We start from the raw sequence: 138042 nt of genomic DNA, 5'->3' as shown, positions 1-138042 counted from the left end.
TAGTTTCTGGACCCAAAGCACTCCACGGCTTCCACAATATTCATGTGCTCCTTCACCTTGCCAAAGACCACATGTTTGCCATCCAACCACTCAGTCTTGGCAGTGCAGATGAAAAACTGGGAACCGTTTGTGTTGGGGCCAGCATTTGCCATGGACAAGATGCCAGGACCCGTATGCTTCAGGAGGAAATTCTCATCATCAAATTTCTCCCCATAGATGGACTTGCCGCCAGTGCCATTATGGCATCTGAAGCCACCACCCTGGCACATAAATGCCGGAATTATTCTGTGAAAACAAGAACCTTTATGACCAAATCCTTTCTCCTCAGTGCTCAGAGCACGGAAGTTCTCTTCTGTCTTTGGAAATTTGTCTGCAAACAGCTCCAAGGAGATGTGGCCCAAGGACTTGCCATTGATGGTGATGTTGAAGAACACGGTGGGGTTGACCATGAGTGGGCGGCGCAGGAGGCTCAGGGGCAGCAGTGTCTGCAAGGCGTCTCTCTCTCTCTCTCTTTTTTTTTTTTTTTTTTTTGCAGTATACGGGCCTCTCACTGTTGTGGCCTCTCCCGTTGCGGAGCACAGGCTCCGGATGCGCAGGCTCAGTGGCCATGGCTCACGGGCCTAGCCGCTCCGCGGCATGTGGGATCTTCCCAGACCGGGGCACGAACCTGTGTCCCCTGCATCGGCAGGCGGACTCTCAACCACTGCACCACCAGGGAAGCCCTCTCTCTCTTTTTAAAATTGAAATATTTAAAAATAAATCCCATACGTTATGACATTTTACCTCTGAATACTCCAGTGTGCATATCTAATAAATAAGAACAATTTCTCGGGACCTCCCTGGTGGCACAGTGGTTAAGACTCCGCCTGCCAATGCAGGGAACATGGGTTCAAGCCCTGGTCCGGGAAGATCCCACATGCCGCAGAGCCACTAAGCCCGTGTGCCACAACTACTGAGCCTGTGCTCTAGAGCCCATGAGCCACAGCTACTGAGCCCACACACCTTGAGCCCATGCTCCGCAACGAGAAGCCACCGCAGTGAGAAGTCTGCACACCGCAACAAAGAGTAGCCCCCGCTCGCCGCAACTAGAGAAAGGCCGCGCGCAGCAACGAAGACCCAACACAGCCAAAAATAAATAAATAAATAAAAGGAAACTGTCAAACTGTTTGCCAAAGTCATACATCTCCATCATTTGTATATAAGAATTTTTCAAAAAAACCCCACAGTTTCTCACGTAACCACAATACCATTGTCACATCTAATAAAATTAACAATAATTCCTTAACATCATCTAATACCTACTCTACATTCCCCAATAGTCTAAAAAAAATGCCTTTTGTTACCGTTGGTTTTTTGGAATTAGGATCTAAATAAGGTCCCCACATTGTGTTCATTAGGCCTTTTATTATTTTTAAAAATTTATTTATTTTATTTAATTTATTTATTTTGGCTGCGTTGGGTCTTTGTTGCTGCGCGCGGGCTTTTCTCTGGTTGCCGCGAGTGGGGGCTACTCTTCGTTGCGGTGCGTGCGCTTCTCATTGCGGTGGCTTCTCTTGTTGTGGAGCATGGGCTCTAGGCATGTGGGCTTCAGTGATTGTGGCACGTGGGCTTCAGTAGTTGTGGCTCACGGGCTCTAGAAAGCAGGCTCAGTAGTTGTGGCACACGGGCTTAGTTGCTCTACGGCATGTGGGATCTTCCCAGACCAGGGCTCAAACCCGTGTCCCCTGCTCTGGCAGGTGGATTCTTAACCACTGTGCCACCAGGGAAGCCCTATTAGGCCTTTTAAACCTCTTTTACTTTACAATAGTCTTCGCTCCCTCTTTTTGTTTCATGCCTTGACTTTTGGAGGAAACCAGGTGAGTTGTCTCATGGAATATTTAACCCTCTGAATTAGTCTGGTTACTTCCTCATTATGTGTTTAATTTGTTCCTCTATCCCTCATATTTCCTCTAAAGTAGAAGTTAGATCTAAAGGCTCGATTGGATTAAGGCTCAATGGTTTGGAGAACACAGCATTTCATAGGCAATTCTATGTACTTCATCTTGATCACATCAAGAGGCATAAAATGTCTGTCATCCCCCTTTTAGACTGAACACTGGGTTCAGGTGATGACAGTCTGATCCATCCATTGTAAAGATGCTTGTCCTTTACAAACAGTGAGTGATCAATGACGTGATACTTTGGCCTCCTGATATTGTCTAGTTCCACGGCCACCTTTCCTTTAATGGTTTTATCATCCCTTGATGATTATTATCTGTATCAGTTATTTCATTAGGTGTGTCAAAAGTGGTGATTTTATAATTCTGTCATTCCTCTTGTGTTTATTAGCTGTAGTTCTTCTGTGGGGAACTTTTTTCCATCAATTAGGACTATTTGGCAACCCTAAAACAGGATCATTATTCTTAATAAAGACTAATCCTTTCCCCTTCATTACCAGTTTTCAAAGCAAGGTGTTGATGACCGAGCTACTTCCAATGGCAACTAGTAAGTCTATTTGTTTGTTTTGGCTTTCTCTTTCTTTTCATATTATTAATTCGGACTCATGGATTTTTATACACTCAATGTGTTTTAATCCATTCTATCATTATTTTTTATGCCCAAATTGTCTCCTTTTAGGCCAATGGGGGCCACTCAAGGTGGTTCCTGTTTCCTTTTTTTTTTTTTTTCCTGGTTCCTTCTGACAGACTTCTTAGTCTTTGATAGCTTCCTTGCTACCCGGCAGGAAAAGGGTTATCTCATGCATTTCATGCCGCTGACCTGGAATCAGCCATTTCTCCATGGAGTCCTGGTTCCTTTTAATGGAGAGTGGCATTTAAAGACCAGAGTCTGAGTGGTAAGAGTAGATTTGCTTTTGAGTAGATCACTTAGACTACATTGAGAAGAACAGGAATCTAGGAGGACAGAGTGGATATAGGGGGACCAGCTAGGAAGCTATTGCAGTAACCAAGGTCAGATGGCTTGGATGAGGGAGGTAGTGCTGGAGATAGAGTGAAGTGGATGGACTTAAAAACTATTAAGGAGGTGCAATTGACAAGGCTTAGTGAAGGACTGGAAATGATGGATGACAGAGAGGGAGACACCAAGGTTGACTCGTAGCTTTCTGGTTGATTGATTTCTGGGAATCAATTGATAGAATTGATACTCAGAGCACTGGTAGGATCAATTGATTCTTTCAATTCCAATTGAAAAAATAAAAATAGTAGATTGATATTTTCACAGAGAAAAAAGAATGTTGGAGAAGATCCGGTATGTGTGGGAAGATCATAAATTCAGCTTAAGGCCTGATGAGTTTGAAGAGCCTTTGAGTCATGCAAGAGATGTCAAGTAGAAGGTGAATACAGATGTCTGGCACTCACAAGAGAGGCCTGGAATGAGCATAAAAATGTGTAAGTCATCTATGCATAAGTGGTAATCTTTTTTCTTAAACTCTGGTTCTTTATATATTATGGAAATTAATTATGTGACTGTAATTTGTGTTACAAATATTTTCTACTAGTCTACGGTCTGTCTTTAAACCTTTAGTGTCTTTTAAAATGGGACAGAAGGGGGCTTCCCTGGGGGCTTCCCTGGTGGCACAGTGGTTGAGAGTCCGCCTGCCGATGCAGGGGACACGGGTTCATGTCCCGGTCTGGGAAGATTCCACATGCCGCAGAGTGGCTGGGCCCGTGAGCCATGGCCGCTGAGCCTGCACGTCCGGAGCCTGTGCTCCGCAACGGGAGAGGCCACAACAGTGAGAGGCCCACATACTGCAAAAAAAAAAAAATTTTTTTAAATAAAAAAATAAAATGGGACAGAAGGTTTAATTATTACTTAGTCAAAATTATGAATATTTCCCTTGATGGTTTGTGAACTTTTTTCTTCCTCAGGATGAACAACTCTGCATCAGGTTTACAAACATGTTCCCATATGTATACTTTTAATATTTTCAGAGATTTTTTTTACAGTTACACCCTCAATCCATCTGGAATTCCTTTTTGTTTATCGTGTGGAGTAGGAGTCCTTTTTTCCCCCAATGGATAGCTAATCATTCCAACACTTCTGACCAGGCTGTCCTTTGAAATACCACCTTTCTTATACGCTAACTTTTCACATATATGAGTCTATTTCCAAACTCCTTATTCTGTTTCATTAATTTGGTTTCTTCATCAGTACCTTGTTATAGAGAACATTTTGATATCTGGTGAAGTGTTATCTCTAGTTGGGTATTATTAAATTCTAGTTCTGAGATTTAACCCTCTTCTTTTGTTAAAGAATCCGCAAGGTCCATTCTCTGCTTGCATTTGTCATTACAAAATCTCATTGTACACATTATAGTTCCCAAGTTTACTGGAAATTTTCCTTTATATTTTAGGTTGAGAAAGGATTATAATCTTAGCATCAGTCTTTCTTAAATCACACCACGCTGGTGTATGCTGGGATACTTTCTGTCAGCCAACCCACTCCATGGGGTCTAGATTCTGGTGAATTTCTAATAGTATTCATTTCTTTTTGATCTTGGGTCTAAGTTTAGGAGTCTTTCTATGTTAATTTTGATTGCTCTCTAACCATCCATTAAGTACCTCCTTTAGACTAGGAAACTGAGTTATCTCAGCCTTTTCGTATTTAATTGAATGTCACCAAATGTTAGCTTTGCTTTTATTCTTACAGGTGGGCAAACTCTTACCATTATTAGAATTTAAGCAGCAAAAGAGCACAGAGGAGAATGTCTAACTTTTCAGCAACTTTTAGGTTGCTTTTAGAAAAATGTTTTTCACTGCTCCCAGACCATTAAGAAAGTATTTGTGTGAGTGAAAGTTTTGTGTGAAGCTAACTTTGTAGCTAGGAAAGGAGGGGTGGCTTGATTGCTATGGCTTGCCTAATGCATATTTTTTAACTAGAAAAATGAAATATAACTTGAAAAGAAAAAGAGCATGACATTAATCTGATCAAGATGTGACTAGTAAACGTTTTCACTGTTCATTGAAATCCTTATCATTTAAACTATTATAAGGATTTTTTTAATGTGAAAAATACAACACAAATTAGTTTTACAAATAGCCTTTGTCAGAAGGCCTTCCAGCCTGGAGTCTGCCACATGTACAGAATTTTGAAACCGATTAGACTTCAGTCCTTTTACAAAAGGAGCTTAAAAAAACCCCCACTCATCTACATACTGATGAGACAAGTCATTTGCATGTTCACTGAGTGTCTCATAAATCCCCAAACTCACCTTGCCCACCCTTACAAAACTCCATGATATATTTGTACATTTTTCCCCTCAGTCCTTTATAGGGGCTATAGCGACTTCTTTGTCTCTTCTCTGAAATTTTCTCGCCTGAAAACTCCAATTCATCTATCAAGATCCAGTTCAAATGTCACCTCCTCTGAGAAGCCTACTTTTATTTTCCCAGGCAGAATTAGTCACTTTTCTCATAGTAGACCTTCTTTACTTCTGTAGGTATCAGTTTACTTGTTTACCGGCCTTTCAAAACTCAGAGTTCCTCAGCAACAAACAATATTCCACGGTAGTTGTGCTCAATAAATGGAATGAATGAAGGAATAGTAAAAGTTGAGGCTTTCTTATCTTTCTCTTCTTGGTATTCCAGTCCTTATTCTTTTCCTTAATATGCTCTCAGAATTTTTTCAATAATAATAATAATGTCTTGTTTTTTATAGTGTTTTATATTTTCTCAAGTAGTGTCATCTGTTTCTTTTCAGCCTTTCAACTCTCTTTTGATGGGTAGGTGGATCCCCCCCACCTCATTTTTATCGATGAGGAAACCGAGACCCAGAAATGCCAAGTGCTGTATGACTGCCCAATTAGTAAGAGAATCAAAAATGGATCCTGGGTTTTCTAACAACTAGTCTAATGTTTTTTTCCATGATATGACACTTTTTCTACAATATCTTCTATTCTCCAGAGATTAGTTGAGTTAAACTACAAAAACATGCAAGGCAAATAGCATTTTAATGTGAAACTTTGAAAACTTTCCTTTAAATAGGGAAAAAGACAAAAATGATCATTCTTACCACTTCTAATTCATCATTCTTGAATGTCTTAAATATTGCACAATTTAAAATTTATTAAAAGAATAGTTTAGGTCTTCCCTGGTGGCACAGTGGTTGAGAGTCTTCCTGCCGATGGAGGGGACACAGGTTCGTGCCGCAGTCCGGGAAGATCCCACATGCCGCGGAGCGGCTGGGCCCGTGAGCCGTGGCTGCGGGGCCTGTGTGTCCGGAACCTGTGCTCTGCAACGGGAGAGGCCACAACAGTGAGAGGCCCACGTACTGCAAAAAAAAAAAAAAAAAAAAAAGTTTAAAAAAGCAGAGTCTACTCTTAAATCTCTAACTTTGTATTTTCTTTAATTCCTGCTCTGAGCAATAGTATTTGTTTTAATCTGAAAAAGAACCCACAAATCTTGATTTTTTTTTTTACTGCTACTCTACATACAAAAATTACACTGGCATGCTTCATACATTTTTGGATGAACTATGTCTCTTTATAACATCCACATGAAAAGTTTTCTGAATTACATAAAGAGAGAAAGCAATACCAAAATATGTTCTTGATTATTAGCCATTTCTTGAACTGGTGCAAGCAAATGCATGAATGTTCCAAAATTATTCATCTATTGATTTGGAACTTGGCATATATTGTTCCACATAATTGGTGTTCCCAGAATTTCTTCCTTTGTTCCTCTTTTCTTCTTCAAATATGTGTTCTCCTTGGATGATCCCAGCTCTTCCTACGGCTTCACCTTCTAGGTGCCAGCTTACAACTGCCAACATTTTAACTCCATCTGTGATCCAAGTTCTTCACTAAGAATTTTCTCAAGCTACTTGATACTTCTTCCTTGACATCTCAAACTGAACATGGACTTATTATTCTCTCCACTTCTGGCATTTTGTCTCCTCCCTCCCACCCCCTCCACAAATCCTGTAGGACCCTCTTCTCTATTCCCAGGGCCACTTCCCTGTCTCTGGCCTAGTCTGTCCCAAGAGTGTCATATCTGATCATTTGGTCCCCTGCCTTTCCCTACTCTACCCCCTTCTTCACACTGCTGTTAAATTTTCCCTCCCAAAACCAAATCTGACAGTAAAATTTCTTTGCTTAAAATTCTTCCCTGAAGAAGAGACAAATCTCCCATGCAGAAGAATTGCAAACAATTTATATAGATACTCCACCCTCAAGAAGGTGGAGCTTGATACACACACACACACACACACACACACACAGCCCTCTTGAGAACAGGCTGCACTAAATTACTTCTCTCCAAAGAGTATAGTATGGAAATTGTGGGGGATCAGGGGTGAGAGGAATAACTTTATAGTGGAGAAACCTGGCAAACACTATTCAGCCAGGTGATCAAGGTCAACAACACCAGTGATAAGCCATGTTGATAGTATGTTCCCTTAATATAATGTGATAATAATGACATTTTACCTCTGTGGTCTTCTTGACAGAAATGCATAACCCTATCTAATCATGAGAAAAGCACAAGACAAATTCCAGTGGAGGGACATTCTACAAAATACCTGACCAGTCCTCCTCAAAACTGTCAAGGTCATCAAAACCACAAGAAGTCTGAGAAACTGTCACAGAGAAGAGGAGCCTAAGGATATGGTCTCCTGGATGGGATTTTGGAACAGAAAAAGGACATTAAGTAAAAACTAAGGAAATCTGAATCAACCATGGGTTGTAGTTTATAATAATAATGCATCAGTATTGGTTCATTAGTTGTGACAAATGTACCTTACCAAAGTAAGTTGTTAACAATAGGGAAAACTGCGTATGTGGTATATGAGAACTTTCTGTACTATCTTCACAACTTTTATGGAAATCTGAAACTATACTAAAATTAAAAATGTATTTAAATTTTTTAAAAAGAAAAAAAATGCTCTCCTGGCTACCTGTTACCTATAGGATTAATCCAAATCCAATATCATTAACATTAGAAAACCCTTCACAATCTGGCTCCATCTACCACTTCAGACAAATTTTCTGCCACTTCCTGCATATCCAGTGCTTCACTCTCAATTAACTTTTCACTGTTCTCCAAATGTACCAGGTTTCAGCATATTGTTGGGTCAATGGTTAGGTCTGCATACAAAGTCCTATTTAACCCAAATACACATGACGTGTTGGTTGCACTCATTCTAAAAGACATTAGGTATTCTAAGCTTCTTAAAAAATCAAAGTAAACTGCCTTCTCTAGTACCTTGCCCATCACCCAGACAACCTCCTACACAATGTCTTCTGCCTCTACCACTATAGGATATTGGTCTTTCAAAGAACTCCAATAAGATTAGGCCAAAATATTAATAAAGACAAAAAAACAGTTTTGATCTCGATTTTGTAAGTTTTGCAGTATAATTTCAATTTTGTAAAAACACACGAAGCAAAAAAAGGGTATTTATGCCCAGGAAAAGAGAAAAAGAACAGGAAGGAAATCCATTAAAAAATAAACTATTTTTATTCCCAAGTGGTGGATTATAGACCATGTTTCTTGCTTTTTTGTGCTTTCTCTTTTAAAATTATGAAATATAGCATACATATAAAATGTATGACAAACACATTTATTTTAAACCCCAAACCAAATACAGGGTAACTGTCACCCATGTCAATAAAATAGAACCTGACAGACGTTCTCCACATGCAGCCTACTTGACCATGACCCCCAACCTCCCCAGAAGTAACTCCTAACTCCTGATAATCATGTCCTTGTTTTTCAAGTTTCTTTGTTTTGTTTTACCCCTAGGTATGCATCCTGGATTGAGTATTGTCTGAATGGAATCATACCATTTGGGTTGTCTTTCGCTCTCTCTTCTTTTATTTTATTTTTTTTTATTTTTATTTTTTTTGCGTTACACGGGCCTCTCACTGCTGTGACCTCTCCCGTTGCGGAGCACAGGCTCCAGACGCGCAGGCTCAGCGGCCATGGTTCACGGGCCCAGCCGCTCCGCGGCATGTGGGATCCTCCCGGACCGGGGCACGAACCCGTGTCCCCTGCATCAGCAGGCAGACTCTCAACCACTGTGCCACCAGGGAAGCCCTCTTCTTTTATTTTTAAAAAATATTTATTTATTTATTTGGCTGTGCCGGGTTTTAGTTGTGGCATGTGGGATCTTTAGTGGCGGCATGCGAACTCTTAGTTGTGGCATGTATGATCTAGTTCCCTGACCAGGGATCGAACCCGGGCCCCCTGCATTGAAAGCACGGAGTCTTAACCACTGGACCACCAGCGAAGTCCCACTTCTTTTTTTTAACATTATGTTTTTGAGGCTTCATCCACATCACAGTGTGTAGCTGTGTATTTTTATTGCTATTGAGTATGTATTCCATTGAATGATTATACCACAATATATATTCCTATTTTACTATAGATGGACTTGGGTTTTCATTTTGGGGCTATTACAAATCATGTTGCCATGAACATTCTTTTTTTTTTTTTTTTTTTTTTTGCGGTACGCTGGCCTCTCACTGTTGTGGCCTGTCCCGTTGCAGAGCACAGGCTCCAGACGCACAGGCTCAGCGGCCATGGCTCACGGGCCCAGCCGCCCCGCGGCATGTGGGATCCTCCCAGACGGGGGCACGAACCCGCGTCCCCTGCATTGGCAGGCGGACTCTCAACCACTGTGCCACCAGGGAAACCCCCATGAACATTCTTAAAAGTTTATTTGTTTATGATGTGCATGCACAAGTTCTTCTGGGGTATATACATAGAAGTAGAACTGCTGGGCCATAGGCTATGTTTATCTTCCACTTTATTAGATAATGCCAATCTGTTCTCTAAAGCATTTGTACTAATTTATACTCCCACCAGCGGGTGTATGAGAGCTCCTATGCTCCACTTTATTCTCAAAACCTGATAATGTCAGTCTTTTTTTAAAAAACACCTTTTTATTGATGTATAATTGGCATTCTTTTAAAAGACTGCAAATTGACATTTTTGCCAACCTGGTGGGTTTGTAGTGGTATCCCACTGTGACTTTAATTTACATTTCCCTGCTTGCCAATGAGGTTAATGGAGTTTTGTCAGGCTTTGATTGGTGGCCAGAGATTCCTACTTGCGATTTCAAGCTTATCCTGTTTCTTGTCTAACTTCCCTTATTCCCACATCTAAGTTTAGATGAATACCAGTGTTTCAGTTACTAATTTATTGATTCTTGGCTCCAAACCCAACCTTCTTTTTCCTACTTTGTACAATAGTACGGGAGCTGGTCTCTGCAAACCCTGTTTTCTCCTTTGGCAGCTGGCTCCATGTTAGGCTCTGCCAATAGGGGGCTCCAGAGGACTTTTCTGCTTCCGGTTTGCTTATTTGTTTCTTCCCACTGCTGTGAACACGTGGTCGCTGTGGCGTTCTCTCGGCAGGGGGCTGCTCTTACAGTTCTGCCTAGCGGCCTCCAGTGGGTTTCTTCCTCCCTCTGGCTGGCGGTGGATGATGTGTTCCTGCAGCAGTCGCACTATCACCTAGAGGTCTGATCTGGGGGAGTGGGAGTGGAGGGGGGTGGATCTCCTTGAATTTCTAAGTTCCTTCTTTGTTTACTTTTCCCTCAGCCCTGGAAGTGGCAGCCTCTTTCCACAGTGTTATTTCTTTCTTTCTTTTTTTAAATTTATTTAATTATTTTTGGCTGCGTTGGGTCTTCGTTGCTGTGCGCGGGCTTTCTCTAACTGCGGCGAGCGGGGGCTACTCGTCGTTGCAGTGCGCGAGCTTCGCATTGCGGTGGCTTCTCTCGTTGCGGAGCACGGGCTCTAGGTGCGCAGTCTTCAGCAGCTGTGGCTCACAGGCTCTAGAGCTCAGGCTCAGTAGTTACGGTGCACGGGCTTAGTTGTTCTGCAGCATGTGGGATCTTCCTGGACCAGGGCTCGAACCCGTGTCCCCTGCATTGGCAGGCAGATTCTTAACCACTGCGCCACTAGGGAATCCCCGCAGTGTTATTTCTGTTACACCTTTCAGTTCTCTATTATTCAGTAGTTAATCACCCTTTGCCAAGTTAACAATTGTTTATATTCAGTTTTCCCTGTTCAAATCCTTGGTGTGGTTTCCGTTTCCTGACTGGACCCTGATTCTGATTTTGATCCCACCTTTCTCTATATCCCATCTAGTAGCTGCAGGTTAGGGGCAGTTCCCCAGTTCTTGCATGGACCCCAGGCTAATGAAAAGATATCATACTGTAAAAGTTACTAGAACCAAAAACGAGGGGCGGAGGCCAAGGTAGAATTTAATGATAAGGTGTGGAGCCCCTGGTAGGGGACTGAGATGTTAAGCAAGTTTCCAGAACAGGACCTAGGGTGCAGTGACAAAGTCAGAACCAAATAATGCGAAAAGGCAGCTGAATGCCTATGTCCAGCCTTGCAGGTGGCTGGAGACTGTTAAATGCTTCCTGCCTTAGGTCACATTCATCCTGGGATCTGGATCAGTGTTGATTTTATAGGTGTGTCCAAGACTTGACACATTACTTTCTCCCTTGTAATTATTTCTGCTGTATGTATGTCATCTCCTCCACTGGTCTGCATGTTCCTGAGGCAGGGATTCTTTGGTTCACCTTATTATATCTCCCATTGTACCTAATTCAGTGCATTGAATATAGTGAAAGTATATTTGTAAATATTTGTTGAGTGAAGAAAGGAATAGGCTTGGTCTCGAGTGAAGAAATAGGGACTGGGGTGTGGTTGTTGGGGATGGAGAAGGAGCTGTGCATTCAAAAAGCATAGACCGGGCTTCCCTGGTGGCGCAGTGGTTGAGAGTCCACCTGCTGATGCAGGGGACACGGGTTCGTGCCCTGGTCCGGGAAGAAACCCACGTGCCGCAGAGCGGCTGGGCCCGTGAGCCATGGCCGCTGAGCCTGCGCGTCCGGAGCCTGTGCTCCGCAACGGGAGAGGCCACAACAGTGAGAGGCCCGCATACCACACACACACACACAAAAGCATAGACCTGCAGAGGCAATGAGATGCGATGAGAAGCCAGGACCAGTGAAGTGTGAGAGAGATGCTAGGCTGGAGAAGGGTAAGCTGGGTTGAGGGGATGGAAACCTTACCTGTTAAAGTTGGGAGAGGAAAGTTGTGGGAGGTCCCCTGGGTAGCTATTTGTATGAAGGAGATTAAATATGTAGAGGATTTATATGTATATATATATATATAGAGAGAGAGACAGACAGAGATAGAGAGGTCAGAGCGTGGCTGAAAGCGCAAACTTACTAAATATGTAAATTAGGAGATAACTATATGCACAGCACAGTGGTTATTTACCTTACAGAAAGATTTGTTATAGGGTTGCTCATAAAAACAAAAATAGCAACAAAAGACAAGGTCCAGTAAGACATTTGGAATTTGATTCCGTTCCACTGGCAAAAAAAAAATTTTGTGTACAGTTTTTCAGAAATACATGCACAGATTCAAGTGAGTGTGTGCTTTCTTATTTTTCTGTTTTCTTTAATTATGAAATATTTTATATGTGACATGTTTTTAATGGACCTTAGATACACAGATATGGATTAATTTTAATCCTTGGTTCAGGACTACTCTCATCATTATTCCATTCATGACACTTTCTAACTACTATGTCTATCTGTCTATCCATCCATCTATCTAATAAAATTTACAATTAAGTAAGCAGCAGTGAACCTACCATCTAATATGAAAGCTAGGACTTGTACAACAACATACATCCAGCTATGTGGTCTTCAGCTGTTTCATCACTCTGCTTCTTCTGAGCTGAGCTAAGCATCTGAATCCTTTGTTAGTCATTCTTTTGCTTTCCTTTTTTTTTTTTAAAATTTTTATTGGACTATAGTTGATTTACAGTGTTGTGTTAGTTTCAGGTGTACAGCAAAGTGAATCAGTTATACATATATATGTATCCACTCTTTTTTTTTTTTTAGATTCTTTTCCCATATAGGCCATTATGGAGTATTGAGTAGAGTTCCCTGTGCTATACAGCAGGTTCTTATTACTTATGTATTTAATATATGGTAGTGTGTATATGTCAATTTATCCCTGCCCCCCCTTACCCCCTGGTAACCATAAGTTTGTTTTCTACATCCATGACTCTACTTCTGTTTCGTAAATAAGTTCATTTTTACCCTTTTTAAAAAATTCCACATATAAACGATTATCATATGATATTTGTCTTTCTGTGTCTGACTTACTTCACTCAGTATGATAATCTCTATGTCCATCCATGTTGCTGCAAATGGCATTATTTTGTTCTTTTTTTATGGCTGAGTGATAGTCCATGGTATATATATGTTCCACATCTTCTTTATCCATTCCTCTGTCGATGGACATTCAGGTTGCTTCCATGTCCTGGCTACTGTAATTACTGCTACAGTGAACACTGGGGTGCATGTATTTTTTCGGATTATGGTTTTCTCAGGGTATATGCCCAGTAGTGGGATTGCTGGGTCATATGGTAGTTCTATTTTTAGTTTTTTAAGGAACCTCCATACTGTTCTCCATAGTGGCTGCACCAATTTACATTCCCACCAACAGTGTAGCAGGGTTCCCTTTTCTCCACACCCTCTCCAGCATTGATTTATTTTTTAAAATAATTTTACTTATTTATTTGTTTGTTTATTTATTTATGGCTGCATTGTGTCTTCATTGCTGCGCGTGGGCTTTCTCTAGTTGTGGTGAGTGGGAGCTAGTTTTCGTTGTGGTGCGTGGGCTTCTCACTGCAGTGGCTTCTCGTGTTGTGGAGCACGGGCTGTAGGCACGCGGGCTTAGTTGTTCCACTGAATGTGGGATCTTCCCGGACCAGGGCTCGAATCCGTGACCCCTGCATCGGCAGGCGGATTCTTAACCACTGCACCACCAGGGAAGTCCCCAGCATTTATTTTTTGTAGGTTTTTTGATGATGGCCATTCTGACCAGTGTGAGGTGATACCTCATTGTGGTTTTGATTTGCATTTCTCTAATAATTAGTGATGTTGAGCATCTTTTCATGTGCTTTTTGGCCATCTGTATATCTTCTTTGGAGAAATGTCTATTTAGATCTTCCTCTGGCTTTCCTTGATCTCATCTATATTCAGACCTAAAAGTCCATTTTTAATTTTAGTTGTTTTTAACTTTTAAAAAGGGTATCAAGTTGTATGAAATATTTGCACTTGCTCTTTTCACTTAATATTATGTTGCTAAGATTTGTCCTTGTTGGTATGTGTTGCTATAGCTTATTCATTTTGACTGGCTATAATATTCTATTGTATGAATATATTACAGTTGATCAATCCAGTCTTCTATTGATGCATATTTGAGTTGTTTTCAGATTTTTGCTATTGTGAACAATGCTACTATGATCATATACGTCTCCAAGTATACACGTGTAAGAGTTTCTCTGGGATAAATTTAGGAATAGAATTACTGTATCATAGAGCATGTGACTGTTCAACTTCATGATATAAGGTGAAACTATTTTCTAAAATGATTATATCAATATACACACCTAACAGCAACAATTCTTTTGAACTTTATCGTTTTCAACACTTGATATTGTTAGACTTTAAAATTTTTGCCAATTAATATGTGGAAAATAGCATCTTATTTTGGTCTTGATTTGAATTTCCCTGATCACTAATGATATTTAACAGCTTTTCACATGCTAATTGGTCATATGTGTTTTGTCTTCTGTGAAATGTATGTTCTTGCCTGTCTTAGTCCTTTTGGGCTGCTATAACAGATACCATGGACTGGGTGGCTTATAAACAACATAAATTTATTTCTCACAGATCTGGAGGCTAGGAAGTCCAAGATCAAAGCACTGGCCAATTTGGTGTCTGGTGAGAACCCACTTCCACATTCATACATGATCATCTTCTTGTTGTGTCCCCGCATGGGAGCCCTCTGGGGTATCTTTTATAAAGGCACTAACCTCATTTATGAGGGCTCCACCCTCATGACCTAATCACCTCCTAAAAGCTCCACCTCCCAATACTGTCACATTGAGGGTTAGGATTTCAACATATGGATTTTGGGGGGACGCAAACATTCAGTCCATAACAATGCCTTTTGCCCATTTTTCTATTTGATTGCTTGTGCTTTTCTTATTTATTTGTAGGAGTTCTTTACATATTCTAGTTGTGTGGACTGAAAATATCTTCTCCTAGTTTGTAATTTGGAAGAAGTACTATATCTGGGTTTGATGGTCTATTCTAGGACCATATAGTTGTCCTAATTACTATAGCTTCATAATTAGTTCTGAGATCTGGGAGACCAGGTCTGTTCTACTGTAGAAGTATTCTGGCTATTTTTGGCCCTTTCCCTTTAAAGCTATAAAGCTGTCGTTCTCTTCTGGAAGTGATTTTATCACCCCCACCCCCACCCCTGCCACCGCATTGGCAATGTCTGTAGTCATTTTTTTTTTTTTTTTTTTTTGCAGTACGCAGGCCTCTCACTGTTGTGGCCTCTCCTGTTGCAGAGCACAGGCTCCGGACGCACAGGCTCAGCGGCCATGGCTCACGGGCCTAGCCGCTCCGTAGCATGTGGGATCTTCCTGGACTGGGGCATGAACCCGTGTCCCCTGCATCAGCAGGCGGACTCTCAACCACTGTGCCATGAGGGAAGCCCGTGTAGTCATTTTGATTGTCACAACTTGCAATGGGGTAGGGGGTAGGTTTCTACTAGTATATAGTAAGTAGAGGCCGGGGATACTACAAAACATCCTACAATGCACACAGGACAACTTCCCAGGACAAAAGTTATTCAGCCCCAAATGTCAACACTGTCAAGGGTGAGAAACCTGGATAGAAAGTTTATAATCAGCTTATCGGAATTCTTGAAAAAAACCCATTGGAATTTTTGACTGGAATTGCACTGAATCTACAGATTAATCTGGGGAAAACTGATTGACTATATGAATCATTTCTGATGTTGTTGTTGTTGTTGTTTTAAGAAGCAAGTTTCAGCTTTGCTAGCCTCTATTCTTTGTTTTTCATTTCATTGATATTCTCACTTGTTTTTATTTTTTCTTTCCTTCTACTTTCCTTGGGCTTATTCTTTCTTTTTTTAACTTCTTAAGTTGGACAGTTAACTAATTAATTTTAAGTCTTTCTTATTTTCTACTCTAGGCATCTAGGGCTATAAAAGTTAAGTTATAAAACATAATAATAAAATTAATATGTTAGAAACAGCAACCTTTTGTTTTCTGATTCTGGACACTTCCCTATCATGTTTTCCTTATTAATACCATGTTTTGACACTTCTGTTTTTGTTACCCACTTATCTCTTTAGGACTGTTATTTCTTCATGGGTGAATAGTCTTTTGTCTGGGGCTTTCTTATCTGCTGCTGTTGCTATTAAAACACTGTGGCTTTGTTTTATCTGGGTCTCATTATCAGTAATTTGAGTCAACAAGTGTATATTTTGTGGTAGGAGTTATAGGCTCCAAAAATTAGAAAATCTTATTTTTATCCTTGAGCTAATCATTTTATTTAGAAATCCAAGACATAAAAAAATAGATAAAACATAACAAAACCAAAAAAGTACCATATAGGATTCTGATTATATAACATAGAAATTGGCAAAGTAGCCAAAACTCTGTATCAGTGCTTCCTGTTTTAGCTCATGGAATACAGAACAAGCTCTTTAGCTGTGTTTCTAAACTGCATAGACTGTTACATTTACTTTTTAAAAATTAATTAATTGATTAGTTTCTTTTTGGCTGTGTTGGGTCTTCATTGCTGCATGTGGTCATTCTCTAGTTGTGGCTAGCAGGGGCTTCTCATTACGGTAGCTTCTCCTGTTGCGGAGCAAGGGCTCTAGAGTGCAAGGGCTTGAGTAGTTGTGGCGCACGGGCTTAGTTGCTCCGCGGTATGTGGGATCTTGCCGGACCAGGGCTCGAACCCGTGTCCCCTGTATTGGCAGGTGGATTCTTAACCACTGCGCCACCAGGGAAGTCCCTAGATTTACTTTTAATGTCATTTCATTTTTCATCTATTTAAAAATCTAATACCCAATTTTAAGACCGGAAGTAGTTTTGAGATCTAATAATTTATAACAGTGGGTCTTAACCTGGGCTGCCCATCAGAATCCTGGGGAGTTCTGAAAAAATACCAGTGCCCAATTCCAGAGTAATAAGAATTACTTAGAGTGCTTATTAAACATACAGATTCTCAAGCACCTGTTCTGAAGAGTCAAATTTAGTAGATCTAGAGCAAGGCCCTGGACCCTGAATGATTCATGAGTGCACTAGGTGATTCTCATGACCAAGCCAGGTCTGGGAAGCACTGATTTAGATCAATGCTCCTCAAACTATGTACACAAATTGCCTGGGCAACTTGTTAAAAATGAAGATTCTTGGGACTTCCCTGGTGGTCCAGTGGTTGACTCTGCACTCCCAGGACTTCCCTGATGGAGCAGTGGTTAAGAATCTGCCTGCCAATGCAGGGGACAGGGGTTCAATCCCTGGTCCAGGAAGATCCCACATGCCGCGGAGCAACTAAGCCAGTGCGCCACAACTACCGAGCCTGAGCTCTAGAGCCCTCAAGCCACAACTACTGAAGCCCGCATGCCTAGAGCCTGTGCTCGGCAACAAGAGAAGCCACCACAATGAGAAGCCCGCGCACCGCAACGAAGAGTAGCCCCCGCTCACCACAACTAGAGAAAGCCCGCGCGCAGCAACGAAGACCCAAAACAACCAAAAATAAATAAATAAAATAATTAAAAAAAAATGGAGATTCTGATTCAGTGCATTTGGTGTGGGGCATGGATTCTGTCTTTTCAACAAGTTCTCAGAATACCCTGGCTGTCCAGTGGTTAAGACTTTGCGCTTCCAATGCAGGGGGCGCTGGTTTGATCCCTGGTTGAGGAACTAAGATCCCACATGCTGCGCGGCGCAGCCAAAAAATTGAAAAAAAGAAAAAGACAAACAAGCTCTCACATGCTGAAGCTGCTGGCCCACCTTTTGAGTAATAAGGATTTAGAACAATTCAGTTCAATAGAATTTTCTTTGAGATGGAAATGTTCTGCACTATCCAATATGACATCCGCTAGCCACATATAGTTATACAGCACTTGAAAGGAGGCTAGTGTGACTGAGGGACTGAATTTTAAATTTTATTTCATTTTAATTAGTTTAATTCAAAATAGCTACACGTGATTTGAAAAAGAATAGATACATGTGTATGTATAACTGAATCACTTTGCGGTACACCTGAAACTAACACAACATTGTTAATCGACTATGTTCCAATATAAAATAAAAAATTTTAAAAATAGCTACATGTGGCTAGTGACTACCATATTGGAAACCAGATTTAGAACAAACGTCCTTCAGGATAACCTGCAGAAAGAACTCTAGAATCATTTCAGGTTAGTAAGTTATACTGGTGTGTCAAACCTTTGATTTAGAAATCAGCATTCTCATGTGGTAAAAACTGCGGGTGTATATTATTTTTGGAAGCCTCAATAGAATCATGTTCTCTTTAAGTATGCTTTCTAGGAAATTATTTATGTCATCCTCTGCAATTTGGCTACTAAAGTTTGTTTCTCATTTACAAAGTTTTCCAAAGTCACTAACATTTGAGAAAGAGAATTAGGATAATTCACTTATTGAAATATTTGTTGTTGAAAAATATCCCCTTAAAATAATCCTGAATGTCCAATTCAGAAATAGTAAAACATATTTGGGACTGTTGGCAACTCTATTTACCAAGGATTTAAAATACTTAAGGTTGTTCACACCAAAAAACATTTGCAGTCATTTCCTTAGAGAGACGGCCAAAAAGCTGGCCCATCCTGCGCTGCCAAAACGTTTTATGAAAGTTTTGAGCTTGCCTGTTATTTGTGGAAACTTGCTAGCAAATGGGTAGACGACAAGGACCTGATTGTTCATGATACTAAACCTTTAACGTGTGGTGTCGTGCTTTGGAAGTTCGTGGACTTAGGCTTGGTATTTTTTTTTCCCCTTTCCTAGCCTACACTATATAATAAAAAAGGTTTGCACACTGTGGGTTTACACAAAGCAACCCACAAAACCACAAATTTCCATCTTCTTTTCTCAAGCACCTGGGTTGAGGTCCCCAGCACTAGAGGGGAGAAGAGAGGCCATTGAGAGTGCTATGCTGTTAGAGGCCTGCAGGACCGTGGGCTTTAAACCTTGTGGTTGACTGGCTCCCTCCCTCTAGATGCCTAGAGGCATGGCTTGGAAAGACAACTTGCTGGGAATGTGTGAAGGAGAGTTTGGTGGAAATTTCCAAAAGCTAGGAGCTAAAGAACTTCTTTAAGAAAAGGAGGAAAATATTCTCTGAGTGAATTTCATGTTGGCTTGTCTGATTTCACTGTGTCCTATATTCAAAGTTTACAGGATTTTGTATGAAGGGTTATTTTTATTCATTTACATAGACACAGGTAAGAGTCCATTTGCTTAACAAGTGAATAAATACCTATTGGTGCCTATAATTGGTGTGTTAACTTTACTGATAGCTCTTAACATTAAGATCGCTTCTTTATTTGTCTGCAGATTGTATGCATCTAGCACATGACCTGCATGTAGTAGGCTCAGTAAATACTTCCTTCCTGAATGAGGACTGAATGTCCCCAGGGTAACGTGCAGATGGATTACAATGCCAGATACTGGCTTTAGACCAGCCCGAGAGGGGCTTATGGCCGGCTGGTGGGGTTGTTTCCTATTCACTTTAGAGTCTGGTGCACTTTAAATCAGTCACACTTCCAGAAAGGAGCAGAGGCAAGTTTAACCCACGTCCCCTGACTCCCCACGCTTTCTCTAATACCCTCATGATAGACCCTGTTCGGAAATCGGGTACCTTTGGAATAGAGATACTGCTATAAAACCTGTCTAGAATGTTTGAATTGTGGTTATGTCTTTCTGAATTCAAGCCTTTGAATGCCCAAGTGTCCATAGTATTGCTTTTTATTCTTTCCATCAGTTTGCTCATTAACTCAACATTGCTGTTGCTATTGTTCTCCACTTTTAAAAATCCTTCCTAAATCTTGATGAGAGATTGTGTGGATTCCAAAGCATTCTTAACTTACCCTGTTATTTCAAATAAATAAATTTAAATATTTTTAAAGGGTAAGCCTTTGTTTTTGAGTTTCTGTAACGTGTGTTTTGTGTTTCGGGAAACCAGGATTTTTCTTTTTTTTTTTTTTAAGTAAGTTTATTTATTTATTTATTTTTGGCTGCGTTGGGTCTTCGTTGCTGCGTGCAGGCTTTCCCTAGTTGTGGCAAGCAGGGGCTACTCTTCGTTGCAGTGCGTGGGCCTCTCATTGCGGTGGCTTCTCTTGTTGCGGAGCACGGGCTCTAGGCGTGCTGGCTTCAGTAGTTGTGGCACGCGGGCTTAGCTGCTCCGCGGCATGTGGAATCTTCCCGGACCAGGGCTCGAACCCCTGTCTCCTGCATTGGCAGGCAGATTCCCAACCACTGTGCCACCAGGGAAGCCCAGTCTCCTCATTTTCATGTTATCTAGGCAAAATTAATTAAACATCATAATAGTAGGAATTCATTCATCCATTCATCTATTCACTCATTCAACTTGGTATTTACCAAGTTGCTACTGTGTGCAAGATGCTTCCATGTAATGTAAAAGAAACAGTGATGTTTCGACCTATGCAAACATCATTAAAAAGCAGTTTTGGGGTTCCCTGGTGTCGCAGTGGTTGAGAGTCCGCCTGCCAATGCAGGGGACACGGGTTCGTGCCCCGGTCCGGGAGGATCCCACATGCCGCGGGGCGGCTGGGCCTGCGAGTCATGGCTGCTGAGACTGCGCGTCCAGAGCCTGTGCTCCGCAACGGGAGAGGCCACAGCGGTGAGAGGCCCGCGTACCGCTAAAAAAAAAGAAAAAAAAGAAAAAAGCAGTCTTGAGTTTATTTTGGCAAAGGGGGAAAAAGCAAGGTATAAGTAAATAAAAGAATTCTTATTGAATGTTTATATACATAATCTATGAGGAAAGCATATGACTGATGACAAAGATGGAAGGGATAGTTAAGAGAGTTTCAAGTATATGTTCAGAAGCTGATTCTGCCACTTATTTGCTGTGTAATACTCAATTTCCTCGTCTGTAAAATGGGAATAAGGGTACCTACCTCATAAGAACTCTGTGAAAGATTACGAATATTGAAAATTATGTAACTAAAGAGGCTAGCATGATTCTCAGCACATGGTGGGTGCTCAACAGATGGTAGCTCTTATCATTATCAATAACTCATTTAATATAACAAGGAGACACTTCTGTAAATGCTTAGGTGAACAGAGTCATTGAGGAGATGTTCAATATAGATAATGTGAATTACATTTTTAGAATAAGGGCTTCAGTAATTTCATGGGAAATATGGGAAAGAAATATGGGAAGTAGACAAGTCATCCCTGAGACAGGCAATTTACAATCAGAGTAGTATTTCTACAACTTAAGAAAGGGTCCATACATGTAAAAGAGGCATAAATGATAACTCAAATCTTTCATAGAATGTAGAGATGACTTTCAAATATTTCCATTGCATCCAGATTAGAAAGACAATGGCCAGTAATTAAAAATTTGACTTCCCCCCCACCCCCCGCTATAGCCCATACTAAGGGTTTGCTAAGATTAAACTTAAGCCTGTTTAATTTCTTTCTGTTAAACGTACCTTTCTGGCTCTTAAAAACATTTTCGAACCTTCATCTTAGACCATTTCAACATTCCCTCCTATGTGATATATGTTATACAACTGATGGACCAAATCTCTCTTTAATATTTGCACATCAGTGGGCTAGTTTTTCTATTTTTGCCTTCAAGTTTTCTTGAATTTTGCATTAACGTTTACTTATTCATTTTTAAAGGATGCAAGAACAACTAGAGCAATTTGATCCTGTGCCATTCGCCAGTGTTCAGATACAATAGAAAATACTTTAACTTGGCCCTTGTTTAGCATTGCAAAAGTTGTGTCGTATGAAAATAATTTTATTCTGCATTGTAGAAAATGGCTATATTCCGCGGGTTTTTTTAAATTTTAGGTTCCGATTTCCGAGTTATGATTTAAAAAATACTCATGTCCTATATACTAAGTTAAGCAGATCACGGATGCAAAACCTCCATCCGACTTTTGAAAAGAGTTGTAGAGAGAGAGAAGGTCTGCCAATGGTTTACTTTTGGCTAAAACAGCATGTTGTATTATTTTTCAAACAAAAGTTTTAAATCTGCCTATACCCAACCTAACAATGAAGAATGGGATGTTTTTCTCTGGATTTCTGTTTGCTACATTTTGTGCGGAGGGATTCCTTTTGGAGCTTTTTTTACGCCCGCCCCCTCCCCCTTGGTGCGACCTCCACCTGCGCAACCGCTCGGTCCGGGGCGAGGGGGATAGGGCAGAGGAGACCCCAAAATGCACTCTCGAAGACGCTCCCGAGCACGCTCCCGAGCACCCTGAAACCTGTGAGCAAATTATTTTACTCTCCAGGTTAATCTAGTTCTCGTTAGCTCAAACCAGGGTTTAGAGGAACAACTAAATCCGGAATGTGGAGCTGGAGGGGAATGCGTGGCAAAAACCCATGGGAAAAAAAGAAAAGCTGTTTCAAGGACTATGCTGCAACCCGCGAAGGAGTGGCTTTTCTCAAGCTGCTCTAATGAGCTGCCTTTTCCTTGCTCATCGAACTTGCTTGAGTTCTTAGGGAAGCGCCTGTCTTTTCGGTGCGTGGCGAGGGTGGGCGGTGGCCGAGAGTCGAAGTCGATGGCCAAGGGGAGCGAGTTCCCCTTGGATGAAACTTGACGCGGACCCTGGGTTCCCAATTGGGGGCCCACCACGGTCTTGGGTGCATGGGCTGCGACTGGCTTTTTTTTTTTTTTTTTTTTTTGGCGGGAGGGCAGATTGGGGCGGGGGGAGGATGAGGGAGAACTGCCAAGGACTTTCCCCGAGCCGCAGAGTCTCATCGCTCGCCACCGCCCGCGCGGGCTTCCTGCTGAGCCCCGGGCTCGGGCCCCGCACGCGGCCGAGGTCAGAGGGCAAGCTTGCGGCAACCCCAGGGCACGCGGGCAGCGGGGCGGGGGGCGGGGCAGCGGTGGCGGTTGCGGGGCATGCGCGGCTCCGCGCGCGGCTTCTCAAACATGGCGGCGGCGGTGTGAAGACCGGTACCGGCTCGCTGGACCAGTGTGACAGAATTTCGCTCTTTTCGCCGACGAGACCCGAGGTGCGTGGCGACTCCAGGCCCCGTGAGTACCGGAGAGGCGCAGCTGTGGCGTCTGGGCTCTGGCCGTTGTCCGCGGGCGGGTGGGAGTCCTCGGCGGCGCGTCCCCCGTGCGGAACGCCCCCTCACCGCCCGGCGGGGTCCGGCCCCAGCTCGGCCCCGCACTCCGGTCACCCACTCTCGGCGGCCTCACCCTCGAGGCCAGAGCTCCGCTGCCCCTCGGCGGCCTCACCCCCAAGGCCGGGGCTCCCCTGCCCCACGTAGCGCTCTCCGCGACGCCCCTCACTCACCCGGGGCCCGTTCGCCGGACACCAGCCCATCCCGCCCGCGGCGTTCGGGCGCCGGGCCTCTCTTCCCCAGTCGTCCCCTGACCCGAATCGCGGACAGCACCCTCCAGAGCATCCTCCGGCCGTGGATGGGGCCGGGCTGGGGTCCCGGGACCGCGCGGGTGGGCGGCGGGGCTGAGGAGTAGGGATGACTTTGCGTGGTCTGGACTGAAACTCGCCCGGGAGCCTTCCGGGGACTTGTGAGATAACTTTAGGAGTTTGGAGGTAAACGTCAGTGCGGAAGGATGCGCCTGTAGCCGAGCGCGGGCTCGGGTCCCGGTGCCAGGTGTCCGTTGGACTCGCGGCTCGGGGCTCCAGGCGGTTGGGTGGGGGGCAGCGCCGGTGGCTCGCCTTCGGGGGAGAAGCGGGGCGGGAATGCGTGGCCCGCCCTGGGGGTGGGGTGCGGGTGGGAGTGGGGGCCGGAGATCCGGGCTCCAGCTCTCCCCAGGAGCGGAGAGGCGGCCGCCGTGCTCTCGCGGCATGACTGGGTCAAAGGACCACTGTTGCCTTCACTTTGAGATACCGTTCTCGCTTTTTCCACCTGGATATTGGTTGTGCTACACCCTAGTGTGAATCGCCAGGGGGAGAGCGAGCAGGCGAATTTAATAGATTTTGCGTCTTGAGGTTATACGTTGCTTTGAGGGCTGAGCTGAAAATTCGCGCCGCCTTCCCCTCGCCCCCCCACCCCAAATGTTAGGGCAGCACAGGTATTTAGTTACAGGTTCCCGTTTAAGGTCTTGATTTTTTAAAAAAGTTTTAATACGTTTGTCGTTCATTATAAAGTGTGATTACAGTTTGGTGTTAGCCTCTTCTTTGAAGAATTAGAAGATTAACATTTATGACGTACCTATAGGGTGACTTTAGGACAGACATCTCTAAAAGTGAATGGGTCGGTTTGGAGGGGAAAACTGAGGCAGGGAAAGTGAATACTTCCTTCTGATCATATGATTTGCGAAATTATTGGAGATGGTTTTCTTCCCGAAAACAACTGCAGATGCTGCTGCATTTTTAATGCTCCCAGAGCTATTCATATTTCTATTTTGGGGAAGGAGTATTATAAGATGTATAACATTTATGGAGTACAACTTCCTATGACAAGCAGTTGTATTATAACAATAGTTCATAGACTCATATTTAATTTTTCTCAATAACACTGCTTGGAAATGTTCTTCAGTAATGACAGTTCTGCCTTTCTTGCTATTCTTTTTTTAAAATTACGCGTTAAATAATGTATTTCCAAGGATGAATATCCTTTCACTATGTTTGTGGTTTTGTATATTTAATGGCAGGAATGTGAAAATAGCTTTTGGAATTGAGTCCAGTTGGGATTTTGAGAAAAGTTTGAGTTCTCACCTGATGCCTTGTATTTGTTTGGCTATGTCTTTATCCATATTCTTCAAAACAGTCGGATAGAATTTTTGATTTTTAATTTAATTTATTTATTTATTTTTGGCCGCGTTGGGTTGTTCGTTGCTGCGCACAGGCTTTCTCTATTTGCAGCAAGCGGGGGCTGCTCTTCGTTGAGGTGCGCGGGCTTCTCATTGCGGTGGCTTCTCGTTGCGGAGCACGGGCTCTAGGCGCGCTGGCTTCAGTAGTTGTGGCTCGAGGGCTTCAGTAGTTGTGGCTCGCAGGCTCTAGAGCGCAGGCTCAGTAGTTGAGGCACACGGGCTTAGTTGCTCCACGGCATGCGGGATCTTCCGGCCCAGGGCTCAAACCCGTGTCCCCTGCACTGGCAGGCAGATTCTTAACCAGTGCGCCACCAGGGAAGCCCCTGAAATCAGTCTTAAAGAGGTGGTTTTTCTCGTGAGGCAGTTGGTCAGTCTTTTTGATTTATGCTTCAGTCAACACATTTTTATTAACTACCTGTGCTGCCTGTAGTATGGGGTTCAGTTCAGCCTACTGCTATGTGTGCTGGTTTCTGGGGTGTTTAAGGCTTCCTATTAGTAGTTTATTCCTGAAATTTTCAAGGTTATAGTTAAGAAAATCAATACGAATGTAGAACAAGTAGTCCTCTTATTTCAGTGGCAAATTCAGAGAGTCAATGTTTTGGTCATAATTCTCTAAACAAAATTTGAGTGGAACTGTGAATTATTTCTGACTTATGTGATATTAACTTTGGGCCTTTTTTGTTATGATTATGTTGATATAAAGATATTTTTATGAGAGATTGTTTTCTGGGTCAAACAGGTAACATACTGGTTAGGCTTGAGAGAGAAAATGAATTACTGGTATAAATTGAAATCAGTATGGGCTCTGGATAGTGGGTAGTTTTTAATGCTAAGTAACTTTACTTCTATGACCAAGAAGTTTAGGCTGTAACAAGATATAAACTGATAATTTAGAGCACTTTCTTTTTTCAAAACGTTTCAGAAATCTCTCTGAGCTAAAAAGTAACAAGGGTTATGATGGTCAGCTATAAGCCAGATGTGACTCTCATTTTCTTTTGGGTTTGTTCCTTTTTAGCTGCCTGCCTGTTCCTCCCAGATGCTTCCTATCGCCCCTCTTCCTGCCCCTGTTCCCTTTGCTGTTGGTGTCTGTTTCCGCATCAGTGAAATGGTCAGGGTAATCCTGCACTCTCTCACTGAGAAATAATTGATGATAGTAAAGTGCCTTGAGAAGGCTGAGTAAATGCCAAATTTTTTGAATGAAAATGACATAGCCCCTTTTTCCACTTAAGGAAGATCCAAATCCCAATTTTAGTTTGAGCTCTTGGAGGGTGGGGAGAGAGGGAGGGAGGAGGAAAACTTCACTTGAATATTTTACTGCCCCTCTGTTTGGGTTAATAGAAATGACTGTTGGAACTTTGGTAACTGGAACACTGGAGGATGCAAAGGATCCTCTGCTATTTTAGTTATTAGTCACCTCTAGTTTTTTTTTTTTTTTTTTTTTTTTTTTTGCCAGGTTACTCTGCTGCTTTTTTTCCCTTTAGGCCAGGTCAATTTTCATTCCAATTGTGAATGGAAATCTGAGATCATGTTCTCTATTAGGTCACCTCCCTGGGCGTCTCATTGTCTCCTCCTAGTAATATTCCTGGTTTTTAGGATATATAAGATATGAACAAAGTGAACTCTGCTAGTCATCAGCGTTAGAGCCATGAGGCTATGGTATGAATATTGGTCTGCCATTGCCAGATATTTTGTAGTTTGGAGTGAGCAAATCAAGTGCCCTTAAGAATTTAAGGAACATCATTAGTGTCTGAAAATTACTACATAATATCTTAGAATTTGAAGTGATTAATGATTTCAGGAACCAAAGACATGGAAATTTTGAAAATGGCAAATGTTGGTCATTTTGAAAGAAAAAGTTTACCCTTCCTTGGCTTGGAGTCATTTTTTGTTTTTGGCTGTGTTGGGTCTTAGTTGCTGAGCGCGGGCTTTCTCTAGTTGCCGGGGGTTTCTCATTGCGGTGGCTTCTCTTGTTGCGGAGCACGGGCTCTAGGGCGCGCGGGCTCCAGTAATTGTGGCTCATGGGCTTGGTTGCTCCGCGGCATGTGGGATTTTCCTGGACCAGGGCTCGAACCCGTGTCCCCTGCATTGGCAGGCAGATTCTTAACCTCTGCGCCACCAGGGAAGTCCCGTCTTGGAGTCTTAATCTTTATAATCCTTTCGTCTTGGGGAAATAAATAAGAGAAACCACTGCTCTTAGATTAAAATAGGTTGGTATAATTTAGTGATAAGTTTTCCAGGCTCTAACTAATTTGAGCTTTGGTTACTCTAAGAGTAGAAATGACTTTACTGTAGCGACAACATCTCATTTTTTAAAAGATATCAGAGGTGACCATTCTTAAAGCACGATAACTTTAGAAAATTTCAGAAACCATCTAAGATTTGAAATATGCATATGTTGTTTGGTTTTCATGAGTAAGGCGTTTTTGCTTATTTTTATTTTGTCTTTACGTTGTCTAATAAGTAAACCTTGGCTACCTTAGAAATAATAATACTTGTGCTTTTTATGCTAAATGATTTCTACTAAACATATATTCCTAAACCTTTCTCTTACTTTCATTTTTTAGGCATGTGATGGAAAGATTTTAGCATAAGAAATGAGAATATCTTACTGTGTTAACAGTGAAAGATTTGAGGCTCCTACTCATCTGACATAGACTAGGTGAATTCATTATTTAACCAAGGAGTTAAAAAAAAAAAGATAAGCTTTGTATGAGTAATGAGCTGGGAAACATTTGAAGGTAGAGAGCATTTGACTACCTACTACTTGTGACCTGTGTTTATGGCTGTGGCTCTGCCCCTTCCTAAGTTTATAGGAGCAAATTGTTGTAAGAGCGGAAAGAGAGTACCCACCTTTTGTGGTAACATGCCATTGTAAACTTCAGGAGGGGCAGATATATTGCAATTTTAGGGCATATCTTGAGGATGCTTTCTTTTCTCAGGGGAAAGTTGGTGGAACTCTCTTTGCTTTTTGGGTTTAGAATACATATTTGATTTTTCTCGACCTCTGTTTCTCATAAGGATTAACTGGTGTTGAATTCCAGACAAACAGCTCCGTTTGCTTGGTATGTACCTTGTAACCTTGACATAGTCTTTTAAGCAAATGTATTGACAAACTTCTTTTAGTTTTAAATTAAGCAGTGAATGAATCACATGTTTATCTTCTGCAGTTCTCTTGCCTCTCTGAATACAGTTGTAAACTTGTGCCCTTTGCTGTGAAACTGCCTTTTTTTTTTTTCTTTTGAAAGATGTTAAGTATCATTTGGAGTGTTTTCCAGTATACTTTAAAGTTATTTGAAAAGTAATGTTCATTATTCTCTTTATTTTTTATTAATTTGGTAGAGTTTCATAAATCTGTTCAAATGAACTACATTGTCTTTGATGGTTACTAAAAGAATTAAACTATAGTACTCAATAATTTAAATACCTTTGTATATTGCTTGGCTTTAGATTAGAAACTCTGATTTGAGATTTTTTGTGCTGAGGTTTTGAGAGGTTGTAGAAATGTTTAAATGGGTAATTTACTGACACCTGCCTCATGTTTTAAGCATTGTCAGGGATGTTTAGTTTTCTGGTCACTTCAGATTGTGGTTTATTGCATGCTTTTCTGTAATCTGTTGTCTAGCAGGGATTGTTGTTGTCATCATTTCCATTATTTCTTGTAGGGCCAGTGTTAGAAACCATAAATCTAGACTGCTGTGATAATAGGAACAGGCTGTAACCTGACCCAGTTCTTTTGTCAGAATGTTGCACTGAGAGCTGCCTGTGGTAAATTGCCATGCCCTGCTATTAACTTCAGTCCTCTGCAAATGTCCTGGGCAACAGGTCTTTGGGCAATTAGCCTGTGGCTGTGCTTTAAAACCTTAGGAATTTACAACTATAAACTGGGATTTTGGCAACCCTTGACTTTTTTCATTTATCTGTTTTCTGAATGACTCACTTCTTAACTAAATGCATAGCATTCACATATATTGTTTTAAAATTGTAAGGGACAGGGCCTCCCTGGTGGCGCAGTGGTTGAGAGTCCGCCTGCCGATGCAGGGGATGCGGGTTCGTGCCCCGGTCTGGGAGGATCCCATATGCCGCGGAGCGGCTGGGCCCGTGAGCCATGGCCGCTGGGCCTGCGCGTCCGGAGCCTGTGCTCCGCGACGGGAGAGGCCACAACAGTGAGAGGCCCGCATACCGCAAAAAAAAAAAAAAAATAAATAAAATAAAATTGTAAGGGATTAATTATTTAACTTGGAGACTATAATTTATTTATTTATTTGGCTGCGTTGGGTCTTCATTGCTGTGCGCGGGGTTTCTCTGGTTGCGGCGAGTGGGGGCTACTCTTCGTTGAGCTGCGCGGGCTTTTTATTGCAGGGGCTTCTCTTGTTGCAGAGCACGGGCTATAGGCGCGTGGGCTTCAGTAGTTGTGGCACGCGGGCTCAGTAGTTGTGGCATGCGGGCTCTAGAGTGCAGGCTCAGTAGTTGTGGTGCATGGGCTTAGTTGCTCCGCGGCATGTGGGATCTTTCTGGGCCAGGGCTCGAACCCGTGTCGCCTGCATTGGCAGGTGGATTCTTAACCACTGAGCCACCAGGGAAGCCCTGGAGACTATAATTTATTAGATAAATTAAAAATTCTTGAAAATAGTTGTTTTCTTCTTGGGTTTGCTTTAACACAGAAAAAGATTAATTTCTAAGTCGTTGGGGGTAGACTTTACTAAAGCATAATTAAAGTTGCTCCTCCAGAAAGCTTGATTTGATACATCCTCACTACTAAAAATGTTCATTCTTTTAAAAAAATATTTATTTGTTTATTTGGCTGCACTGGGTCTTAGTTGCAGTCTGCGGGATCTTTTAGTTGCAGCATGTAGGATCTAGTTCCCTGACCAGGGATCGAACCTGGGTCTCCTGCATTGGGAGCGCAGAGTCTTAACCACTGGACCACCAGGGAAGTCCCTAAAAATGTTCATTCTTAATATTGACTATTCACAGTTCAGAGATGGGATCTTATTTTTCAAAGTAATTACAACATTAGAATTTAGATTTTTTCTGATTATATTTATAAATATATCAGAAAATGGGGAAATTTGAATACTAAGTAAATAGAGTAGATGCTTGTGAAATCTTAAAATGATGAATCATGTCCAATTCAACAAGTTATGTATAGCTGTGCAATGGATATCCTACAGTTGTCCCTCTGTATCTGTGGGGTATTGGTTCCAGAACCCCCTCGGATACCAAAACCTATGGGTGCTCAAGTCCCTTATATAAAATGGCTTAGCACAATCGGCCCTCTGTATCCGTGGGTTCTACATCCATGGATACTGAGAGCCAACTGTATACACTTCTGTAAACCTGTTAAGATAATCATCTTACCAGGAGCAAATTTTTAGTTAGAAGAGCTAGCTTCTCTTTGTCAAAGGAAAACATATAGCTATAATATATTTCAATTAAGTCAAGTGCTTTTGCATTTAGGTATAAATGTGAAGTACTTCTTGAAATGAAAGTAATAAACTATTTTCAAGTCAAAATGAAAAACTTAAAGGTGTTATTTTATGCAGTTAATTTAGACTTCTCTATCGTTTTCTTGCATATTGACTGAGCAATAAAGAAGAACTTTTTTGTTTGTTTTTCAAATTTGAAAAGTGTCTTTATAACAAGATAGATTAAAAAAGAAAAAAAGTTCTACCTGTGCTATTTCATCAATAGTTTTTGGTGAATTATGTGTGTGTATAACTTTAGTCACTTCTTTCAACCTTTTCTTTAAAACTACCAGCAGACATATATGTAAACCTCTTTTAGCCTTGAAACTTCTTATACTATTGATTATGCTCAAAGGGATGTAATGAAATATTTTTGCAGTTAAATTATTTTGTGTGTAGGGACTGTGTCTTTTCCCTTTTTTGTGAATATTGGTTTAAAACGCATGTTTTAGTTCAAACTGCTATGTAGTTGCAATTTATAAACTGAATTCTGGTACAGCATAGTATATCTAGTTGTTCTTCTCCCTGGAAAAATACCTGTAATAATAACACATTTGTACTGGGGCCTGTCTTTTTGAGACTTCAAACATCCTAGAAATCAAATTCAGAGTAAGAAAAATGAAGGTGTATCAGATGTTGGGAAGGAGGGAGATGTGGGGAGTGGGGGACTATCTCATATCTCACAGAACTTTCTCCTTGGCCCACTGATCTAGATTTGTGTGTAGACTAAGACAGCAGAGTAGACATTGCAGAAAAGAATGGAGAACAATGACAGCCAAAAGAAAACCTCACCAAAATTATTTTAAAAAACCACAATGTTCTGGGACTATATGGTTTATGTATAAGTATACTGTAGCACAACAGATTTACTCATTTAGCAAACATTTTGGAGGCTCTACTATGTGATGGACATGGTGGATAGACACTGCAGAATACAAAGGTGAACCAGACATGGTACTGCCCCCAAAAGCTTATCTAGTAGGGGAGATAAGGCATGCACACAAACACAAGAGAAGCAATTTTAGCATAATGGCTTAGCATTCATGGACCTAGGTTTTAATCTAGCTGGGTGATAATTGTACAGGTCTTTGAGCTTCAACATCTTTAACTTTCAAATGGCCATTAATAACAGTATTAACCCTACAGGCTTGTAATAGGCTTTAGATAAGAAAAATGACTATAAAGACCCTAGTAGGGCACCAGACATTTAGCAAGAGGTCAGTAAGTGACAGTTCTTAGTATTTATTATTTACCACTGCCAGCACCACCATCAGTAGACCCCAGGGACCATAATCTTTATTTTCTCCTGCCTTCAAGGATCCATTCTGTGCAGGGTGCATGGTGTGTATGTCTCCTTACTTCTCCCTTTCAAAGTGTGAACAGTGTATTGTATCCCTGTCTTTTGGTGCCTGACAAACTTAGGTTTGAATCATTTTTCTTTCACTACCAGCTTTCCGAGCTTCAAGAATCAACAGAACTTGGTAACTGATAAGATATTGGACAAAGGAGGAGGGGACTCAAAGATGACTTTTAATTCAGAAAAATTGGGAGTTTGTGATGTCTAGAATAGGAAGCAGAGGAAGAGGAGCTCATTTTGGAGGACAAAAGAGTTTGATTTTTTTGTTTTTCTGATTTTTGGCCGTGCTTCTTGGCTTGTGGGATCTTAGTTCCCCAACCAGGGATCGAATCCAGGCCCCCTGCAGTGGAAGCGTGGAGTCCTAACCACTGGACCACCACGTAATTCCTGAGTTTGATTTTTAAAAATATGTAGTATTTGAGGTGGTTGTGAGGCATTCAGACTGATGTTCATTTGGCTAGAGTAGAAATTTTGGAGAGAGATTGGGACTAGAGGTGCTGATATAGGAGTTATGCACATAGGGATGTTGCATGAACCGTGGAATAGAACGAGATTCTAGACTCTAAAAATTTGTAGAATCTAGAGGAAGAGACTGAGTGACTACAGAAGATCAACAGCTGGGACAGAAGGAGGAAGTAGACACAAAGAGATAATAGAGGTAGGACCACCAGGTCCTACCTACATATGAGGCTCAGAGAGGAGCGGTGTCTTAGGATGAGGGTTGATGGATCTATCACAGAGGGTTCCTGAAATGTCAAGGGGAAGTAAGACTGAAACACTGTAATTGGGTTTGTTGTCTGGGGGGTAACTGGAGCCTTGGAAAGCAGTTATAGAAGTGGGGAGGTAGAGGCCAGATTGCAGAAAGTGAGGTAGCCCAGCAACCCTTTGTGTTATGGGTGTTATTATATTTATTACCAAAAACCCTGGTCATCAGGAAACGGTTAGTCTGGTAAATGTATAATATAGTTGAGAATTTTTCTACACTGATAAAAAATTCAATGTTGTCTCAATTTAAGGTCACTTTACTCTTTCAAAAAATGTGGATTTTAATGTCTGTCAAATGGGAGGTTGAGTGAACAAGTGAATAATGAATGCTTAAGTTTGGACTTTATTCTCACCTATGGGACTTCTGTCTGGCACATATGGCAGCAAACCTTGCTGTTGGTGAGGGAACAAATTTATTTTTTTCAGCTTAGCATCTGTATTTTGTTTATTTTTATATTCTCTCAGGTTGAGATTCTGTAATTCCATCCATTTTATAACATCTGACTAATGGCCTAAAGTCGACAAGGGCCCTGGGAAATTTCTTGCTAGTTCCTGCCCTTGTCAAAATGTTGCCCCTAGTTGACTCTTCAGGTAGTGGTCTCTAATTAGAGACTCAAGGTGTATTACCTCATCTTCAAAACAAAACGCAATGGAAAGGCAAAAAGAAAAAAAAGCAAACAAATAATGGAAGAGTCCTGTAATCTTAGAATTATGGACCCATTAACTTGCTAAATAGTCCTTTAAAACTGTCTTTCTCAAAAAAAAATTGTAGAATTTTCTCCAGAATCAGATAAGAGCAATAGGAGTTTTAGGTTTAATAATTCCACTTTAATCAGTGTTTTACATTGTTTAATCATACTGAGAAAATGGTTTAAAACAATGCAAGGCTTTCAAAGCATTTATTGATCTATTATCAGCCCTTAATTCTGTTATAAGATACAATCTGCAAAACAGATGGTTTTGTAAAAGACCCCAGTCTATCTATCCTTGTTCAAAGCCTGCTGGATACAACTACTAGAGTTAGTGTAACTGTGGTCTTGTGGTAAAGGAAATAAATGTCAATGTCAGACACTATAACCTACTACTTTTTTGGGGCTTATACTTGAATTTTTGGATTTATTTTTAAAAATATTTTTGAGCACAGTGGATGTGCCAAGAGGTGTTATGTGATTCAAACACACAGTACCAGGTAATCTTTATTATTATTATTATTATTTAAAAATATTTATTTATTTATTTGGCTGCGTCAGGTCTTCGTTCAGGCTTGTGGGATCTTCGTTGCGGTGTGCTGACATCTAGTTTCCTGATCTAACCCAGGCCGCCTGCATTGGGAGCGTGGAGTTTTAACTGCTGGACCACCAGGGAAGTCCCTGGATTTTTTTTTTTTTTAAATGCAGCGAAGTTGCTCCTTATGTACATTTAGTGAAACAACTTCCCTTAGTGCTGGCAAAAATAAAACAAAGCTTTTAATTTTTCTCTCCGATGTAACATGGAGAACTACTTTGGGGGTCTTATTTGAGTTTTTCTTAAAGTGCTGAGGCAGTTCAAAGTATATTGAGAGCAAAGCTAAGCTTTTCTGTAGTTTCTTCTGCAGACCACCATTGTGGAAATGAGGTATATCTTTATTTCTAAAAGAAGGTCAGGCTCCTAATACTTTCCAGAAAGATAATAGCTGTGCTGTCTGTGTATCTGGTATGTGAGTCTTAACTCCACAGTATATCTTTATTTGAGGCATTCTGAGGATTCACCTATGAATTGATGCTATCCAGGGTTTACCAACAGATTGTGGTGTAGTCCTTTAACTCCTATAATCTCTGTCCTTCTAGTGCGACTGAAAGACATAGGTGAATTACATTGTAATGCTGGGGCATTATAACAGGGACAATGCACCTTTTATTTTTTCTCAAATTATAGTTAAAGATACTTCCTATTAAATTAGCCAATGTTCCTTTACATCAGAATCTGTACAAATTTCTCCTAGTATTCAGTCCTAGGAAAATGTCTATCTTTCCCATTCAATTTGTATGTGCTTTTTTTTTTTGTGGCTGCATTGGGTCTTCGTTGCTGCGCGCGGGCTTTCTCTAGTTGCTGCGAGGGGGGGCCACTCTTCGTTGTGGTGTGCGGGCTTCTCATTGCGGTGGCTTCTCTTGTTGTGGATCGCAGGCTCTAGGCATGTGGGCTTCAGTAGTTGTGGCTCGCGGGCGTAGTTGCTCTGTGGCATGTGGGATCTCCCCAGACCAGGGCGTGAACCCGTGTCCCCTGTATTAGCACTGTACCACCAGGGAAGCCCACAAAGACCATTTTAGTTCACAAAGAACCTAAAGCTATTTCCAATACTCACCAACCCTAAAGGAAATAATATATTCATGAATAATTATACCTCAGAGTCATCCAACATGGGGTGACAGCAAGGTTTTTTTGGCTTTAGCTAGAATATATAGGCTTTCGGATAATGCTGGTTGGGGATGGTGGCTGCTTTCTTTGGTAATTATATGTCTGGGCATTACATATATATATATTTATTACTGCTTAATTTAAGAGTGCCTTAAACTTAGCATTTGTTTCTTTAAACAGCACCTTTTTAGTTTATACTTTGGAAGAGAATAAGTAATGCTCAGGAATCAAAGTAGGAATGTAGTTCCACTTTATAACGTAATTAATGTTGTGTTAATGCTAAAACTCACTCACCTTGGGGTGTTTTAATTAGGACAGATGGGATGGGATAGAAAACAGTCTTTGAGCTTCCAGTTGTTCAGGATACTGTGCTAGATGCTGTACCTACACTATCTCATTTAATTTCATGACTACATTTAATTTCATGACCACACTATGAAGTGTAGATGGTATTAGCTTTAATTTACACGTGGGAAAACCCAAGACTCAGGGAGATGAAGTAATTTGTAACGGCTTTAAGCACTAGAAATAATATTTCTGTGTAATTGTTATGGCTACCAGTAACCATCACAGTAACCATATAATTTGTTAAAACTTATGTGATAAGCCAGGATTGCATATACAGAGCTTCTTAATAATATAACAACATTTAGGGATTATTTAAAAAAAAACCTGTCAGGGTACATCCCCCCCCACAAATGAAAATAACTTTCTCTGATTATTTAATATATACCATTGTAAAGAATTCAAATCATACATAAAAATATAAGGAAGAAAATAAAGGTCACCTAAAATCTCACCACCCTGTGATGCAGAAAAGGAGGATCACCAAAATATTTTTGTATTACTTTATACAAGCTTGTGCAAAATTTTATACAAATAGAATTATATCACACAAAATATATTTATAATGCCCTCTCCCACACACACCCCATCATCTTTACCCTCCCAGGTAAGCCTTATTAACAACCTAGTATATGTCCTGTGTTTCTCTCCATGCTTAAATAATCTTTTACTCATATAATCCTATAGAGACCTATATATACATTTAGAGTGAGATTTTAGTTACTAACAGAACCTTTGAGTACTTTTTTTTTTTTTTTTTTTTTCTCGGTACGAGGGCCTCTCACTGCTGTGGCCTCTCCCGTTGTGGAGCACAGGCTCCAGACACGCAGGCTCAGCGGCCATGGCTCATGGGCCCAGCCGCTCTGCGGCATGTGGGATCTTCCCGGACTGGGGCACGAACCCGCGTCCCCTGCATCGGCAGGCGGACTCTCAACCACTGCGCCACCAGGGAAGCCCTGAGTACTTTTTTTTTAAGTGCAAGGCTTTGTGCTAGCTGTGAGAGAGCTACAGGGAAGAGTAATTCTCAATCACTTTACAGTCTGTGAGGAGAGGTGAGCAGGTAAACAACTCCTATTATATAAGACTTGCTTCCATATCTGCTCCACAGCCTGGGAGCCCTGCAGGGGAGCTCCCAGAGGGCAGAGGCCTTGTCTTGTTGATTCTTATGGGCATAAACCCTTGACACATGGGATTATGCCCACATGTCTGTAAATAAATGTCTGTAAATAAAAGTCACGTGTTCAAGTAAAACAAAAAAGATTATTCTCTTTGCAGGTTTAAATGGATTAGCTTTTGTAGTTTGAGAGCCCAGTAGAGGAACAGTTGGTGTATTTACTTTGTTTCTTTGGAATGGAATTACCCATTTTCCCATCAGAGAGTTTGGGCATTTTTCTAACAAGGAGGATGCTGTAATATTTTGCTGTACAGTTTTGTCTGTATAGTGCATGGCACTTTGAAGTTTAAGATAGTTTTAAGTAGTGATACTTTTTAACACAGAAATCTTTATTTGCTCAAAAGTAAGTTTAAGCATTCACTTTGTACATTTGGTGCATAAATTGAATGAGAATTTACACATTTGCATATGCCAAGTATAGAACTTGGATAGTAGGAATATTGGAGAGAGTAGGAAATAAAATAAGTCTCCAGTGAAGTTTATGAATTTCAAAATATTTGAAAAGAAATATTGTTTTATTAAAGGTTGGTGAATATTCACTCAGGTGTTCAGTTTGAATCTACCTGTGCCTAGCGCTGTTCTAGGTGCTGTGGAATATATATAAAGGAAATAAAAACAGGGCAGGATCATATTCTCTTAAAGGGAAAACTACATTGGAATGATTGGTGCGGTGGAACATGGAAGCTACATGGCTCAAGAGGAAAGACAGTAAAGGCTGTTTATAGTGAAAAAGAGTGCTTAGGGCAAATGATTTTGATTTTATCCTGACCCTGAAAGAATCCTTAAGTTACCACAGTGGACACAAGCTCACTTTTGATGATGTCTTCCTAAAAACTCACTGCACTGTAACACCATAATGACTGAAAGGGAAGGCTTATTGAATCACTGACTCATTTCCTGAAGAGTTTGGGTTCTTTTTTTATGTTGAAGTCTTTTTTTTGACATGACTTCGGACTTCATAAGAGGATATGTCTGCTCAGTGGTGCTGAATGACTATGATAATTGAAAAGGAAACGTTTCCAAACTCTGAAAGAGTTGATTTTATCTAATATGGCTAATCTCAAACTAAAGGGGTCTGGAATTATTCCTGTTTTTATCTAGGGATAAGTAGAATATTTTATTCTTTGGTCTGTGGTTCTACCTCTAAAGTAAGTCCTTTGGATTCCAAAACATTGGTTTTGAAGTTAAGAATATTTGCTTTGCATTTAACTCTAAGAAGGTTCTATTTTAATAGGAATACTTGTTTTACATTACCCTCAGCAATGAATGAGAGTTCCAGTTCCTCATCTTCACCAACATTTGGTAGTGTCAGTCTTTTTAATTTTAGCCATTTATGTGGTGGTATATCATTGTGGCTTTAATTTGTGCTTCCCAGAATACTAATGATGTTGAACATCTTTTCACATGCTAGTTGGCCATTTATGTATCTTTTTTATCGAAGTGATTGTCCAAATCTTTTGCCAATTATGTTTTTATTGGGCTCTGTTTGCCTTTTTAAAATTGAGTTGTCAGAGTAGTTTGTATATTCTGGGTACAGATCTCTTATCAGATATGTGTTTTGCAGATATTTTCTCCAATTCTGTAGCTTGTCCTTTTATTTTCTTAACAGTGTCATTTGAAGAGCAGTTGTTATTTTGAAGTCCAATTTATCAATTTTTTGTTTTATGTGTTGTGCTTTTCTGTGTCATATCTAAGAAATCATTGCCTAACTCAAAGTCACGAGATCTCTATGTTTTCCTCTAGAAATTTTATAGTTTTAGGCTTTACATTTACATTTATGGTCTATCTCAAGGTAGTTTTTGTCTGTTGTGAGGTAAGTGTTGTTTTTCTTTTTTTTAAATTGAAGTATAGTTGATTTACAATGCTGTGCCAATCTCTGCTGTACAGCACAGTGACTCCGTTATACACATACAGACATTCTTTTTTTTATATTCTTTTCCATTATGTTTTTTTTAAGGTTTTTTTGATCTGGACCATTTTTATTTGTTTATTTATTTAAATTTATTTGGCTGCGTCAGGTCTTAGTTGCGGTGCTCAGGCTTCTCTAGTTGTGGCACGCGGGCTTAAGTTGCCCCACGGCATGTGGATCTTAGTTCCCCAGCCAGGGATCAAACCCTCTTCCCTTGCATTGGAAGGCGGATTCTTAACCACTGGACCACCAGGGAAGTCCGTCCATTATGGTTTACCACAGGATATTGAATATAGTTCCCGTGCTAGTAGGACCCTGTTGTTTATCCATCCTATATAAAATAGTTTACATTTGCTAATCCCACACTCGCAGTGTGGCTTTTTTTTTCTTTATTTTTTTTGGCTGCATCGGGTCTTAGATGTGGCATGTGGGATCTTCGTTGAGGCATGCGGGATCTTTTGTTGTGGCACGTAGGCTTTTTGTTGCAGTGCGTGGGCTTCTCTCTGGTTGTGGCATGCAGGTTTTCTCTCTCTAGTTGTGGCGCGTGGGCTCTGTAGTTTGTGGCATGCGGGCTCTCTGATTGAGGCGGGCGAGCTCAGTAGTTATGGCCACGGGCTTAGTTGCCCCACGGCATGTGGGATCTTAGTTCCCCAACCAGGGATCGAACCTACGTTCCTTGCATTGGAAGGCGGATTCTTTACCACTAGACCACCAGGGAAGTCCTCAGCATTTGTTATTTGAAGACTTTTTAATGATGGCCATTCTTTTTTTTCCCCACCCAGCTTTATTGAGGTATAATTGACTAATAAAATTGTAGTATATTTAAAGTGCACAAAGTAATAATTTGATATTCATATATAGTGTGAAAGGATTTCCACAATCAAGTTAATTAACATATCCATCACCTCACATATTTCCTTTTTTTTTTTTAAGAGTTCACATGTAAATAATACCATGTAGTGTTTGTCTTTGGCTCATTTCATTTAGTATAATGCTCTCCAGGTTCATTTGTATTGTCACAAATGGCAAGGTTTCCTTCTTTTATAAGGTTAAATAATATTCCATTGGACATATACACATCACATTTTCTTTATCTGTTTATCTGTCGTTGGACACTTAGGTGTTTCCATACCCTCACTACTGCAAATAATGCTGCAGTGAACATGGGAGTACAGTTATTTCCTTGAGATGATTTCGTTTCCAGTGATGCCATTCTGACCGGTGTGAGGTGGTACCTCATTGTAGGTTTTTTTTTTTTTTGTATGTAGATATGTTCCAGCACCATTTGTTGAAAAAATAAGCAAAAAACCAAAACCATCCTTGGTCCACTGAATTACCTTGGCGCTTTGTTGAAAATCTATTGACCGTATATAGGTGGACCTTTCAGGGCTCTCTGTTCTGTTCCATTGATCTATATGTCTGCCCTGATGCCAATACTACTCCATCTTGATTAAACAGTACCTTTGGATAAACAGAAAATTTAATCATGGTTAAATCCAGTTTCTCTTGTGATTAGAAATCTTCCAACTTGTGAACATGGTACATGGATTTCTTTATTTAGGTCTTCAGGAAAAGAGTATAAAAAAGAATGTATATGTGTGTATAATTGAGTCACTTTGCTGTAGAGCAGAAACTAACACAACATTGTAAATCAACTACTTCAATTAAAAAAAAGATTAAAAAGATTTGGTTTTAATTATTTCTAAACATATTTTTTCACCTTCTAGGATTTACAAAATCACTTACTCAACTAATGGGAGGAATTGATACCAGTTGAGATTCAGAACTCAGTTATGGGTTAGAGATTTTAGAGAAGGACATAGGAACCTGGGTATATCTTCTATGTGTGACTCATCCCTCAGTTTTTTTGAACTGAATCCCTTTGTGTAGTAATGGGACTTAACTTTAATGTAATTCACAGCTTTTTACTTTCTGACTAGTGTTGGTTAAGTGCCTTTGTTCCCTACCTGGATTACAGCTTGTCCCCCTTTACTTTCTGCTTCGATTCAGCACCCTCTATATATTTCACTTTTTCTTTTGCTGCTATGGCTATAGTCCTTAATTGACAGCATCTTCCCAGTGGTATCAAATAGCCAATCCATTTAATTATTTCAGTCTGACTTTCAGAGGCGAAGTCTGGGAAGGAAAGGTAATGCTTTGCAAGTCATCTGTGTATGGGTGGCTCCTGAGAGACTTTAGAGGGAGATGAGAGCCCAGAAGAAACCTGAGCAACTCCAGCATTTCATAATCAAGTAGAGGAGGCAGGCTCTTCTTTAGTGTCCACTCATTTTGTACCTTCAGCCTGAAATTCCTCTCTCATTCTTCTCTGCTCATTGAAATGCTCACCTTGAAAGTACCAGTTTACCTACCATTTCCTCTGAGGCGGCTTCTTTTATATTCCCAGTTCACAGTACCTCCTAACTTCCCAAAGAGCCTGTATTTTATCCTGCTTTGTTAGATAATTAATTATTTATTTATCTGATCTGATAATTAAATCTGATCTTTTTTTCTATGAGTTTGTTTCTTTCTTTGTTTTTAAAGTGTAATTGACCTACAACACTATGTTAGTTCCTGTTATACAACATAGTGATTCCATATTTCTGTACATTTCAAAATGATTACCACGATAAGTCTAGTTACAATCATGATCTGTTACCATACAAAGATATTACATAATTATGGACTGTATTCCCCACACTATACATTTCATACCTCTGACTCATTTTTTGCAACTGAAAGTTTGTACCTCTTAATCTCCCTCACCTTTCTTTCTTCCTCCCAACCCCTTCCCCTCTGGCAACCACCTGTTTGTTTTCTGTATCTACGACTGTTTTTGTTTTGTTATGTTTGTTCATTTGTTTTGTTTTTTTAGATTCCACATATAAGAAATCATACAGTATTTGTCTTTGTCTGACTTACTTCACTTAGCATAATACTCTCTAGGTCCATCCATGTTGTTTGCAAATGGCAAGATTTTATTTTATTTTTTTATGGCTGAGTAATACTTCATTGTGTATATATATCACATCTTCTTTATCCATGCATCTGTTTATGGATGCTTGGGTTGCTTCCATATCTTGGCTGTTGTAAATAATGCTGCATTGAATGTAGGGGTGCATATATATTTTTGATTAGTGTTTTTGTTTTCTTTAGATAAATACCCAGGAGTCGGGTTGCTGGATCGTACAGTAGTTCTATTTTTAATTTTTTGAGGAGTCTCCATTACTGTTTTCCATAGTGGCTGCACCAATTTGCATTCTCAACAACAGTGCACGAGGGCTCCCTTTTCTCCACACCCTCACCAACACTTGTTATTTGTTGTCTTTTTTTTTTTTTTTTTTTTGTGGTACGCGGGCCTCTCACTGTTGTGGCCTCTCCCGTTGCGGAGCACAGGCTCCGGACGTGCAGGCTCAGCGGCCATGGCTCATGGGCCCAGCCGCTCCGTGGTATGTGGGATCTTCCCGGACCAGGACACGAACCCGTGTTCCCTGCATCGGCAGGCGGACTCTCAACCACTGCGCCAACAGGGAAGCCCTATTTGTTGTCTTTTTGATAATAGCCATTCTGACAGGTGTGAGGTGGTATGTCATTGAAGTTTTGATTTGCATTTCCCTGATGACTAGTGTTGTTGAACATCTTTTCATGTGCCTATTGGCCATTTGTATATCTTCTTTGGAAAAGTGTCTGTTCACATCCTCTGCCCATTTTTTAATCAGGTTGTTTGTTTTTTTGATGTTGAGTTGTATGAGATATTTATATATTTTGGATATCAACCCCTTATTGGATATATTATTTGCAAATATCTTTTACCATTCAGTAGTTTGCTTTTTCATTTTGTTGATAGTTTCCTTCACTGTGCAAAAGCTTTTTAGTTTGTTGTAGTCCCATTATAGCTGATTTGTAATAATACCACCATTCAGAAATGTATTACGTTAAAAGGAGGTAGTAATTGATTTTTCACCTTGTAGGAAAGAACACCAGAGAGGGATACCATGGGGCGAACAGTGAATGAAGGTAAGATTTACTTGTCTAAAGATGATAAATATTTTCAGTTATTCATTGGGAATGATTATCTTTTGGTAGATTGAATGTTTGGGGAAAAAAAGCCTTTTTAAAAGTAAAGTTACAGAAGACGTTAGGTGCTTAGAATTGGAATTTTAGAACTGAATAGCTATTAAAGGTAATCTTGTCTTCCCTTCTTAGTTTTATAAATGAGAAAGCTGACACTGAGGGAGGTTAAGTGAACAGGTCATATAACAATCTGTGACAGCCAAGATCACAGTCCAGATTTTCTTACTCTAATATGGGTGATTTAAAAAATGCTTCATCCTGTCCTGCTCTAGTGAGAAGTTTGCTCACTGTCCCATGAATATGCCACACTCATTTGCACTCTCTGTTTTGAGTTGTATTTTCTTTCCCGTTAATACATTCTTCATACCTTTGTTGTTCTAAATCCTGTTCTTCCTTCAAGACCCAGTTTAAGTCTTCTGTCTCTCATGACTTTTTCTCTGGCCGCATGCTGAATGTTGTGCTCTGCTATTTCCATTTTTGTCAAGTGTATTAGTTTAGTATAGTCTCTGTACCTAGATTCTTAGCTTCCCTAGAGCAGGAACCAGGCCTTTATAATTTCACTTTCTTTCCTATTAGAAAATCTTACTGTAGAACTATTTAGTAAATATAAATGTGTACTGTCTTCATACTAGCCAAATTATTTAAATAGAGAGCAGCCCATACATCCCTTTCAAGTGTTCACGTATCTTGAAGAGTCACTCAGTCATAACCGGAAAGTAGATCTGTTACCTTAAATGGTATACCTGGCATCATTCATAGATTCTTTTTTAAGAAGCTTGTCACTTGACAATTCAAGCATCAGTAAGGGTAAAACAGCAATAGGTGGAAACACATCAAGTGTGGTTAAATTCGTTAGTTCATAATGATACTAAAAAACAAAACAAAATTTATTTGTCATCTGTGGAGAATGGTAGGGCTACAACTCTTTTTTTTTTTTTTAATTTTTAAAATTTTTTGGCCGCACGGCATGTGGGATCTTAGTTCGCCAACCAGGATCGAATCCATGCCCCCTATATTAGAAGCACAGAGTCTTAACCACTGGACCGCCAGGGAAGTCCCACAGATACAATTCATTATCTTGAAAACTAGAAAATAAAGGAAAAGAACAAAGTGTTGATTGTGACTTCCCTTTGTGAGCTCTACCTCAAGGTAACTGAATGGTTGAAGAGGGGAGGTTTCTCTCTCTAGAAGTTTTCTGGCTAATAAAGACAGGATGATAATTAGAATACCTCCATTTTTCAGCCACTAATGAACTAATGGATCTAGGCAATAATCATCCATGATGGCTCATATCACAAAAAGAGAGAGAACTAGGTATATTAGGAACCCCTTGTGAGAAGTACCTATGAAGTCATCTTCTCTCCTCCTCCCAAAAAAGCCAAACCTGAATCTGGTTAAGCTCTTCTGGCTCGAAATAGCAGTACGAATTTAGAGAAAATATAAGGACCAGAAGAACTCAGCATCATGAGGAAATAGTCAGCAAACTCCAGACTGGAAAAATCTGAACTGGTATCATCGGCAAAAAAATTGCTAGGGGAAGGGGGAAAAAGAAGGAGGAGGAGGAGGAGTCTATAGATCAAAAGAAATTTAAGAAATGTATCTGCCATTGCTCTGTATGGACTTTATTTGGGTCCTGATTGAAACAGACACATTTAAAATATTCAGGACAATGGGAAAAATGAGAATACTGACCACTTATTTGATAATATTAAATAATTTTGGTTAATTTTTCAGCATAATAATAGTATTATGATTAATTTTTAAATGAGTCATTTAAGAAATATATACTGTAATAAATGTGGATGAAATACATCTTAGACTTGTTGAAGTCCCAAGGTCCAGTACTGTTTGAGTTCCTCAGCCTAGCACAGAGAAAAACTTTGCCTAGTCCATTGAATTACACTGTATTCTAGCTTCCCTTTTTTTTTTTTTTTTTTTTTTCCTGTGGTACGCGGGCCTCTCACTGTTGTGGCCTCTCCCGTTGTGGAGCACAGGCTCCGGACGCGCAGACTCAGCGGCCATGGCTCATGGGCCCAGCCGCTCTGCGGCATGTGGGATCTTCCCGGACCGGGGCACGAACCCGTGTCCCCTTCATCGGCAGGCGGACTCTCAACCACTGTGCCACCAGGGAAGCCCCCCTTTTGTTTTAAATTCTCAAAAGCATGCACTTTATTTCTGAGGCACATTAATCTGAACATTGTAAGGATCAACTCAGCTCATTTTGGTTTGTTCGTTCATTCATTTAACAAATGCTCAAGGGTGTTCTGTATGCCAGGTCCTTTTCTAGGCACTGAGGATACAGCAGTGAACAAAGGAGACAAAATAAAATTTAAAAATTCCTGATCTTTTGGAGCTTACGTTTGAGTGAGTGAAGTGAGACATACAATAAACAAACAAGCAAATTATAAGGTACATTATGGGCTTCCCTGGTGACGCAGTGGTTGGGAGTCCGCCTGCCAATGCAGGGGACACGGGTTCGAGCCCAGCTCTGGGAAGATCCCACATGCCACGGAGCGGCAAAGCCCGTGTGCCACAGCTGCTGAGCCTGCACTCTAGAGCCCTCCAACCACAACTGCTGAGCCCATGTACCACAACTACTGAGGCCCATGTACCTAGGGCCCGTGCTCCGCAGCAGGGGAGGCCACCACAGTGAGAGGCCCGCGCACCGCAACGAGGAGTGGCCCCCGCTCGCTGCAACTGGAGAGAAGCCTGCGCGCAGCAACAAAAGACCCAACTCAGCCAAAAATAAAAATAAATAGATAGATAAATAAATAAATAAAATTTAAGAAAAGGTACATTATATATTGGAAAGTGAAGTCCTATGCAGAAAATGCGGATATTAATTATAAAATTAAAACTGGCTTCTATTAGAAAATAGTTTTAGTTTATGGTTTTTTTTTTTTTTTTTTTTTTTTTTTTGCGGTACACGGGCCTCTCACTGCCGTGGCCTCTCCCGTTGCAGAGCACAGGCTCTGGACGCGCAGGCCCAGCGGCCACGGCTCACGGGCCCAGCCGCTCCGCAGCACATGGGATCCTCCCAGACCGGGGCACGAACCCGTATCCCCTGCATTGGCAGGCGGACTCCCAACCACTGCGCCACCAGGGAGGCCCTAGTTTATGGTTTTTATAAGTACTCTTTCAAACTGTTGCTCTAGCCTTCTGTTATTTCTCACTATTTTCTTTCTTTTTTTTTAAGAGTCAATGGATGCAAAGAAGGAGAATCAAGAGAAAGCTCCTCAGTCAGGCACATCCTCTGTGCAAAACGGTAGGTTTTAAATTAGTTCAGTACAACATATTTTTCTTCCTCACTCAGTGTTGATATAAACTCCTCTCTTACTGCTTTTGATATAATCTCTGTATAGTAAGCTCCTGTAAATATAAAACCTAAGCAGTAGGAAAGGTCAAAAAGATAGTATTTAATTTTGGAAATTTTACTTTGGTTTCACGGAGAGAGGGATTAAGTTAAAAGATAACCCTGTATTTCAGTGCAAATGTTGCCAAATTAAAGATATATAGTTACTAATTACCATGAATTACCAATTTAAAATAATTTGATTATTGATAAAAACGCTTCTAACACTAGAGTCAATGTGAAAGTCCTTTTTTGATGGTCAAAAGACAGTCCAGTGGATTAAAGCTTAGGCATTGAGGGGGGTCTGACAGACCTGTTCTAGAATCTTGGCCTCATTCTTTACTGGTCTTGTGACCTTGGGCAAATTACTCAACATTCTTAGTCTCCTTTTTCTCCTGTGTAGCACAGGGATAATAAATACTACTTACCTCGTGGAACTATTAGAATTAAAGAAAATGAGTGTAAAGCACCTAATATAATGCCTAGGCTTATAGTAAATGTTCAGTAAATGTTAACTTTATTTGTGAAGTCTGAGTTATTAATTCATGTTTTAAGTTTTTTTATTGTGAACAGCATGTATATAGCACTACATCAGAGACTCAGGAGATAGAATCTGACCCATTGCACCTGCTCTTAAGGAAAATGAGAAAGTAAGTCATACATAGACAAAAGGCTGAATTAAAAAAATACTACAGCAAACTTACTGTGTTTACCAGAGATTTCCAGGCAAACCTCTTGCCCCTTGTCTTTCTGTTGTACCTGCCCTGCCAGCCCTACTCTTGGAGTAAGTAGTTCACCCATGACTTTCTGTTCCTACAGGAAGATTGCCTATAGAGGTAATCCCCATGGAGTCATTCTTTCTCACTGTAGCTGTGTCCCCAGTGTTTCCTTAGCTCTCTTTCCCATTGGCCTTATTTTGTTCCTCAGGTCTTCCTTCCAACCCCCAAAACCCTCCAAAGGAAATGGAGGCCATTAGGTTAGAATGTTCTCCCTTATCCCTACAAATTCCTTTCCATTTTTTTAATATAACAGTTTTATTGAGATATAATTCATATATCGTACAATCCACCCATTTCAAATATACAGTCAGTGGTTCTCATAGTACATTCCCAGAGTTATGTAACCATCACCATAATCAATTTTAGAACATTTTCATCACCCTAAAAAGAAATCCTGTACCCAACTAACAGCCACTCCCCATTTCCTCCCAGTGCCTCTCCCTAGGCAACCACTTATCTACTTTCTGTCTCTATAGATTTTCCTATTCTGGAAATTTCATGAAAATAAATTTGAAAAAATATATTCTTAAAGGTTGAAACTAATAACTTTTCAAAATTCTCAAACTCTCTGAGAAATTCTGATTAAAAATGATATTACTTAATCAAATTGACAGACATCTGCAGATATTTCTCAGGGCTCTCACTCTAACATCTCATTTCAGAAATCAGTGAGTGACTGCTGGAAGGTAAGCTCCAGGAGAGCCAGGATTTTTGTCTGTTTTATTAACTGCTGCATCTGCAGTACCTAGTACAGTGCCTGACACATACTAGTGACCTTCTATGGGAATCCATTGATGAATAAGACAGACATGATTCTTGCTGTCTTTGAGCTTAAGTAGACATTAAACAAATGCCCAGTTACAGTTGTGATAAATGCTATGAGGTATTATTGGGTGCTGATCATTCAGCTGAGAAGCTTCAAGCTCTAGATATTTTGCCCATTTTCTTTACATGGCCTCTGAACCCAAACCCAGCACTGGTAGAAGACATTATGATTCTGATTTACTCTGGAGAAGACGGGGGGGCCTCATAGATTATGTTCAGTTTGCTGAAAGGTGTTTGCGTTAATGTATGGACTAGAATAGAGTACAAATCAAACAAGAAGGACCATAGACGTGCAGGTAACAGTCAGATCACAAAGTTGTGTACGTACATCTGTCTCATGAACAGGCCTATCAGTTCCCAGCGCTCCTTTCTGAGAGAGGGTAAATCCACCCCCCCACCCACCCCCGCCAAATCTGTCAGTGAGGATAAGATGCAGAGGCAGACGGGAACTTCATGCTTGTCTGTGACTTTGACTATTTTGGCTCCTGGTCAGCAATTCCAGCTGTGATATTGTAGATGTATCAAATCTAAATTAGTAAAGCCTTTTGCTATGTGTGTTTCCCCCATGTTATTGGCAGGCTCTCATCATATGGGCAACCAAGCTGAACGGTTCTGTGGACTAAAAATTTTTGCCTTATGAATAAAGAAAAAAATTAAGGCTCCAAAGGTTAAATTAACTAGCAGTGCAATAGAAAATAATCGTATTACGGAGCACTGGTATAAAGGACTTGCTAGTTCAAATTATAGCCCATTAAGACACAAATGGTAATAGAATATTTTAAAAATTGTGTTGGATAAAGTATTTTCCAATGTCATTGAAAAATTTTGCAAATGTAACTGGTTTGTGGAAGAGTCTTAATTAAGTTTTTTGAGGTATAATTGTGAAATGGTTTTGATTTCTCAGTCATTATTTTCAACTTGTACTCCTTTCTTCCTGGTATGGTGGCTCCTTAATGACATCCTAGTCAGATTTTTTCCCCCATTCATGTTTTGTTTTGTTCTTCTTTTGTAATGCTCTCCAAGGTCATATGGTGGTAGAGCTTCACTTAGAACCTTGGGTCTCTTGATTGTCAGGTTAGTGCTTAGGAGGTCACTGAAATAACTTGGTCAGTTAAATTTTGGAGCCACAGATCTCAGTTTTCACTTTTAATAAAGCTATCCAGTATTCTTAAGTTTAGGCACAACTATGACATTTAGTTTTAGAATAATAACATAAACCATTTATTGAGTTACTTGCATGTGTACTACTTCACTTAGTTCTCAAAATACCTTATACCATATGTATTACTTTCCTCATTTTATAGATGAAGGAACTGAGGCTGAGAAAGTGAGATGACTTGCTCAGGGTCACATAGTTAGTAAGAGGCAGAGTCTGACTGAAAGGCGGCAGGTTCAGCTCCAGAGCCTGTGTTCTTGACATTCTGCTGCATACCTTTCAGCACTGTGGTAGTACTTGCTTTACATTATCTGGAAGAAGAATTAAACCCAGTATTTTTTTTTTTAGTGGAAAAATCTCTATAAGGGTATACAGTGTTACATATGACATGCTTAATACCATATATAATATGTGTACATACACATATAAATGCATACTTTCAGGTAACAGTGATATTCTGAAGCTGGCTCACATCAGCTTGGGAGAGCCAGTGGTACATATTTCTTCCCAACTTTGTAGTTGGTGACTTTACCTTGGCACCTTGCAATCAATCAGCCATGATGGTAGTATTTACACCACAGGAATCTGCAAACACTACCAGTCAGGCTTTTTGTTTGTTTGTATTTTCTGGAAAGTTGGCTGTTAAACATTTATTAGCAGTGTGTAAGTGGAACTGCTATATCCTTTAAAGGATATATAAGAGGCTAGTAACACAGATTCCCCTAGGGAGGGAACTGTCGAACCCAGTATTTTTATAGTGAGGAAATTAGACAAGAGTATAGAAAAAACCTCATGGTTGATGAGAATTAAACTTTGTATGAATTAATAGTACCTTTAATACTGCTATCAAGTCTTTCAGTGTCTTGGCAGTGTGACTGGCACAGGGAATTGAAGTGTTCAGGCAAAGTATACTGCTTTTTGACCTTCTCTTCTAGCATTATAATATATCATGAAGACTAAGTGAGAGAAAGGACAGCAAGAGTTTGTAAAAAATATAGATAATTACAACAATGCATATCAGTCATTGCACTGATGACTGGTTTCTGCTTTGTTCTGCTACCATATTCTTAACACCCTGGATGGGGATCTAATAGTCAATTGAGAAACAATGCTGTTTCTCAGAGTTTTTCTTTCCATAAAGTATTGCTTTATTTCTGCTATACCACACAACTAAACACCTTTAGATCCCTGTGAAAAACAAAGAAACGCCTTCACAGTAATGGGATGAAATGGTAAAAACACGTCTTGAGTAAATTTATATTTGAGACATATGAGTAGAATTTGCTATTACTCTATAAAAAGTCCTTTAGTTATTTCTAGAGTTCACATTTTCAGAATCACTGTGCTGCAGTCTTCATTTCATCAAGATGATCTGGATTGTAATTTATATCAGAGCTATTATTATCAGGAAGTTGTCTTATTTTTTATTTCCATGCTGGTAGTCAAATGTAGATCAGGAAATTTGAATCTGTTCTTTAAGAAGTATTTCTTTGAAGAGATATGGAACTAAAACCCATTTTATTCCTGAAAGTTAGTATACATATTATATGTATTAATGGGAATTCCCTGCTGGTCCAGTGGTTAAGACTCGGCATGTTCACTGCCGTGGGCCCAGGTTCGATTCCTGGTCAGGGAACTAAGATCCCATAAGCTGCATGGCACGGCCAAAAAAAGGAAACAACAAAACTATTTTTTGCGTGTTTTTTTCCAGATGATTTTCACTGGGAAAATTACTTGAAAGAGACTGGATCTTTAAGTGCTCCTTCGGAGTGTTTCAGACAGGTATGCCAAAATTCTGTAGATGTCCTGTTGTATATATTGATGTAAACTATTAACTTGTTGAGGGGTGCCTGTGTGATTGTTAGGTTCTAGTAGTGTGAGGAGATAGTGGGATTGTGGTAGTGCTGCTTAAGAACCAGATGGTCTCTTTGCATCCATTCATTAAGAATTTACTTTATGTCAGATCTGGAGAGAAAGACAGACATGTAAATAATTAATTATGAAAAGTGTGGTAACTATACTGGGAGGGCTTACAGAAGAGGTGGCTATCTGAGGTGGTTGGGATGAGGGGAGGGATATTCCAGGCAGAGAGAACATCCAAAGCAAAGGCACGTGGGTGTAAAAGAACCTGAGTGTTAAGGGATGGTATGGGATGGCTGAAGCACAAAGTGGGTAGAAGTGATAGTATGGGAATGAGATTAAGGTGCGGTGGCTTTTAACCTGTACTGAGGATTTGGACTTTATGTTAGGCAGTGGTGAGCTGCCGTTCGGCTTATTTTAAGGGGAATGGCCTAATCATATTCTTATTTTAGAAAGCCACTCAGGATGCATTTTTGAGGCTGTATTTGGGTTGCCTGGAAGTGGGCAGATGAGTAAGACCAGCAGTGGGCAGCCAAGTCAGGCTGCATGTCAAGCCAAGGAGAGGGTTTGGAGAAGATCTTTTTCTTAACCCTTATAACTCTTAACTTTGTTCACCAACTGCTGTGACTGTTACTTAAAACGTTCCTCGCGTGTTCTGGTACATAACTGACCATTTGATTTTCTTATAGTTGATGCGTTTTAACAGAATTTTACTTATATGTGTGTATATATATAGTCCAAGATTCCACCAGCTAATGACTTCAAAGTTGGTATGAAAGTGGAAGCCCATGACCCTCGCAATATGACTTCAATATGTATCGCCACAGTCGTTGGAATTACTGGTGCCAGGCTACGTTTAAGACTGGACGGTAGTGACAACAGAAATGATTTTTGGCGGCTTGTTGATTCTCCGGACATACAGCCTGTTGGGACATGTGAAAAGGAGGGGGACTTACTTCAGCCTCCACTGGGTAAGGATAAACAGTTTTTAAAATAACATATTCTTGTTAATGTAATATTCAATAGAAATAATTTTAACTGGCCTTTTAAAAATCTCTTCTTCTGGGCATTCTTACAAATAGATAGTCAGGTGGTTACTGTGGAGAATGTATGAGAAAGTAACTCAGTACCATATGTTATAGAGTTTCACCTAAGTACACATTTGGCATTTGTGTGCTAAAGGTTCCCCACTCCAGAGCAAGACTCATTCTGCCTTAAAACTTGAAATGTCAAAAACAGCTCTACTGGATTACTCATGCAGATTCAGAAACCCTTCTGGGGGAGAAGTTTGTAGCATTTGATATGAGTCACTTCCTCCCTCAATATTGTCTAATGAGCCATTCATCATTTTTGGTATGGGGATGAGCACAGCAGAAGGGTATGATTTTATATCGGGACTCCAGTTTCAGACTTGGGAATTTCATTACACCTATGTGGGAAGAAGTCACGGTGAGAGGGGTAGGAGTCAGTACCTATAGATCTTTGAAAAGGAGGAGATGGATGGAACTCTTCAGCAAAGGTTTTTAATACAAAGCTCTCAATTTTGACCAAGTTTTTAAAAGGTAAGAAGTGTGTGACACTAATTTTGTGCAAAAATTTTCTCTTTTAAAGAGTACCATGGTATTCTGTAGAATGTAAGGATTTAGTTTATTCTACATTCTGAGTGAATGGTGGGTATTGGTTTTTGTTTCTTCTTTACAATGCTAAAAATGAAAATTCTCTATTATAAAGCACAGTGAGAGAATGGATTTTTTTGTCTCCTACTAGTGAAAAGTTCCCTGAGAACCAAAAATGTAAGATAATAATAACTACTCTTTTAGCAATATCTTTTTATACTGTCCTTGCTGTAATTGTTACTTATTCCTAATTTGGTTTAAAATATTTGAAAAAACTAATCAGAGATGTGTTATTCCAAGAAGATGGTTTAGGGTGTATGTATTTTATGCTTTTCCCCTTTTCTTTCTTCATATCATTCACATTTTTCGTTGTTTATTTTTATAGTATTTCTTAAATAATACAGAATTCTGTAAGAGACATAATATAAACCTGAGGCTTAGTGCTTCTCTGTTTGGATTTTATTTCTCTGTTTACAACATGATACTATGTGTTTGTATTTTGTTTAAAGGAAACATAGCTATTGTGATTGTCAGCATTTCAAACACATAACCAAGTTTATAATCATTCTTTTTGCAAATTACTTTTAGAGTTTATTAATTAAAAATATGAAATACATAGCAGTACACGCTGATTAGTATGTATTTTGACAGCACATAATAAAAAAATACAGTTTTTGCCAATTTGCTCATCAGGCGCTTTTGAATAGTTTCCGTTTTAATATAACACAACTTATTTCATTTTCCTTTTTAAAAGGTTTATTTAAACCTTAAAGGTTATTATTTAAAAGGTTTTTTTTTTGTTTTTTTTTGTTTTTTTTTTGGCTGCATTGGGTCTTTGTTGCTGCGCATGGGCTTTCTCTAGTTGTGGCGAGCGGGGGCTACTCTTCGTTGTAGTGCATGGGCTTCTCATTGCAGTGGCGTCTCTTGTTGTGGAGCACAGGCCCTAGGCATCCAGGCTTCAGTAGTTGCAGCACGCAGGCTCAGTAGTTGCGGCACACAGGCCCTAGAGTGCGTGGGCTCAGTAGTTGCAGTGCATGGGCTCTAGGGCATGCAGGCTTCCGTAGTTGTGGCGTGTGGGCTCAGTAGTTGTGGCACACAGGCTTAGTTGCTCCGTGACATGTGGGATCTTCCTGGACCAGGGATCGAACCCATGTCCTCTGCATTGGCAGGCGCATTCTTAACCACTGCGCCACCAGGGAAGTCCCTAAAAGGTTTTTTTAAAGTTTCAACATACATGGAGAAAAGTGTACAGCTTATAAATGAGCACACTTGTATAACCAACACCCAAATCAAGAAATAGAACATTGTCAGCACCCTAGAAGCCCCATTCCTGCTGATCCCCAGTCATATCCTCCTCCTTCCCAAAGGTAACTACTGTCCAGACTTCCTAATATCATGGATTAGTTTTATCTGTGTTTGAATTTTTAACATGCACTTTGATCTTTTTTGACCTTTTAATCTATGTTTGACTTTAGGCAATTAAAGAATTAAGAAAAATGCTAAATTAAAAAAGAAAATCGTGGTACATCATGTAATAGGATAAGTTGGGGGTTAAGAGAAAGGCATAAGGACCAGAGAATGATTCTTATGCACTATTCTAACCACAGTGTGGAGAATCCATGCTGTGGATAACTATTTATTAGATATCACTAATAATACTGATTTATTTTAAGAGAGTGTATAACAACCCTCCCCCATTTTTCCCTAGCAACAATCATTTTCCTAGTCAGATTAAGGGTGTTTTGGTACATGATTATTATAGGATGACTTTCTGTCTGAAATTCCTTGCATATTTTATCCTATTGATGGACCCATTGCCAATGTGATTCATGTGCCTCCCTATCTTAATGCATGTATTCATCAGGGATGCATGCCAAGTTCTCACCAATTCTGGCATCAAGGGAGGCAAGTGTTGCATGTAACAGATTGCCCCCAGAAAATACTAAAACTAGCAGATGGTTGCTCCCCGCTGCACATGCCAGATGCTGTGATATTCACCATTAATTGATGAGATCTCTAGAGAAGACACCTGTTGAGTCTATTTTGATAGTACCTGATACAAGTTCTAAGATAAGATCATTTAGTGTGAGCAAAGATTACTAAAGTGAGAGCTGTCTTTTTTCCCAATATAATGTATGAAAAATTTCAAACCTACAAAAAAGGTGAAAGAATTTTACAGTGAACACCCACATACCCACTACCTAGGCTCTACCGGTTATCATTTTACTATACTTGCTTTATCACTTATCTGTCCATCTGTCCTCCTGTCGATTCATCAGTCCATCATATTTTTAAGTGCACTTCAGGATAAGTTATTGACATCAGTGCATTTCTCCTAAATACGTTTGCATGCATATCATTAACTAGAGTTCACTGTTTATTTACAGGTTTTTTCCTTTTGAGGCGAAATTTACATATGGTGAAATGCACCATCATAAGTGTACATTTGCTGAGTTTGACAGAAAACTGTCTTTTGGAAAGGAAATAAGGCAGGGGCTCTGAGGAAAAGGAGGGACTGGAAGTCTTTTGCAGCCTTTTTACCCTGCGTGTGTGGTTGTTGGTGGGGAATGGAAGCTCTCCTGGGCTCTGGCTTGGATTTCTCCTAGTAGTATGGCCCATTCCCAACATATACGTGTATGTTGGTGAACCCTAGCTAGTGGCTTCTTTAAGATGAGAATTTCTACCCCCACTGTAGCATTCTTGTTTAATAGTACAGTGGATACAGTAGCACTGATTGGAGGGTGCACCAGCTCCTCTTGCCCATTTCCTGAGTTCCTCAATAAGAAAGTCATTCTCTGGAGGAGAATGGTAAATGAAACATTTTTTTAAATACCAACTTGCTGTAATATCACAGGGAGGCTTTTTAAAATTGATTTCTGCTTTATTTTATAAAATAGGGTACCAGATGAACACATCATCTTGGCCAATGTTCCTCTTGCGAACACTGAGTGGATCTGAAATGGCACCTGCAGCATTCTTTAAGAAGGTGAGAAAGATGTTATGAAAAGCTTCCATCAACTGGGCTGTGGTTTTATTGTTTTAGTGGGTGCTTAAATGCTTTGTCTTCTCTGATATGGAAAGCAAAAATGCTTTTAAAATTACTTGATTGGCAAGTGTATTAGTCTGCTCGGGCTGCTGTAGCAAAGTACCACAGACTGGGTGGCTTAAATTACTGATATTTATTTTTTCACATTTCTGGAGGCAAGAAGTCCAAGATCAAAGTGTCATCAGGGTTGGTTTCTGGTGAGGCCTCTCTTCTCAGCTTATCGTCTTTTCGCTCTGTCCTCACATGGCCTCTTCTCTGTGCATGCATGGAAGAGAGGGATCTTTGGTTTCCCTTTCTCTAGAAAAGACACTAGTCCTATGGGCTTAGGGCCCCACCATTAGGACCTCACTTAACCTTTATTACCTCCTTAAATGTCCTGTTTCTAAATATAGTCACATTGGGAGTTAGGGCGTCAAATTATGAATTTTGGGAAGATGTAACTCAGTCCATAACAGTGGCTTGAACAGAAATTTATTTTCTCACAGCTCTGGAGGCTAGAAGTTGAGATCAAGGTGTCAGCAGGCTTGGTTTCTTTTGAGGCCCCTCTCCTTGGTTTATAGATAGTCATCTTCTCCTCTTTGGGAGGAAAAGATACATGAGCTATGTATCTGCATCCTAACTTCCTCCTCTTATGAGGACATTGGTCATATTGGATTAGGGCCCACCATAATGGCCTTATTTTAACTTAATTATCTCTTTAAAGACCCTATCTCCAAATACAATCACATTCTGAGGTACTGGGGTTAGGACTTAAACATATGAATTTTGGTTGGGTGGGCGGTGAGACATAGAGACACAATTCAGCCCGTAACAGCAAGTCATAAAAAAAGGCTCAGTTTTAATCATCCAGTAGTCAAAATGAATTAGTACCTTCTTTCTTGACCTCAGATACAAAAAGGGGTACTCTACTGGAAGCAAATGTTTGTTATTATTTTTTATGTACCTTCGGAAGTGAAGCTTCGCCTCAGTTTGCTATGTTACTCGTCTCTTTGATATTGGAGAAAATGATGGGACAAAAAAACCACTTGAAAGTTACTTGGAGAGATTTGGTTGCAGAAGTAAAAGAATGTTATAACCAGTCATCAGAAAGAATTTGTTATAAGGAAATACTTGTTATATAACAAAGAGGGAAAATTCCAAAAATAGTTCATGCTCTTGAGAAAATGTTGAAAGAGTACACTGTGTTAAGAAACAATGAATGAAAGCCAAGTTTTAGTTAAATTATGGGTCAAAATATTTCTTTCTCACTCTCTGTCCTCATTGTTTTCTCAGTCACTTAAATTTTATTACAGCCATTCATATCAGGAATGGTAAACATTGATTGTAGGTTTTAAAAACTTTTCAAGAAGACTAAAGATATAAAGATGTACAGTGTCAATTGACATGATTCCTGCATTGCAAAGAAAAAATCTTTGAGTATAGCTTTGAGCAGCATGAATGCTGTAAGTGGGCTTGCCCTACCAGCAAGGGGCACAGGTGAATGCAATCCCTTTGGGCATTGTGTAAAGCATATGTGAGGATAGCTAACAACAAAAGAGATGTTTAGTAGTAGTCTTTATTAAATACTTATTAGCTTAGGCTGTGGCTTTAGAAAAGCCACTGGATCTATTTTACTTATTAAGTTGCTTTATCAGCTAGTCACATGCCACATGTCACATTATGTTTTTCATTTTTAAAATTATAAAAGTAATTCATCTTTGTGTGGGGGGAAAAATCAAACTATATACTTAACTAAAGTGAAAAATGAGTGTCCATTTATCCCGTCCATTCCTCCATTCTACTGTTCTCTCCAAAATGTTCTTCTTGACCTTTATCTGTGCATTCGCAAGCATATATGGGCTTTTATTTCTTAAACATAAATTGGAATATATTTTGTGATTTAGTTTTTCCCCTAAAATAGGGATTTTTTGAAATTTCCATTTCGTTTCATATATATTTTAGGTTGTATTGTACTCTTCTGTGGTATGGATTACCTTAAGTGGTTTAACCTCTCCCTAAGGATTGATGTTTAGGTTGTCTCCATATTCTTGCTTAAATCATCTACAGTGGACACTCTTATAGAATGTTCTATAGTTCATATAGAACTTTTTATATAAGTGTAAATGCCTACATTCTTAGAATTCCTGGTTCAAAGGGAATGTATGCTTTAAGTGTTGAAATATACTGTTAAATTGCACCTTAAAAGGGTGTTCCAGACTATGCTCCAGTATTAGTGTATAGATATATTCGTATTCCCACACCTTTACTAGCAATGAATATTGTCTATCTTTAAAAATTTTGTGAATCTTTTTTTGGAGGTGGGAATGGTAATGGTATCCCATTGTAATTTGCATTGAAGTGATTACCAGTGAAATTGAACTTTTAAAATGTGTTTAATGGCCTTTTATTTTTCTGTGAATCGCCTGATTATAGCCTTTGCCTTTTTTCTACTGGATTTCTTTTCTTACTCTTACTGATTTGTGGGGTGCTCTTTTCAGCCAAGCTTGGAACTTGGCCAGGAGCCATCTTAAATCCTCACTCCTCCTTGACCCTGGCCTCTGGATAGCCAATTAATTAGGAAGGCCCACCTACTTAGCTTGCTAATTATTTCTTTGTTGTGTCTCTTCTTTCTAACCTTAATACCACTGCCCCTTGTGCAGGCTTTCCTCTTGCCTAGACTGTTCAACTAGCCTTATAACTGCCTATAATTGTCACCCTTAAACACAACTGCTAGAAATATCTGATACAGAAGCCATATCATCACATCATTCCATACTTAAAACTCCTTTGAAGTTCCCATTTGCATTCAGGATGAAGTATAAGTTTGTTAATATGGCCTTTAAGGTGCTCTGTGATCTGCTTTACAGTTGCCACTTCTTGCTTTGGATTTTATGTTCTAAATTGCTTATAATAGCCTGTCCATACCATATTCCTTTTTTTAGGCTGATTATCTCTGGTTAATTCCTATTTTTATTTTAAGATTCATTTCAGGCATTAAATCCCCCAGGATACCTTCCCTATTTTTGCCTCTGTATTCTTATACTTCTGTAGCACCTTGTGCATATGTCAGTCATTTTTAAAAATTTATTTATTTATTTATTTATTTATGGCTGTGTTGGGTCTTCATTGCTGCATGCGGGCCTTTCTCTAGTTGCGTCGAGCAGAGGCTACTCTTCATTGCGGTGCGCGGGCTTCTCACGGTGGTGGCTTTTCTTGTTGTGGAGCACGGGCTCTAGGTGCACGGGCTTCAGTAGTTGTGGCTCGCGGGCTCTAGAGCACAGGCTCAGTAGTTGTGGTGCATGGGCTTAGTTGCACCACAGCATGTGGAGTCTTCCCGGACCAGGGCTTGAACCTGTGTCCCCTGCATTGGCAGGCGGATTCTGTCTTGTTTTGTTTTGTTTTGTTTTGTTTTGTTTGTGATACGCGGGCCTCTCACTGTTGTGGCCTCTCCCGTTGCGGAGCACAGGCTCAGTGGCCATGGCTCACGGGCCCAGCCGCTCCACGGCATGTGGGATCTTCCTGGACCGGGGCACGAACCCGTGTCCCCTGCATCGGCAGGTGGACTCTCAACCACTGCACCACCAGGGAAGCCCGGCAGGCGGATTCTTAACCACTGCGCCACCAGAGAAGTCCCCCATATGTCAGTCTTTGTGGTTATTGGATTATATTATTATTTTCACTGTCTCTTGGTTCCTAGACTGTGAGTTCGTTTTGAAAAGTTAACATGGCTTTGTATTTGCAGTGCCTATCATACGTCCTGGTACGTACTTGTTTGTTCGATGAATAAAGAAAGCATGGGGGAGTACAGGAGATGAATACATAGAGAGGGAGAAGGTAGGTTTAGTTTTCGACATGTTGAAGTGCCTCTGGGAAGTTTGAGGAGGAATGACTACCACCAGACATTAGACATAAAGTATTTAGAACTTAGAAATAAGGTTTGGCTTGGGTACGTGGATTTGGGAGTTTTTAGCTTAAATGGTAGGGGTGGAAGCCTTGAGCATGAATGAGGTAGTCCAAAGAGAATATATAGAAGGAGAAGAGAAGAGTGTCAAGTTTAGAACCTTGAGAAATACCCACTCACCTTTATGATGTATAAGTACCCATATCAGGTACTTAGTAGAGGTCAGTTAAAAGGAAAGCTGATTCTTGACTATTTGGTAGATAGGAAGTTCATCAGTTACATTAGCAAGAACTGAAGACCAGCTGAAAAGTGTCCTCAGATAGAGTTAAATTTGTAATTGTGGGGGCAGAATATTGATAGAGTTCATTCCTGATGGCCTCGATTTACTCTGAAATAGGAAACTGACAAAGGCTGGAGGGAAGGATTCATACATAGATGGAAAGTCTACTATATTCCAACACCAAGGCAGAGAGCTTACTCTGTGGTTTGGGAGAAAGTCAGTTAACAAATAAAGTAATGAATGTATAGTGAGGAAACATTATTGGTCTTAAGGCAAATGATAAAGGTTTGGAATAGCTGCCATGTAGGATGGGAGAGGGATCGACCTAGGGACATACGACAGTATTTTGGAGGGTTCACCTGAGAATGAAGACTAAATATGTGTAGCACTACATGTAGTAAGCATGTGGGACTTTTCTCCAGCAGTGCTTGGCAACTGAGAATAAATAGTAAAGTGGATGGTGATATTGAACTAAGGTTTGTAGGTAACAGAACAAGGACAAGGGGATAAGTTGGTTTGGGGTGCTGAGAAGAAAGTGGTGATGTGATGCTCTGTAACCTGGACGTGAACGGGTGTGATAGAATGTTAGAGTGTTTGGTCCTCTTCTCTTCTTTTTTTTAAAAAAAATTATGTATGTATGTATGTATGTATGTATGTATGTATTTGGCTGTGCTGGGTCCTAGCTGCAGCACGTGGGACCTTTGTTGCTGTGTGCAGGATCTTCGTTACGGCACGCGGATTCTTAGTTGCGGCATGCATGTGGGATCTAGCTCCCTGACCATGGATCGAACCTGGGCCCCCCACATTGGGAGCGCAGAGTCTCAACCCCTGGACACCACCAGGGAAGTCCCCTCTTCTCTTCTTTATACAGTGAAACGGGACGTTTTGGGTTATCACAACTGTGTGTGTATGTGGGTGCTACTTATACCTAGTGAATAAAGATCAGGGATGCTACTAAACATCCTACACTGCACAGAACAGCCCCTACAACAGAATGTTCTGGTCCCAAATGACAGTAGTGTCATGTTTGAGAAACTCTGATCTGTATTAATTCCTTGCTGATCTCATCTAATTCCTGGCTTTAAATACAGTTTATATGCAGATGACTTTCAAATTTATATTTCCGCTCCAGACCTTTTGCTCCCAACTCAGACTTGTATATCCAGCCTACCTACTCAGTATCCCTACTTGGATGTCTAACAGACATGTCAAACTGCTCTACCTGCAGCCTTTCCCATATCAGGGAGTAGCAACTATCCTTCCATTTGCTTCTGCCAAAAACCTTGGCGATCATTTCTGTCGCACACTACATCCAGTCCATATGGAAACCCTATTTGCTCTACCTTCAAAATATATTTGAAATCTAACCACTTCTTGCCATCTCCGTTGCTATCCGGCTGGAACAAGCTGCCTTTATCTCTCACTTGGATTACTGTGGTAACCTCTTCATAGATCTCTTTATTTATAACCTTACAGTCTGTACTCAACACAGCAACCAGAGTATTCCATTTAAAACATAAGTGAGGGGCTTCTCTGGCGGCGCAGTGGTTGAGAGTCCGCCTGCCGATGCAGGGGACACGGGTTCGTGACCCGGTCTGGGAAGATCCCACATGCCGCAGAGTGGCTGGGCCCGTGAGCCATGGCCGCTGAGCCCGCGCGTCCGGAGCCTGTGCTCCGCAACGGGAGAGGCCACAACAGTGAGAGGCCCGCGTACCACAGAAACAAACAAACAAACAAAAAGAAACATAAGTGAGATTATATCACTCCTCTGCTCAAAACCACCCAGGGGGCTCCCTGTTTTACTCAGAGTAAGAGCCAGAGTTCTTACAGTGGCCTCCGCAGCTCTACATGATACGACCCGGCACTATCTCTCTGACCTCGTTTCCTACTGCCCACCCACTTGCATACTGCAGTTTAGCCACACTCTGCTTCCTTGTTCTTCGAATATTTCAGACACATCTCCTGTTTTAGGGCCTTGGCCCTGGCTGTTGGCTCTGCCTAGAACACTCTTCCTCTAGATAACTTCATGGTTAATAATCACCTCCTTCAGGCTTCTGTTCACATGTCACCTTCAGATGAGGCTTGTCCTGATTACCCTGTTTACAGTTGCACAACCCCTCCCGTACATTGCTCTCTGGATCTCCCTTTACTCTGCTCTTCCCTCTCTCTCGCTCTCTCTCTTTTTGCAGAGCACTTATCATTTATAACATAGAATATATTTTACTTCTTATGTTCCTCATCTTTCTCTTTACTAGCATGTGAGCACTGCAAGGGTAGGATTTTTATTTTGCTAGCTAATATATATCAAGAACCTTCAGTAGTGTCTGGCATTTAGTAGGCACTCAGTAAATATTTGTAAATGAATAAATGAAGGTTAAAGGACTACAGTTCTTGATGAGGTCAAAGAAGTAATTGATTAAAAGTAAGAAAGTAGAAATTAAGGATAGGAGTTTGTGATCAGAGGTAGACTCTAGGAATATAGCTGTAAACAAAGCTATAAAAAACTCCAGGCTTTATGGAGCTTACCTTCTAGCTTGGTAAATTTATAGTAAACCATAATAAATACATGTGTATTATGTTTGATAGTTGTATAAGCTAAGGAGAAGGGAGGGTGTCATTTTAGATAGGTTGGCCAGGAAGGTCTTGCTGAGAAGTTGCCATTTGAGTGAAGTTGTGGAGAAAGGGAGGGAATGAACCTTGAGACTACAAGGGTAAGAATATTCCAGGCAGAAGGGTAATGTAGGTAATGCTGAGACTGGCTTCAGTCAGAGGGATATGTGAAAAAGTAGCCTGTAAGGAGAACCATATTGTGGCTAAGCAAGGAGGGAGGTTAAAAGGCCATTCTTTGCTAGCCACCACCTAGAACAGAATCATTTTCTTACAGTAAAAGAAAAGAGAATGATCCCTTGTTTATTTTAGCTATTGCTTTTGCAAATTATATCTTTGTGTTTAGGAAGTCATTCAAGAATGAATGATGACAAACTATATATATATTTTTTAATTAATTAATTTTTGGGGCTGCATTGGGTCCTTGTTGCTGCACGTGGGCTTTCTTTAGTTGCGGCGAGTGGGGGCTACTCTTTGTTGTGGTGCACGGGCTTCTCACTGCCGTGGCTTCTCTTGTTGCAGAGCATGGGCTCTAGGCGTGTGGGCTCTAGAGCGCAGGCTCGGTAGTTGTGGCTCACCAGCTTGGTTGCTCCGCGGCATACGGGATCTTCCCGGACCAGGGCTCGAACCTGTGTCCCCTGCATTGGCAGGCGGATTCTTAACCACTGCGCCACCAGGGAAGCCCACGAACTGTATTCTTTAAAAACATATTTTAGGGCTCGAGCCCTGTTCCGAGAAGATCCAACATTCCGCTGAGCAACTAAGCCCGTGAGCCACAACTGCTGAGCCTGCGTGCCTAGAGCCCATGCTCTGCAACAAGAGAAGCCACCAGAATCAGAAGCCTGCGTGCCACAACGAAAAGTAGCCCCTGCCTGCCGCAACTAGAGAAAGACCGCGCACAGCAACGAAGACCCAAAGCAGCTAAAAATAAATAAATAAGTAAATAAATTTATTTTAAGAAAACAACACATTTTAAAGCAACTTTGTATCATTACCTTTTGTGGACAGCAGAGGGAACCATTTTGCCAGTTACCTAAATCTGGAAGGAGGTTGTTTTGAGATAAGTCCTTTCATTTACTGTGTTATTAAAACAGTAGTTCCTTTGATTTTTTTAAAATAAAAATTTGTTTTCTTCTAGAGCTTTATTAATATTTATTTGTATGGCTGCACTTATGTAAGAAAATTTGATAGAGTTTTCATGAAATCTAGAAGAATTAATAAACAGTATGAAAATCTTTAGAGAATAAATTGCATTTTGTCTGTAATCATTTTCTGGTTTTTGTTACTTGCCAGCCAATAGTGATATTGATAACATACTGTCATATTGGGATTTCTTTTTAGGTTATACATTTGAATTTTAAAATTAGTTCTGTTTCTCTTGTCATGACTGTCTTAAATCTGTTTTGTAGCAGAAAATGTATATTGCCATTTGATCTAGTTTACTTTGCTATGGAAAGTCTTACTCTGTTAAATGACAGTGTAAGGCCCTGTGATCCTTATATGTGTCTTGAATGTTTTTTGTGTTCTGTGAATGTCTAGCACAAATATATCAACCTCCATGGTTATACTTTGTAAAATCTGCCCCCCCCTTTTTTCCATATGTAATAACTGATAACAGACCTTTGGCCCTTTCACGAAGTGTCAGTATGTGACTCTGCTTCTTACTTACCAGCTATTTATCAAATACTTTGATCCTTGATCAATCTAACTTTTGCCCTGCTGACTTTCTGGGTGGTGTTTTTTTTTTTTTTGCCGTACGCGGGCCTCTCACTGTTGTGGCCTCTCCCATGACGCGCAGGCTCAGCGGCCATGGCTCATGGGCCCAGCCGCACCACGTCATGTGGGATCTTCCCGGACCGGGGCACAGACCCGTGTCCCCTGCATCGGCAGGCGGGCTCTCAACCACTGCGCCAGCAGGGAAATCCTTCAGGGTGGTTTTAAGAATCATATTAAGAATATGTAATTAAAAGGACTTTGAAGGCTAAGAATTAAGGAATTTTCAGATTGCAAGGCTAAAGGAAACAGAGAAAGCATGGGATGTTGAGATGGGTTTAAAGGAGGCTTTTTTTTTTTTAAACATCTTTATTGGAGTATAATTGCTTTACAGTAAAGGAGGCTTTTTTTTTTTTTTTTTTTTTTTTTTTTTGTGATACGCGGGCCTTTCACTGTTGTGGCCTCTCCCGTTGCAGAGCACAGGCTTTGGACGCGCAGGCTCAGCGGCCATGGCTCACGGGCCTAGCCGCTCCGCGGCATGTGGGATCCTCCCGGACCGGGGCACGAACCCGCGTCCCCTGCATCGACAGGCGGACTCCCAACCACTGCACCACCAGGGAAGCCCAGGAGGCATTTTTAAAAGGAACAAATCTACCAGATAGGTTTTTAAAATTATATCTTGGTGAAAGAGTTAGTTGAGAGCTCATTTACTGTTCTCCAGGTGATTCCTTGGTTCATTCATTTAAAAAATGCTTACTGTTGGGTACTGTGCTGGAAATAACAATATGTAAAAGATGTGGTACTTGGCTTTAAGAATCCCTTTGTCTCATAGAGGAGTGAACACATTTTATTTTTTAAGTTTTTGGCTGCACCCCACGGCATGTGGTATCTTAGCTCCCCAACCAGGGATTGAACCCACACGTCCTGCATCGGAAGGCAGAGTCTTAACCACTGGACTGCTGGGGAAGTCCCAGAGGAGTGAACACATTTTAACAATAGTTTCACAGTTGAAGGCAAGAGCACCTCTTTGGTGGGCCTTGGAGTGGGCAGGCATTGGTCAGGGAAGCCTTAAAGAGACCAGGAGAATTGGGCTTTGAAATGTGGATGAGTTGGAGTTGGCCCAGCAGATGATGGGGTGTAGGGTGTTTCACAAAGTTGGCTATTTAAGTTTAAAATCTAGCTCTGATACTTATGGTATAGTCTTAGGCCACTGTGCATCAGTTTTATCATCTGTAAAATGGGTATAATAATTGCACTGACTTTATAGGATTGTTGTGAGAATTAAATGAATATATGGAAAATATTTAAACTGTGCCTGGCATATACTAAACAATTGAAGGTTACCTTTTTATATATATATATAATAAGCACTCCTTAAGGTAGGTAGGTTTATTTATTTATTTATGTATGTATGTGTGGCTGCGTTGGGTCTTCGTTGCTGGGCATAAGCTTTCTCTAGTTGCAGTGAGCAGGGGCTACTCTTTGTTGCAGTGCACAGGCTTCTCACTGCGGTGGCTTCTCTTGTTGCGGCTCTCGGGCTCTAGAGCGCAGGCTTCAGTAGTTGTGGCGGGTGGGCTTAGTTGCTCCGTGGCATGTGGGATCTTCCCGGACCAGGGCTGGAACCCATGTCCCCTGCATTGACAGGCGGATTCTTAACCACTGCACCACCAGGGAAGTCCCCTGAAGGTTTAACTTTCAATATCGTTATTCTAAAGATCTAGCGGGTAGAATTGGCAGGTTGTGGTCTTTGATTGTGTTAAGGGGAAAGGATACATCTAGGACAGTGGTTCTCAGCCTTGGATCTGGGCAGTTAAAACATGCCCTGGGCCCCAGCTAGACTGATTTAATCAATAGCGCTGGCAGTGTGGCTCCAGGTGATTCTAATGTTCAGTCAGGCTGAGAACCACAAGTCTAGGACCATTTCCAGGTTTCTGGCTTGGGTGATTGGATTGCTGATGGTGCCATTTACTAGGATAAAAAGCAAATTGAAGGGCTTCCCTGGTGGGGCTTCCCTGGTGGGGCTTCCTTGGTGGGGCTTCCCTGGTGGGGCTTCCCTGGTGGGGCTGTGGTTGAGAGTCCGCCTGCCGATGCAGGGGACACGGGTTCGTGCCCCGGTCCGGGAAGATCCTATATGTCGCGGAGCGGCTGGGCCCGTGATCCATAGGCCGCTGAGCCCGCGCATCTAGAGCCTGTGCTCCGCAACGGGAGAGGCCATAACAGTGAGAGGCCCGCATACCGCAAAAAAAAAAAGAGCAAATTGGAAAAAAAAAAACAGATGTTGCTTTTAACATAGCACTTGGTCTTTCTAAGAATCCTGTTAGCATTTGCATGCTTTAACTTTCTGTAACTAAGGAATACTTTTATTTTTTAAAAACATTTATTTATTTATTTATTTATTTGGCTGCTGTCAGGTCTTAGTTGTGGCACGTGGGATCTTTCATTGCGGCATGCGGGCTCTTCCTTGTGGCGTGTGGGCTTGCCTCTAATTGTGGCAGGTGGGCTGTAGAGCAGGGCAAGCCCCGCAGCGTGTGGGGTCTTAGTGCCCTGACCAGGGATCGAACCCGTGTCCCTTGCATTGGAAGGTGGATTCTTAACCACTGGACCACCAGGGAAGTCCTTAAGGAATACTTTTAATTATTTGTTTCTGGATTGCATATCATAAATGACCCCAGACTTGTGTGACTTTCATGTTCTTGTATCTGCATTTTATATTTGAGGTTTTTTTTTAGATATTACCTGCTGCTGTTCCTTCTCTTTGGACTTACTATCTTTCAAAATACCCTATAATTTATATATTTTTAGGTTTGTTTGACTCTCTCTTTTAAAATTTCTTGTTATTGCTTCCTCCCCTTCATCCTATCTGGCTCCCCTACCCCTGCTACCACCACTACTAGAATATAAGCTCCACCAGAGCAGGGATCTTGATATTTTTGTTCACTTATGAATGCTAAATTCCTGGTACATAGTATATAATACATACTTCTTGAGTGAATGAATGAATGCATTACTGTCAGGCTGGTTTTGTTTTCTTCTAGGTTCTTGGCTCTGCTCCAGAGTAAGTGAGATATTGTAGAGCAGAGTTTCAGAGGAATCTGTGAGAACTGTTTCTTCCTGTATTTAATTGATAAACATGAAGCTTAATTTTTGGTTGCTAAAGGTTGTAAGAATACAACTGAGCAAATGCTTCGTAATACATTTTAATAATGAAAACTTTTTTCTAATGTTTTGGTAGGAACCACCAAAGCCACCTCTAAATAGTTTTAAAGTGGGAATGAAACTTGAAGCTATAGACAAAAAGAACCCTTATCTGATCTGCCCTGCAACTATTGGAAATGTTAAAGGAGATGAAGTTTATATCACATTCGACGGCTGGAGTGGAGCTTTTGATTATTGGTGCAAGTATGATTGTCGAGATATTTTCCCAGTTGGGTGGTGTCGCCTGACAGGAGATGTATTACAACCACCAGGAACTCATGGTAAGATAATAACTAACTAATACATGTTCTTTTATTTTCTTGAAGTTAGATCTAACTGCTCTTGGCATTGAGGGTAGGATTTCATGTCCAACTGAGGAGCACCAGGCAGAACAGCGAGGGTACTGTCCAGGTTAGAGAACTGGAGGTAAAAGTTTACAATTAGAATTTTTGAGGGCCAACACAACATCATGGTCTGAATTGACAGTCCACACTGGGGAATATGGACAAAGCTACAAGTCACACTTAGACTATTGAAGCCTTGCTGCTAGAAACATTTTGGGGTGCTCAGGTACCTTTATAGTTGATATTCTATTTAAAATTACACACGGCATTCCATTGTTTGTATCTTGAAGATAGTTTTTAAAAGGTTGGGCATAACAAGTGTTATATACATGTTTTACATGATTTTGGTTGTTTTTTCTAGTTAAATTGATATTTGATAGTGTTAAGTAAAATCTATATGTCTGTAAAAATTTTTGACTGTGGAAGCCATCATAGATCAGTATGTTATTTCTGTCATGTGTTTATCAGTTGTAACGCTGCGCTTCCTAAGTTGAATATAGTGTCATCTAGCGTAGATATTTTCTTTCAAAGAAAAGTCATCAAAACATTGAAGCTCCTTGGTTGACTCTTCCAAGGACGTAGACATGGCTAACCTGGTCTTCTGTGATGGAATAACTGCTGAGATTTAAGTGGAGTCTAAGCACAGAACCCAATCATTTGGCCTAAGTTAAATGTAAACTTGTAAGTGGAATCAAATGTAAACATACTTAAAATTTACCCCACTAAATTTATTTATTTATACCAGAAAAAAAAAAGATGGGTGTAGCAAATGAGTAGGTAGTGTGGTGGAGGAGGGCAGTGGCTAGGTATGAGCACATAGCCGTATTATTCTTGTAACTGCTATTAGAATCTTCTGTAATTTGGAACTTTAACACATCCCATTATACTACAATACTACATACCATGATGATCTTTTTGTTAGGTACCTCTTTGGTTCCCTGCTGCCATAATTTTAGGAAAGAGATGTTAATGGTTGATTTTTGTAAAATTTAGTGTGATACAGATTTATGTGCATATGATACTAAAATAAGGCATGGGAAATCCCTCGCGGTCCAGTGGTTAGGACTGCATGTTTCCACAGCAGAGGGCACGGGTTCAATCCCTGGTCGGGGAACTAAGATCCCACAAGCCCTGTGGTGCGGCCAATAAATAAATAAATAAAATAAGGCATAGTCTCTGCCCTCAAGAAGTTTACCTTCTAGTGGGAGAGGGATGAATGGAGGGATAGACTTTAAAAAAAAATACAATACAGAATTAGCAGTGTAAAACTAGGGATGTATGCTAGATATGAAGGTGCCCAAAAGACATTTGGTCTGTTTAGGCTGGCGGAAAGGTGGTTGGGTAAAGGAAAGCTTCACAAAAAGACACATGATGTGAGTATTAAGAGAGAAGAAGGAGTTTGCCAGGCAGAATGGAGATAAAGGTAGGGTGGACACATCACAAAGGTGTGAAATTGCGCAGTGTGTTCTGAAAACCCGTGAGTTCAATTTGGGACATGGTAACTTTGGAATGTGTAGCCCAGAATGATACTGTCCTTCAGTAACTGGTCTCCCTATTTTTTTCCTTAATAACGCAGTTTGGCTGCCTAACATAAAGACTAGATTTCCAGCCTTTTTAGCAGTTAGTTATGGCTGTGAGACTTAAGTCCTTGTCAGTGGGATAAAAGTACAGGTAGTGTGTTACAGAGAAGTGAATGTACCATTCTCTCTTCCTTCTTCTTGCTTCTGTCCTGCTGCTAGGAGTGTGGTTGTTTTGGATGGAGCTCTATCTTGGATTATGAAATGGGGACCATATTCTAGGCATTTCGAAGTGGAAAGCAGAAAGGAGCCAGAGTCCCTGAGAACTTTGTGGAGCAGAATTTTTATGCTAGCCTATTCCAGACTATTATTTGAGAGAAATAAATTTCTGTGTTATATAAACCACTGTTTTAGGCTTTTCTGTTACTGTTAGCTGAATTTAATCCTAACTGATTCAGGGTAATTTAGGACATCTAGGTAGACATGTCCATTGGATGGATGTACATGCATGTATGAAGCCTAAGAGTTAGGTCTTGGTTGACAAAGCAGGTTTGAGAATCATCACGTTCATTCAGATAAATACGCTTTGTGTCAGGTGGGATTATAGGTGCTGGCGGGGGAGTTGGTGCAGAGGTGGGCAGCTTACACATCCTGTTGATAGCAGTGAGTGGTGGAAGTTTTGGGTGTGATTTTATTTATACATGTGTAACAGGTGGAGGTAGATGAGGATCAACCACAGAACCTTGTGGGTCAACATTTAAAACAATAATTCTCACACTGGAATCACCTGGGAGAGCTTGTTATAAAAGGCTGATATCCTGATGCTCACATCTAGGGGTTCTGAATCCATAGGTCTGGAGTGGGGCTTAGGTGTTTCCATTTTACATGATTTGAAGCCCAGACTTCGAGAAACACAAGAATAAGAGATGGGTAGATGATAGAATTCAGTTTAGGACACTGAGAAAAAGTATATAAATGTAGGAAAAGCACTAGGTTGATTCCCCCAACAACAGGAGAGGAAATATTTTAAGCAAATAAGTATTCAACACTATCAAATGCAGTATAAAACTCAAGAGAGAGAGCTCATTAGTGGTCTTAAATAAGTAAAAGCGTAGTTGCTAGACTTCTTTGAAAAAACAGATTTAGAAAGTTGAGGAGTAAATAGGAGATGCAAAGTGTTTTTAAAAATGTGACTTCATTGGCTTCCCTGGTGGCGCAGTGGTTGAGAGTCTGCCTGCCGATGCAGGGGACATGGGTTCGTGCCCCGGTCCGGGAAGATCCCACATGCCGCCGAGCGGTTAGGCCCGTGAGCCATGGCCGCTGAGCCTGCGCGTCTAGAGCCTGTGCTCCGCAACGGGAGAGGCCACAACAGTGAGAGGCCCACGTATCACACACACACACACACACAAATGCGACTTCAATACTTTCTGAAATATGCCTCCTCTGTCCTTTACCCCACTAGACAGTTCACCAGTTAATGTGAAATTTAGAACCTTTACCTCAATTTTTATTCCTTTACCCTCTACCATTTATAGTTGTCTTAAATATTTCCTCTATATTCATTGAGAGTGGCATTATACAGTATGATAATTTTGGCTTCAATCATAAAACATAATTGAGAAAACTCAAGAAGAGAAGGAAAATCTATTGTATTTATGCACAGTTTTGTCCTTTCAGTTGTTCATTCTTCTTTCCTGATTTTCAAAGATTCCTTCTTTTTTTTTTTTTTTGCGGTACACGGGCTTCTCGCTGTTGTGGCCTCTCCCGTTGCTGAGCACAGGCTCCGGACACGCAGGCTCAGCGGCCATGGCTCACGGGCCCAGCCGCTCCGCGGCATGTGGGATCTTCCCGGACCGGGGCACAAACCCATGTCCCCTGCATCGGCAGGTGGACTCTCAACCAGTGCGCCACCAGGGAAGCCCCAAAGATTCCTTCTTTTATCTTTTTTTTTTTCTGTTTAGAGAACTTGTTTTAGTCATTCTTTTAGGGTATGTTGGCTGGCAACAAATTTTTAGTTTTCCTTCATCTAAGAATGTCTTTATTTCCCCTTCATTCTTGAAAGGTGGTTGCTGGATATAGAATTCCAGGTTGGCAGTTGTTTTCTTTGTGCACTTTAAAAATGTTGTGCAACTTCCTTCTGGCTTCCATGGTTTCTGATGAGAAGTTTGCTTTTATTCGAATGTTTTTCCCCTATAGGTTCCATTATGATTATGGGTCTGTTTTTCCTTGTAGTTCTTCTAGTGTTTACATTATGCTCTATCTGTTTTCTGGCTCCATTATCAGGTGTGTACAAATTTGAATTATCTCATAACTTTCTGGTCCATTGATCCGTCTGTAGTAATCCTCTTTATGTTTTTTGTTTGTTTTGTTTTTGTAGCTTAAAGTCTGCTTTTATCTTGTATTAATGTAGCTATACCAGCTTTCTGTTGTTGTTGTTGTTATACCAGCTTTTATTTGGTTGGTGTTCTTATTCTCTCTCTTTCTCTTTCTAATGTTCAGCCTTTATCTATCCTAATCTAAAGAGATGCATTTCTTGCAAATAGTCGGATTTTTATATTTTTGCCAGTCAGCCAGTCTGACTGGAGCTTTTAATCTATTTCTATTTATTGTAATCACAGATATATCGGGTTTTCAGTATGCCATCTTATTTTGTGCTTTTTATTTGTCTTGCCTTTTCTATGTTTTGTTTTCCTTTCTTATCCTTTTTTGGATTATTTTTTCTTATTCCATTTGTTCCCCTCTTGTTGGGAAGTTATACACTGTATTTTCTGTTCTTTTAATACTCTAGGAATTTTAACATGCTTTCTTCAAGGAAGTCTGAAATTAATATCTTTCTTCTGCACTAAGACAATAAAAGGAACTTAGAATACTCTACCTATTTACTCCCTTCAAATTCATGTTATTACTGTTGTATATTTTAATTATATATTTTTGTATTCTTATAAACTATTACTATTATTGTTTAAGTAATCAATATTTGTTGAGATTCACCAACATATTCAACATGTTCTTTGCTCTTTATTCCTCCTTAGTAGGAATCCTCCTTAATCCCTTTCATCTGGGATTAATTTTCTTCTGCCTGAGGTAGATCCTTGAGAATTTCCTTTAGTGAAGGTCTGCTAGTGGCATGCTTTCTCAGTTTATGTTCATCTGAATATGTCATTATTTCACCTCCTTCCTTGAAAGACATTTTTTCTGGGTGTAGAATTCTAAGTTGACATCTGTTTTCTTTCAGCACATTGAAGGTATCATTATTTTGCCTTTTGATTTTCATTGCTGTTGACAGTTCAGCTGTCATTCTATTTTTCCTCTGACTGTAATGTCATTTTTTTCTCTAGCTACTTTAATATTTTCATGTCACCTTTGATGTTTTGCATTTTCACTCTGATAATTCTAGGTGTGGGTTTTGTTGAATCTTGGCAAAACCACACAGATACAAATGATAAGTTGTTTACTTTCATTGTGAAAAATTTTAAATGTTGGATATCATAATTTAACTGTTTTATCATTATTAAGGATTTCAAATGCCACAAGTAATTTGACATTGTGAAGCATTTTTTATGACTACTTTTTTTTCATTTTGTTTTTGTACTTTTAAAAAGTTGAAGTACAGTTGATATACAGTACTGTGTTAGTTTCGGGTGTACGGCAAAGTGAGTCAGTTATATATATATATTTTTCAGATTGTTTTCCATTATAGGTTATTAAAAGATATTGAATATAGTTCCATGTGCTATACAATAAATCTTTGTTGCTTATCTGTTTTTTTTTTTTTTTTTTGCGGTACGCGGGCCTCTCACTGTTGTGGCCTCTCCCGTTGCGGAGCACAGGCTCCGGATGCGCAGGCTCAGCGGCCATGACTCACGGGCCCAGCCGCTCCGCGGCATGTGGGATCTTCCCAGACCGGGGCACGAACCCGTGTCCCCTGCATCGGCAGGCGGACTCTCCACCACTGCGCCACCAGGGAAGCCCTGCTTATCTGTTTTATATATAATAGTTTGTATCTTTTAATCCTATACTCCTAATTTATCCCTCCCCCCTTTTCCCCTTTAGTAACCATGAGTTTTCTATGTCTGTGAGTCTGTTTGTTTTGTATATAGATGCATTTGTATTATTTTTTAGATTCCACATATAAGGGATAGCATACAATATTTGTCTTTCTCTGTCTGACTTACTTAGTATGATAACCTCTAGGTCCATCCATGTTGCTGCAAATGGCAGTATTTCATTCTTTTTAATGGCTGAGTAATATTCTCTCTCTCTCTCTCTCTCTCTCTATATATATATATATATATGCCACATCTTCTTAAGCCAGTTGTCTGTTGATGGGCACTTGGATTGTTTCCATGTCTTGGCTTTTGTAAATAGTGCTGCTATGAACATTGGGGTGCATGTATCTTTTCGAATTAGAGTTTTCATCTTTTCTGGATATATGCCCAAGAGTGGGATTGCTGGATCATATGGTAGCTCTATTTTTAGTTTTTAAAGGAACCTCTGTACTATTTTCCATAGTGGCTGCACTAATCTACATTCCCACCAACAGTGTAGGAGGGTTCCCTTTTCTCCACACCCTCTCCAGCATTTATTATTTGTAGACTTTTTCAAATAGATTTTAAAATTAATTAATTAATTAAGTTTTGGCTGTGTTGGGTCTTCATTGCTGCTCGCGGGCTTTCTCTAGTTGCGGCACGTGGGACGCTGCTCTTCATTGCGGTGTGTGGGCTTCTCATTGTGGCTTCTCTTGTTGCAGAGCACGGGCTCTAGAGCACGTGGGCTTCAGTAGTTGTGGCACGTGGGCTCAGTAGTTGTGGCTCATGGGCTCTAGAGCACAGGCTCAGTAGTTGTGGCGCATGGGTTTAGTTGCTCCACAGTATGTGGGAGCCTCCTGGACGCGGGAGCCTCCCAGACCAGGGATCGAACCCATGTCCCCTGCATTGGCAGGCGGATTCTTAACCAGCTGCGCCACCAGGGAAGTCCCTATAGGCTTTTTGATGATAGCCATTCTGACTGGTGTGAGACAATACCTCATTGTGGTTTTGATTTTCATTTCATTAATAATTAGCAGTGTTCAGCATCTTTTCGTATGCCTGTTGGCCATCTGTATGTCTTCTTTGGAGAAATGTCTGTTTAAGTCTCCTGCCCATTTTTTGATTGGGTTGTTTGTTTTTTGATGTTCAGTGTATGAGTTCTTTGTTTGTTTTGCATCTTAACCCCTTGTCGGTGGCATCATTTGCAAATATTTTCTCCCATTTTGTAGGTTGTCTTTTTGTTTTGTTGATGGTTACATTTGCTGTGCAAAAGCTTTTAAGTTTGATTAGGTCCCATTTGTTTATTTTTCTTTTATTTCTTTTGCTTTGGGAGACTGATCTGAGAAAATATTGCTACAATTAATGTCAGAGAATGTTTGCCCATGTTCTGTTGTAGGAGTTTTGTGGTGTCATGTCTTATATTTAGGTCTTTAAACCATTTTGAGTTTATTTTTGTATATGGTTTGAGGGAGTGTTCTAATTTCATTGATTTACATGTAGATGTCCAGCTTTCCCAACACCACTTGTTGAAGAGACTTTTCTCCATTGTATGTTCTTGCCTCCTTTGTCATAGATTAATTGACCATAGGTGTGTAGGTTTATTTCTGGGCTCTCTATTCTGTTCCATTGATGTGTGTCTGTTTTTGTGCCCTACCATTGCTGTTTTGGTTACCTTAGTTTTGTAGTATCATTTATGACTACTTTTTGAATACAAATAAATCAACCCATGTCAAGGTAGAATTTGGAAACAGTAGAGTAGAAACAAAGATGTGCCCACTGGTGCCACATTCTGATTTGTAAAGATTCACAGAAGTCCCCAGAAGAACCTTAGGATTCTGGGAAAAATATGGTTAAAGATTGTTAGTTGATACTTAACGTTGCATATATGATTCATTTTGATTTTTTTTCAAGCATTGCTTGTTAATTGCAGATAGATTAATAGGGTTAGTACTGTACTTGCTTACACTAGGTGAAATATTCTTTTTGAGTAGAGAAAACATTTACTTTAGCCAATATATCATTCATTAAATGGCAGCTATAATATATAAGTATCATTTCTTAGATATAATGTGATATATTCTTGAAAGCCACATATTTTAAAATTATTTTTTATTAGTTTTAAATCATTTTAGTCTAATAGGAAAAGTAATGTTCAAAGGAAAAAGTTGAGAAAAGCATGCAGAGATAACCATGGCAAACAGTTTTATCTATATTTGGGTTCATAGTGCCTTTTTTTCTTTTTGTTTTACACGTATACCTTAGGAACATGCACACAGCCAAATCAGTAGAAAAATGTTAAGTTATGGTGTATTTATTCTATAAAATCATATATAACAGTTTAGAAGAATGAAAGTGTTCCTGTTTACTAAGAAAGAAAACTCTCCAAGATGTATTAATTGAAAAAAAACACCCCCCCATACATGCAATATAATACCATTAAGTTAAGACAAAACAAGTAGTTATGTATTTCTATATTTAACTGTAGATATATGTATATAAATACACAGAAAATATCTGAAAGGCTATACAGTATATCAAATCTGTGTCATAGTGATAATTTCTGAAAAGGGGTATAGGGTGGTAAAGGAAGTGGTAATGGGGACTTTTGCTTTTATCTGTGGCCTTTTTGTTTTTTGTTTCTTGTGTTTTTTTTTTGCGGTGCGCGGGCCTCTCACTGTTGTGGCCTCTCCCGTTGCGGAGCACAGGCTCCGGATGCGCAGGCTCAGCGGCCATGGCTCACGGGCCCAGCCGCTCCGCGGCATGTGGGATCCTCCCGGACCGGGGCACGAACCCGTGTCCCTGCATTGGCAGGCGGACTCTCAACCACTGCGCCACCAGGGAAGCCCATGTGGCCTTTTTTTTTAAAACAAGAATGTATTGGTATGTTACATTTGTATCTTCAATTAACAGTTTCAGTTTGAAGAGAGATTATCCTGCATATTCCACTTTCTTACCTACTTTTTCATGCTGTCTTGTGACTGTATTCCCATGTGAAATATATCCCTACAAATTCAATTTTATTTGTTTTTTACTCCATCATATGGCTGTACCATAACTTATTTAACCAAACATCTATTTTGTTTGGCATTTAGAATGTTTCAAGATTTATGTTATTAAACTAGATGATATGAAGAATATATCTTTGCATACCTCTCTAATTATCTACATAGAATAAGTTTGCTGAGCCAGAGGGTATGTTTCTACGGCTGACAAATTGTCATTCAGAAAGGTATACTCACTTCCACTCCCCCTCAGTGGGGGGTGAAAATGTTTTTTTCCTTCTGTGGTCAACTTTGGGCATTATCTTCTTATTTTTGCTAATTTTAAAAATGTTATTTTAAAAAATTTCATTTCTTAGACTACTAGTGAGGTTGAATCTTTTTCTTTCCATGTATTTTGGCCATTAATATTCCTTTATCAGTTTCCTAATTGTCTTCTCCTATTTTTTTCTTAGAGTGTTCCTTTCATTGTTGATTTGTTTGAGTGCTTCATTTATTGCATATATCAACCCTTTGTCATAAAAGTAAAAACCTTTTCTCGGTCATTTGCTTTTTAATGTTATTTATGGCCTTTTAAGAAAATGTACAGAAATACTAAATTTTTTGACTTGAATATTAAATAATTTAAGGACCTTAGAGTTAAATAATTTCAAAAGGCCCAACTAATATTAAATCAATTGAATTTTATGAATTAAAAAAAATCTATTGTTTTCATTTGTTTTGAATATTTGTTGAACACATTGGAAATGTTTGTTTTTCGAGCTTTGTTTAATTGCTTTTCCAATTTTTGTTTTTTAGACTACAGCACATAAAACCTTTTCAAATAATTAATGACTAAAGACAATTCACTAGCATAGTTTCTTAAAGAAATGTAGTGAGGCTTCCATGAGTGCTACTTTATTTGACTTTACATTAAAAACCTTATTTAAGCTTTACTGGTTTTCCTTTCAAGAATAGTAATAAGGTTTAATTTACTTTAAAACTTTTTCTAACAGTTTTTCTGCTGGCGTTAACACTTCTGTAATCAGAAACAGCTAAGTTCTTATGAGGCCTATCATTGGTATAAAAATCCACTGAGAAACATACCTTCAATAGAATATAAAGCAAGCTGAGTGGCTTTTTTTCCTCGTTTATTTAGGTTTTCCTTTCTTGGCTCTTGTTAATGACTCTACAGTCGTTCAGAGCTCTTTACTTCTGGGTGGTGCTGTCACAGCTCATCAGATTTATTCTAGAGACCTGCACAGGGTGTCTGGTGAGAAAGAGGAAAGAACTATGTATGCTGCTGTGTCCTTGGCAACTTAAGGCTGAGTCAAGTAAACTAAAACAAAGTTCATTGTAGATTTTTTTTCTTGCAAAATTTACTTGATCTTGCTGTTCTCTGTTTCGATTTTCCCCCCTCCCTTTGTACCTCATATCTTAGTTCTCTCTAAATAAATGATAGAAATTTAGGAATGCCCAGTAAACTATTGGTTAACTATTGGTTTCTTCTCATATTGCCTTTCCTTTGTCTCTGGCATATACAGTCATAGGGATTTATAGGCAGTCATTTCATTAAAGTCCACATATTTAATACATGAAGGACAAGACTTGGAATCCAGCAACTTAGCATCAGAACTGGGACACCTGTTATTTTAAAGGCTATGTACGATTTTTTTAAAAAAACTTTTCTTTTCCCTGTCTTTATTTGGGAAAGTTTGTAAACAAATAGGTTACTATTTTGTTTTATAAACACAATAAATGTAGGTTTTTAGTCTTCTGAGAAGTTGGGGAAATTCAGAAGCAGAGGATTCTTTTTAAAAATTTGACCCAATGTTAATTTTTTTCTAATATTGTGGGACATTCAAAGGTTTTTGTTTTGTTTTATAAATATAGCTATATTATAAACCATTCTACCTGGCTTTAAAGGTACTTAAATACTTTTAAAGTTAACTATATAAATTAAACTTTAAATTTATATAATTTCTGAAACATTAATGAATTAGTTTTATTTAACGTAGTTTCAGATTTATGCATCATTGATTATAAATTAGTGACCCACACTAGTGTGAAGTGTCATCTTGTAGTCTAATTCTTTAAGCATTTGTGACCATGCAAACCAAGAAAGAGGGCAGCAAGCTTCCAGATGCTTAGAGTATAAAGTTGCAGGATCCCAAGGGTATAGAGGAATTCCTCTGGTCCAAAGGGAAATGCAGAGGAGGGGAAAACCTAGAATCAGAAAGGTGTAGCCAAGCATTCCTGTCTAGTGGCACCATATCCTGTCAGTGATCATTTTAACTCTTTTCTTGATAAAAATCCTTCAGTTTATTTGGGTCCTCCACCCCCTGCCTCTCATGAAAACACCTTTAATTTCCAGGTGGAACTCAATGGTAACATGACATTTCCTTCACAACTTTGTATAACATTTCTGATTATGAATAATTGATAGAACTGGCATATTAGATTTTCTTTGTTGGTAATTCAGACATAAATTGTATGAATAGGAACTTTCTTCTTAAGACTAAAGTGAAAAATAGGTTTTAAATATAATTATCCTGGGCACTGTTAGCTGCTTCTTTGAATGGTGGTTTATTTTACATCGTGTGTGCGCACACACATGTATGGTTTAGCTTTTAATTAAAATTTTAAGGGAGTGTGTTTTAAAATCTAAACTTTTGATCTTTTAAAAAATGTAATTAGTCATTTAATATTATAGTCTTATTTTCTCCTATGTACCATTTTCCTTTGGAACTATTTAAAAGTTAGTCTTTTTAAAAAGTTTTATTGAAGTATAGTTGATTTATAATGTGTTAATTTCTGCTATACAGCAAAGTGACTCAGTTATGCATATATATATTCTTTCTCAAAGTTAGTCTTTTGAGAACTATTTCAAAGCTTCCATGTGCAAACAAGAAGTAGCTCTGCTCCCCACCCCCATCTCATTCTCATTTGTTTAAAAAACAGAACCAGAAATTATGGTTGCTTTTGTTCTTTGTTTGGGTAACCAGAGGAGTATGTGGTTTCTATAACTTGTGCTTCACCTCTCTCTAAATTTTAAAATTAAGATTTTATAGTTTTTCGGACATATCTTTACCAAATTTTTCCCTCTTTTTATATGACTGTGTGTGTTCAGTAAACACCACATAAAGCAGCACTTTTCCTTTCTCTGTGTTATAGTGGGTCAAAAGTAGCAGAGGTACATAAAATTAAGGCTGTAAAGAGTTCAGGGTGTATCAGTCCTATCAGAAAGGTTCTGAATAAACATTCGAGTATTTGTTTAGATTTTTGCCCTTAATGTAGCTCAAAATAAAATACAGACTAATAATGCTTAGTATATTTAGTACTTTTCCTGTTTGATATAAAAGAAATACGTAGAAATGCTATCAACCCAAATTATTCACTCAAAAGCTGAGAAATTTTAAACAGCTGATATTTTCTTTTTCATACGTACAGCTTGGAACAAATGTTTTGCTTGTGCAAACGAGACAGCTATTATGATGCAAAGAAGTATCTTGAAGAAAAAACAAATGTCCTTTTTCTGTTTTCAGCTAAATACTACAGTAATTGCAAGCAGAGCCTGAAGCTTCTTTCTTGTTTCGGTTCTGTGATATATTTTAACAAGTTCTTTTGAGACTATTAAAGTGTCTTGGTTTTTAGGACATGTGGTTCAGCGGGAATAACTTTGTCTACAGACGCAGTGGGTTGGCAGTTAGATTTTTGCATGTCTTCTCATTTGTTTCCAGATTCTCTGACCCAGGGTAACCCTTGGTTCTTTTCTAAAGACAGGAGTGAAGGAAGTTTGAGCAGGTGACTGATGATCACTGTCTATACAGCCCACAGACAATATGCGAATTACTTTAGCAGCCCTCTTAATCCCCTTCCCCCCTCCAAACCAACAAATGCAAATAGCTTCATCCCATTTGCTAGAAATTCAGGCTTGCTCTGGCAACATGGGCTTTGTTGTTAACTCGCTTTCTCCAGAAAGGCAGTTTTATTCCTGGTAGAGGAGAAGGGCTATCAAATAGAACCTAAATCACCCTTGTGGTAAATACAGCAACAATTTGTTTCTCTGGAATATTTCTAAAGGTAGGAATTACCCCAAAAGTTTCTTTCTATTGCAGTTGAAGTGTGGTTAAAGAAATTCATTGTCTGGTTTGTTAGCTTTTGTATATTAAATATCCGAGTCATTTCTGTTATCTAAAAAAAAATCCTCTACTTTCTTCTAAATATTAACGTGCTGAAATTGTTGGCACTATTATTTGATGAGTCACTTCTAAAAACTGTTTTACAGTACAAGGGAAAAGTCAGATTTTGGTTATTTCCACAATAAAAATGGTTTAAAATAAGAAAGGAACAACCCTATTGTAAGTCAAACTTGATCACTTAAATCTCCAGTTTGTAATCAAAAGTTGCCAAATATTTTTCTGTAGCTTTGAGGAATACAACATGATTTTTAACTGGTATTACGTGAAACTTATTAAAAGGACTTTTATGATATAGAAATGTAGATAACATATTTTACTAATTATTGTGTCAATACATTTAATGTGTTTTGTGGAAATTATAGTGGTGACTGCTGTGTTTTTTTTAGGAGCATAATGGAAGTCACTCTATAGAAGTCATTCAATAAGAAAAAAGACATTATGGTTTAAAAATTGAGTGACATTTGGGCTTCCCTGGTGGCGCAGTGGTTGAGAGTCCGCCTGCCGATGCAGGGGACATGGGTTCGTGCCCCGGTCTGGGAAGATCCCACATGCCGTGGAGCAGCTGGGCCCGTGAGCCATGGCCGCTGAGCCTGCGCGTCTGGAGCCTGTGCTCCACAACGGGAGAGGCCACAACAGTGAGAGGCCCACATACCGCAAAAAAATAAATAAATAAATAAAATAAAAAATAAATAAAAATAAAAATTGAGTGACTTTTAAAAGCTCAGTCTTGATAAACCATAATGGAATAGAATATGAAAAAGAATACATATATATATATATATATATATATATATATATATATATATATATATATATATATATAACTGAATCACTTTGCTGTATACCTCAAACTAACACAACATCGTAAATCAACTATACTTCAATAAAATAAAGAAAAAAAGAAAGCTAGTCTTGTTAGGTGAATTGTGAATTGACCTGAAACAGCTGAAGTTGCTTCTTTTTGTGTGAACTTTCTTCTCAAAATATTAAAGATTTTGGAAACCGTCATCTTTAATAACGTCATTTTAACCAAAATCTTGGTTTCTCATGAACTGAGCCAGATATGAGTAGTAATTGTGAAATAAAATGATCTTCACGGGAAGCACCCCCAATGAAGCTGACAGGAGTGGTTTACAAAGCAACTATGATCCAAAAGTAGAAAACAAGTATATTTTTAAAACAACACTCTTAAAGCCCTTCTAAATTCTAATTGTAATTTGTAGCTTGTTCTTGCATGTTTATGATTTCCTTTCTAGACTAAATACATATGAGAAATAATTATATAACAGGGTAGAAAAATAATGTAAATTCTACTAAATGCGGGCCTCTCACTGTTGTGGTCTCTCCCGTTGCGGAGCACAGGCTCTGGACGCGCAGGCTCAGAGGCCATGGCTCACGGGCCCAGCCGCTCTGCAGCATGGGGGATCTTCCCGGACCAAGGCATGAACCCGTGTCCCCTGCATTGGCAGGTGGACTCCCAACCTCTCCGCCACCAGGGAAGCCCCGATTTTCTTGTTTTAATTTTGTATGTATGCCAAGGATAAAAGGCCTTGTCACTTAGGTATGGAGATCAATAACTGGACTTTTGTAATTTGTTTAAGTTAGAGAGCTATCCTTTATCCTTTCAATTTTGTTTGGAAAAATTTTCCCAGTAACATTTTTACAAGTTTTAAATCACCTTAAGATAGACTATTCTATGCAGATTAACGTATGTTTTATAAGGTATGTGTATGAAGAATTTCTTCTCTCTTCTTTAATCTGTTTACCTTAGATCTCCAAGCCCTGTTTTGAAACGGGGGAAGGAGTGACTCAAAGCTGCAGATCCTTTCAGTATATTTGGTTTTGGTTTAGTTGTCCAGACATAACTTTTGAAGGCTACTGGAAGAGACATAGCAACACTTCCCAAATGGAGACGGTCTATCAGACCCCAAAAGCAAGTTTTTTTAAATGAGATCTTTATTTTTCTGAGTGAAGGACTTATTTCTTTTTATGTGAAAGTTACCTTTTATTATATGTTTAAGGTGTTTTTAATACTGTAAAACTGTGGTTCTTGGTGTTGAGAGAAACCTACATGGTTCATGAAGGAGAATCAGGAGGGACAGTGGAGGAGCTAAGGGTTTGTTCACCCTACTGGACTCTCACCATTGCCAACCGAGCCACCTCTGCTTGGTCAATGAGCAGGGAACTGGGCAGAGCCCTCAGGTCAGAATAGGTAACTGGCTGCAAGGGCCAACAAGGGTTAAATTTGAAAAGACAGGTCCTGTCTCCATAAAAACCAGGATAGCTACCACTAAAAATTAGAGATCTTGTTTTCCTTTGTAACTTTTTTTCCCTTGTAGTGATTAGTGGTAAAACAAATAAACCTTTTAAAGTGAACAAGGGATGGGGGTCAAAAAAGGACTTCTATGTTTGTTTTGGGCAAGTAAGAGATAGAGTAAAAAAGTGGTATGGTAGAGAAGTCTTTAAGTAATGATAAAAGGAAGAATGATAAGCAGAGACCTGTGGGAGGCAGGATTGAGGTGTGGGAAGGTATCTGACCAGGACAGAGAGTGCCCCTGCTACTATGAATGGTAGGCACCATATGTCTCTGATGGTCAACTGCTTGGGCAGTAGAGATGCTTTTATGATTATGTTCTGCTGAGTAAGCTTCTCTGAAAGATTTCTGCCTTGGTAATGAGGGGAATCTGCTCTTTAATTCTGAAACTGCTGGAGACTGAGCTGTAGATTCTAAAGGTCTCTATAGGTATGCAGTGAACCTGTGTAGGTTTTTCTAATGTTATTTTTAGTGGATACATATATCCACTAAATATCCATATATCTAGTCTAAAAGTTGTATGGCTTTTTATCAAAACAATATTATAATGCTTATGTTGAATAATTGTTTTCTTTAGAGACATCTAAATATTTAGAGTGACTGGTTATATTCTTAGTCAAAAAGTGGCTAGGTTGTTTATCTTTGTTGGGGCATTTTATATTTTTAATGACAAAAATTGGTATTTATTGTAGAACATTTAGAAAACAAAGATAAGTGATGAGTAAAATCTAAAAATTGCTTATATTCCTGCCATCTGGATGTAATCACTGGTAATATTTTTGGTATAAAAGCATTAGGAAACTTTAATTAAAAAATCAGTAATGGGGCTTCCCTGGTGGCGCAGTGGTTGAGAATCTGCCTGCTAATGCAGGGGACACGGGTTCGAGCCCTGGTCTGGGAAGATCCCACATGCCGCGGAGCGACTGGGCCCGTGAGCCACATCTACTGAGCCTGCGCGTCTGGAGCCTGTGCTCCGCAACAAGAGAGGCTGAGATAGTGAGAGCCCCGCGCACCGCGATGAAGAGTGGCTTCCACTTGCCACAACTAGAGAAAGCCCTCACACAGAAACAAAGACCCAACACAGCAAAAATAAATTAATTAATAAACTCCTACCCCCAACATCTTCTTAAAAAAAAAGAATCCCTCATCATCCCCTCTGTATGTTCTCTATAAAAAAAAAAATCAGTAATGTTCATTGCCAAGAGTCATTGAGACCAACTGAGGACAGCATATGTTGTATTCTGTTCCATGTACACAGAATTGTATTGGTTTGGTCCCATCTACTTAAGTAGTCTTACTCTGTTTTTCTAGTAATTAATAGACAAATATAAAATGTGTTATGATTGTAAATATTTGAATTAGAGAAAATCCACAAGAAAGTTTAAAGAGTAAAGAAAGACTCTCAGAAGATACTCCAATATTTGGTGCAGTTTTTTTCCTTAAGGGTTTATATTCAGCCAAGAGAATTGAAAAAACTGAAGCACCTAAAACACCGGATTATTAAGGGCATGTTGATAGTTTGTTTTCAGTATTACTTTAAATATTTTTCTTTGTTGTGTACATGTAAGCTTCCTCAGATTTGAACCTGAAAAAATGTTTAAGCCAACCACTTAATTCTGCATTTTGCTCATTAAGTTTATAGAAAATATTTTAATGAAAAGACCATGTCTTTTCATTTTTTTCCCTCGCTAATTAAAAATAGTACCCGGTTTAAGCAGAGAGCATGGGCTTTTGGGTGAGATAGACCTGAATTTGAATCCCATTTCTACCACTTCTAGACGAGATGTGTGATACTGGATTGGATGTTACTTACCTCGCTGAGCCTCTATTTCTTTATATGTAAAATCGAGAGAATAATACTTGCTTTACAAAATTGTAAACACAAATTTTAATAATATATGTGAAGTCTCTGGCTCATTTGAAGTATACAAATTTCTCTTCCCTTTTCTCCCCCAGTGTGTTTTTTTTAAATGAGGTGAAATTCACATAATATAAAATTAACCATTTAAAAATGCACAAATTCGGAAACACTTATTAGTACATTCACAGTGTTGTGCAACTACCACCTTTGTCTAGTTCCAGAACATTCTCATCACCCTAAAAGGAAACCCCGTACCCATCAAGCAGTTGCTCCCCACTCCCTCTACCCCCTTGCCCCTGGTTATCACCAATCTCTATTCTGTGCCTATGGATTTACCTGTTCTAGATATTTTATGTAAATAGGATCATATAGTATGTGATTTTGTGTCTGGCTTCTTTCATTTAGCATAATGTCTTCAAAGTTCATCCATGTCATAGCATGTATCGGTTATCCCTTTTCATGGCCGAATAGTATTCCATTGTATGTATATACCACACATTTGTTTACCCATTTATCCATTGATGGACATTTGGGCTGTTTCCACCTTTTGGCTACTTTTAATAGTGCTGCTATGAACATGCCCACACATGTACTTGTTCGAGTCCTTGTTTAACTTTTTCATGGACCACCAAACTGTTTTCCACAGAGCTGCACAACTTTGCATTCCCACCAGCAGTGTATGAGGGTTTCACTTTCTCCATATGCTTGCCAACACTCGTTATTTTCCTTTTCTTAAAATTATAGCCATCTTAGTGGGTGTGAAGTGGTACCTCACTGTGGTTTTGATTTGCAATCCTTCCTTCATTTTTGAATGGAATGTATTCTAGAAGTTGATTTTTAAGTTGGTTGATTAGTATTTGAAGCGTATTTTTCCCAGAAATCTGTAATGTTGTGACCAAGCTGTGGTCATCTATTTAATGCATAAACTACCTGAATTGTCTCTATAATAATATAAGATCAGAGGCAAAACTTGAATATTAAACATTTATTCATTTAACAAACATTTATTGGATGCCCATTATGTCGCAGATGTTGGAGATATAACCAGGTGTTGGAGATATAACAGTGGAACCCTAGACCAGATGTTGGAGATGTAACAATGGAACTTACATGGTTCCTTCCCCTGAAGGAACTCACAGTGTGTCTAGACAGATAGATGTGTAAGTAAAGATAAGATGCTATAAGATCTGTGCCAGAAGAGATAAATGCCGTATGTGTGGTATATGACCATTAAAATCCTATGGTTTGCCTCAGAGCTTAGTGCTAGAGTTTTACAGAGCTGGTAATTGAGCAGAATTTCAGATAATGCATGGTAGTTTAGCTAGTGACAAGGGAGGGAAGACTTTTCTTGGGTCAGCCTCTGCAAAGGCAGTGAAGGTCAGAATGTTTGGGGATCTGAAGCAGATGATTATGGCTGAATCTATAATGATAGATGGGGAAGAGATGAGATGAGGCTGTGAAGATACGTAGAGGGCCTTGGATACCAGGCCAAGGAGTTCAGAGTTTAGCGTATGGGTAATGTGGCATCACTGAAGATGTTTAAGTGGAAAAGTGACATACAATTTGTATTTTTGAAAGATCATGCTGATGTACTATAGAGTATGTATTGGAAAGGGCAGCCAGGGATGCCAATTAAGAAGCTAGTGTTGTAGCTTATGTGAGAAGTCATGAGGTCTTGCACCAAGTCATGGACAGGCATAAAGAAGAACACAACTAGGAAATACTTAAAGGAGGTAGGCTTGGTTAGACATGTGAAGGGAGGAAGAGTACAAAGATGACTTCAAGATTTCTGACTTCCGGTAATTTGGTGATAAAAAGGTAATGGCATTCATCAAGATAGAGCACATAGGATAAGCATGATGATTCTCCTTTTGGACATGTTGAGTTTGAGATGCCTATGTAGATTATCTGTTAGCTATTGAAAACACAGCTCTGGAACTTGAGACGGGCCTGTCGGGGATGTGGTGGGGGGGAGGTAGGCATGTGAGTGCTTGAATGAGCAAGAGAACAATTTGGGAATCATTATCATGTGTAGGCAGTAGCTGAAATCAAGGGTGTGAACCAAAGTGCTCAAAACTGAGATGAAGGTAGGGAGAAGATAGCTAATCCTGGGGGACACCATAGGAAAAGTGACAGAGGTACGAGGAGAACAAGGAGGGAGTGGCCATGTGAAGTCCAAGAAAGAATTTTCAAAAGAAGTGTTTAGTGCTTGCTGGAAGTCAAATAAGATCAGGAAGAAGCATCATTGTCAGTGGCTGTTAGGAGGTTATGGGTGATGGGTGATGTAAGCACACAGATTCCCTAAAAAGAGGTGCCTGAAGTGTGCTGGCAGAGGGTTGAAAAATGAGAAAATGACAATAATAGTGACCATGAGCTAGTGTTTCAAGAAGTTTGGTTATAAAAGGAAGGAGTGAAGGTATTACCTGTAGATAATGTAGATAAATAGGAGTTCCTTCTTTGGAGGAAACTTCTTTCTTCCATTTGTTAGGCATTGACAACAATGTTTCCCCATTATCCAATCCACTGATGGAAGAAGGCAAGGAGCACCCTCAGAATCTGGGAAGGGAGAGTGAGAATAGAGACAGGGATGGTTGATGGTGTTGATAATAACAGCGAACATTTATTGAGTGTATACCATGTGCCACGTACAGATTTCAGCTAATTTGCCCAAGCTATCATTTCTCATAGATATTATGTGGTAAAGCTGGATTTGAATGTAATTAATCTGGAGCCAGTGTCTCTGCACTAGATAGTAAGAAGCAGGGGAGAGAATAGGTGTAAAGAGTGGCTCGTACCAGAGTTCCATGTCCATCTGATCTCTACCCTGCTTCTTCCGAGAAAATTCATAGTCCTCAGCTAGCTCCTGCCTTCCAAAACGCCTGCTGCGATAAGTGTCAGGAACCTGCTTCCTTGTTTCCTTTTCCACTAGTAACTACCCCTTGTGGTTTCCTTCAAGAGTTTTCTTAGCTTATTTGAGGTTTTCTAAAAGGATTTTTTATTGCAAAAAATAAGGAAATAAGTGCATTTAAAAGACTGTCAGTATGCTTATGAAGAGGTAAAGTCACTCTTATGTGACAGTAATAGTCCTTCAAAAAACAGCTATTCAAAAAGCTAGTTTCAGAGGTAAAGCAAACTCTGTCCGTTATGAACGTTTGATTCCTAAAGCAAGGTTTCTGGGATAGGATTGTGGCTTCTCTGGTACAGGCGTGGGGAGAGGAGAGAAGAAATAGGGTAGTGTCTGAAGATACCAGTCAAGGAGGCCAGTGCTATGGCGTGGGATGGCAGCAGGAATGAAGGAACGAAGTTCAGAGGGTTTACACTTGACTCTGCCTCCCCTTGGCTTTTATTGCTGCCCGTGACCCATCAGTTTGTGGCAACATGGGCTCTATGGAACAGGGAGCAAAGTTCCAGGTAGGGGCATTGGGTACCTTGACTGAGTTTCTGTGAATACCAGGCCTCCAGGTTGGATAGTTTAGGTGTAACCGTCTCTGTTGATATCTCCATGTTCTTCATAATTGAGGCTTGTGTTGCTTCTTTGGTTTTATAGTTACCAGTATGAAAGATCCTTAGAATAATGACAGTTTCATTGTACATGCATTTTTAAAAATAAGGAAGATGACTTGCAAAGAATTCCTCAGTCTGAAAAAGTTTGCAAAGTCAAATGTTTACAGTGACAGATTTTTTTTCTTTTTTACTCAATTTTGTTTTTTCCAAACCATATGTTACTTTTCTATTTTTGGCTATTCATATTTTGATTTTGTCTATTTCTAGCCTCAAATTCAAGGCATCTGTTTTTACAGTAGTTTCTGCACTTGTTGTCATATGGTTATATATATAGCATTCAGTCTATTTGAGGAGAAGGAAATCATAAATCTGTCTACTTAAGGAGATAGGAATTTTATATATATATATATATATATATATATATATATATATATATATACACACACACACACACACATACACACACAAACATACATATAAAATATGAACCGTATGACTGGGACCGTATTTATTTCTTCTGGATTTCCTAAATTGCCTAGATTGGTAAAAAGAACACACTAGGTATTAAGTAAATGGTGGATGGAAAAATCTGGAGAACAGTAAGCAACCATACCTCTATCATGTCTTTTTAGATCAAAAGCAAGATACATATTAATTTATATCTCTAATCCATTTTAGTTCCTCTTCAGGTCAGCCATGTGTAAGCCAAACCAGCACAGGTATAACAGTAACTGGAAATAGGGGTTGCTGTTCATTTCTAAGTGTATTTCCTTTTCTACGATAATTGTATGTGCTACTCTCTTTTCATAGCTCAGAGAATGCAAGCAGTACCTTTCAATAATAAAGCATCTTCATGTGTCAACAGAAACGTACATTTAATGAGTACTGTTTGGCAATAAATATTAAATAAGGTTAAATCTCCAGGCATGAAAAGTTTTACCAGCATGTTTTTGTCTGTACTTGTTAATGTTTTCTCCTTATAAGTATGCCTCCACCTCTGATTTTAAAAAAACCCAAGACTTCCTCTGTCAGAGAGCACCTAGCAACTAGTGAATTATCATAGGAGTTCACAGGGTTGTCTTTTGGGCCTTCTTCTTCTTCTTTTTTGAAACACATGCACTTTGACTCAGGGGAGTGAATTTAATAGGCTTTTTTGTTAGAGGACAGAAAGCAAGGTGGCGTATTAGAAAAAGCATGCACTTAGGAGATAAAAGTCTCTTAGCCAAATGGGTGATCTTGGCAAAGTTACCCAATCGCACAGAGCCTAAGTTTCCTCAGGTATAAAGTGGGGAATAATACCTACCTCATAGGACATTTGGGAGGATTACATGCAATAACAGATATTGAAGCACTTAGCATGTAATGGGTAGCCAGTACATGTTGGCACCTACCTCCTTTCTTTCTTCAGTTCCCCCTGTTCCAGGCTTCCAGGCCTACTCTTGACTTTATTTCCTGCCTTCTGATTGTTTCCCAAGATTTATTCATTTCTTTTGCATTTTCATAATTGAGTAACTTCATATCTCCTGGACATTTTTCTTACCCAAGCATTGTCTGTTCTACCTGAAGATAAGCTGAGGAACCAGGTATCTTTTGTGTTAGGTATTCACATAAAACTTTTATTAAAGATGATTAGCACATCCTTCTGTATATTTTACATACTTTTTTCAAAGAGGTTTTTACTCACTTTGTTACCACTATGAACACATGGTTGTAGTGCTATGTATAATTTTCACCTTATCTTTTAAACAAATCTATTTTCTTTTTCAATAGTTTAATTAATACTGAATAGAGTTTTAGCATGGTGTGTATATGTTATATGATTGCTCTTTGGAGGAGAGATAAAAATACATGTATAATGTATATAGTTTAATTTTGCTGTTCAATGTATTGAATGATTACTCATTCCTCTTTAGTTAAAGTAGTTTAAAAAGTATTTTGTTCTAGGTGCTGGGGATATGGCAGTGAACCAAACTGAGTCTTTGCCGTTGAAAAGCTCGCTTTCTAAAGTGAAAAAATTTTAATTTTTCATAATGCATTTTTCTTACTTTGGTCGTACATATATATATATATATATATATATATATATATATATATATATATATACACCATGCATCAAGGAGTTTTATTGTAATAGAATATTTGGGGGGAATATTTGAAGCTATGGCTCAAATATTTTGTGTCCCAAGATTTATTAATATCAAATGTCAAATTTTTTAGATCAAATATTGACTTCATTACATTTGCCATGTTCCACAAAGTAATACTTTATTACAATACTTTATATAAAATATACTTGTTTTGGAGGTCTAACATTGGCTTGCAGGTTGAAAATATTTTTCGTTCATTTAGTAAGTATTTTTTGAGGACCTCCTATACTCCTAGGTTCTGTCTTAAACTAACCTAGTACAGGAATTTAAACTCAGGCCCAGAGTGCAATCTATTTGCTTTTCTTCATGCCATATATTAAAAGGTGGGGACCAGAACTGTGGTGATGAATAGATTGGTCAAGAGAATGAGGATTTATTTGGATTTAGTTACTGGGAAGGGGTCATTACCTTGGAAAGAATTTTTTTTAAATGGTTGGGGGAAGAAAAGCTTATTATAGGAGACTAAGGAAGCCCAGAATAATAAGGAAACTGAAGTATGAAGTATAGGCGATTCTTCTTTGTATCTTGTTAGTGAGTAGAAGGAAGATTCATGCAAGGGCTTGAAAGTACCAAAAACTAGGGAAGGAAACTTCCAAATGAGGGATATATGAGGGTTGTAAGAGAGAGCAAGGAGTTGGGGATCAAGTGATTAAATACCATGAAGAGAGGAGATAATTGAAACTGTAATGTTCCAGAGGAACCAGAGAAGATAGTTATTAGGACAAAAGTGAAAGGGGATTTGGCCTAGAAGAGTAGAGAGAAAACTTCATTTGATATAAGAGGAAGAGATGAGAATGAATGAAAATAAAAGTATTTTAAGATGGAGGAATGGGATGTTTATGATCACTCCCAAAAGATAGCCTTTACTCTTCTCATAAAGTAGATGGTAGGGTCATTTGCTGAATGGAATAGGGTGAGAGGGAGAGGGGAGCTTAAAAAGGGGAAAATGTTCTGCCATTGAAACATACTTGGAGATCAGTGAGTTGAAGCAGTGACACCCCAGTTGAGGTTAGCATGGATGTTACAGTGATCTACAGTGTCCCAATGTTCTGTAGCAGGAGTTGGCAAACTACAACCTGAGGGCCACATTTAGCCCATGTAGCCTGTGAGCTAGGAATAGTTTTTATATTCATAAAGGGTTTAAAAAAAGAGAGAGACAAAGAAGATTGTATGACAGAGACCATATGTGACCTTCAAAGCCTAAAATATTTACTCTCTGGCCCCTTAAGGAGAGAACTGACCCTTGCTCAAGACCAGAGAAAGCAAATGATAGTGTGACTCAGTGGTTGGAGCTGACATGTTGGACATGATCAAAGATCAGGGGGTGATAACGTAAGGGATACTAGTTATGAGGGTTTTGGTGGAGGTGGACAGTTGGGTGCAGGTTGATAAGGGGGTAAAGTAAAGCCAGAAGAAAGCTAACAGATTGGATGAAAATGGAGAGGACTTGTGGCTAGATCTCATAATGAGAATGAAAAGCATGATCAGTTGGTATAAAGCAAAGATGACAGGTAAGGAAGTTGGAGGTGGAGAAGGGAAGCACAGTTGGTTATCTTGGAGGTTGAAGAGCTTCACAAATTGTCTGTTGATGAGGTCGGGATGATGGAGCATCAGAAGTATGATATTTAAATTCCTGAAGATGATAACAGGGAGACTCTGTAAGAAGAAATCATGTGAATTAGGTTACTAGAGTTATTTGAAGAAAGTGGAAGTGGGCATGGAGTATGATGAGGTAAACGATGGTAAGGAGTTAAACAGAGGCTGGTGTAGGTAGATAAATTACTATAAATAAGGGGAGGGGGGAAGTGATGGGGTGGCAGTTAAGTGGTCCTCCATTTGCCCTGTCAGCTGTTCCATCCTCTTGACTAGGTAATTGATAGAGGTAGACAAAAAGGCTGCAGGGAAGATGTGGTATTCTCCATAGAAGGTCACATTTACACATAGTCTTTGAGGATGGGAGAAGCAAAGTGGTAGATTAGTTTCAAGTTGTAAAATGAAGCCCTCAAAATAAAAGTAGTTGATGTTTTTTGCACAGATGTATAAATGTTTTACTTATACAGCTCTTCCTGTAAAGACTTTTTGACGTTAGTACTATTTACTATGTAAAGTTCATTTTTTGTACTAATGAAATTATTAAGGGATTAAGACTAAAAGTATCTCTCTTTACTTAACTATGAATATATACAAGAGTAACCTGGCAGGTAATCTTCATTTGAAATATTAAAACTGTCTTGATTGGGCTACAAATAACTAATAGATACAAATCACTTGGGCATGATAGTGGTCTTTCCATGACAATGTTAATGTAGAGTCTATATTATAGCTTATGAAGCTTTACTATTAAACATACATATAGGAACATAATGTGCTTTAGCCGCTAAAACTCTAGTTAGGGGGATTCCCCTGGCGTTTAAAAGATGAAGCAGGAGCCGTTGGTAGCTGCTTTGTTATGTTTTTCTGTATTGGCGGGCAAAATGATTCCTGTATATATGGCATAATTGGATAGTATTTTCTGAAGGAAAAACTCTTTTCTGTGCCAAGGACTAAAAATATGAGAAGCAGACAAAAGGTAAATTGATAGAAATTTTCACTGTGCTAATTAAGTGGGAAGTTACTGGTTCTTATTATAAAAGCCTCTTTATTTTTTCTGGAGAATCCGACTATTTCCTGATAATCTGAAATCTTAAATACCTAAAATGTGATTTTAAATGGTACCTTTATTTTAAGTGGTTTTCAATGAATGACCTTTGGAATATTTTTAAAGATTGAGTTAAATTTCTTTTGAATCATAAGAAGAAAATACCTTAATTATGTCATTTATTTTAATTGTATTTTTGTGTTGTGTGTTTTTTCCCTCAGTTCCTGTTACAAAGAACATAGCAAAAACACAGTCTTCTCCTTCCAAAGCAACCCAGCGTTCAATGCAGTCTCTACAGAAAACTGCTGTAGTATTACCAACACAGCAGATCAAGAAATCAGGTCGGACTAAACCACCTGCACATACTTCAGTCCCCAAGAAGGGGAGTTCTGTTAAAAATATCACACCAAGGAAAAAAGGCCCAAACTCAGGAAGAAAGGTTAGTTGTATCTCCTACTAATTTGTATTACAGGTCTCTGTAGTGCCTTATTATTAAACATACAGTTTAGGACTTACTAAGAGTGTTATGATGCCTTTTAGGAATGTACCAAGAGTATATAAGGCTTTTTACAAGGTGGAGCGGGGAGGGGAAGGGAAGGATTGGGAGTTTGGGACCAGCAGATGTAAACTATATATAGGATGGATAAATAACAAGGACCTACTATATAGCACAGGGAACTATATTCAATATCCTGTGATAAACCATAATGGAAAGGAATATGAAAAAGGATATATAACTGAGTCACTTTGCTATACAGCAGAAATTAAACACAACATTGTTGTGTCAATCAACTATACCTAATTAAAATTTAAAAAAAAAGCATATAAGGCTTTTTAAGGCCCCTGTAACAATCAAGATTGTTATTTCTTTTCTTGGATAAATTTAAAACTGAATCGTGTTCGACCTCTTCAAAACCACATTGAAGATACTGCATGGGTGTATTTATGTTCGAGCCAGTTTATTTAAAACTCAGTATACTTTAAAAATCAATGCGAAGTGAATTTTACTGTACATAGATTATACCTCAGTAAAATGGGGATGAGGGGGAAATCAGTGTGATGATAAATTCGGTGATGCTAAAGTCACATCCTACCTAACTGACTCTCCCCCAAAGAAAACAACTCTAAAACCTGGAAATAATAGAAAAAGCAGCTACCTGAAGACACTGGAGAATGAATGGAAGCAGACAGACTGTGGTTGGGGGGAATACACATAGGAGGAGGGGTGTTATACGAAATGCTATATTCAGCAAACATACTCTTCAAGAATGAAGAACTAAAGACATTTTCAGGTAAAAGCATACAAAAAATTCATCACTGGCAGACAGACACTGTAAGAAATGCTGAAGGAAGTTATCTCTAGGTAAATACTAATGACTTTCTTTTTGCTTTTTTCCTCTTAATTTCTTTATAAAAATAGGACTATTTAAAGCAATAATTATAATGCAATACAGTCTTGTGAGGTTTATAACATACATAGACATAATACATAAAAAATGATAGTATAAAGGCTTAGGGGTGGGGGATATGGATTTGTAGCATTGCAAGGTTTCAACATTTTCTGTTAAGTAGTACAATATTAACTTTATGTGGATTGTACATTGAAACTTCCAGAGCATATTGTAAAAATACAAATGCAAAGAAATATAGCTAAAAAGCCAATAGGAAAATTAAAATGGAATTCTAAGGACTATTCAAGTAATCAACAACAACAAAAAAGAGGAAAGTAAGACAGAGGAACAAAACACAGAGGAAACAAACAGAAAACAAATAATAAATGGTAGACCCAGACCGAAACTTATTAATAATTACTTTAAAAATTAGTCAACTAAACTTTTCAGTTAGAAGACAGAGATTATCAAAATGGATTTTTTAAAAGATCCAAATACATCCTGTCTACAAGAAATACACTCTAAATATAAAGACATAGAATCTCTCTAGATGTTAGAACTGAATTAAATTTCAGCAGTATTACCTTAAACATTTCTGAGTTCAGCCACCTGATATCAATATATATAACGTTTCTATTTTGTTACAACTAATGTTTGCAGTATGGAGCAAAATGACAACACCATTTTGATTTTAAAAACTTACATTAATATTGGTATTTTATTTTAAAAGGCATTCAAAATTTATAAAATAAAAATCAAAAGTCAGGGCTTCCCTGGTGGTGCTGTGGTTCAGAGTCCGCCTGCTCATGCAGGGGACACGGGTTCGTGTCCCAGTCCGGGAAGATCCCACATGCCGCGGAGCGGCTCGGCCCGTGAGCTGTGGCCGCTCAGCCTGCGCGTCCGGAGCCTGTGCTCTGCAACGGGAGAGGCCACAGAAGTGAGAGGCCCGCATACCGCAAGAAAAAAAAAAATCAAAAGTCAATAAAACTGAATATTTTTCAAATATAAAATCATAAATATTGAAAAATCAAATAAGCAGATTATTCTAATGTAAATTCTTAGCAGATGAAATTTTTTAAATTAAAAATAAATTATAAGGGGACTTCCCTGGTGGAGCAGTGGTTAAGTCTCCACGCTCCCAATGCAGGGGGCCTGGGTTCAATCCCTGGTCAGGGAACTAGATCCCACATGCATGCTGCAACTAAGAGTTCGCATGCCGCAAATAAGGAGCTGGAAAGCCACAACTAAGGAGCCCTCCTGCCGCAAGTAAGACCCAGTGCGACCAAATAAATAAATAAATAATTTTAAAAAATAAATTGTATAAACTTAAGGAAAGTTAATGAAATTTAAAGGCAAATCATTTATTTTAAATGCATTTTAAAAATTAAAATGTATCAAGGGTGTCATTGATGCATATATTTAGTACATATTTTCCAGTTGCTGAGAAAAGTCTTTGTGATTAGCTGGTATATGGTCAAGATATGATAACTCCAAAAAGTTTCTCTTCATGCTTTTACTTTCAAATAATTCCAATGCCAATTTGACAATTTTGAAGAGATCTTTTTGAAAATATTGTTGCATGGTGGTGAGGAGGGGCAAGTGAAAGATAATGTAATTTTTTTGATAATAAACTTTTTTGTTGCAAAGGAAGCATTTCAATCCACCTTCATCTTTTTTAGCTTCATTATTTCATCATAAAAAGATGAAGATTCAACTCTTTGAACTAGAGTAAGAATTGTTCTTGCCGTACTCTCCTTTGTCAATTATTTTCTTCCCTTCCTTAAGCATTCTAGAAGTATGGAAGTATGGAAGCACATTTTCCAAATAAATGTATTCAATTTACATTGTTAGTGCAAACACACTATTTTGGTATGTCCTAAGTCAAAGGATTTAGACTTTAGATTTTTAAAATACTGAAAGAATGAGAATATATTGACACAATAATTGTAATTTAGTATTTTCAAAATAATTTACTAAGATACTGTGAACCCAAATGACAGTCACTAATTTAAACAAAGAAAGAAAAATCCAACAACACTGTTTGTTTTTTCTCCTTTTTCCCTGCCTTTTAAATATCTTCTATTATTACCTTTTCTAGGCACAAGATCCCCTTCTCTGATACTGAAGAGTTGTGTTTGAAGATAGCTCCTAGAAAACCCCAAGAGTTGATATAAAATAAACAAAACACTAGTGACGTTAACAATACCCAGAAGACATTTGGTTCTTACATACAACAGGCATAATTTTGTATGGACTTTAGCAAGCCACTTACAATTTTGTCAAAATTATCGTATGTAATATGGAGAAATGCAGGCTAGATATGGTAAAAACCCAGATGAGTGACTGCTTTCTGAAGACAAACTTTGTCCTCTGCCTTGTTGAGGCCCCCCACCCTCATCTGATGAATTGCTGGATTAGATTTCCAAACTCCTTTAGCAGTGTAAAAAACTTACTGGGAACCTCAAAAAAAAATAAAACAAGTTTTACAGAGTGAATTATTTTGGCTAAAGTGTGACTAGTTGGAACAGGGGGTAGCATTGGGAATCCCAGCCTCTTGGTCTCTTCCTCTCCTACCTGACCAGCTTATGGGCCCGTCTTAGGAGCACAGTTTGAAAAGTACTGCAGTTTGTGACACAGGGATTTCCAACCCAGAGGACTTCAGACAACTGATCATTTGTGAACCAGTGATGCCAATAATTTTATGACCTCCTTATCTAGGAATTTTTTTTTTAACAGGAAAAATGTATTCCTGTTGTATGTTCCACATCTTCAACTTCTGTCAGTATGCTGGCCAGAGGACGTGGTGGTGTTTTATATGATAAGGATGCTATTCCTGGGTCATCTAAAATAGTGATGTCTACAGGTAAATTAATATTTTTAAAAGAGTATAAAATTAGTTATCTTTTGTTGTATTATTTTCAGTGTCTTTGAAGTCCTGGAAATAAAATAAGAGGGAAAAAGGATAATAGTAGATGTTTCTTTTAGCATTTTTCATATTAAAATATTTTGAAATTCTGATTGTTCATTTTGATGTCAAGGAAAAATAGTCTGTTTAAATACATAAGTCACTTGAAAATTCAACACCCTTAAGATATCCCTCTTGGTAAGATTTATAAAATTTACATTATTGTCAAATCTATTCTTGTTTTCCCATTATCTCATTTCACAATTTGTCTTTTTTGTCTTGTATGTATTTTTAAGGTACCTCAAACCTTATTTTAATGTCTTATAAAATTTTCACAGATCCTTGCCTGTCAGGGGGCATGATGACTTTAAATTGTTCTTTGCTTTGTGAAGAGTGTGAAATGACAAACACCCAAACTAATGAATCCCTTTTATTTGTCATTTCCTGCAAGTTTCCTTATTCCTTTTCTGTTTTTTAAAGCAAGTTTTTTTGCTCCCTCTCCTAGATCCTTAATTATCTCTCTTACATTCTTCTGTTCCTTGGACTTTTCCCCTCAATTTTTCTTTTCTTATTAGAAAGAAATTATAATTTAATTTAATTTTTTGAAATAGAAATCACTTTCAAAATGATTATTGTAACATACCCCCCCACCCTTTTTTTGGGCTGTGTTGGGTCTTTGTTGCTGCTCGTGGGTTTTCTCTAGTTTTGGCGAGTGGGGGCTACTCTTTGTTGTGGTGCACAGGCGTCTCGTTGCAGTGGTTTCTTCTCTTGTTGTGGAGCACGGGCTGTAGAGTGCAGGCTCAGTAGTTGTGGTGCACAGGCTTAGTTGGTCTCCGGCATGTGGGATCTTCCCAGACCAGGGCTCGAACCTGTGTCCCCTCATTGGCAGGTGGATTTTTAACCACTGCACCACCAGGGAAGCCCGTAACATACCTCATTTTGTCTCTTTATTATTTCTGATTTTTAGTCCATTAGGAGGGGAGCCTAGCTAAACGAGAATAAACATTGAAATCCTTGTTTAGCTCACTTGTGTTCAGTAGAACGTTGTCCATGCCATCAGCACCTCATGTTAAGTTTTTAATAGGTGTTTCATTTCTGTGACAGAGTCCATCCTTCCTCTGGCTATTGCCACAAAGCTTAATTATCATATATTTCAAAATAGTGAAAGTGAGATTAATGGGTTTTTATTGTACTAAATATAGACTGTATACATGAAAATTTTGCAGTAAATTGAGTAGTGGATAAAAATAATGTGCCTCTTGATTTAGGGGGACAATATATTTTCTGTTTGTTAATAATCATATTACGTTGTGTGTTAATTTGTATTTGTTGATTCTAAGTGAAGAAAAAGTATAGAAACTTGACTGATTGTGATTATAGATTATTTGCTTCTAAATTCTAAATGCTTTTATTATACGAAGGAAAGCATTTATTTTTAAACTTTTCTTGCGTGCACCTCAGCATGTATATAAAGAGCATTTTTATTTTCTTAAAAATTAATGAAAAGGGCTTCCCTGGTGGCGCAGTGGTTGAGAGTCCGCCTGCCGATGCAGGGGACACGGGTTCGTGCCCCGGTCCGGGAAGATCCCGCATGCCGCAGAGCGGCTAGGCCCGTGGGCCATGGCCGCTGAGCCTGCACGTCCGGAGCCTGTGCTCCGCAACGGGAGAGGCCACAACAGTGAGAGGCCCGCGTGCGGCAAAAAAAAAAAAAGAAAAAATTAATGAAAAAACTTTCTCTAGGTCATTAGAACCTACTGTGACACATATCTGAAATTATTTGGTTACTTTAGAAAATACTATATAATGAGAGTGCAATATTGTTGATTTAAAATAAATTCAGTCCAAAAGGAGTGTGCTAATATGACCAGTTTTGAAAGAAAATTCTTATACTGTGATTACTGTTAAAAAGTGAAAATATTCTTGTCTTTAAGCCACTTCATGTAATCTGAGAATGTGTGAAGAATTGTTTTATGATGTTCCTAAAACTTGTATTGTTTTTATTATAATCAGTTTGGGCAGAATTCTAGAAAATTGAATAAGCATTTGGATTATTTATTTCTAGATTTCATATATTTACAAAATGTGAAAATATATTTACATACATATTTTTAGGTAGCAGAAATGATCACCGCTAGTAACTATGTTTAGGTTCTCCTTGAGTGAAGCATGGCTAATGGGATATATAGTGATTGATTGTGTAGTGTTTATGTTCCTTCTAACCAATCTCATTGTTTGTTATATCTATATACACATTTTTCATCAAGTCTGTGTCTATGTAAACAAATATGGGAGCTCTGGCCCTCACCTGGATCAGAAGAAAATCCAGCAGCTTCCCGACCACTTTGGCCCGGGCCCTGTCAATGTGGTGCTCCGGCGGACGGTGCAGGCCTGTGTGGATTGTGCCATTCAAAGTAAGACTGTTTTTGGATTCCTTAAGCCAGATGATCGTGGAGGAGAAGTGATAACCGGTATGCTCACCTAATCCTTTATGAGCTTTTATTCCCTAATTTGTTTTTAGGTTTCAAGAAGGCAAGGATTTTATAATACATAGATTATTTTATAAACTTATATTCTGTTAACTATAATATTTGAATATTATATTAATGTAATAGAATATGTATAATAATTATATGTTTATAGACTTTTAGCCCTGGTTTGGAAAGTTTAACTTTCAAAATAGACAAATAATGTCAGAGTAATACTGTATATTGAGGTAAGAGGTACAGATTTTTCCTTTTACCTGCTATATTAAGCTCACTATAGATAAAGTGAGCCTAATATATTTTAATTTTTTTAGAAAACAGACTAATCTGTAAGAATCTCTAAATAAAAAATGTGATTCAAGAAGTGAGTAAGAGGTAAGATACACATGGCTTTCATCATTGTATGATCAGATACTGCATTTGTACCCATGGAATGTTTGGAAGAGCAGGAACTATTGTACATCAGTGGGTTTCTGTTGTTGTTGTTTACTTTATGAATATTTTTAAATGAGAATGCTTTTATTAGTTCAGACTATTGTGTTTGAATGAGAGGAACTTTTTTTTTTTTTTTAATAAATTTATTTATTTATTTTTGGCTGTGTTGGGTCTTCGTTTCCGTGCGAGGGCTTTCTCTAGTTGTGGCAAGTGGGGGCCACTCTTCATCGCAATGCGCGGGCCTCTCACTGTCGCGGCCTCTCTTGTTGCGGAGCACAGGCTCTGGACGCACAGGCTCCGGACGCGCAGGCTCAGTAGTTGTGGCTCACGGGCCCAGTTGCTCCGTGGCATGTGGGATCTTCCCAGACCAGGGCTCGAACCCGTGTCCCCTGCATCGGCAGGCAGATTCTCAACCACTGCGCCACCAGGGAAGCCCCGAGAGGAACTTTTATAATTTAAGATTATTCCTTTATAAATTAAAAAAAACACACGTTAGATTTATAATACATTTCCTAAATTGATGGCTTTCATTTTTGTTGATGTGGTTCTCATCTTTCTGTGATGTAACTCTGACATCTTTTCTTCCCTATAATAGCCTCCTTTGATGGGGAAACTCATTCCGTCCAGCTCCCTCCAGTGAACAGTGCATCATTTGCTCTTCGCTTTCTTGAGAACTTGTGCCACAGCCTGCAGTGTGATAACCTTTTGAGTAGCCAGCCTTTTAGCTCTTACAGAGGTAATAGACATAGCCCTGCAGAGCATGATCAAAATAAATCAGGTAAGAGGAAATGTAAAATTTTATACTGTGCTTCTGTTTTATATTAGATTCTACATTAACTTGAGAATCTTATCTAGTTCAGTTTTTCCTGTGTCTTCCTCACAGTAAACCTTTTAGCCACAGTGAACTAATTAGACATGTATAATATATAGTTTTTGTTCATTCAAAGTGGAAGAGTAATTTCTTACTGTATTCATAATTAACTTGAGAATCAAAACCTGAAAGGTGCATCATTGTGGGATTTTTTTGTTTTCTTAAAATTTATTTATTTATTTATTTATTTTTGGTGGCATTGGATCTTCGTTGCTACGCGTGGACTTTCTCTAGGTGTGGCTTGCGGGGGCTACTCTTCGTTGTGGTGCGGTGGCTTCTCTTGTTGCGGAGCACGGGCTCTAGCCGTTCAGGCTTCAGTAGTTGTGGCTTGCAGGCTCCAGGGCACAGGCTCAGTAATTGTGGCTCACGGGCTTAGTTTCTCCGTGGCATGTGGGGTCTTCCCGGACCAGGACTCGAGCCCGTGTCCCGTGTGTTGGCAGGCGGATTCTTAACCACTGCGCCACCAGGGAAGCGCCCCCCCGCCAGTCCTCTTTTAAGTACTGTCTGTATGGTATATTTTTTCCCATCCTTGTACTTTCAACCTATTTGTGTGTTTGGGTTTAAAGTGTAGTAAGTTTGTAATACAACTTTAAAAAAAAAATCCATTCTACCAATCTGATTTTTTACTGGAGTGTTTATTTCATGTACATTTAATTACTGATAAGGTAGGATTTACATCTACCATTCTGTATGTCTCTTTTTTTGGGGGGGGTAGCCTTCTCCTCCATTACTGCCGCCTTTTGTTTTAAGTAGGTGTTTTCTTGTGTACCATTTTATTTTCCTTGTTCTTTTTACTATTTTTTGAGTTATTTTCTTAGTTAGTTGCCTTGGGGATTACAATTAACATCTTAACTTATAACAATCTAGTTTGGATTAATACCAACTTAATTTTAATATTATGCCAAAACTTTGCTCCAGCATAGCTTTGTTTTCTTTTTTTTTTTTTTGAACTTTTAAAAAACATATTTTAGATACAGTATTTTTTTTTTTAATTTTTTGCCTTATAACAAATTTAATCAGTTATACATATACATATGTTTCCATATCCCCTCCCTTTTGCGTCTCCCTCCCACCCTCCCTATCCCACCCCTCCAGGCGGTCACAAAGCACCGAGCTGATCTCCCTGTGCTATGCGGCTGCTTCCCACTAGTTATCTACCTTACGTTTGGTAGTGTATATATGTCCATGCCGCTCTTTCACTTTGTCACAGCTTACCCTTCCCCCTCCCCATATCCTCAAGTCCATTCTCTAGTAGGTCTGTGTCTTTATTCCTGTCTTACCCCTATGTTCTTCATGACATTTTTTTTTCTTAAATTCCATATATATGTGTTAGCATACAGTATTTGTCTTTCTCTTTCTGACTTACTTCACTCTGTATGACAGACTCTAGGTCTATCCACCTCATTACAAATAGCTCAATTTCATTTCTTTTTATGGCTGAGTAATATTCCATTGTATATATGTGCCACATCTTCTTTATCCATTCATCCGATGATGGACACTTAGGTTGTTTCCATCTCCGGGCTACTGTAAATAGGGCTGCTATGAACATTTTGGTACATGTCTCTTTTTGAATTATGGTTTTCTCAGGGTATATGCCCAGTAGTGGGATTGCTGGGTCATATGGTAGTTCTATTTGTAGATTTTTAAGGAACCTCCATACCGTTCTCCATAGCGGCTGTACCAATTCACATTCCCACCAGCAGTGCAAGAGTGTTCCCTTTTTTCCACACCCTCTCCAGCATTTATTGTTTCTAGATTTTTTGATGATGGCCATTCTGACTGGTGTGAGATGATATCTCATTGTAGTTTTGATTTGCATTTCTCTAATGAGTAAAGATGTTGAGCATCCTTTCATGTGTTTGTTGGCAGTCTGTATATCTTCTGTGGAGAAATGTCTGTTTAGGTCTTCTGCCCATTTTTGGATTGGGTTGTTTGTTTTTTTGTTATTGAGCTGCATGAGCTGCTTATATATTTTGGAGATTAATCCTTTGTCAGTTGCTTCATTTGCAAATATTTTCTCCCATTCTGAGGGTTGTCTTTTGGTCTTGTTTATGGTTTCCTTTGCTGTGCAAAAGCTTTTCAGTTTCATTAGGTCCCATGTGTTTATTTTTGTCTTTATTTCCATTTCTCTAGGAGGTGGGTCCAAAAGGATCTTGCTGTGATTTATGTCATAGAGTGTTCTGCCTATGTTTTCCTCTAAGAGTTTGATAGTGTCTGGCCTTACATTTAGGTCTTTAATCCATTTTGAGCTTATTTTTGTGTATGGTGTTAGGGAGTGATCTAATCTCATACTTTTACATGTCCCTATCCAGTTTTCCCAGCACCACTTATTGAAGAGACTGTCCTTTCTCCACTGTACATTCCTGCCTCCTTTATCAAAGATAACGTGACCATATGTCCGTGGGTTTAACTCTGGGCTTTCTATCCTGTTCCATTGATCTATCTTTCTGTTTTTGTGCCAGTACCATACTGTCTTGATTACTGTAGCTTTGTAGTATAGTCTGAAGTCAGGGAGCCTGATTCCTCCAGGACTTCCGGGTAAGATGGCGGAAGAGTAAGACGCGGAGATCACCTTCCTCCCCACGGATACACCAGAAATACAGCTACACGTGGAACAACTCCTACAGAACACCTACTGAACGCTGGCAGAAGACCCCAGACCTCCCAAAAGGCAAGAAACCCCCCACATACCTGGGTAGGGCAAAGCGGAGAGGTCCCCACACAGAGGATCAGTGCCGAGCAGCACTCACCAGCCCGAGAGGCTTGTCTGCTCGCCCGCCGGGGCACGCAGCGCTGGAAGCTGAGGCTCGGGCTTCGGTCAGAGCGCAGGGAGAGGACTGGGGCTGGCGGCGAGAACTCAGCCTGAAGGGGGCTAATGTGCCACAGCTAGCCGGGAGGGAGTCCGGGAAAACTCTGGAGCTGCCGAAGAGGCAAGAGACTTTTTCTTCCCTCTTGGTTTCCTGGTGCGCGAGGAGAGGGGATTAAGAGCGCTGCTTAAAGGGGCTCCACAGACGGGCGCGAGTCGCGACTGAAAGCGCGGAGCCCAGAGACGGGCGTGGGACGCTGGGGCTGCTGCTGCCGCCGCCAAGAAGCCTGTGTGCGAGTGCAGGTCACTGCCCACACCGCCCTTCCGGGAGCCTGTGCAGCCCGCCACTGCCGGGGTCCCGGGATCCAGGGGCGGCTTCCCTGGGAGAACGCACGGCGTGCCTCGGGCTGGTGCAACGTCACGCCGACTTTTGCCGCTGCAGGCTCGCCCCGCACTCCTTGCCCCTCCCTCCCGCCCGGCCTGAGTGAGCCAGAGTCCCCGAAGAGGCTGCTCCTTTAACCCTGTCCTGCCTGAACGAAGAACAGACGCCCTCCGGCGACCTACACGCAGAGGCGGGGCCAAATCCAAAGCTAAGACCCAGGAGCTGTGAGAACAAAGAAGAGAAAGGGAGACCTCTCCCAGCAGCCTCAGAAGCAGCGGATTAAAGCTCCACAATCAACTTGCTGTACCCTGCATCTGTGGAATACATGAATAGACAACACATCATCCCAAATTGAGGAGCCCGGAGTCAGTGCTGTGCCTCTGAGGTGGGAGAGCCAACTTCAGGACACTGGTCCACAAGAGACCTCCCAGCTCCACATAATATCAAACGGCAAAAATCTTCCAGAGATCTCCATCTCAACACCAGCACCCAGCTTCACTCAACGACCAGCAAGCTACAGTGCTGGACACCCTAAGCCAAACAACTAGCAAGACAGGAACACAACGCCACCCATTAGCAGAGAGGTGGCCTAAACTCATAAAAAGTCTGCAGACACCCCAAAACACACCACCAGACGTGGACCTGCCCACCAGAAAGACAAGATCCAGCCTCATCCACCAGAACACAGGCACTAGTCCCCTCCACCAGGAAGCCTACACAACCCACTAAACCAACCTTAGCCACTGGGGACAGACACCAAAAACAACGGGAACTACGAACCTGCAGCCTGCAAAAAGGAGACCCCAAACACAGTAACATAAGCAAAATGAGAAGACAGAAAAACACACAGCAGGAGAAGGAGCAAGATAAAAACCCACCAGATCTAACAAATGACGAGGTAATAGGCAGTCTACCTGAAAAAGAATTCAGAATAATGATGGTAAAGATGATCCAAGATTCTATTTCCCAGATCCAAAATCTTGGAAATAGAATAGACAAAATGCAAGAAACAGTTAACAAGGACCTAGAAGAACTAAAGATGAATCAAGCATCGATTAAAAACACAATACATGAAATAAAAAATACTCTAGATGGGATCAATAGCAGAATAACTGAGGCAGAAGAACGGATAAGTGAGGTGGAAGATAAAATAGTGGAAATAACTGCTGCAGAGCAAAATAAAGAAAAAAGAATGAAAAGAACAGAGGACAGTCTCAGAGACCTCTGGGACAACATTAAACGCACCAACATTCGAATTATAGGGGTTCCAGAAGAAGAAGAGAAAAAGAAAGGGACTGAGAAAATATTTGAAGAGACTATAGTTGAAAACTTCCCTAATATGGGAAAAGAAATAGTTAATCAAGTCCAGGAGGCACAGAGAGTCCCATACAGAATAAATCCAAGGAGAAATACGCCAAGACACATATTAATCAAACTGTCAAAAATTAAACACAAAGAAATCATATTAAAAACAGCAAGGCAAAAACAACAAATAACACACAAGGGAATCCCCATCAGGATAACAGCTGATCTCTCAGCAGAAACTCTACAAGCCAGAAGGGAGTGGCAGGACATAATTAAAGTGATGAAGGAGAAAACCCTGCAACCAAGATTACTCTACCCAGCAAGGATCTCATTCAGATTTGATGGAGAAATTAAAACGTTTACAGACAAGCAAAAGCTGAGAGAGTTCAGCACCACCAAAGCAGCTTTACAACAAATGCTAAAGGAACTTCTTTAGGCAAGAAACACAACAGAAGGAAAAGACCTACAATAACGAACCCAAAACAATTAAGAAAATGGGAACAGGAACATACATATCAATAATTACCTTAAATGTAAATGGACTAAATGCTCCCACCAAAAGACACAGATTGGCTGAATGGATACAAAAACAAGACCCATATATATGCTGTCTACAAGAGACCCACTTCAGACCTAGAGACACATACAGACTGAAAGTAAGGGGATGGAGAAAGATATTCCATGCAAATGGAAACCAAAAGAAAGCTGGAGTAGCAATTCTTATATCAGACAAAATAGACTTTAAAATAAAGACTACTAGACGAGACAAAGAAGGACACTACATAATGATCAAGGGATCGATCCAAGAAGAAGATATAACAATTGTAAATATTTATGCACCCAACATAGGAGCACCTCAATACATAAGGCAAATACTAACAGCCATAAAAGGAGAGATCGACAGTAACACACTCATAGTAGGGGACTTTAACACCCCACTTTCACCAATGGACAGATCATCCAAAATGAAAATAAATAAGGAAACACAAGCTTTAAATGATACATTAAACAAGATGGACTTAATTGATATTTATAGGACATTCCATCCAAAAACAACAGAATACACATTTTTCTCAAGTGCTCATGGAACATTCTCCAGGATAGATCATATCTTGGGTCACAAATCAAGCCTTGGTAAATTTTAAGAAAATTGAAATTGTATCAAGTATCTTTTCCGACCACAATGCTATGAGACTAGATATCAATTACAGGAAAAGATCTGTAAAAAATACAAACACATGGAGGCTAAACTATACACTACTGAATAACGAAGTGATCACTGAAGAAATCAAAGAGGAAATTAAAAAATACCTAGAAACAAATGACAATGGAGACACGACGACCCAAAACCTATGGGATGCAGCAAAAGCAGTTCTAAGAGGGAAGTTTATAGCAATACAATCCCACCTTAAGAAACAGGAAACATCTCGAATAAACAACCTAACCTTGCACCTAAAGCAATTAGAGAAAGAAGAACAAAAACATCCCAAAGTTAGCAGAAGGAAAGAAATCATAAAAATCAGATCAGAAATAAATGAAATAGCTTTGTTTTCTGCCCACTTCTTTGTGCTATTATTGTCATACAAATTATATTTTATACATTATAAGCTCCCAAATACATTTTTTTTCTTTTTCTTTCTTTCTTTTTTTTTTTTTTGCGGTATGCGGGCCTCTCACTGCCGTGGCCTCTCCCGCTGCGGAGCACAGGCTCTGGACGCACAGGCCCAGCGGCCATGGGTCACGGGCCCAGCCGCTCCGCGGCATGTGGGATCCTCCCGGACCGGGGCAGAAACCCGTGTCCCCTGCATCGGCAGGCGGACTCCCAACCACTGCGCCACCATGGAAGCCCCCAAATACAGTTTTATAATTATTGCTTTTTTTAAAAAATAAATTTATTTATTTTATTTATTTATTATGTTTGGCTGCGTCAGGTCTTCGTTGCTGCGTGTGGGCTTTCTCTAGTTGTGGCGAGCGGGGGCTACTCTTAGTTGTGGTGTGCGGGCTTCTCATTGCAGTGGCTTCTCTTGTTGCGGAGCACGGGCTCTAGGCGCGTGGGCTTCAGTAGTTGTGGCTTGCGGGCTCTGGACCACAGGCTCAGTAGTTGTGGCACACGGGCTTAGCTGCTCCATGGCATGTGGGATCTTCCTGAACCAGGGCTTGAACCTGTGTCCCCTGCATTGGCAGGTGGATTCTTAACCACTGTGCCACCAGGGAAGCCCTATAATTATTGCTTTATGTAGTTGTCTTTTAACTGAGAAAGGAGAAGAAAAGAGTTATAAACACAATATATTTACTGGTACTGTTTATTTTTTTTAATGTGGATTTAAGTTATTCTCTATTTTCATTTCAACTTGAAGGAGTCTCTCTAGTATCTCTTATAGGGTAGCTCTCTACAAGTGAGGAATTCTCTCAGTTTTTCTTTATGGAGAATTTCCTATTTACTCCTTCAGTTTTTAAAGATTAGTTTTGCTAGGTATAGAATTTTTGGTTGACCATCTTTTTGTTTCAGTGCTTTGAATATGTCATCCCACTTCCTTCTAGCCTCTGTAGTTTCTGATGAGAAGTCAGTTGCTAATCTTGTTGAGGATCCTTTGTATGCGATGATTTGCTTTTCTCTTGCTGATTTCAAGATTCTCTTTGTCTTTTGCTTTTGGTAGTTTGACTGTTTTTTTCTAGGTGTGGGTATCTTTGCATTTATCATAATTGGAGATTCTTGTGCTTTTTGGATTATGCAGATTAATGTTTTGCATTAAAGTTGGGAAGCTTTTAGACATTATTTCTCCAAATAGTGTTTTTGCTCCTTACTCTCTCTGTCCTCTCCTTCCAGGACTCTCCCATTACGTTTATTGTGGCATGCTTGATGGTGTCCCACAGGTCTCTGAAGTCTGTTCATTTTCTCTCTCTCTCTCTCTCTCTCTCTCTCTTTTCTGTTCCTCAGACTATATAATCTCAATGGACCTTTTAAAAAATTTGGTGATTCTTTCTTCTGCTAATTCACATCTGCTGTTGAGCCCCTCTAGGGTTTTGTTTTGTTTTTTTAATTTCATTTATTATACTTTTCAAGTCCTGAATTTCTATTTGGTTCTTTTTATAATTTTTATCGGTTTATCGATAGTGTGAGACATTGTTCTTATACTTTCCTTTAGTTCTTTAGACATGCTTTTTTTTTCAGTTCTTTAAACATATATAAAATAACTGACTTGATACCTTTGCTTAGTAAGTCCAGTATCTGGGCTTGCTCAGAGGCAGTTTCTGTTGACTTCTTTCCCCCCTGTGTATGGGTCATACTTTCCTCTTCCTTGCATGTCTCCTAATTTTTTAATTGAAATTTAAAAGTAATATAATGCAGCAACTCTGAAAATGAGGTTCCCTCCCCCTTCCTGGGCTCTGTTGTTGTTGCTGGTGCTGTTTGGATTTTTAGTGACTCTCCTGGACTAATTTAATGACTTTTCCAGGTCTAATTTTATTATATGTGGCTACTGAAGTCTGTTCACTTAGCTTAGTGGTCAGCTAATGATTGGACAGGGATTTTCTTAAGTGCCTGGAACCAGTATGTCTCCCAGCCTTTGCCAAGGGGTTCTTAGTGTGTGTTGGGACTTACCTTGAACATTCCAGGAGGCAGTTTACAAATCTGCTTTGTGCAGAGCTTCAAGGTCAGCAAAAAATGACAGAATAGGGCCTTCTAAAGCCTTTCCTGAGCATTCATACAACCATGTACATACATATGGCCTTCTAGATTCCCAGGAATACTCAGTGCTTTTCAGAGTCCCCTAATGGACATCTCATTCTCAGTTTTTCCTTTTAAGCTTCTTGGTCAGCTTCTTGTCAGCCCCAACTGGTAATACTACCTCTGGAAGCTGCAGTGTTAAACAGTTGCCATTGTTGTGGGCTTTTTGGTTTTGTTTTGGTTTGCTTTTTTACCAGTGCTTTGGATAGGGCTGTTCACACAGAGCAGGCTCTGATTTAGGTCAAATAAAACAAGCCCAGAGATCAGAGGTCTTCAGTGAGCTGCAAGATTGATCAAATAGTGACAGTTGTCTGTGGGTGGAGCTTTTGGAGAGTTCCAAATCCTTTGTGCCCCCTTCAGTGCTAGGCTGGCTGCTGGCTTTCACAGCTACTGTAGTTGCGAAGCTGTTGGTTTGCAAGGCTGCTGCAAAACTGGGGTGAATGGGATTGTATTAGGGAAGCTAAAATGCCACAGAATTTGTTGTTCTTTCTGAGATTCGGCCATTTTTCTTGAATAACTGCTTTTTGGGTTGTTGTACCCCTTTAGTTGACGTCCAGAATTTTGAAAAAGCTAATTTTGCCAGTGCTGTCATTATTTTTATGAAGGAGTGGATTTTCTGAAGTCCTTCATCAGTCATCCTGGAAGTGCTTCTCTATGATGACTTCTGAAGTACTTTGTGAATTATCTGGCTTTTTGTAGTTATCTCTGCAGGAACAATTTCATGCCTGAGCTCACTACGATACCCAGAAGCAGAAGTCAAGAATCAATTTTATGTTTGTATCAACCCCAGACAGTAGACCATATGCCAGCTTCATAAACTTTTCATAAAGAATGTATTATAATATTACAAGTAAAAGATAAGTAAAGACTTTTTCTGATCTTCCTATGATTCTGAGGTAAATATCTATAGAAAACTATAGAAACTGTATATTTTAGTACTCCAATTTTCTGTATCATTAAATGGGTATGAAAAAAGTCAATTATTTCTCTTCTTAGAATTTAACTGTCCTAATTGTAGAAATATCTCTCATTCACTGAAGTATGTTTTGCCTGTTAGTTTTGTAGTTGATGATTAAAAATAAAATCAAATGGTGAGAGCTCTCTTAGACTCATTAGTAATCAGTCAGTAACTGGATGGCTAAAGATTGCTCATCAGACGATTTTGAGAGGCATGCTGTGGCCCCCAGCCATTTTGAACTAGATCAAGTTTGACTTTGGTACTTTCTCATTGCAGTCTTTCTTCACTCTGGAGGTCTGTTATCCTACTTTATAGATTTCTATTGCACTTTATTTTTCCTTTTAGTTGGAGATTAAATCAAAATATTGATCGATAATGTAGTGTAACGTAGTCTAATGTAGTGTAATTAATAAATTGAAATGTCTTTATTTTCAGGATTTTGCCTTAAAGTGTGGTCCTTTAGGAAGAAATGCATTTGGTCGAATGATAAGTAACCAGTAGAATTGTTGTAAGGGTACCCCTTGGCCAGGATTGTCGCCTATAAAATGGAGTGTTCATTGTACCCTATCTTCTCTTTAACTTCTCTGAATTCTTAACTTTTCTTGCTCATGGGAGCAATTTTCCCAGGTCTTTTAAGACACATTACAATTGGTTGCCTCACTGTTGGCCTGAGAGAGTTAGAAAGATGTGATGACCCTAGAATAAAGGAAACCTAGACATAATGCCTTTAACCCTTGAACATAATATCACTGAAATGTTTAATAGGATGAAATGAACACATCTTGTTCATAAATAATTGATAAATTATTGATGAAGTTATAGTAGGCAAATGATTTAGAAACAAAAGTGTTTTATGCTGATGATATGAAAACGCTTGAGTATATTAATTAGTTATAACAGACATTTCTGTTTTTGAAAACAGTAAAAGAAGATACAACAGAAAAGAAAAGCACCAAACGACCTTCTCAGGAACCTCTGCCTTATGTTGCTTCTCTCTCTCCTAAGTCCCCCAAAACAAAAGTGCATGCCTCTGAAGGTAAATAGTATTTACATGTTGCAAGACTGGGGAGGAAAGTCACTCTTCTATCACTTATATGCTCTTGAGTGTTGATGCTGGAAGTAGGGGAGTATATTCCCCGAAATCAGTTTGGCAGTTAGGCTACTACTTTGGCAGCTTTGTTGAGCACTTCATTCCCTTCAGAAGTGCACAGTTGTCATTTCTCCTTAGATTAAAGAAAAACAGTTATAGCCGTATTTTCCATTCAGCTTTGTATTGCTAAAAGCTGATAGAAAGAGGAATAGAAAAACCTAGTACATCTCTCCAGTGAAAGTTTTAAGTGCCCAAGAAGTAAGCAAATGTTAGAAACCAACTCTGTGATCATATTGTAACAAAGAGTTGTAAAGAACTGCATTCCTAAAAAGAAATGCTTTAGTGAGGTGTTCATAGTCTTGGTGGCAAGACTGGCGAGGGTTAGTTGCCATGAGAAAAATAGGTGATATCATTAGAATCAATTTGGATTTCAGGACAGTGTCCATTACTATAAACACCAAGAAGGGGATGGCCACGCGCTTTGTGTTAGAGGTTTGTGGTTCAGTATAGCATGGCTTAAGTGAACTGTTGTTGGCAGTTAGGGGATTTTTGACCTTTTAATAGTATTCGAGCTGTAAGTCTGTTGAAGATACTTGCCTTTGTCTTTTTTCTTATTGCCTTTGTCTTTTTTTCTTGTAGAAGAAGTATTATCTTCTGAGGGAGATGGCATGCCCAAAGGGGAAATGCTTTCTGAAGAGTCCAAAAACTCACCACTAAATCCAGCAAGTCCTTTGAATCCTGCCAGCACAAGTCCTATAAGCACTCATACTCCAGTCTCCAGGAGTGTTTCTCAAAGTGTGCCATGCACCTCGAGTTCAACACTGGTGGGGACCAAATCACCTCCCAAGAGTAGTCACCATGAAGTTACATTCCAGATGCAGAGGAAAAGTGAAGGTATATTCAAAAACAGTGATTCTCAGCCAGTGTGTTTGTCTTTCCCCTTAAGGTTTCCATGCCCCACAACATCCCCTGAGAGTTTATCGCATTGGAGAAAGTGCTAAAAGTGAGGAGGTCGAGTCCTCCCCTTCACCTCATTTTCAGGGCCAAGCTGCTACACATGCTCTAATCCTCATGGCATTGCAGAACTATTTCTGGGAATCTGGATCACCAGCCATGTTTCTGATGGAGACTTCTCAGTTTAGTGCTTTTCCATCCATTGTAATTTATCATTTCCTTGGGTACTGCCTGGACTCACAACCCTCACATGACTCTGAGGCCTGGAAGGATGCACTCCCTCTTCTTTCTGACGTACTCTCTTCCTAGTCCCTGTTGAGACCTTTCCTGGCCCCGCCTGTGTGTGGTTCCCAGATCTAGGCTCTGGCATTCTGTTGCTGCAGGCGTTTCCCCATTTTCCACACTCCCAGTCATTCCCTCCGACCCCGCAGGAGAACATGATATGTATGAACAGGACAGCATCCTACTCTTCATTTGGAAAGAGCCAGAGCAGCCTTCCATGTGCAAAGATAGCTACTATCCTGTATCCTTTTAAGGGTTAAGGGTGCTGTGGTGAGAGGAATAAGTGTTTTGTCTTTTGTCACCAGATAGGCATCTAGGCAAGGTTGAGGAGTAAAGGAAGTAGGAATCAACTAACTCCCCTGCCTTTCATAATGGATATTATCTATGGGCAACTGCACTGTACACATGCTGTGATACATTTAATATCGTCACCCCCATCTCCTACTCCGTGTAGATTGTCTCTGGTTTTGGAGTGATTTTTGTAGAGAGACTGAAGATAGATGTTCGTTTTATAAAGGGGTAACGTACCCTGAATTTTTAGATATTTTCACAATATATGAGTTCATGAAGACAGGCCTTCTGGTCTCCTAGTGTATATAAGACAGAGCCATTAAGGAGAAGAGCATGACTGGACTTGGATTATTTTTCACATAATTATTTATTTCATGTAATTATTTGAATAACACTAATATAATGTTCATAACCTTCTCTGATTATTTTGAAGATGTGGGCCCAATTAAATTATTTTCCATGATAGATTAGAAATAGATGAGCTCACAGTTGTTTTATTTTTATTTTTTATTTTTTATTTTTAAAAATTTTAAAATAAATTTATTTTATTTTTAGCTGTGTTGGTTCTTCGTTGCTGCACGCGGGCTTTCTCTGGTTGCGGCGAGCAGGGGCTGCTCTTTGTTGCGGTGCGCGGGCTTCTCATTGCGGTGGCTTCTCTTGTTGCGGAGCATGGGCTCTAGGCATGTAGGCTCAGTAGTTGTGGCTCGCGGGCTCTAGAGCGCAGGCTCAGTAGTTGTGGTGCAAGGGCTTAGTTGCTCCAGGGCATGGGGGATCTTCCTGGACCAGGGCTCAAGCCCATGTCCCCTGCATTGACAGGTGGATTCTTAACCACTGCACCACCAGGGAAGCCCCTGTTTTATTTTTAATATAAAATTATAGTTTTATACCAGAAATCATTTCTTTACATATAGTTTATTTGTAGTAATCTGTAAAAGTAGTTATGTGTTATTCAAAACATAACTATACCAGATTCTGATGACAGAAACCAAAAATCCCACACAAATATAAGTTAATTTAGAGGTATGGTTAGCCTTGCCAGTATTTTTTTTTTTTTTTTTTTTTTTTTTGCGGTACGCGGGCCTCTCACTGTTGTGGCCTCTCCCGTCGCAGAGCACAGGCTCCAGACGCGCAAGCTCAGCGGCCATGGCTCACAGGGCCTAGCCGCTCCGCGGCATGTGGGATCTTCCTGGACCGGGGCACGAACCCGTGTCCCCTGCATCGACAGGGGGACTCTCAACCACTGCGCCACCAGGGAAGCCCCACCAGTAATTTTTTAAGTATTAAATTGAGTCTGTTTTGAGTTAAAGGAGAAGACTTTTCTGTCTGGATTGTTAGAATGCCTTAGGCATGGCACGGTCTATACCATCATCGTTTTTACTTGGGTTGATACAGCCCAGCAGCATTTCTTGGTAGACCAACATTTTTATCTCTGACAAGTAGAAAGTAGGATAGATTTTACTAAAGAGTTTTTATTTCATACCAAAGTTATGCTATTTAAAAAGAAAATAAATAAAATTTCCCATTGTGAGTTCTTTCATCTTCTGTTTTTCTTTGCCCTTTCCCTGGGTGAATACTCCAAATATCCATAAAATGGCCAGAGCCCAGAGGATAGGAAAGAAAAGGTGCACTTTTGGCTAATTCACACATACAAAAATATTAAATTTGTATTGATGGTCCTTCTTTAGAGAAACAAATCCTCCTAGCAAATTACAAACCCCACTTCTCTTATCATACACTAACTTTAGAGAGTCAAGCGCTCTGGTTGAGTAAATGAATACCTGTCTGGACACAAAGAAATTTCAATACAACGTAGTGAACAGCACAGCTATAACTTTTTGAGGTATGAGCACTTAAATTGTTTCATGTCTTAGTTACTTCTTCTTTAAACATATAAACCTTCAACCGAAATATCTATTACTATGCAGTGAAACTTGAAAGAGGCATTCAGTATAATGTTAAAGTTACTTCTGACCTAGCTAAGCACAAAATAATCTTGTTTTCTTCAAAATTCAGATAAGCATGTAAGGCTTGAGAAACAGGAATTTAAGGAATAAAGTGATGCTAAAAACCATCCATATTGAATACATTAAAGTGAATAAATGTAAGCAGTTATCAAACTGTAAATTCTGGGGATTTCCATTGCAATTAGCTAGTAAAATAAACCTAATCTGGAGATATCAAGAGGAGAAAGATTGAGAGAAATTCTTTGAAATATTTAAAGTAAGAAAGCAACAAGTTAGCTTAGATTAGCCTAATTTAACCCAAGTAACAGGTCTTTTGCTGTATTTTCCTGTGGCCAAAGTGGCCTCAGATTGCTCAGTCTCTTTTACGATCTTTGGAACTGTAAGGTGTCTTCCGAAGCTGCTTTTGTTGTTTGGGGGAGGTCAGGTGGGACATTCTTGAGTAGCCATCCTCAGGTCATCTTTATCTAGGCTTTCCCTGGATTTTACCTTGGAGTCCTTGGGTCCATGCCGGGGTACTTCACAGAAGGTTCCAGGAATGAGACAATTCCTCCCTACCTAACATCTCTTCTTTCAGGATAATGATCAGGTCAAGTATGATTTGTCTTTTTTCCCCCCATTGAAGCTCCAAGTTATATAGCTGTACCTGACCCCAGTGTCCTGAAACAAGGCTTCTCTAAGGACCCTTCAACCTGGTCTGTGGATGAAGTGATACAGTTTATGAAACATAAAGATCCTCAGATATCAGGCCCCCTCGCCGACCTCTTCATGCAACATGTAATGTATCTTTTGATCCGGTTTTCCTGCCGTAATGACTTTGAATGACCTCTGTGCAGGCCCTTCAGTTGGATACTGATTAGTGTGGATGGTGGGGGAACCCTATCAACTGATTTTTCCATATGCGAGAAAGTTTACTTTGCCCAAAGTTAGAGCCTTGAAGGGTGGAGGCTGGATCTGTGCTTTAAATGGGTACCCGAGTACCTAAAATACTACAAGTCTTTGAGTTCTCAAGAGAAGATGATTCGGCATGGCCACTCTCAGGTGTCTTCTCCTTTCTAACAACAGCTACAAGGATCCTCCTCCCCACCTGCTCCCTGCTCGGCCCCAGGACCGTGAGTAGGAGGGGTGACCACAGCTGTGACAGGGTGTCCTCCTTGTTATGATGCCCGATGAATTCAGTAACTGTAAAAGATTAAGTGCAGCTTTATTTTAAATAGGAACTCATGAAAACCAAATAATATGCTTCCACGACATAAATTGCTTAATTAAGGAAATGAAGAATTTTAGGAGGATGCCTTGTGTCTGTTAAATAATGTTTATAGTCTTTTCTAACAAATCAAATTCATGACCAAATATCTATGTATCCTTTTTGACATTGTAAGAAGGTCTGTAATAAGTTTTCGTATCTAATTAGCTTCACACAACTAACTGAATAGCTTTCAACATAAGGACAACACTGTATAGCACATTTACAGTTTGCATTAATGCTGATATACTCATATTCCCAGCCTTTCTAAGAAAGTTAATGACTGTCTGAAATTCATTTCTACAGTTCACAGTTTTCTACCCTTTGTCATAAATACGTGGTATTTTATTCAACATATAGTATTTAAAATCGGAGTTTGATGCTAAGGCCATTTTTCAAAGATACTGGGTTAAATTTCCTTTTTCTTAAAATTTGAAATGAATTTAGAAATTTTCAAATGATGCTTCACATATAAGTTATATTTTTAATAGTTTTCAGGAAATAAATGCATATTCAGAGAATATATATTGAGAATGTACAGCCGCTCCCTATTTTACATGTTCTTATATGTACGTAACGTGACAAAACATGAAATCAGTATTAGTAATTATAATTTCTTTCTCTCTGTAGGAGATCGATGGGAAGGCTCTGCTACTACTCAAAAGTGATGTGATGATGAAGTATATGGGGCTGAAGTTGGGGCCAGCCTTAAAGTTATGTTACTATATTGAAAAACTTAAAGAAGGAAAATACAATTGAAAAAAAATGTGTAAGTTTAGATTAGACATAATTTTCAATTGTCTTGATAACTTTTTAATTTAAAAGTATTTTTATTCTCGTAGCAGTTTTTGTTTTGTAGACAGTTCCTCTAAAACTACGTTATATCCAGAATTGCAGAACTACATTACAAGTCCAGTCTACTTCTTTAAAACACATTAACATGTTAGTATTAGCATATTCAACTTGGCAGTCCTTTATGTCTTTTTATTATTTTACACTTGACAGTTTATTATTTAATTGTACAGTTTACACATATACTTAATGCAGGAAACAGAGAAACACCGTTGATTTTGATTAATGTTTATATATAAAACCAAAACAGCTACATCCCAAAGGGGAAAGTATCAGGGACTGACAGGCTCTCTAACGAAATCCATGAGAAGTTTTCCTTAGAAAAGAATTTAAAGATGCAACTGTAGATATCATCTCGTTTTCAAATATTTTATGTCTGTTACTGCAATGTTCTGTTTGTGTTCTACCAGTTTCTGGGAAGGGAATAGCCATATAAATTATTCTCCTTGCGTTATGATTTCTCGGTATGTTGTGTTCGTTCATATTTAAAGAAAAAAACAAGCTTACAAACTTTCATAAAGTGTTCTAATCAGTTTTTGATAAATTTCGAACAATTGTAAGAGAGAATGGTTGTTTTATGCAGGAGATATTATACTACAAGGGTGGTTTGGATGGAGTCTGATTAAAAGTTTTCAGTGAAATACCTATTATTTCAAAACTTTACATACTTTCTGTAAGCTTAGACATTTAAGTAGGCATTCATTTCTCATATCTCTATATGAGGACACCTGTGCCCAAATTTTTTAGATATCTATATTTTATTGTCTGTGTTTATTCTTCATACAGATACTATACCATATTTATATATTATTCTATACCTGTAGGTATTCAGACAAGTAAATCTGTTCTTTTTGAATTTAATATGGCACTTTGCCCTGCCACAGAGGTAATGGTGAACTATTTATATAGTTGGATGTTTTTATTCTGAAAAAAATATGTGCATCATTTGCTATCACTAGTACCTCTCAGCTTAGTCTTCAGGGGATAAGAAACAATCCATAGATTGGTTTCCGTACAGGGAAGTTCTCTGTTCTATGCAATGTTGCTAGTTAATTTGCTTAGTTCTGAGCCATTTATTCTGCTAAATTTTGGAAGATGCATTAATTCAGACTTATCATTTGGGGCTTTATTTTTAAAGTTAGAACTTTCAAGGGGAAATGGTGCTATATGTTTATTGTTATTACTTTGTATAAGTTTGGTGTAATGTTAACAAGCTATGAGAATCTGCTAAAAGTATTAGCCATTTGTTATAAATGCCAATAAAATGTACACCAGGGCAAGAATGTACATTTTCCTTTTTAGAAAACCAAATGTACTTTTTTTTTAACATCTTTATTGGAGTATAATTGCTTTACAGTGGGGTGTTAGTTTCTGCATTATAACAAAGTGAATCAGCTATACGTATACATATATCCCCATATCTCCTCCCTCTTGCGTCTGCCTCCCACCCTCCCTATCCCACCCCTCCAGGCGGTCACAGAGCACCCAGCTGATCTCCCTGTGCTATGCGGCTGCTTCCCAGTATCTATCTACCTTACGTTTGGTAGTGTGTACTTTATGTGAGAATGCTACTATTTAAAGGGTGGTTTCATCTATGTTATTCATTTTGTGTTATAAGACAAAATTCTAATTTAAACTTGGTCTTCTCTCAAATTGTTTGTGTGAAGATGCTGTGCCCAGTTAAACAGTCCTCAGGTGTTTTTATAAACGCTGTTTTACAGTTTTCAGATTTTAAAATGTACTAAAGTTTAATAACCACAGCCATTAATGTCAAAGCCTCAGATTTGATTTTACTTGCTTTCACCACATTATATTAATGTATGAATCAGCTATAGTTGAAAAAGCAGCACTCTAGTAAGTTTGTGGCTTTATATGTCCAAATACTTGGTTTTAACACTTGCCATTCCTAGGAGCAAAGGGCTGATCTTTTGCAGGGGCCTTAAATGAGACCCCAGGGAAGCAGTAAGAAGTTAAATCAGTGAGCTTTATCTGTACTCAAGTTAGTTGGCAGTGATGCAAGTGTGCTAGAAAATGCCAGTGCCCCCATATATCTCATCCCACCTGAGTCCATGTATCTGGCTGTCAATTCTGGCTGCTCTTTTACCACTGGGGGCCAGAAGCCATACTGCTACTCAGCCTTCAGCTCTCCCAGCTTACCTGGTGGAAAAGCCCTAGAGGCTCAGGGTTGTGGTGGAATCGCCTTCACGATTGGACCCCTCAGCCCACCTGCACCAGGAGCTGCTGCCTTGGAACCCAGAAACTCACTGCTGTTCGTTGGAGACAACCGGGCCCTAACTGAGGCTCCAGGGATGATGATCTCAAGTAACTGGAATGGAGGTGTCGATTTTCACTATCTGGTTTGTAAATTTTTGTGAAGAGACTATCATGCCGTGTTAGCGCGGGTTACCTGTGAACTTAATTATCTTTGCTCTAGTTTTCTCTCTCAGTCCCATTCTTCATCTTTCTGTAGGCAGCAGGATTCTGCAACTTGAGCTCTAAAGCCCTCTGGGTACATTGAGCATGTGCTTTTGTGTCTTTTGTCTACGTGATTTCTAATTGTTGGAGAGTCTTATGGTACATGATTCAGAATAGAATTTCCCAGACTTTTAAATTGGGACTCCCTCTGTAAACATGAAAAACCATGCCCTTCTGTAATATTGGAAATTAAAAATTAAACATCATGACTAGCAACAGTGATTCTGGGAGGAAAAGTGCTGCTTTTTCAAGCTACATAAGGGACTGTACTCACAGTTGGTTGAGTAAATGAAGTATGTTCAGATTTCTGGGGCTGTTTCCACACTGTGATGCTAGGACTTGCTTATATTTTTAAGTGCTCTGACGTTGATCCAGGGAGTGCAGAGAGCTCTCAGGGAGGACATGTAAGCCAGGGCCCACCTTCAGAACGCATGGTGGACACTTTGCGTCTCATCCCTCCTGACGTTTCCCCTGTTTTGTCCAGCATTTGGATGAAATTGAACCCTGAAAGCAGCTCTCCACAATGATCGCATACTAAGACCAAGCTTGCCCACTCTCCCTGCTGTACAAGAGGCAACAGCAAAAAGACTTTATTGTATCATTCAGTCTTTGACATAAGGAAGCAAAATTAAAGGGCAGATACTGGTATAAATCAAAAGGCATTATTGGGGGCTTCCCTGGTGGCACAGTGGTTGAGAGTCCGCCTGCCGATGCAGGGGATACAGGTTCGTGCCCCGGTCCGGGAAGATCACACATGCCGCGGAGCGGCTGGGCCCGTGAGCCATGGCCGCTGAGCCTGCGTGTCCGGAGCCTGTGCTCCGCAGCGGGAGAGGCCGCAGCAGTGAGAGGCCCGCGTACCGCAAAAAAAAAAAAAGCATTATTGATAGACATTAGATTCAAAGAGAAAATTCACTGTTAAGAATCCATGGAGCTTTCACAAAATTGAGTATATACTAAGCTACATAGAACACTCAGAATCACAGCAAACAAAGTTAGTACAGGCTACACTCTGGGACATAAAATTCAGAAGTTAATGAGATACTTCTGAAATGCTAACAAGAAAAACAATAAGCACCCCTACCTTTGTAGCCACAGCTTCTTTCCTGAACTTTCTCCTTGAGTTCTAGGCCTGGGTATGTGCAAGCCCACAGCATCTCCTCCTCATCACACCTGAATCTTTTCCCACCTTCCTTTGCTGATGTGCCCCTGTCCAGTCCCTGCCTTAACAGCGCCTCACCCACCGATGCGTCCGGGCACCTGACAGAGTGCCTGCCAGCGTTGGCCTCAGCTCCTCATCGTCCACAGCCCACCGCACCCCTGACGTCACCTGGTCCCAGGCATCCTACCTCTCACGGCTCTCTCTTGTCTGGGCCCCCCAGTCTGTTGTTTCCCGAGTTTGCTGCCAGATGCCACTTCAGAAACGCTAAGTTTCTTTCCTATGAGCACTTCCAGGGCTGATACTTTTATTTATTATTGTATTCCCAGGATTTAGCATACTATCTCCTACATAATAGATACTTAGATGTTGGTTGACGGAAAAAAACACAAAAGCAAATTTTCTTCTTAAAAACACGGCCGTTTCCAGTACCTCTCCCAGTTTACAAGAAAATCATTTTTATTGATGTTGTACTTCATTAAGGCAGTGTGGCTCCCCGCCACCACCATGGAGCAGCTCAGATGTGTCTGAACAGTAATGGGAGATGGCCGATCCAGAGGACTCTCAGGGCAAAGGCAGTTAGGCCCAGAGATTTTGGGCTTGTAGGAGAATTGAAAACATCCCTCATCTTTATGAATATACTGAAAGATTTGTCAGAGACACAAACGAAGTGCTTTCACTAAACCTGTTGGTGTTTTGCATGCGTGTGTGTGTGTGTGTGTGTGTTTAACTAGGATTTGAAGATGTAACTGTGAGCTGTAAACCCTTAAGTTTAACAAAGCTGTCCCATGTCCTACTGACAATTTATATCTTGTGTCTGCAAACCTGTTGCTGGGTGGTTCCATTTTTATTGAGCCAGGCTAATATTTTTCTCTCCTATTTAGGAGCCACCTTTTTCATGCTTTGGAGTTGGAATTTAAAAATATAAATATAGAAGGTCAAAGTTGTGCTCGCTGTTGATAGCTCCTGTAAAACACCTGACTCAATGAGCAAATATTAGCTCTATCAACTACTTTTTAAAAAAGCTTTATTGTAGTACATTTCAAGTACATGTGAAAATAAGGACAGTGAAGGGACACCACCCAGCTCCAATAATTATCAGCTCATAACCCATCTTGTTTCATCCACGCTCCCACTCACATCTCCCATTTCCACGTTGTTTTGAAGCAAATCTGATAGATCATTTAACGTATAAATAGGTCAGTATGTATATCTAAAAGATAAACTTATAAAAATGTGACCGTACCATTATCACACTTTAAAAATTAATAATTCATTTCTAACACCATGCTGTAATGAGAGGAACCAGGGCTCCTTGGAGAAATGACCGATTCTAGGACTGGGACGGGGAATATACAAGTTGAGCCTGGAGCATCTTGTAAGTGTCGAAGGATGTGCTCCAAGAAAGCACAACAACGAGAATGTCAAAGGGACACAGGAGCGAACTGAAAGAGCTTCCAGTGGCCAAGAAGTCTGGAACGGTTTGAGCAACAAAATAAAGCAGTATTGGATTATAACCCAAAGCATAACAAATATCCCTGAGTCCATACTGCTGTAAATCAACGATTGAATAAGTAAATAGGGGAGAAGAGAGAAATCTGCGCAGAAGAATGCCAAATTATGTAGACACTCACCCTCAAGGAGGTGGAGCATTACTCCCCACTCCTTAAGTGTGTGCTGTGCAGAGAAGTATGTGCTTCCTTCCAAAGAGGGCAGTATGGAAAGGAGGGAAAAGAGGAACTCTCCAGGGGAGAGACCTGACAAACACCCTCAGCCAGGTGATCAAGGTCAACATCAACAGCGAGAAGTCCTGTTCATAGTATGTACCCTTGATATGATAGCATGAGAATGGCCCCTTATCGCTGAGGTTTTCCTCCCCAAAACCCATGACACCAGTTTCATCACGAAGAAAATCATCAGACAAATCCCAGTTGGGGAACATTCTGCCACATACCTAACCAGTCCTCCTCCAAACTGTCAAGGTCATCAAAAACAAGGAAAGTCTGAGAATCTGTCACAGTCTAGAGGAGCCCAAGGAGACATGATGAGTAAACATAATATGGGATCCTGGAACAGAGAAAGGAGAAAAGGAAATGTGAATACAGTGTAGGCTTTAGTTAATAACAATGCACAAATATTGATTCATTAGTTGTGAATGTACCACAATATAAAATACTAATAATGGATGAAAATGGGTGTGGGTACTGTCTCCACTATCTTAATAACTTTTCTGTAAATTAAAACTGTTGTAAAATTAAAAGTTTATTAAAAAAATTAGCAGTTCCCTTCTATCATCCTACATTCATGCAGTATTCAAATTCCTAATCATCCCCAATATTTCTTTTTTACCATCTGATATCTCCCTGTAATTGTCTGTTAGAAAGCTGTCGAATAGAAATGTAATGCCAGAAGATGGTTGTTGGAGACACTAGTCTGCCATCTTCTCAGTCTGCTGGCTTTCCAAATAAAGTCGTATTCCTTGCCTCAAAAAAAAAAAAAAAAAAAAGAAATGTAATACCAGCAACATAGGTAATTTTAAAATTCCCAATATCCACATAAAATGTAGAAATAATCAGGTAAAATCAATTTAATAATATAGTTTATTTAATCTATGCAAACTATGATCATTTCAACATGTAAGTAATATGAAATTATTAAAGAGATGGTTTACATTCTCTTTGTTTGTGTGCCATCTTTAAAGCCGGATGTGTATTTTGCACTCAGAGCACATCTCATTTCAGCCTGGCCCCATTCACGTGCTCAATAGCCAAGTGTGGCCACAGTATTGAAAGACAGATCAAATGTGGGTCTTTGTGTGGTCCTGGACCAGTAGCATCAGCTCCACCTGGGAACTTGTTAGAAACATCAGACATGCTGAATCAGAAGCTAGGAGTGGAACCCCGCAATCTGTGTTTTAACAAGCCCTCCAGGTAGTTCTGGTACACTCAAGTTTGAGAAGCGTTGCTGGGTATTAGAAGACAATTTAAATGCTGGTCTGACGCAACCAATGAGTTACTGGAAATAAAAGGATATGTTTCTGTCTTCTAGGACAAGAGCCATATGGAAGTTAGAGACAGGATGTTTGCTTTTCTTAAAAAAAAGGTTTATTCCTTTTATGGGGAATTAATAGCTGCCAACAATATCTAATACTATTTATAATGGCAATTTTTAGCTAAGAAGTTCTCCTTCGCTTTGAAATTTTAACTGAATTTTGGTTGAACCTTAAGAAATGTTAACCATAAATGTGTAATAACTGCTCTACTACAAAATTTACAAGTCACATTTCCAACGTTCCTCTTGCCTTGATGAAAATTACTGAAGGTCTTCCTTTATCATCAAAGCTCAAAGACATTTATGCCATGGCATATGGTAAGTAGATTTGAAAACTTTATCATCACTTACTAAGTTACACAAGATTCCTGTTCAAGCTGGTAGACAAAACATAAACTAGATTTAAAGTACTGTATTCAAAACAAAAACAGAGTTTGCATTTTGGAGTAATTAAAATGTAGAGATCTAACACAAAAAAAGTGAAAAACACATACAAGAGTACCATTATGTAATTGTTCTGTTTAGCTCTTTTTACTCTAAGCATATAGTCTTATTCAGAGAATGACTGTTGGCTGGTCAAATTTATGCTTAAGACATCCATACTTAACCAGAGGTTTCAGAGACGATAACACCAATCAAGTATTCTGAATTCTTTTATGTTAAATAGGAACATCTTCTCAATCGTACTCTCAAGTCACATCTCATTTATCTTCCTCCTTAAGAACTGCATAGGCTTGTTTTAAATAGTTTAAACACCTGTAATAAACTACAGTTTGCTAAGAATAGAGGTACTCTGGTTAATGCTCAAAATGGTGTGACCAGAGGAAAAGCAGGCATTATTAAATATGAATGCAGTCCTTACCAACACAAATTGGACCTTTTTTTCTTCAATAAAAAAGCTAGTCCAGGGCTTCCCTGGTGGCGCAGTGGTTGAGAGTCCGCCTGCTGATGCAGGGGACGCGGGTTCGTGCCCCAGTCCAGGAAGATCCCACATGCTGCGACGCAGTGGGCCCGTGGGCCATGGCCACTGAGCCTGCGCGTCCGGAGCCTGAGCTCCGCAACGGAAGAGGCCACAACGGTGAGAGGCCCGCGTACCGCAAAAAAAAAAAAAAAAAAAAGCTAGTCCAAAAAGAACTCTTATTCTGTAAAGGTTTATCGTTTCCAAATCACAGTGAAAGGAACTTGAGTAATTTACCAATTTTGTTTTCTACTATGTGCCTGAAAGATACCTCACTAAAAACTGGTATCTGACACAACAGAATGACATATGCAGAATGTAATATTGTCATGACAGTACAGAGGTTGACTGTTACAGACATATTGAAACTCTTGAGTATTAAATGGTTACATCCTAATAATATAGAACATTGGTCCAATAACAAAATTAGAGAACAGCCGCTGGAACTTTATCTCATTCAGTGTTCAGAGATAAAAGGGTTAACCATTCTTTCCATTATTTTCAGCAGATAAGTCCTTTTTTAAATATTTAAATCTGATGGTAACTGAATTCTGGCATTTTTCCAAGCTCCTTTACGAAGAGGATGCTGAAGGCCATCACAATACAGCATGCTGCCACATAAGGACTCATCCGTTCACCAATTCTAGCACCCTTCCAAAATATACCCAACAATCCAGCTTTATTTCTGTCCAGGAGGCCGGGTGCCAAGGATCGGATATAAGCACAGGTACATAGAAGCAGCAAGATTACAGTCACCAGACTCTGAAAAATTGAAAATGGCAAACATAGGTCGGCGAAGCCCCAGCCACATCCAGAGAGGATGTTTTTTAATGGAGGAAGTAGGGTTCGGTGGGGATGGGAGAGGGCTTTGTAACCATGAAGAGAAAACGTGAAAGAGAAAGGAAGAGGGAGCTACACGGGGAGTGGCATAGTTAGAGGAAGATCCATTCTCCCCTGGCCTTTTGCCTGTAGGAGCATGAGAAGCTGGTTAGCCCAGAGCTGTGGAGCAGCTTGCACGGCCCTTTCGGGGAGCTGCATGGAAGCCAGGTCCCTCTGTGGGAGAAGTCTTCTCAGGACGTGGATTTTCCATCCTCTGCTGCCCCTGTTCCAAGAATGATTAAAAAAAAAAAATCCCTGGAGGGATGGGCGTTGCAAGGAAAGGAAAGCACAGAGGGGTAAAAATGCCTCCCTCCTCTCTCCTTCAGTTATTGCATTAGTTAGGATATCGGTTTGGGTACTTTAACAGAGAGACCCCAAATCTCAGGACTCTCAAAAAGATACAAACGTACTCCTGTCTTGTTTCATGTTGGTAGTAGGAGGTGTCCCACATATATCAGGGATCTGCACTCCTCTCATCTTGTTCTGCTTTCCTCAGCATGTGGCTTCCATCTCCTGGCCCAATATGGTTGTTCTAACTCTTGCCATCACATCCATGTTCACATTCAGCCACTCCTAGGCTCTGGGGAGTCTTTTAACTCGGTGGCTGCATGCCCAGTCAAAAGGCTCTTAATCTGAGAAAAGGAGAACTGATTTTGTAGACAACCAGCATTCTTGGTCTCACACACATATTTGATCATCATGCATGTAAAGATGATAGTTGAAGCTTAAGGGATGGGATGAAAAGTATAAGGTAGAGAACGTGGCAAGGACACGTTATATCAGTGCTTCATAGCATGGGAGGCTGGGAGTGGGCAGACGTGAGGGCTGAGAGCTGTGAAGGACGGGGATTTCAGGAGTTAGGAGCAGTTTATGATTTGTGGCCCCTTCAATGAATATGTAAAAACAAGTAAATATTAGAATTTGTTTTCAGTTACCTTGGGCTACTGACCTGTTTCTTTGAAAGCCTCCCCAGGTTAGACTGGACATAATTTTTCATTTCAAAGTTAGAATGGGAACTGTAGAGTGACAGCAAGCGAATCTCAGGGGCATTCTGATATTTCAGGAGCGACTCTAGCAGAAGTGTGAGTGGGGTACCGAAGGGATGAGAAATGCCTCAGAATCACACTGTCACATCTTTCCTCCAGCAACTGGAGTAATTGGGTAGCCAAAGACGAACACAGGTACCTAAAGGGGTGAAGTAAGCCTTTGGCCAGGGGTGGTTGTTTTCCTTTGGGGTAGGCTGGCCGTGCTCTGGCATTCCAGACAGGGAAAAGGGCCTGGGGTTTCTGGTGTGTAGACAGAGGGCTTGCCCTCAGACACAAGGAGCCCTTCTCTTGATACAGACAAGAAGGAAGGGGAGGGGAGGTGTCTGGAGGAGAACTGGCCCAGAGGGAGAGCTAGGGGCGGGAGGACTGGCTAGGGTGGGATGTACGTGTGAGGCCCTCAGGCTCAGAAAAAGGAGGAGGGCTTGAGCTGCTGCCGGTGGGATTCTAGAGACCAGTAAAGATGGAGACTATTAGACATTGCCATTGGGCCGGATAGGGGGAGGGTCCAGTTGTCGTCAGCCTCTCTTTGCTGTGGTGTGGGATAATTCATGGAGCTTGAAGAGATGGTTCAGAGGCTTATGAAGCAATCCTCACAGCCTGCAGTGTAATGGGGCAGCAGCCAGTGAGGGCTCAGCCCTGGGAAGCCACGAGAGTCCAGGATGGGGCCGCCCCTCAGGGAAAGGTCAATACACGTACTCCTGTGCATGTTATAAAATAGTACAAAATCTGAAATTTAACAGAAGAGGATTACATTAAATAGCAGATAATCTTCTATAGTGTTCCCCTGAGCCCCAGTGGAGGATCTCCAGTGCTCCATTGTGGGGAGCCCTGATGCGGGGGTCTCTACAGGCCGCTGGGTGTGCTGGGGCCTAACATCCTCAGGGCAGGCTCCTCCTGGCTTTACCCTGTCCACAAAGGACCCCTCAGTGTTTTCCTGGTCTCTCCTTTTGAAGCACTTTCTTGGTCCCAAAGCATCAGCTTCTTTCCAGGTATGTTACAAAGAGGTCGGAGAGAGAAAGATGTACCCAAGGGACTCAGGGTTAGATTCCCCTCCTCTGCTGATTTCTGTCTGTGGGACTTTGCTAAATTCTCAGAGGCGAGGATCACTACTTCCTTCCAGGGGTGTGAGAAGTCGGGGAGATGGAGGATGGGAAGCAGCTTGACACAATGGGTGCAGGAACTGTCCCTTTATTCCAGCATTGCCTCTCCCTCCACTGCTGCTCCCTCTTCCATATCCTGTTCACAGCTCACTCCTGATACACTGGAGCCCCAGGAAAGCAGCCGTGTGGCCTTGATATTAAAGAAGATTTTAATTCATTCTTAAAGTGAATTTCAACATGGGTCCTGGAGAGCTGAAGGAGGCTTGGAACAGGAAGGCCCTTGGGTCAGCTTTGGATGGCTCTCAAGGGCTGTGCTGTGGAAGCTATTAATTATAAACTGGGGGGTGGCGCGGGGTCACACAAGCAGACCTGGATTCTAGATAGATCATTCTGGCAGTTATCGGGGGTGGGGAGGAGAGCTCTCAGCAAAGGGAACCGATCGTCCACGGTGCGCTGTGCCCTCCATGTCATCCCATCCACGTATTGTGCTTGGGGGCGACTCCAGCGATTTCATTCCACCTTTTCTGAGCTCTTCTCAGAGGCGTAGGCGTCCCTCTGAGGGCGGCCCGAGTTGTTTGTTGGGTTCAGCACAGCCCACAGACGGTCCAGCACAACCACCTTTTCCTTTCAAATGATACTAGCGGTTACTTTGCAGATCGCCCGAGGTCTGGGAAGGCCAGCTTTTGGCAGGGGTCTTAGGTGAGCTTTCGGGCCGGGGAAGAACCCAGGAAGGCACCCAGAAGCCTCGACCGCCGGCCATCTGGGTTCCACGCTGCCGACCCGGACGCACCGCGCTCAGGAGCAGAAAGTTCCGGGCCCGACGGGGAGGGCGGCAGGCGCTGCGGCCACTTCTTGGCACGAAAGTGTGATTGGGTGTGGACGGGTCTCCCCACCCCACCCAGGCGCCCAGGAGTCACGCACCGTGGCCAGGAAGCCACGTGGGGCTCGAGTCGCCGCCAGAAAGAAGGCACGTGAGGAGAGGCCCCGAGTCCTGTGCCACCACCTGGGGCGGGGGGGGGGGGCGCCGCACTGCTGCCCGGACCCGGGGTCCCAGGCCCAGGCTCGGCCTGGGAGGCACACAAGCTGTTGTCACACTTTCCTCGCCCGACGCCACCACCTCTTTGTAGGTCACACAGCAGTGGAGAGGGGTTGGCTCTTATTTACCCCTGTGTCCTCCCTCGAGTGTCTTTCCTATTCTCAGCCCCCATCATAGCCCCATCGTACCCCCATCTCCCTCGCGCACATCCCCCCCCACGTGCACGTATACGCATGCGTGCGCACACACACATCTCGGCGTTAATGACCCAATGGGATCCAGTTTCACAACCGCTGGGACGCAGGCCGTGCTCTCTTTCTCTCTTGGGCCTTTCCCTGTCTCTACAAAGAGAATGTAAGTTGGTCAAACTTGTTCCTGTGTTGTTGCCAGCCCTCCCCCGCCCCCCACACTGGGAAGTGTTCTTAAGGCCTTGGATCCAACAGCCCCGTCATGGCCCCGTGGGGTGGGAGTTGGGAGGGGGCAGCAAGGACGCAGGGCAGAGGTCTTGGTCAGGTGTGAGGTTCCACACCTGGGCTCTGCAGCCCCCAGCGTTTCAGGCTGATTGGCAACCTTCAGTACTGCCTTGTGAGATCCGTCCCCGGGTTGCATTGGTTTTTTTTTGTTGTTGTTGTTGTTTGTTTGCTGGATCAATAATTTTAAAATTTATTTATTTAAAATTAAATAATTTGAATTGAATATAATCAATTACTTCATTTTGGGTTTTTTGTGTTTTAATTTTAATTTTTTATTGAGGTATAGTTGAAGTACAATATTATGTAAGTTACAGGTGTACAGTATAGTGATGCCCAATTTTTAAAGGTTACCCTCCGCGTATAGTTATTGTAAAATATTTGTTATATTCCTTGTGTTGTACAATATATCCTTGTAGCTTATTTTATACATAATAGTTTGTACCCATTAATTCCCTGCTCCTCTATTGCCCCTCCATCCTTCCCTCTCCCCACTGGTAACCACTAGTTTGTTCTCTATTTCTGTGAGTCTGCTTCTTTTTTGTTATATTCACTAGTTTGTTGTATTTTTAGATTCCACATATAAGTGACGTCGTACAGTGTTTGTCTTTCTCTGTCTGACTTATTTCACTTAGCATAATACCCTCCAAGTCCATCTATATTGTTCCAAATGGCAAAATTTCATTCTTTCTTATGGCTGAAGAGTATTCATCTCTATCTATCTATCTATATCCCACATCTTCTTTATCCATTCATGCATCGATGGACACTTAGGTTGCTTCCATATCTTGGCAATTGTAAATAATGCTGCTATGAACATTGGGGTGCATGTATCTTTTCGAATTAGTGTTTTTGTTTCTTTCGGGTATATACCCAGGAGTGGAATTGCTGGGTCATATGGTGGCTCTATTTTTAGTTTTTTAAGAAACCTCCATACTGTTTTCCACAGTGGCTGCACCAATCTACATTCCCACCAACAGTGTTCGAGGGTTCTCTTTTCTCCACGTTCTTGCCAACATTTGTTATTTGTGTTCTTTTTGATGATAGCTGTTCTGACAGGTGCGAGGTGACATCTCATTGTGCTTTTGATTTGCATTTCCCTGATGCTTAGTCATGTTGAGCATCTTTTCATGTGCCTGGTTGGTCATCAGGGTTGCAGTAGTTTATTTATGTATTTAGGCTGCACTGGGTCTTAGTTGCGGCACGTGGAATCTTCATTGTGGCATGTTTAGTAGCGGCACTGGAACTCTTCGTTGTGGCATGCACGTGGGATCTAGTTCCCGGACCAGGGATCGAACCATCCATCAAAACTCCATCCAGCCAACTCCCTCAAAACTACTACAACCTGGTGACTTCACTGGTGGTCCAGTGGGTATGACTCCACACTCCCAATGCAGGGGGCCCAGGTTCGATCCCTGGTCTTGGAATTAGATCCCACATGCATGCTGCAACTAAGAGTTTGCATGCTGCAACTAAGAAGTCCGCATGCCTCAACTAAAGATCCCGCATGCCGCAATGAAGATCCTGCGTGCTGCAACTAAGACCCGTCACAGCCAAAATAAAAGAAAGAAAGAGAAAGAAAGAAAGAAGGAAAGAAAGACATCCTCTTCTGTAGGGACGGTGGCTCAGCTCATACCTAAGCTTAGGTTGATGGCACTACCAGCGTCTCCTCCCACTTCTCCCATATCTGCAAGGTCTCCTGGGCACTATGTTCCACCCTACTCAGTCAGGGTGATGCAGCTTAGGTAGACTAGAAGAAGAATGCTGGCCTTAGGAGAGAACCATGGCTAAGGAAGCGTTTCCACCTTCCCGTCTGTGTCCCTTCTTGGAGAAGAGGGGTCAAGTGAAAGAAGGGAGAGGTCTGACTAGAAATGAAAGTGAAGGGGTTGTCGAGCATCTGCTGGATGTTCGGTTACATTCCAGGAACAGACGTTGGGTACATTGGGTGAGTGGATCAGTCTGTGTGTACGACGAAGAGAAAAAAAATCACACAATAATTGGAACAGAGAAAGTTTAATACAAAGATGTATTAAGTATAAGAGTGGATTGGAGTAATGAGGGATTGGCTAGTAAGAAAAAAAGAAAACTCTAAAGAATATGGGAATAACAGCTGTGAGGAACAGTTACTACCTCTAGGGCTGATAGTGGGCCCAAGAGGGCACAACTATGACTGAATGATACAAATCACTGTGCTGCTGTACTGGTGGAACTTGCTGCAAATCGACCCTCTGGAACTTGCCGGCAATATGCCTTGTAGGATAAAACTTGTTCCCTCTACAATCTCTCTCCAGCACCTCCTACTGAAAGAAGCTTAAACTGTGCTACTGGCAAAGGGAAGAATTAAGAGTCCATATCAATTTCCACAGAGCAGGCTAAAGGGTGAATGTGAAGTTGAAAGGGAGTACCAGTGTCAAAAGTTCAGAAAAAAAAAAGTGAAACCGATGAATCACTGAGGCAGTCATTAGTAAAAAATTTATTTTGCGCACACCAAAAGGACAGTTTGCAAACCAGGAGCACTGAAACTAAAACATGGAATGAGACTCAGAAGTATATTGCTATAAAGCAGCTTATGTAGTGTGGAGGCAGTGATTTTCTTCACAGTGATTGGTTATAATATTAGAATTTTCTTAAATGAAAGGGAATTGGTTAGTGGTCACCTCATCAATTTGGGGGAATAACTTAAGTTTCACTTGTGATTTTCAGAGGCATAAGCAAGAAGTGACCCAGGTTAAGTTAGCCTCACTTGCCTTGCAAAATAAACTAAATTAAGCTTTGCCTGTGTGACTAAACTGGTTTTGTATGCTCAGGGAACTTTCAAGACCGGTTTCTGTTTGTGTTTGATTTTAACACCAGCATAGTGCATCCTTTCTATTACTCAGCTTTCCTGTGCACCCTCTTACACATATTTACACTCCCATACCCCAGTGAAGCAACTCTACATTTCTATCCAAGGAGTGGGTAGAAACTTACGAGTGAAGAAACTCTCTCTCACTTTGCCCCCCAAATGAGGAGATGCACAGTGCCAAGAGTCACTGTATAACTGCCACAGTGAAACGGAACCAAAATTCCAGGCACTGTGGTGGGTGCTCTATATTTTATAACATTTAATTCTTAGAACCTTGTGAAGGAAGTGCCATTTAAATATAAATAAGACGTGGTGCTTCTCTCCAGGAACTTAGGCGAGAAGACTGTCTACAAAGATTTCTAATAACAGGCAAAGTGACTTAAGTGCTAAAAGGAGGTGACGGGAACCCACTGTGGCATCCTAGAGAAGGAGCTACTCATTCCTTACCAGGGGGCTGTAGGAAAGTGTCTTGGTGTAGGATTTATTAGAACAGATGTCCTACTGGACCAGGCTTCAAGGGATGTGAGAAAGTTCCAGAAGCAATTGAGCAGGAGGTAGAATAACAGGGGATGTGAGCATGTGCTATGGGGTGGGGGTAATACATGTGTTCAAATGATAACTCTGCCACTAGCCTTGTGGCTTTGAGCAAGTTAATGAAACTACCTAAGCCTCAGTTTTCTCATCTTTAATATGGACAGTAATACTGACTTCTTACAGTGGAAAATGGCAAATAGAGAGTGGTGCAGCTGAAGGGCAGGGTGGCACAGATTTAGTGGGCCTTATTAAGGGCACATTTCGAAAGTTGGATTATTCCCGGATTTGTTCCCAAAGCTGGTGTTGGATACGAGTACAAACCCCGGAAAACCTTAGACAAAGTCTGAACTCAAATCTCTTACATTCTACACTTTTTCTATGCTGTGTTGTATGTGAAGAACATTTTGGAAAGGGTGGAATTACCCTGGTGGCTACCAGTTCACATTGCTTTTTGTATGTGTGGAAAAAAGTACACTTAAAAACATCTACATATAGGTAGAAAGTGAGGGAGGCAAGGCACCACACTTCCCGTCGCGCATTCGGCCCCCCCCTCCCTTGCAGGCGAGTGCGCACGCCCAGGCGCTACTGCGCAGCCGCAGAAACCTCGGAGGTTTTTCGCGCCTTCTGTTCGCCCGCTTCCGCTTCCGGTGTGCACAGTCGCGACCCGGACGCAGCGCAGACGGCGAGCCTGAGGCACTCAGAGCTGGGCTCCCCGCCTCACGATGTCTGAGGAGCAGGGTAAGGGGCCCTCCCCGAAGCTTTCCCAATAGCTTCTGCCTCTCCTCACCCCGCCCGGGGAAAGGCTCTAACGGCTTTCGAACCCAGCCCACCTAGAGGGCTGCACAGGTGACCGCGGGAGCGGCTGTTAATCAGCCACGGCGCGTCAGGTGGTGGCCTCTCGGCTGCGGTCCCAGCTTGGTCAGGCCGCGCGTGGGAACCCAGGTGTTGCGGGCAGAGTCTAGCCCCGGGTCCAGGGCGTCCCTGAGGCTCGAGGCATCCCAGGAACTCAGGGTGTACCCGGGGTTCGTGGCGTCCCTGAGATCTGAGGTGATTTGGGGCTTCAGGGGTCCCGGGGTTCATGGTCTCCCAGGGGCTTGAGGTAATCTGGGGCTTCTGGGGTCCCTGGGGTTCGTGGCGTCCCTGAGGCTTGAGGCAATCTGGAGCTTCCGGGGTCCACGTGTTCATGGCATCCCAGGGGCACGAGGGGATCTGCGGCTTCCGGCGTCCCAAGGTTCATGGCGTCCCTGAGGCTTGAGGCGATCTGGAGCTTCCGGGGTCCACGTGTTCATGGCATCCCAGGCGCACGAGGGGATCTGGGGCTTCCGGGATCCCACGGTTCATGGCGTCCCAGAGGCTTGAGGTGATCTGGGGCTTGCAGCGGGGCGCAGGGTTCATGGCGTCCCAGGGGCTTGAGAGGATCTTGGGGCTCGAGGTGTGTGCAGAGTTCATGGCGTCCTGGGGGATGGAGGGGATCCTGGGGCTTTCAGGCCTCCAGGGTTCATGGCGTCCCTGGGACTTGAGGTGACCCATAGCTGGCTCCGTCCCCGGGGTTCTCGTGGCGCCAGCACGTGGTGAGGCCCGGCCTCGTTTCCTGCATGAGGGCGGTGTTTCCTTACAGGACCTCTAGTGGCCGTAGAACAGCCGTCCTCACGCGGGAGGGTGGGCCACCGCGGTTGTTTCCTGCGCCCTCCAGAGGGCGGTGTGCCACGCTTTAGCTCCAGAGCAGTTCTGTGCAGCAGCGGTTTTTCCTTTGACCTTTTTTTCAAGGCCTCGTGTGCATGCGCCACAAGCAGCTGCTGAGCACTGCTTGTTGCTCCAGGAAAGCGATTTGGCTTAGCGGCTGGGACACTCTTTGGAGGAGGGGATTGGCTTTGCTGGAAGAGTGAGTCTGCATTTGGCAACCTAAAACTGCAGCAGCGCTGCAGGGGGTGGGGTGTGTTTCCCACCGTCTCTCCCAGGATGCCAGAACGTGTGAGCTTTTGAGATTTGGCTACTTATTTTTTAAGTACTTGGTGCTGACTTTCTGGGACAAGTTGATCCATCATCCTTTCTCTTTCCCTGTCGGAGGAGGTAGGGGTCCAGGAAGGACCAAGACTCTCAGACGTTATATAGAATTTTTTTTTAACGTTACAACTTTATTTTTATTTCTTTTTAGGTTTGCTTTTCATTGAGGTAACATTGGTTTATAACATTATACGTTTCATGTGTACAACATTACATTTCTACTTCTGTATACCCTACAGCATGCTCACCACCAAAATTTTATATAGAATTTTGAGTTTAAAGAATTGACAAACTAGCGAGTTGATTCATTGTAACATCTTTTGAGACTGAGACGTTGATTTTGAGGCTTAGATCGTAACTGCGTTTGACCAAAGACAGATTGGGCAGCCTCGTTGTTTTATAGTAAATATGCAGAATGAGGAGAAAGAAAATAAAGATGTGTGTGTGGAGAAATTCCCGCGCATGGAGCCTGTTCTTTGCTTCAAGAGGGCAGATGCGGGAGTCAGAACACTGCAAAATGTGAGGACCGCTGTAAAGCAGGGGAGTCCTTCGGTGTGAGCTCCAGGACCCACCCCGCCGGCAGTATGGTTGAGCACGGTCGTTCGGTAGAAAAGACCCTAGTTTAGTCTGCTGGGGATCGCTTCCCTCCCTCTTCTACCCGGTTCTCCCCGAATTAGGACTGCTCTGGGGTTTTATGACACGAAGTGGTCAACTGGTTCAATGTTTACAAGTAGAGATTTTACAAGCAACTTTTCTACGCATTGTTTTATAAAGCAGAGCATGGGCTCGATTCAGTTTCAAGCCTGCCTGCAGCAAGTGCTGGGCGATGGGGCACATTTTGGTGGTATTATCCCCCAACGGGCCGACTTTGTAGTCTCTAAAGTTTGCCTAGGAGAGTAGAAGGGCTGCTTTTTAGAGTCCTGGGCAGAAGATTTAGAAAGTAATTGTTCAGTGTACTGACGCACAGTTTTGCTAAAAAAATCGGAATGATCTGGCCATTGTAATCTGCCCTGTTTTGCTGTGTATATTCTTTGCACTAGCTGTCATGTGAGACACAGGTTTCAGCCCTCACCATTGTGAACTATGCCTTATCTGGTAAGTTCATGGCAACTTAGCTCCTTGCACCTTGGGAGCATAATCTTCAAAAAACTTCTAAATATTATAATGTGTTAAAAATTGCCTCTGAAGGCTATGCATACACCTAAAGGAATCAATTAGAATTTTGCAAATTAACTGAGAAATCTTAGTGGAATTGTCAGTAGCTTTACTCATACTAGTTTAAAAGATCAGTTGATATACAAAAACTTGTCTTAAAAATAAAATTTCAGTTGCCTTTGTTATTTTCTTTTGATTATAAAGTCTAAGCTTTATTGTAGAGAATCTTAACAAATATAGAGAAGTCTAATGAAGATAATTTTGCCACCCAGAGATAGTGACATAGAGATAACCATTGGTATGTTTCCTTCTGCTCTCAAAGTTAAGATTATGCTGTATTTTTCTGCTTTGAATCTTACCCCCCTTTAAGAAGCAAGCATTTCACAAGCATTTCTAATATTAGTAAATGTTCTTTGAGAATGTGCTTCTCATTGGCAATATACCATTCCATCATATGAAAATACCATAATTTATTTAACCAGTTTCCTTTTGTTTGGATAACTAGGTAGTTTCTAATGTTCTATTTCTTTTCCATGAGGACTATTAAGTCTTGGGACTTAATAGTTGGGACTCTCCAAATCCCACCCCAAAGTTTTATGGATGAGAAAACAGAGGCAAAAGAGTAGATGTATCTGGCCCAAAGTTAATACCTCTGGATAGCTAGAGAGCCTGAATTTGGAACCTACACCATGTGATTCCTAATTTAGTACCATATTCACACCACCTTATACTAGCTATTACTTTATTCTAATACTTTGGTCTATTGCAAATAAATGTACTGAATCCAAGATATGCAATGTAAGTGTGATCTACGAGTTAATACTTCAAGCCTAAACATGTTCTTTTTCAGAACAACTTTAAGAAATAAAAAAGCCCATTTAGAGACCATACATTTCGCCTATTGTGCTATTTTTCATATTCATTAAAATGGTTTACCAAGTTGATATTTCACATCTAGTTTACCTGTAGTCATCTGTTTCACATTTTGTGAGATTCAATTTGAATTTAATTTGTTTGATAACAACATTTACTTTTGTACATTATTTCTGCATTTTTTATTATCATCAGAATTGATATTGATTTTTATTGTTTTATTTTTAAATGTCACCTTTAAAAATTTTATTTATTTATTTATTTATTTATTTATTTTTGGCTACATTGGGTCTTCGTTGCTGCGCGCGTGCTTTCTCTAGTTGCAGCGAGCGGGGGCTACTCTTCCTTGTGGTGTGCAGTCTTCTCATTGAGGTGGCTTCTCTTGTTGTGGAGCACGGGCTCTAGGTGTGCAGGCTTCAGTAACTGTAGCACGCGGGCTCAGCAGTTGTGGCTCTTGGGCTCTAGAGCGCAGGCTCAGTAATTGTGGCACACGGGCTTAGTGGCTCCGCGGCATGTGGGATCTTCCCGGACCAGGGCTCGAACCCGTGTCCCCTGCATTGGCAGGCAGATTCTTAACCACTACACCACCAGGGAAGTGTGATATTGATTTTTAGAGAACAAGTTTGGGAATTCATGGTCACCACAAAGTGTGGTTGTGTAATACCAGTTGTATCCTTTAAAAGTTAAAAGCATATCATTGAACACATAGTACATGGGCCAGGTGGTCCAGTTTCATTTTTCTTTTTTTGAATTTTATTTTATTTATTTTTTTAAACAGCAGGCTCTTATTAGTTATCCATTTTATACATGTTAGTGTATATATGTCAATCCCAATCTCCCAATTCATCACACCACCACCACCCCCTCCCCCGGGGCCACTTTCCCCCCTTGGTGTCCATATGTTTGTTCTGTACATCTGTGTCCCAGTTTCTGCCCTGCAAACCAGTTCATCCGTAGGTTCCGCACATATGCATTAATATACCTTACTTGTTTTTCTTTCTGACTTACTTCACTCGGTATGACAGTCTCTAGATCCATCCGCGTCTCTACCAATGACCCAATTTCGTTCCTTTTTAAGGCTGAGTAATATTCCATTGTATATATATATATATGTACCACATCTCCTTTATCCATTCATCTGTCGGTGGGCATTTAGGTTGCTTCCATGTCCTGGCTATTGTAAATAGTGCTGCAATGAACATTGCGGTGCATGTGTCTTTTTGAATTATGGTTTTCTCTGGGTATATGCCCAGTAGTGGGATTGCTGGGTCATATGGTAGTTCTATTTTTAGTTTTTTAAGGAACCTCCATACTGTCCTCCATAGTGGCTGTATCAATTTACATTCCCACCAACAGTGCAAGAGGGTTCCCTTTTCTCCACACCCTCTCCAGCATTTGTTGTTTGTAGATTTTCTGATGCTGCCCATTCTAACTGGTGTGATGTGATACCTCATTGTAGTTTTGATTTGCATTTCTCTAATAATTAGTGATGTTGAGCAGCTTTTCATGTGCTTCTTGGCCATCTGTATGTCTTCTTTGGAGAAATGTCTATTTAGGTCTTCTGCCCATTTTTGGATTGGATTGTTTGTTTTTTTAATATTGAGCTGCATGAGCTGTTTATATATTTTGGAGATTAATCCTTTGTCCGTTGATTCATTTGCAAATATTTTCTCCCATTCTGAGGGTTATCTTTTCATCTTGTTCATAGTTTCCTTTGCTTTGCAAAAGCTTTGAAGTCTCATTAGGTCCCATTTGTTTATTTTTGTTTTTATTTCCATTACTCTAGGAGGTGGATCAAAAAAGATCTTGCTGTGATTTACATCAGAGAGTGTTCTTCCTATGTTTTCCTCTAAGAGTTTTATAGTGTCCGGTCTTGCATTTAGGTCTCAAATCCATTTTGAGTTTATTTTTGTGTATGGTGTTAGGGAGTGTTCTGATTTCATTCTTTTACATGTAGCTGTCCAGTTTTCCCAACACCACTTATTGAAGAGACTGTCTTTTCTCCATTGCATGTCCTTGCCTCGTTTGTCATAGATGAGTTGACCATAGGTGCGTGGGTTTATCTCTGGGCTTTCTATCCTGTTCCATTGATCTATATTTCTGATTTTGTGTCAGTACCATATTGTCTTGATTACTGTACCTTTGTAGTATAGTCTGAAGTCAGGGAGTCTGATTCCTGCAGCTCCGTTTTTTTTCCCTTCAAGACCGCTTTGGCTATTCGGGGCCTTTTGTGTCTCCATACAAATTTTAAGATTTTTTGTTCTAGTTCTGTAAAAAATGCCATTGGTAATTTGATAGGGATTGCATTGAATCTGTAGATGGCTTTGGGTAG

At 40.2% G+C, this 138042-nt stretch overlaps 2 protein-coding genes and 1 pseudogene across 4 annotated transcripts in view; 1 reads left to right on the top strand and 2 right to left on the bottom strand.

The window, feature by feature from the left end:
• Positions 1-485, bottom strand: part of LOC309796350 (peptidyl-prolyl cis-trans isomerase A-like) — a 546-nt gene extending 61 nt beyond the window's left edge. Inside the window, exon 1 of the mRNA XM_082609383.1 lies at positions 1-485. This exon is cut by the window's left edge and continues 61 nt beyond it. Coding sequence (XP_082465509.1) covers positions 1-449 — 449 coding nt within the window. The 5' untranslated portion in view covers positions 450-485.
• Positions 486-22750: 22265 nt separating this feature from the next.
• SCML2 (Scm polycomb group protein like 2) lies at positions 22751-117425 on the top strand. 2 transcript variants are annotated; one of them, XM_082608918.1, is made up of 15 exons: positions 22751-23093; positions 42242-42287; positions 45541-45609; positions 50168-50238; positions 51053-51287; positions 54830-54918; positions 66691-66934; positions 92408-92625; positions 96314-96440; positions 98747-98950; positions 99996-100178; positions 110375-110488; positions 111182-111436; positions 114656-114807; positions 115907-117425. In XM_082608918.1, exons 1-15 carry the CDS (start codon positions 22791-22793, stop codon positions 116033-116035), a joined length of 2439 nt encoding a protein of 812 aa, XP_082465044.1. In that variant the 5' UTR covers positions 22751-22790; the 3' UTR covers positions 116036-117425. The 2 variants fall into 2 exon arrangements, with proteins under 2 accessions (XP_082465044.1, XP_082465045.1); XM_082608919.1 differs by lacking the exon at positions 114656-114807.
• A 6783-nt stretch (positions 117426-124208) lies between these two features.
• On the bottom strand, positions 124209-124555 carry LOC309796642 (protein kish-A-like; annotated as a pseudogene). The gene has a single exon. The product of its transcript is annotated as a protein kish-A-like (transcript).
• Positions 124556-138042: the final 13487 nt, after the last annotated feature.

The sequence above is a fragment of the Mesoplodon mirus genome (assembly GCF_964341445.2).
Source record: "Mesoplodon mirus genome assembly, chromosome: X".
NCBI classification, from domain to species: Eukaryota; Metazoa; Chordata; class Mammalia; order Artiodactyla; family Ziphiidae; genus Mesoplodon; species Mesoplodon mirus.
This window is presented reverse-complemented; position numbering and strand designations above follow the sequence as displayed.

What these genes read in the sequence shown, in the direction of transcription:
- SCML2 (XM_082608918.1), top strand. Translation starts at nt 22,791, where the DNA reads ATGAGGGAGAACTGCCAAGGACTTTCCCCGAGCCGCAGAGTCTCATCG. An exon ending in CTTACTTCAGCCTCCACTGG is followed by an intron (nt 51,288 to 54,829) that starts GTAAGGATAAAC and finishes TTTATAAAATAG; the next exon opens with GGTACCAGATGAACACATCA. An exon ending in CCGACCTCTTCATGCAACAT is followed by an intron (nt 114,808 to 115,906) that starts GTAATGTATCTT and finishes TTCTCTCTGTAG; the next exon opens with GAGATCGATGGGAAGGCTCT.